At 36.0% G+C, this 144,179-nt stretch overlaps 8 protein-coding genes and 1 non-coding gene across 25 annotated transcripts; 3 read left to right on the plus strand and 6 right to left on the minus strand.

The window, feature by feature from the left end:
* Positions 1 to 1,291: 1,291 nt before the first annotated feature.
* LOC122299932 (gibberellin-regulated protein 2-like) lies at positions 1,292 to 1,905 on the minus strand. The gene has a single exon (XM_043110417.1). The coding sequence runs from the start codon at positions 1,807 to 1,809 to the stop codon at positions 1,597 to 1,599; it is 213 nt and encodes a 70-aa protein (XP_042966351.1). The 5' UTR covers positions 1,810 to 1,905; the 3' UTR covers positions 1,292 to 1,596.
* Positions 1,906 to 32,588: 30,683 nt separating this feature from the next.
* LOC122300027 lies at positions 32,589 to 32,694 on the minus strand. The gene has a single exon (XR_006239871.1). It is a non-coding gene; the product is annotated as a small nucleolar RNA R71 (small nucleolar RNA).
* A 7,057-nt stretch (positions 32,695 to 39,751) lies between these two features.
* On the plus strand, positions 39,752 to 47,000 carry LOC122298450 (potassium transporter 5-like). Of its 6 annotated transcripts, none has more exons than XM_043108184.1 (9): positions 39,756 to 40,641; positions 40,739 to 40,837; positions 42,742 to 42,869; positions 43,088 to 43,313; positions 44,232 to 44,480; positions 44,589 to 44,900; positions 45,262 to 45,429; positions 45,531 to 45,785; positions 45,943 to 47,000. In XM_043108184.1, the coding sequence occupies exons 3-9, from the start codon at positions 42,855 to 42,857 to the stop codon at positions 46,863 to 46,865; spliced, it is 2,148 nt and encodes a 715-aa protein (XP_042964118.1). In that variant the 5' UTR covers positions 39,756 to 40,641; positions 40,739 to 40,837; positions 42,742 to 42,854; the 3' UTR covers positions 46,866 to 47,000. The 6 variants fall into 6 exon arrangements, with proteins under 6 accessions (XP_042964121.1, XP_042964120.1, XP_042964118.1 ...); XM_043108185.1 differs by having other exon boundaries at positions 42,756 to 42,869; XM_043108181.1 differs by having other exon boundaries at positions 39,757 to 40,641; positions 42,742 to 42,961.
* Positions 47,001 to 59,773: 12,773 nt separating this feature from the next.
* Positions 59,774 to 66,353, plus strand: LOC122298695 (potassium transporter 5-like). Of its 4 annotated transcripts, none has more exons than XM_043108558.1 (9): positions 59,774 to 60,549; positions 60,643 to 60,741; positions 62,090 to 62,309; positions 62,441 to 62,666; positions 63,584 to 63,832; positions 63,941 to 64,252; positions 64,617 to 64,784; positions 64,885 to 65,139; positions 65,297 to 66,353. In XM_043108558.1, the coding sequence occupies exons 3-9, from the start codon at positions 62,121 to 62,123 to the stop codon at positions 66,217 to 66,219; spliced, it is 2,322 nt and encodes a 773-aa protein (XP_042964492.1). In that variant the 5' UTR covers positions 59,774 to 60,549; positions 60,643 to 60,741; positions 62,090 to 62,120; the 3' UTR covers positions 66,220 to 66,353. The 4 variants fall into 4 exon arrangements, with proteins under 4 accessions (XP_042964492.1, XP_042964495.1, XP_042964494.1 ...); XM_043108561.1 differs by having other exon boundaries at positions 62,441 to 62,534; XM_043108560.1 differs by having other exon boundaries at positions 62,104 to 62,309.
* Positions 66,354 to 67,456: 1,103 nt separating this feature from the next.
* Positions 67,457 to 69,781, minus strand: LOC122298431. Of its 3 annotated transcripts, none has more exons than XM_043108163.1 (4): positions 69,567 to 69,781; positions 69,367 to 69,437; positions 68,482 to 68,631; positions 67,457 to 68,084 (listed from the first exon to the last, which is right to left on the minus strand). In XM_043108163.1, the coding sequence occupies exon 4, from the start codon at positions 68,052 to 68,054 to the stop codon at positions 67,503 to 67,505; it is 552 nt and encodes a 183-aa protein (XP_042964097.1). In that variant the 5' UTR covers positions 68,055 to 68,084; positions 68,482 to 68,631; positions 69,367 to 69,437; positions 69,567 to 69,781; the 3' UTR covers positions 67,457 to 67,502. The 3 variants fall into 3 exon arrangements, with proteins under 3 accessions (XP_042964097.1, XP_042964096.1, XP_042964095.1); XM_043108162.1 differs by having other exon boundaries at positions 68,460 to 68,631; XM_043108161.1 differs by lacking the exon at positions 68,482 to 68,631 and having other exon boundaries at positions 69,567 to 69,777.
* Positions 69,782 to 79,059: 9,278 nt separating this feature from the next.
* On the minus strand, positions 79,060 to 87,962 carry LOC122299625 (histidinol-phosphate aminotransferase, chloroplastic-like). 5 transcript variants are annotated; one of them, XM_043110017.1, is made up of 10 exons: positions 87,828 to 87,962; positions 87,294 to 87,557; positions 85,986 to 86,069; positions 85,591 to 85,745; positions 85,322 to 85,419; positions 84,417 to 84,525; positions 82,016 to 82,173; positions 80,579 to 80,721; positions 80,304 to 80,444; positions 79,060 to 79,393 (listed from the first exon to the last, which is right to left on the minus strand). In XM_043110017.1, exons 2-10 carry the CDS (start codon positions 87,549 to 87,551, stop codon positions 79,262 to 79,264), a joined length of 1,278 nt encoding a protein of 425 aa, XP_042965951.1. In that variant the 5' UTR covers positions 87,552 to 87,557; positions 87,828 to 87,962; the 3' UTR covers positions 79,060 to 79,261. The 5 variants fall into 5 exon arrangements, with proteins under 5 accessions (XP_042965951.1, XP_042965948.1, XP_042965950.1 ...); XM_043110014.1 differs by having other exon boundaries at positions 87,725 to 87,873; XM_043110016.1 differs by having other exon boundaries at positions 87,786 to 87,848.
* A 4,102-nt stretch (positions 87,963 to 92,064) lies between these two features.
* LOC122298823 lies at positions 92,065 to 92,598 on the minus strand. The gene has a single exon (XM_043108674.1). The coding sequence runs from the start codon at positions 92,596 to 92,598 to the stop codon at positions 92,065 to 92,067; it is 534 nt and encodes a 177-aa protein (XP_042964608.1).
* Positions 92,599 to 96,582: 3,984 nt separating this feature from the next.
* LOC122299343 (dihydrolipoyllysine-residue acetyltransferase component 5 of pyruvate dehydrogenase complex, chloroplastic) lies at positions 96,583 to 103,287 on the minus strand. Its single transcript, XM_043109556.1, has 6 exons — positions 102,236 to 103,287; positions 101,317 to 101,508; positions 101,128 to 101,215; positions 97,383 to 97,453; positions 97,140 to 97,223; positions 96,583 to 97,055 (listed from the first exon to the last, which is right to left on the minus strand). Exons 1-6 carry the CDS (start codon positions 103,109 to 103,111, stop codon positions 96,951 to 96,953), a joined length of 1,416 nt encoding a protein of 471 aa, XP_042965490.1. The 5' UTR covers positions 103,112 to 103,287; the 3' UTR covers positions 96,583 to 96,950.
* Positions 103,288 to 120,718: 17,431 nt separating this feature from the next.
* LOC122299881 (5'-3' exonuclease) lies at positions 120,719 to 131,744 on the plus strand. Of its 3 annotated transcripts, none has more exons than XM_043110359.1 (7): positions 120,719 to 121,199; positions 122,366 to 122,536; positions 124,619 to 124,853; positions 129,432 to 129,654; positions 129,823 to 129,976; positions 131,216 to 131,368; positions 131,502 to 131,744. In XM_043110359.1, exons 1-5 carry the CDS (start codon positions 120,825 to 120,827, stop codon positions 129,965 to 129,967), a joined length of 1,149 nt encoding a protein of 382 aa, XP_042966293.1. In that variant the 5' UTR covers positions 120,719 to 120,824; the 3' UTR covers positions 129,968 to 129,976; positions 131,216 to 131,368; positions 131,502 to 131,744. The 3 variants fall into 3 exon arrangements, with proteins under 3 accessions (XP_042966293.1, XP_042966294.1, XP_042966292.1); XM_043110360.1 differs by having other exon boundaries at positions 131,291 to 131,368; XM_043110358.1 differs by having other exon boundaries at positions 120,721 to 121,199; positions 131,202 to 131,368.
* Positions 131,745 to 144,179: the final 12,435 nt, after the last annotated feature.

Consider the following 144,179-nt stretch of genomic DNA (forward strand, 5'->3'; position numbering starts at 1 on the left):
CAAATTTGACCTAGCCATAACCCTACCTAATTAAGCATATGGATGCACGTACAGTTTTTCTTATGGGACTTGAGCACGATTTTACTTGTTGCACTGATAAACTGTTTGTTTTGGAATAGATTTCCTCAAGTATTATTTTGAGGAGCCCAAGTATATTTATATTGATTATACATCAGAGTTTGTTACAATGATTCTATCGTAACTATATCCAAGTATACAAGAGATAGTTTGAGTTTAAATTGTTTTCTTATTTTGGCTATGCACTATCTTGGGTTTTTCGCTTCTTATCCTTACTTCATTAATTCCATTTTTCTTTGAGTTTATCTTCATCTTGATTTTGAGATGAGTACGTTGTAAAAACTAGAAATCATGCTAAGAAAGAGAATTTCAATTGACGAATACATGTTAGGAAATATAGAAAGTGTACCTGTGGAAGTCACGATTTAGAAGATGAAGCCAAATCTTTCCCACCTTACTCCTCACAAAATATTAGCTTTCAATGGAGCAAGCCAATGGACATATGGAGAGCAGAGCAAACCTGGCCTCATGTATAGAAAACTTATGGACTAGTCCTCTCATATATTTTAGACTCAAATCCCAATAAAGTTTAAGAAATTTCCAGAATAAAACCCTTAAGTTTCCAATCCTACATACGTAATTTATCACATTAAATAGGATATAATCATATATTACTAAGGTGCAAAAAACCTCAAACGATCATTCAACTTAATGGATTTAAGCAAAGTATCATTGTGAGCTATATATCTAACCCCTTTTATAAAACATAAAACATGCAATCAAATGAAGCCCATATTTTGAAATTATTCTAACATTCATATGATCCTTTCATTGGAAGGATTTATGGAGTTGTTATTGTTGCAGAAATTGAGTTAATCACTTGTGGAGATTGCAAGTCAAATTTAGAATCAGCAAATGTTTCGTCAGTATATAAATCTGATCGCGTGATTAATAAATTTTATGGTGAATTTAAAGGCCATAATGGTTTAGCGCACATGACCCCGACCAGATTAATTTTTTTTAAAAAAAATTCTTTAAAAGTTTTCCCTTCATGAGCAAAATTTTGTGTTTTCGTTTGATATATGCGATTGCCCATAAATAATATTTATCTTATCTGTCAATTAATTTCCTGTTGCATCTCTTTTTTCATATAAAGAAAAAATTAAGTAGATTTCTAAAGTTTTCATATAGTTAAGAATATTTTTAAATTTTGGTGGGTGAAACTGCGCTGGCTGGAGTATACATGGCTCTGCACTAATCACAAGTTCATAACTGATCATAATATCCCTCAATTTTCTTATTACAAACAGTTGATGACAGATAGAAAGCATTTCAGAAATTGACAAACATATACAGGCCGATATGACCAATTAAGAACATGACAAACTTCTGTTTGCCTTTGACCTCTCCACAAATATTTTAGAACATACATATATATATCAAACTCATGTTTAACATCGATCTTCCGTGTGTCTCCTCCAGGGTGGTACTATTCGGCCATCTGCTATGTATATAATATATATATATATACACATGCATCCTCACAAGCAAAGCAATAACGTTAATCTTGTATGTTTTCTAAGGACACTTGCGACGACCACCGTGAGTTGTCATATGCCAATAGCAAGGGCACACCTCGTAGTTGCCAGAGGTACCTGGAGGCACGCAGTTGCACCTGCTGCAACATGTATTGCATGCCCTTATGCACATCTTATGTCGAGATGCCTTGCTACACCTGTAATTACACTTCCCCTTGCAATCTGCATATATACCAATATCATCATCAATCATTATAATATGGTAAGTTTGTGTATCTTCTCTATAATGATGTTAGAAGCGGCTAGCTCCTTCACCAGCCACATTGGTGGTGACCAATATCTAGGGAATTTTTCTTCTTATTTATAAGTTTTTTTAAATATATAGAAGGTCATTTTAGTAAATTCACTTGCCACCACATAAAAGATTCATATATATGAGAAGTGTACGTTACACTCAAAAAGATATCTCACAAACTGATACGATATAACGTTAAATCTACTTTATAATAAAAATAGCTTTACAATCTAATTATATACCACATCAAGTCACATAAATTTGTAAATTTACTTTTGTGGAATCTGATCTTTGCAGCTAAAGCATATTTCACACACACACACATATATATCCATTTATCACAGGCTTTAAACTCAGCCTCAAAACTACAGGTCAATTTCTCAAGTATTAATATCAACCAATTAAGTCGAGATGATGATGCTATCTCTTACCTATCATTTTGGAATTGTTGTGCACTACATATCTCCAACTGCAAATTTTCCACAAATTAGCGAAAAGAATTAAACAAAACAACAATTGAAATTGTTGCAGTAATAATAGGAACTAAAGATCATGTCATTCTTTTTTCTAAATTATGTCATTTTCAGTCACACTGATTAATCTATACATATTAAATGACTATTTGTTTAAGTGGTTGATATGTAAAATCACTTAAAATCTGTTATCTCAACAAGTGTGATGCGCGTGATAAAATGTAAGATGAAAAATAGCATTGCACAGTATAAACACACATATTACGTGATGTTGCATTACCTCATGTGTTAATAGGATAAAGCAAATTATGGTCAACATAAGTGTTGTCTTGTAAGTGCAGGCCATTTTGAGCCTCTCTTACCACACACAAGAAATGCAAAATTCGTGAGAGAGAGAGAGAGAGAGAGAGAGAGAGAGAGAGAGAGAGAGAGAGAGAGATGTTGTGGGTTCAAAAGCTTCAATTTCAAGTGTCTTTATAGAGGAAAAGTTGTTATGTTAGATCACCATCTTATCGTGCACTAATTTTCTAAGACAAAGCAATTTCTGATCTGTACGTACACGAAAACAACGTTTGATATTGTTTGACTTGGTAAAGAACTAATCGGCCTCGTTGTACATGAAAATATATGGATTACTTAAAACAATAATGACTTGTTTTATTGTGGGATTATTATCAGACTATTTTTAGTAAAGATTGTTGAGTGCTGTGGAGTCTGGTCCACACCGCTCGAGCGGAGGCATTGGCCGCTCGAGCGAAATCAGGCAGAGTCGAACGCTCGATGTTGGCTCGACAGTGAGCTCGAGCAGGAGGAGTTCGCTCGAGCGGAGGCATTGGCCGCTCGAGCGAAATCAGGCAGAGTCGAACGCTCGACGTCAGCTCGACAGTGGGCTCGAGTGGGATGCGGAAGGGAAGTTCGCTCGACGCGCGCTCGACACGCCGCTCGAGTGAACATACGATTTAGGGATTCCGCCGTTTGAACTATAAATCTGATTTCTGCCTCTTAAGTCTGTAACAGAGCAGCTACGAAAACACTGTGGATGAACAATGTTGTGACCCATCTTGTAGTGTGATTCCTCAATAATAAAAATCCTCTGCAGCTCCCGTGGACGTAGGCAATTTGCCGAACCACGTACATCTTGTGTCGTGTGTGATTGCGTGTGTGATCGTTTTCTCATTCGGTGTTATTTTTCAATTCATTGTCATCGTTTTTTCACAACAATTGGTATCAGAGCCAGGTTCGGGTCTGAGGAGAAACGATGGCTGGAGATGAATTGAAGGTATCGGGGATCGAGAAGTTTGATGGCATGGATTTTGGATACTGGAGGATGCAGATAGAGGACTACCTCTATGGGAAGAAACTCCATCTTCCACTATTGGGGCAGCAACCGGAAAAGATGGATGATGCTAGTTGGAATCTGTTGGATCGACAGGTTCTGGGGGTTATTCGATTAACCCTGTCGAGATCCGTTGCACACAACGTCATCAAGGAGAAGACGACGGCGGATCTCATGGCGGCTTTGTCAGGTATGTATGAAAAGCCGTCAGCGAATAACAAGGTACATCTGATGAAAAAGTTATTCAATTTGAAAATGGCAGATAGTACGTCTGTTGCACAACATCTGAATGATTTTAATACTATCACAAATCAATTGTCGTCTGTTGAAATTGAATTTGATGATGAGATACGTGCACTGATACTATTGGCTTCATTGCCAAATAGTTGGGAAGCCATGAGAATGGCTGTTAGTAATTCTGCTGGTAAAAATAAACTGAAGTATGATGATATTCGTGATTTGATTTTGGCTGAGGAGGTGCGCAGGAAAGATTCAGGCGAGACCTCGGGTTTGAGTTCAGCCCTGAATGTTGAATCTCGAGGGAGATCACATGACAGGAATTCAAACAGAGGAAGATCAAAATCAAAGTATAGGGGCAAGAGCAAGTCGAGGCCTGGTCAGCAGGCAACTTGCTGGAATTGTGGCAAAGCTGGTCACATAAAGAAAAACTGCAAAAACCCCAAGAAGACGGAGAATGATAGTGCTAATGTGGTAACTGAAGAAGTACAGGATGCACTATTGCTTGCAGTTCATAGTCCAGTTGATGACTGGATACTGGATTCAGGGGCTTCCTTCCATACATCTTCCCACCGGGAACTAATGAGAAATTATGTTGCAGGTGATTTTGGGAAGGTATATTTGGCTGATGGTGAGGCTTTGAACGTAGTGGGGATGGGAGACATTGACATTGCACTCCCTGGCAAGAACAAATGGACCTTGCAAAAGGTCAGGCACATTCCTGAGTTGAAGAAGAACCTCATTTCTGTTGGGCAGCTTGATGAGTGTGGTCATTCAGTGGTGTTCTCAGATAGCACCTGGAAGGTCACAAAAGGGGCATTGGTACTAGCTCGGGGTAAGAAAACTGGTACACTTTATATGACTACTGGTTTAATTGACACTATTGCTACTACCGTTGCAGAGAGCACAGCAGATTTGTGGCATTGTAGGCTTGGCCATATGAGTCAGAAGGGCATGACGGAACTTCTGTCTAGAGGCAAGCTACCAGAACTGAAGACAGTTGATCTCGGTATGTGTGAGAGTTGTGTTATGGGGAAGCAAAAGAAGGTCAGCTTCTTGAAAAGTGGCAGGACGCCAAAGACAGGAAGACTTGATCTTGTGCACACAGATGTGTGGGGTCCTTCTCCAGTTGCATCTCTTGGAGGTTCTCGCTACTATGTTACGTTCATTGATGACCATAGTAGAAAGGTATGGATTTATTTTTTGAAACATAAATCTGAAGTATTTAATGTTTTCAAAACTTGGAAAGCCATGGTTGAGACAGAGACAGGCTTGAAACTGAAGTGTTTGAGGTCTGACAATGGTGGTGAGTATGTTGATGGCGGGTTCAAGGAGTACTGTGCAGCTCAGGGTATCAGAATGGAGAAGACCATTCCTGGGACACCACAGCAAAATGGAGTTGCTGAGCGTATGAACAAGACCATTAATGAGCGTGCTAGAAGCATGAGGTTGCACGCTGGACTACCACCCACTTTCTGGGCAGATGCAGCCAGCACTGCCGTTTATTTGATAAACAGAGGGCCATCAGTTCCACTGGATTGTGGATTGCCTGAGGAGGTTTGGAGCGGGAAAGAGGTTAAGTTTTCTCACCTTAAAACCTTTGGTTGTCTTTCTTATGTGCTTGTTGATTCTGATGCTCGCAGTAAGCTTGAGGCTAAGTCAAAGAAATGCTATTTCATTGGCTATGGAGACGAGGCATTTGGCTATCGTTTCTGGGATGATCAGGGTCGGAAAATCATAAGAAGCAGGAATGTGATTTTTAATGAGAAAATGATGTACAAGGATAAGTCGAGTACAGTTCCTGCAGTAGCTCCTCAGGAGTCCGAGTTTGTAGGATTGGATGACCTGCCAGAGGTCACAGTGCAGTGTAGAGATGAGAGTGACGGGGAGAGTGGGTCCAGTACACCCATTCCTATTATTCCGCAGGCAGTTTCAGAACCGTCTACTCCTACAGTTGCAGTTCGCAGGTCAGTTAGGACTATACGTCCCCCACAGCGTTTCTCACCTACTTTGAATTACATTCTGTTGACAGATGGTGGAGAACCGCAGAGTTATGAAGAAACCTTGCAAGATGAGAATTCTAGCAAGTGGGAGCTGGCCATGAAAGACGAGATGGATTCCTTGCTAGGGAATCAGACATGGGAGTTGACAGAACTTCCATCAGGGAAGAAGGCATTACACAACAAGTGGGTGTACCGGGTGAAAACTGAGCATGATGGCAGTAAGAGGTACAAGGCTAGACTTGTTGTAAAAGGCTTTCAGCAGAAGCAGGGTATTGACTACTCTGAGATCTTTTCTCCTGTGGTAAAGATCACAACTATCAGGATGGTACTGGCTATGGTTGCCACTGAAGATCTATTTCTTGAGCAGTTAGATGTGAAGACAGCTTTTCTTCATGGAGACCTTGAAGAAGACATCTACATGCACCAGCCTGAGGGGTTTGTGGTACAGGGAAAGGAAGGTTCAGTTTGCAGACTGAAGAAGAGCTTGTATGGCCTGAAACAAGCTCCTAGACAGTGGTACAAGAAATTTGACAACTTTATGCACAGTGCAGGGTATATTAGATGTCAGGCAGATCACTGTTGCTATGTCAGGCATTTTGACAATTCTTATATTATTTTGCTATTGTATGTGGATGACATGCTTATTGCAGGGGCTAGTATTGATGAGATCAATAATCTGAAGAAGCAGATGTCAGAGCACTTTGCAATGAAGGATTTGGGAGCTGCAAAGCAAATCCTTGGCATGAGAATTGTCAGAGACAGAGTCAGAGGTACGTTGAGACTCTCACAGGCTGAGTATGTGAAAAAGGTACTCAGCAGGTTCAACATGGACAAGGCCAAACCAGTTGGCACACCCTTGGGAAGTCACTTCAGACTCAGCAAGAATCAGTCACCAGAGTCAGAGGAGGAACGAGATTACATGAGTAAGGTTCCTTATGCCTCAGCCATTGGTTCACTTATGTATGCTATGGTTTGTACAAGACCGGATATTGCCCATGCAGTGGGAGTTGTGAGTAGATACATGAGTAACCCAGGAAAGCAACATTGGGAAGCAGTGAAGTGGATTTTGAGGTACCTAAAGGGTTCCTCAGAAACCTGTTTATGTTTCTCTGGAGAGAGCTTGGAGGTGCAGGGCTATGTTGATGCTGATTTAGCTGGAGATATTGACAGCAGAAAGAGTACCACGGGCTTTGTTTATACACTTGGTGGTACTGCAGTGTCATGGGGTTCAAATTTACAGAAAACAGTTTCTTTGTCTACAACAGAAGCTGAGTATATTGCAGTGTCAGAGGCTGCAAAGGAGATGATATGGCTACAAGGCTTCTTGGAAGAATTGGGTAAGAAGAATCAGAAAGGCACTCTCCACAGTGATAGTCAGAGTGCCATATTCCTTGCCAAGAATCCAGCATTCCATTCCAGGACCAAACACATTCAGATCAGGTATCACTTCATACGGTCATTGTTAGATGACGGACAGTTGTTACTTGAAAAGATATGTGGAAGCAAGAACCCTGCTGATATGTTGACAAAGGGTGTTACGCTTGAGAAACTGAAGTTGTGCGCAACTTCAGTTGGTCTTCTAGAATGAAGACAGGAGCAGTGAGTTGCAGAGGTGGAGGATATCATGTTTGAGGAAGACGGAGATACAGCGAGTGTACCAGTCTCCAAGTGGGAGAATTGTTGAGTGCTGTGGAGTCTGGTCCACACCGCTCGAGCGGAGGCATTGGCCGCTCGAGCGAAATCAGGCAGAGTCGAACGCTCGATGTTGGCTCGACAGTGAGCTCGAGCAGGAGGAGTTCGCTCGAGCGGAGGCATTGGCCGCTCGAGCGAAATCAGGCAGAGTCGAACGCTCGACGTCAGCTCGACAGTGGACTCGAGCGGGATGCGGAAGGGAAGTTCGCTCGACGCGCGCTCGACACGCCGCTCGAGCGAACATACGATTTAGGGATTCCGCCGTTTGAACTATAAATCTGATTTCTGCCTCTTAAGTCTGTAACAGAGCAGCTACGAAAACACTGTGGATGAACAGTGTTGTGACCCATCTTGTAGTGTGATTCCTCAATAATAAAAATCCTCTGCAGCTCCCGTGGACGTAGGCAATTTGCCGAACCACGTACATCTTGTGTCGTGTGTGATTGCGTGTGTGATCGTTTTCTCATTCGGTGTTATTTTTCAATTCATTGTCATCGTTTTTTCACAACAAAGATGAGGTCATTATATTAGTATATATAGCCAAAATTAAGGCACTAAATAAATGAGTAAGAAGCCTCCACAATCACACAAAACAAATTACAAACGTACACTAATTAATCTAATGCCAAGAAAGAATAGGGATTCCAACCAATAAATTAGTTGTATCTAGATCTACTTGGATCGATGCACTATTTTTAATTCTACAAAAAAACTATGATTTGTTGTCGTTTACATTATCAACGTTTCTATATGCGCTGGTAAATGTAAATTATTATTGGTGCTTGATTTTTACACCGGTAAATAAAATGTTTCTTGACGTTAACATTGTGATGCCGGTAATAATATATAATTGTGTTGGCATTTATGAAAATGCCAAAAATTATCTACTATATACCAGTAAATTATAAGCTTTCTCGGCGTTTAGATTGTTACACTGACAATAATATATAATTGTGCATGCATTTATAAAAAGGGAAAAAATTTAGTAATTCTATGTTTGTAAATAGGAAGTTTTCCTGACATTTACATTGTTAGGCTGGTAATAGTATATAATTGTTTTGACATTTATAAAAAGTTAGAAACTTATTATTTGTGTGATGATAAAAGATATTAACATAAATTTCTATTTGTATTTTAAAACTATTTTATTTATATTTTAAATATATATAATCAATTAATTTTCTCTTATACTATTCTCATGTCAATCCCACTTTCCTACTCTTCCAAATTTCCTCTTATAATTGTTCCACTCTTTTCTTTTAGACACAAAAGCTCTTTTATAGTGATTTTACTTTTAGACATAAAAAAATAAATATTTACAGCGATATATATAACTGCAAATAGTCTAAAATTTCATTATTGCCTCATCAATTACGGTAGTGGATGTGCTAGTAAAAAAAGAAAAATTACTTCAATAAATTTCTAAAATTTTCATATGGTTAAGCATATTAAATTTTGGTGGCTGCAACTACACTGGTTGGAGTATACATGGCTCTGCACTGATCACACGTAATTGATAATACCATTGAACTTTCTTATTAAAATCAAGTGATGACACATATATAGTAAGCATTTCAGAAATTGACAAACAAAAATATGGGATATATATGACCAAGAACATGACAAACTTGCGTTTGCCTTGGACCTCTCCACGCATATTTTAGAACAGACTTATATCCAACTCCTGTTTAACATCCTTCTTGTGTCTCTTCCAGGGTGGTATTATTCAGCCTTCTGCTATATATCCATGACATATATATACACACCCTTTTGAGTAAAGCAATAACGTTAATTTTGTATTTTTTTTAAAGGACACTTGCGACGACCACCATGAGTTGTCATATGCCAATAGCTAGCAAGGGCACACCTCGTAGTTGCCAGAGGTCCCTGGAGGCACACAGTTGCACCTGCTGCAACATGTATTGCATGCCCTTATGCACATCCTATGCCGAGATGCCTTGCTACACGTGTAATTACACTTGCCCTTGCAATCTGCATATATACCAATATCACCATTAATCATTATAATACGGTAAGTGTGTGTATCTTCTCTGTAATAATGTCAGAAGAGGCTCCCTCGCCAGCCACATCGGTGGTGACCATCCGATCGAGTGTTTTTTATTCTTATTCATGATGATTTTTATTAAGTATCTAGAAGGTCATTTTAGTAAATTCAACTTGAAAAAACTCATGCCACCAAATAAGAAATTCATATAAATGAGAAATATTACATTCACAAAGCGATCACATTAACTAACATGACTTTATATAATATATTAAATTTACTTTATAATAAAGTAGTTTTACGATATAACATAATACATCAATTACACATGCCAGCCAGTTTGTGAATTTACTTTTATAGAATCTCTTTCAAACTAAAGCATTTCTCATATATGTAAATATATATATATATATATATATATATATATATATGTATGTATATCCATTTAGCATAGGGTTTAAACTCAGCCTCGGGACTATAGCTCAATTTCTCAATTATTGATATCAACCAATTATGTCTAGAATGATACTCTTACCTATCAATTTGGCTTCAACCGTGGAATGACGGGCACTACATATATATCTCCAGCTGCAAGTTTAATTTCCACAAATTAGCAAAAGTAATTAAACAAAATAACAATGCAGAATTGACAATTAATGTTGTAGTAATAATATATTAATATATAGTGGCTAACGTGGGGAAATTGCGCGCATGCATGGCTCATGCATGCTACATGGATTATTGGTACTGCGCGCACTAGATCATCCATAGGACCATATTCATGTTATCGTGGAATAGGAACGAGAGATGTAATTCTCTATTCTAAATTGTGTCATTTTCAATCACACTGATTGATGTGATACATTTTAAATGACTACCTGTTTATATGTAGTTTACATCGCTTAAAATCTGTTATATCAACAAGTGTGATGCGGGTAATAAAATGTAAGATGAAAGATAGCATTACCCTACACAAACACACATAATACGTGATGATGCATTACCTCATGTGTTATTAGGATAAAGCAAACTATATGTAGTCAACATAAGTGTTGTCTTGTAAGTGCAGGCCATTTCGAGCCTCTCTTAGCACAAAATTCGTTGGGGAGAGAGAGAGAGAGAGAGAGAGAGAGAGAGAGAGAGAGAGAGAGAGAGAGAGAGAGAGAGAGATGTGGGTTCAAAAGCTTGAATTTTAAGTGCCTTTATAAATGAAAAGTTGTTCGATCTGTTAGATCACGATATCTTATCGTGCATTAACTTTAATTCTAAGACAAAGCAATTTCTTTGTACGTACACGAAAACGTCTGATGTTTGACTTGGTAGATAACTACTCCTCGTTGTACAGGAACAAATATAAATGGATTACTTACAAACATAATGACTTATCCTAATAGCAGTTTATCGTTTTTTTTTTTTTTTTTTTTTGGATTATTATCAGAATACTTTTAGAAAAGGCAATCGAGGTCATATTATAACTATAGCCAAAATTAAGCCACTAAATAAAGGAGTCAGAAGCCTCGACAATCACACAATACAAATTACAAACACTCCAATGCCAAAGACAAATAGGGAATCGAACCAATAAATTAGTTGCATCTAAGTACTTGGATGCAGTACTAATTTTAAGTACTCTTCTATTCATCATAAATTTTACCATTTTAATTATAGTTGTTGATGATCTGGCATATTTTATGCTATTAGATCCATTCAAGTGGTAATTGATATATGAAGTTACTTAAAATATTTCACTCTCACATTGAAGCCAATAAAAGAAAGTGGCATGCCTGCAGGGATCGGAGGGTGACTAAATAGCTGGAATTGCATGCTTTAGTGCAACTAACTTGAGGAAGAATTTCGATAGAGAACTCAATATATGGTGACTCCTATCCATATTTGTAAAAGGGATCGATATTTGACCAATTGTTCAAATCCCATTGCGTTCCAATTTTACCGCCATTGGATTATAATTCTGTGACTTAAACATCAAAGCCATGCCAATATCTCCGTCAAACACTTCCGACACGATCTTCCTAATTAGTTATACTTTTATCTCTCTTGTGAAAATTATGGATCGATAGTTTACATTGAAAAAATGTTTGAACAAAGTACTTTAACCATCAAATTGTGCTTCATTATACTTCACGGCCTACTACAATATGATCCATCACATTTATTTGAATGTCAACAATATTATATAAGTTGTGCTCTTTTCTTATATAAAGTCTTTATGTGCATGAAAATAGAAGTAATTTTTATAAAGGAATTCTTGTTTTCCACTCCTCAATTTCTCTAAATATTCTCAAATTGGACTCCAAAATATTAAAACTTACAATTTACACTGAACTACACTACCTACCTATTTCTTTCAACTTGTACCCTTTGTCCAATTTGATCTCTTAATATGTAGGAACCCTTGGCCTGTTCGCTGCACGTACGTATGTGTATGGGGTTTCGAATATTTTTTTGGAAACATTTTTTGTAATTTGATGTGCATAATATTTTACATAAATATGGTTTTTTTAATTATTTTTTTATGACGTAGACGATATTAATGCATCAAATTATACTTCTATATATAATGGACTTTTTATATATATTATAGACTTGATCTGTTATTGAAGTGTTAACTATATATGTTGGTCACTCATATGTCGACATAATATGTGTCAGAAAAATTAAAAACTTATAAAACAACATGTTAAAATTAAAAATAAGAACGTAAAAGAAAATAAACCAAAACCGATGTATGGAAATTCATTGAGCAACTATACGTAAAATAATATTCACTAGATTTCGAGCAAAGTCAGTTTTTTCTTCCAATACCCCAACTTCAAAACCAATACATAATTTGCTTAGGAAAACGTAAGAAAATGTTTTCAACCCAAAGAAAATTCATGTAATTCTTTTTGGCATAACCCAATTCATGAATATTCCACAGCTGATACTTTCAACATTCTCTCCAAAAATTTCTAAGATGTCAATTTCTTTTTTTTTTTTTTTAAATGTTCATTTTCAATCAAAATATTTACCTCTTCTACTATGTAATTTTCATCAAGATAGATATATGATGTGGAGCTGCAATCTATTGATGAGTCTCCTTCCAAATTGGTAAGTCGTTGCTCTCCTTAGAGTAGTCATCTAATGTCAATAAGGAATCCTAAATTTCCCCATTTTTCACCAGTACTCATGGAGTCCTCATCCTTCTACTCGACCAAATTGATGGCTTCTCTATTGATATTATCTTGGTCATCTTTATCGGTGAAACGCAAGTTTGTTTTATGCCAAAGTCGGTAGGAATACCAAGAATGAAAATTTGACACAATTATATCCCCGCAATGGACCAACTAAACAGGCTCCTAGTTGCTCCATTAATAGGGTTGCATCATCATGTTTGGTCATGTTGCCAACCTAAGCATGCCATCCTCTACCTTGCTCAATCCCTACCTAGCATGTTAGGGACTCAATCTCAATACTATCTTGGACTCCACATTTATTTCCGATCCTTCTATCCCAAGATTAGTTCTTGGTTCTTTGAAGAATTGTGTGATCTCAATGCTAATATATTTGGCTTCTCACCATACCAGACTGCATCAATCTTTCAAGATAGCTTTCCAAACCACTATGCTATCAACTATCCTAGGCTCCTATACATTTATTTTTTTGGATTAATCTTCTATGCTATGAATCATGAAGGTTTAAACCACTTTTTACACTAGCATTTTCTCCAATATTAGTCTTGTAGGTGTGTTTCGTAATACTAACAATGTCCTTCTATAACCTACGATCAGAAACTTAGAGGGGGCTGGATGTGTCTAGGGACACCTTCGATACCTAAGTCAGTATCTTTCAAAAGGGAATTCAAGACTATTCCTTTTCTTACTTGTCGTTCTGCCTTATACCTTGTGTCGTGGGTTTCCATCACTATACGTGGGCCATGCTACCACATTTAATTTGGCTGCTCTCACTCGTGAACTTGACTGTACCTGCCTAGGGCGTTTAGTGGAGCAGGGTCCCTTTGTCGATATCCTGTCAAGGTTAGGTGCTTTTGCTATGCTATCGTAACATTGATTTCCCGTATCGGGTCATTTTAATGTGGTGTTACTTCCTATAGGCTTCTCACACAGGGACATGTATATTGGTGTGTCGTTCCGAATTCTTATGATTATCTGAATTTCTTACACGAATGCCTCACTTGAGGTTAGAGATAAGCTACTCCTATTGGACTTTCCTTGCCCTCCCCATTCTAGGCCGAGCTCAAGGCTCCTATCGAGTGGGCTCCTTCATGAGAGTTTTATTCCCCTCTAGTTACTCTACAAATTTCTATGACATGAATGTGATAGGAATTTTGAATTTTTGGACTCCATTCATTACCTTCGTCTATTTCAAGTAGACTTTGTCAATGTGTCTTCCCACGCTTGGGATGGCATGTGACTATTCATTCCTTGCATCCCCAAATGCATTGCAAAATGTGGGATTTGCCTGCTCAGCATCAGCATTAGTGACACTTGTTGTGTCCTCTTTGGGGTTGTCTAACCATCGCGACCCCTCTCTCACACCATTCATTTGACATCCTAGATTTTTGTTAAGTTCTCGTTCGTAATTCTTTTGGATATTATTTATTTATATGGCTATTGGCTAGGTGTTGGAAGAGTTCTTTAGGCCACTTTCTATTTTTGTTAGATTTGGATTTTAGAGTGTAAAGTTAGAGAGCCCACAAAAGGGAAATAGAAGAAATAGGCCCATGGAATTCGGCCCTTAAGAATTTTGGCCTTGGAAGGCCCAAGTTGACCCAGTGGATAAGGAAAAGGAGCCACTTGGCATTGGGAATGAGTTTTTGGTCTTTTTGGAAAAAAAAGGACTAAAGCAACACTTGTTAACCATGCATTGGATCATTAGATGAAAAAGTGGAAGAAGTAAAAGAGGAACATAGGTATTTGGTTTTGGGGTGCTAGGTGCCACATGCATGGTACAACCTACTAAATTGGACACATGTCAAGATTAAGACAAAAGTGACTTTTAGAGTTGCAAGATGCGTCATACTTGGGAAGACAAAAAGCATGTTTCTAGAAGGCTTTTTGTAAGAGACATGGAGCATGTAGCCGACAACAATAAAAGAGGAGAGGAAGAGATTCAAAAAGTGACATTGGGAATGATCAAAAAGTCACCTCAGGTGACATGGCCATTTCGGCACCCAGGAACACACACACACCCTTATGCCACATGTCATTCATGTATTGGAAGAATATCTTGTAAGATTAGGATTTTTGAAGAAATTACCTTTTGACTATCTAGTACATTAATTGAACCAAGACAAGAGATGAAGGGCAAGATGGGGAAATGGAAGAAAGAGGGTTTCAGTTGAGAGGGAAGAAGGGAACACGCACAAGCTACCATTTGGTCTTCCCCATGCAATTCCATCATGGAGGAGATGGAAGAAAGCCATGCCAAGTGTCCTTCATGCATTGGTTGGTGAAAAGTAAAAGAGAGGCACTATATATAGGTGTAGCTGAAAATGGAAAGGCTCCTTTTGCTCAAAAAGTTCTTTTGTTTTCTTTGTAGTATTAAAAAGTTCTATTATTTTCTTTGTAGTACTCAGCCACCACTTTTCTCTCTAAAGTCTCCACTTTCTCACACTTTCTCACTAAGCAAACACCACCATTCTTACCACCATTTTCGAATAATACCAAGATTTCTTCTTCAATATTTTGAGTAGGAGCTTAGCACCCGAAGGTAAGAATCTCATCACCATTTAATGATGAACATGCATGGCCAAGTGTAGAACTCATCTGTTTATTTTTGGTTTTAGGGTTTTCTAACACCAACACCAACACACACCTTCACACTAGAAACTAGGGTTTTCTCTTCAAGGAAGATGAAAACCGAAATGTTCTTAATGTTTAAAATACATGAACATGTGATCTAGGGTGGAGCAAGGGCACGTTTTCTACTTAGAAGAAGAACTAGGGTTTGAACTTCCAAAGGTTTCGGTTATAGGGTTTTTAGCATGAGAAAATGGTTTCGAAAATCGTAGACACTTACACTTACTCATATTTCGAAGATTAAGGTTTGTTTGATGATTTCGAATATGCTATGTTACATTTTCTGATTTTCTTGCTAATATTATTGTGGATTTTTTTAAGTAAACCTTCAACCTACTTTTAATATTATTCATATATACTATGCGAACTTTGGTTGATTGGTTGTTTGAATATGGCTATTTTATTTCTTGTATGTAATCAGCCTATGTGATGTTATGAATATGTTGCATGAAATCGTTGCTTGAACAATGCTATTCTATGATGTTATTTTCGACCTATGGATAAGAGTGATGGAATGTCATGTTTTTTGATGCCTTGATTAAGAAGGATTTCGAATATGGTACTTAAAAGTTTCGGTTTTTAACTTGTATATTAGTTTTGTATGTTCGTTTGGATGTAACATTAAATGGTAGCATGTGTTATGAGTTGGGATGATAAAAATGCATATTTTGGAAGGCCTAGATGAATTGGCCAAGACACCTTTTGGGTTATCAAAATCTGTTTTGATGTTTTTAAGGGAGGAATAAATTCTGTTTGCATGAATTTATCACTATTTGCATGTTCTAATATTTTGAAGCTATGTTGCAAGATACATGCCATTGTTTAAGTTATGTAATCTGGCTTTGGCTTGTTGAATGCATAAGATTAAGTGCTTCATCATGAGTCCATGTCACACGCATTTGGGTCCATGATTTTTAAAGATTGAGTCAAATATGTTTGATCACAATCCCAAATGCTAGGAAGAGAAAATGCTCTAGTGGAACTGCATGTCCACTCTGGAGTGTTTAAAGTCGAGTAGAGACCCCTAGATTGACAAAGTATCGTCGACGGGCCTCGGATGGTTTCTATGAAATGATACCAGAGCAAAGTTGCACTTAAAGTTAGTGGGTGTAATACGGTGAAGGTGAAATAAGCGAACTACTATAAAACGATATGTTTATGTTATGACATAGTCACCTTAATCAAGTGGATTATTGGTTGATACGGTAACTAACGGGGACACACAGTACATAGGGGAACCGTGAGGTATCCAAATCATGTGAAATATATGATATGAACAAGGCATCTGAGCTCTATGATATGATATGCTATGATATGCCATTATACGATAACATGATATGTTATGCCATGATATGCTATGTTATGATATGATATAAAATGATGAGATGTGATCTTGATATGACATGTTATGAAATGATAAGGAAATGGCATGATATATTTTGATATGAACAAGAACCCGAGCTCAAATAATATAAATATGTGTTATGACTTAAAAAATGAAAAGTTGTTTTACGAGAAAGTCTATATTGCATATGTCAAGGTTTTACATCAAAAATGAAAATTTAGTGTCAAATAAGAGAGAGGGATAGAGAGAGAGAGTGAGAGCTAGCGAATATTAAACTTTTTATATATTAACTTTTTTTTTAAGAGTTTTTCTATATGCCAAGCCTGGTATGTCAACACACAATTTCTTTTGGGGCGATGTATAATTAAAAAAAAGTTATACCATTAATATTATGAGACCCACTAATTACATTTGAAAAATAAAAAAAGAGCTTACAAATAATTTTTACATGAAAAAAAATTATGACCTTCATGAGATCACTAAGCGATGGGATGTATGAGCCTTCCGCCTTAAGCTTTTCTATTCATCGCGATTCTTAGGGGATGTTTGGAAGTATTTATTATCCTATCATATCTCATCTCATTTAATTTTCTTCTCATATATCACCCAAATACAAACAATTTCAAATTAATCATTACAACTTTTTCAAACTAATCATTACAACTTTTCAAAACTTTCAATTAAAAAAATAATAATTCAATTTTTTCAAATCTCAAAACAGAAATAATATTAAAGAATTATATTCTAACAATATTTTAATTTTATAATATTTTTTATTTAACTTTTTCTCTCTTCTTTCTTAAAATCTAAAAAGTATTTAAGTCAAACTATATCTCTGCTATTCACAAACTATCTGCATCTCCTTATTCTTTCATTGAATCCCACAAGTCATTTGGGTACAAGAGCTGGAATGCACAATACTCCATCATCAAGTTGGGGTAATCTGCAACAATTGAAGCCTCAATCAAAGTATTATGATTTAACCAATCTGGGAACGATCCACGTGGAATATAACATCACCATTTGAACTGTGATATCCTGTTTTTACGTGTATTTTTATTGAAGGATTTGTTTTTAATTTAATTAATATAGTAGTCCTTTTATTTTAAATTATTGTATTTTAAATTGGTTTTATTTTAATTGATGTGGTGTTTAATTTATTTTAGTCGTTTTATGTTTTTAAAAATCGTTTTTGTCGGACCAGTTTTTGGATTTCTGGAGGTGAGGACTGTACCTCATTTTCTTTCTTCATCTTTTCTTTTCTCTTTTTTTTCTTTTTCCCTTTTTTTTTCCTTTCCCTTTTCTTTCTTTCTTCTTTCTTTCTTTTTTCTTCTTCTTTTTCCTCTTCTCTCCTGAGCGCGCAGCAGCTCTCCCTTCTCTCTCCTGTTGTCGATCTGTCCTCTACCTAGACCCACAGCCGCCGGCTGACATGGCCGACACAGCCACCACCGTTCAACTTCCATCTAGCCGGTGAACACCCCCACCAAAAATCAGCCCCATCCGAGCCGCCGTTAACCCCCTAGAGTCCCTCCTTTCCACACGGTTTTGAGCCATTTTGGACGCCGTCGCTCCACCTCCGGCCACCATCTTTTCACCACTTCATCCCCTACCTCTTACCGCCCTAACCCACCCATTTTTGGCCTCGATCCGTTGCCAGAACAGTTTCCACGAGTTCAACTTCGATCAGCCCCTTTTTGCACTTCCACCGCCACCCACGGCCAAAGCTCCCTTCCATTAACTTCATAAACATTTCTAAACCATTCCCTATCAATTTCGTGTCTTGGTTTATCCCCGTTCAAAAGTGGGTAATTTACTACCCACGGCCACAGTGTAAAATACACTGTTACGTTACTTTTTCTTCGTCGTGAGCTTTCAAAAAATACCTTATAGCGCTGTAAGTATTTTTCAAACTCTATTTTAGATTTAAATATATTATTGCTCTTACAATTATTTATTTGGACTGGTTGGTTGATTCTGGACTGAGTCCGAGGAGTTTGGGGGTCGGATGGATTGAGGACGGAGTTGATTGGTTTGGTTGTTTTGTGATTGGTTGGTTAATTGTGCCTTGAGGTGTGCATTACATGGTGCATTCATGTGCTTTTTATTTAAATTAAGAAAATCATGTTTTATTTGCGTAAATGGATTTTCGGGGTGTGTGTGTATCACGACCCCAAGCCGAGATGGGGTATTATTTCGGTGGAGCTCCTCTGGTCATCCGGGAGCATAATATACTAAGTGACGTCCCCTGGGTTGTCGCTGGGCGACAATGGGAGCGGGCGAGATGGTAACGCTCTCGCACTTACTTCGTGACCCTTCGCTGGTGAGGACTCGAGGATGTTTGGCTACGTAAACATGGGGCATGGAACTGGGCATCGCTCGTTTAGGTATCACACGCGTGGTCGTTACCTGCAGTGTGGCACAGGAGCCAGGGTGTATGGATGACCCCTAGGGGAGGTCGTGGTGCATTCGGATTATTTGGTTATTGATATGAGTTGGTTTTGGGCCAAATAAGATTTTTGGCGTGAGTTGGAAAGTAATACGTTTTTGGGGCCAAATGGGATTTTTGGTGTGCATGGAAAAATGTGGTTTACGGGTCATGTACATTTGCATTCTTTTATGCATATTTTTTGAGTTTTAATATGTTTTTATCTAGTGGCGTTTGGATCTTACTTAACTACTACACCATTTTGGTACCGTAGATTTTGATGCAGAAATCGAAGAGGAGGAGGAGGCTGATCCCGAGGAGGCAGCTCTGCTGGAGTTTTGAATTGGAGTTTATGTCTTATCGATGGTTTTGAAACAATATTTGTAGCTTGTAATATTTTATTATGTATGTTTTGAACGGCTTTGTATCAAACAAAGAAAAATTCTGGTACTTAGTTATATGACTTTATTTATCCGTTGCGTGTTTTCTTTTACACTTGTTGCATATACACACACTTGACACTTGGCAATAGTGTGGTGACCCGTGATGTCATCATCCAGACGTCTCGATTTCCCCGTGTCCGTACATGGGATTTGGGGGCGTCACAGGTGGTATCAGAGCGGTTTGGCTCTAGGTAAAACCACATGTCCCGTAGGTAGTACCAAAATATTTTTTTAAAGTTGTGTTTTAAAATTTATTTTAAATAAAGTTGCTATTTGATTTGTTTTTTTTTTATTTGAATTTATTTGAGCTATTTGCTTGTATTTATTTATTTAGTTATGTTATTGCATGCCGGTTTCTTTTTGTTTCTTGTTATGTGGTTTGGTTTTAGTTTTTGGTTTTATGTTGTTGGTTTTATTTGTTTTCTTAAAAGGGGTCAAAGGTTGTGTTTTGGTAGGAAAATGGTGAGGCCAAGAAAGTCTACTCAAGACCCTCGAGACGATACGCCGAGAGATGATGCTATAGCCCAAGCGATAAGGCAAATGACTGAGTTCATGCAGTAAAATTTTAGGCCACAACAAAAAGGTCCTTAGCCACAACAAGGAGGGCCTTGGCTACAACAAGGAGCGCCTAGTGGAGTGGTGCAAGCTGGATGCACCTATAAGCACTTTCTAGCGCATAGAACTCTACCCTTCACGAGAGAAGAGGATCTACTACGAGCTGGAAAGTGGGTCAGAGATTTAGAAAGAACTTTTAAAGTATGTGGTTGCACTGAGGCGCAACAAGTGCTTTATGCCAACTATCTATTGCAAGGCACTGCTTCTGAGCGGTGGGATACAAAAAGAGTAATGCTGGAATCAGAATTGGGGTCTTTCGCTGCTGTGTCCTGGCAGCGCTTTAAGAAAGAATTTAATGATCGATTCTTTCCCGCTTCTGTGAGGCGGCAAAAAGTAAGAGAGTTCACAAGCTTGGTCCAAGGGAGTATGACCGTGGAACAGTACGCCCAAAAATTTATAGAACTTGAGCGATTTCCTCCCCACCTCATAGCCATGGAGGAGATGCAGGCCGAGCGTTTCCAGGAGGGTCTGCATCCTGATATATGCCGAATGATGGTCTGCCATAGGATTTCCACTTTTCAGGATTTAGTGGACTTAGCCACTCTTGCGGAGCGAAAGAATAATTTGAGTATGGGCTCCCCTCTAGGACATAAGAGGCGGAGTTTTTCTGATGAAGGAAGTAGTTCGGGTTCGTCTCAGAAATTTGTTCAGCGGACCGGGACTCGACCACAAGCGGCCTCAGGTGTACGTATAGGAGGACAGGTGCCAATTTGTGGAAGATGTAATAGAGCTCATGAGGGTGAGTGTTGGCTAAGTGGTGGAACCCATTGTTACCGATGTGGTCAAGAGGGACATTTCATTCGTGAGTGCCCTATTAGAGTTCAAGGAAGCCGTGGAGATAGACGTGGTGGAAGAACAAATCAGGAGAAAACAGTGCAAGCCCGGGTTTATGCTGTCACACCGGGAGATGTTGATGATGAGGCACCAGCGACCCATGATGCTGGAGTAATTACAGGTATGGATCTAATTTAATTTTGGATTTGATTTTTGGTTTGTTTTGGTTTCTTCTTTGTATTTGGATTTCATGGGTTAATGTGTTTGGTTCAGGGAGAGTCCATTTATATGAATTTTATGCTTGCACTTTGTTTGATTCGGGTGCATCTCAGTCGTTTATATCTTCCACTTTTGCTCAGATATGCAATCTGATCACGGAACCTTTGTCAAAGTCATTGGTAGTGGCTCTACCAAATGGTGAAGTGGTGTGGTGTTCCAAAGTTGCTTTGGGTTACCCTTTGAATTTTGGTAGAAGGTTTCTGGATGCAGATTTGGTTGTGTTTAAGCTGCTGGGATTTGATATCATCCTTGGGATGGATTGACTATACCAAGATTCTGCTAGTATTAATTACAGAAGTCGGGTAATTAGCTTTCAGCTCCCAGATGGTGATTATTTGGAATTTGCGCGGAGTAAGCTAAAAGAAAAGCCAGTAGTTATATCGGCAATTCAAGCAAGAAGAAAGGTTGCATGTGGAGCGGATGTCTTCTTAGTCCAAATGGTGTCTACGTCATCTGAGAGGAAGTCATTGGTAGATATCCCAGTTGTAGAAGAATTCCCCAACGTGTTTGTGGATGACTTGCCTGGGCTACCCCCTGTTTGTGAAATGGAGTTTGTTATTGACTTGAAACTTGGAGCGGCCCCTGTACATAAAGCTCCTTTGCAAGAGCTGGTAGATAAGGGGTTCATTCAATCAAGTACTTCGCCATGGGGTGCACCAGTGCTGTTTGTTAAAAAAAAGATAGTACCCTCAGAATGTGCATTGATTATCGAAAATTAAATAAGGTGACCATCAAGAATAAATATCCTCTCCCACGGATCGACAATTTGTTTGATCAGCTTCAAGGAGTAGCTGTGTTCTCGAAAATTGATTTGAGGTCAGGATACTACCAGTTGAGGATAAAGGATAAGGATATACCCAAACCTGCTTTCAGATTGAGATATAGGCATTATGAATTTAAGGTGATGTTGTTTGGGTTACCCAATGCCTCTGCTGCTTTCATGGATTTAATGAATCGGGTATTTCGACCTTATTTGGATTCCTTTGTGGTAGTGTTCATTGATGATATTTTAATTTATTCCCGAGATTTTGAAGAACATGTTATCATCTTCGTCTAGTTCTTGAGAAATTAAGAGAACACCAGTTGTATGCCAAGCTCAGCAAATGTGAATTCTGGTTTGAGGAAGTCAGATTTCTTGGGCATGTAATTTCTCGAGACGGGGTGGCTGTTGATCCTAGTAAGGTGGAAGCCATTTTGTCATGGTAGCGTCCGACGACCGTGCGTGAGATCCGGAGTTTCTTGGGACTTGCTGGATATTATCGAAGATTTGTGGAGTGATTTTCTCGTTTATCTGGATCTCTCATAGCTTTGACTAGAAAGAATGCAGAATTTATTTGGTCAGATAAGTGTGAGAGAAGCTTCCAAGAATTAAAGAACAGGTTGACAACTGCACCAGTGTTGGCGCTTCCAGAACCGCATAAGCCATTCGTAGTTTTCAGTGATGCATCTAAATTTGGATTGGGTTGTGTCCTTATGCAGGAGGGACGGGTTGTTGCTTATGCATCCTGTCAGCTAAAGGATCATGAGAAGAATTATTCGATGCACGATTCGAAATTGGCTGCGATTGTTTTTGCTCTTAAGATCTGGCGGCACTTTTTGTATGGGGAAGCTTGCGAAGTATACACCGATCATAAGAGTTTGAAGCACTTGTTCTTCCAGAAGAATCTGAACATGAGGCAGAAGCGATGGCTAGAGTTCATCAGTGACTACCAGTGCGAGATCAAGTATCATCCGGGAAAGGCAAATATAGTTGCTGATACTTTGAGTTGAAAATCGCACTTGGAAGATGAAACCGAGTCGTCAGAACTGGATTCTTTATTTTGTGGGATGAGAAGACTCCTTATTGACAGTTCACAGCAAAATGAGATATTATCTTCAATTCTTGATATTCGAGTAGCTGATTTTGAAGAATTGAAGACTCTTCAAAGGAAGGATCCGAAGCTGTTGGATATCAGAAAAAGAGTCAGAAAATCTCGAGGGTCGTTGCATTATAGTATGGATAAAGATGGAATTCTTCGGTTCCGAGATCGTAGAGTGGTCCCCAAAGATTCAGAATTCAAGGAGCAGATCATGGCAGAAGCTCATGCGGCCCTTTATTCAGTCCATCCTGGTAGTATGAATATGTACCGGGACTTGAAGAAAAATTATTGGTGGGATGGAATGAAGAAGGATATTGCCTTGTATATTGAAAGATGCCACACATGCCGTCAAGTCAAGGTCGAGTATCAAAGACCCGCCGGTATGCTCCAACCCCTCCCTATTCCTAAGTGGAAGTGGGACGACATCACGATGGATTTTGTAGTGGGCTTGCCGAGGACTCCTAGTGGGAAGAACTTGGTTTGGATGATTGTTGACCGGTTAACGAAGAGTGCTCATTTATTGCCTGTTAATAACACTGATTCCTTGGATAAGTTGACTCGCTTGTACGTGAAAGAGATAGTGCGGTTGTACAATATACCGAAGAGTATTATGTCAAATCGGGACCCAAGGTTCACATCTCAGTTTTGAAAAAGTTTGCAAGCAGCATTGGGTACTAAGTTGTACTAAGTTGAAGTTCAGTACTACATATCACCAAAGCAGACGGACAGCCAATCAGAGCACACTATTCAGACCCTTGAAGATATGTTGCAAGCATGCGTTATGGAATTTCAAGGGAGTTGGAAAAATCACTTGCTGCTCATAGAATTTACGTATAATAATAGCTTTCATGCGTCCATCCAGATGGTTCCTTATGAAGCTCTTTATGGGAGGAAATGCAGATCGTCTTTGTGTTGGGATGAAGTCGGGGAGAATAAAATAATTGGGCCTGAAATAATTCAAGAGATGTAAAACCAAGTTCGGATTATCAGGGATAAAATGGCGACAGCTCAGAGTCGTCAGAAAAGCTACGCAGATACCAGGAGGAGAGAGTTATCTTTTGAAGAAGGTGATTGGGTTTTTCTCAAAATCTCTCCCATGAAAGGAGTTAAGCGTTTTGGTAAAAGGAGGAAACTGGATCCAAGATATGTCGGCCCTTTTCAGATTTTGAAGAAAGTAGGGTCCGTCGCTTATAGAGTTGCTTTGCCAGAATATTTTGGGGATATTCACGATGTCTTCCATGTATCATCCTTGAATAAGAGTTTTGAACAACAAGAGCTATGCTTTTCAACCTATAGAGTATTCAGTTGCAACCAGACCTTACTTATGAGGTTGTTCCATCACAGATTATGAATTGGAAAGAGCAATAATTGAGATCTAAAACGATACCTCTCGTAAATGTGGCATAGGGGGATTCGTTAGCTCAAGATTTCTTTTGGGAGAGAGTAGTTGACATGAGGGAGCAGTATCCCTACTTGTTTGAGTAAATGACGGTACGTTTCTTAAACTTGGTCTCAATGGAATCTTGTGGCTTGCTTCAAGTTAGTGTTTGATCTTGCAAATTTCGAGGACGAAATTTGTTTTTAATGGGGGAGGATGTGATACCCGTTTTTACATGTATTTTTACTGAATGAGTTGTTTTTAATTTAATTAATATAGTAGTCCTTTTATTTTAAATTATTGTATTTTAAATTGATTTTATTTTAGTTGATGTGATGTTTAATTTATTTTAGTCGTTTTATATTTTTAAAAATCGTTTTCGTCGGACCAGTTTTTGGATTTTCGGAGGTGAGGACTGGATCTCATTTTCTTTCTCCATCTTTTCTTCTCTTTTTTTTCTTTTTCCCTTTTTTTTTGTTCCTTTCCCTTTTCTTTCTTTCTTCTTTCTTTCTTTTTTCTTCTTTTTTCTTCTTTTTCCTCTTCTCTCCCGCGCGCGCAGCAGCTCTCCCTTCTCTCTCCCATCGCTGATCTGTCCTTCACCCAGACCTACCGCCGCCGGCCGAAGTGGCCGACACAGCCACCACAGTTCAACTCCCCTCCGGCCGATGAACACCCACACCAAAAATCAACCCCATCTGAGCCGCCGTGAACCCCCTAGAGCCCCTCCTTAACGCATTGTTTTGAGCCATTTCCGACGCTATCGCTCCACCTCCAGCCACCATCTTTTTACCACTTCATCCCCTAACTCTTGCCGTCCTAACCCACCCATTTTCGGCCCCGATCCGTTGCCAAAACAGCTCCCACGAGCTCAACTCCGATCAACCCTTTTTTGCACTTCCATTGCCGTTTCCACCGCCACCCACGGCTAAAGCTCACTTCCATTAGCTTCATAAATATCTCTAAACCATTCCCTATCAATTTCATGTCTTGGTTTGTCCCCGTTTGAAAATGGGTAATTTACTACCCACAGCTACAGTGTAAAATACATTGTTACGTTGCCTTTTCTCCGCCGTTTGCAACATCGTGAGCTTTCAAAAAATACCTTATAGTGCTGTAAGTATTTTCTAAAGTCTATTTTAGATTTAAATATATTATTGCTCTTACAATTATTTATTTGGACTGGTTGGTTGATTCCGGATTGAGTTCTAGGAGTTCGGGGGTCGGATGGATTGAGGACGGAGTTGATTGGTTTGGTTGTTTTGTGATTGGTTGGTTAATTGTGCCTTGAGGTGTGCATTACATGGTGCATTCATGTGCTTTTTATTTAAATTGAGAAAATCATATTTTATTTGCGTAAATGGATTTTTGGGTGCGTGTGTATCACGACCCCAAGCCGAGATGAGGTATTATTCGGTGGAGCTCCTCTGGTCAATCGGGAGCGTAATATACTGAGTGACATCCCCTGGGTTGTCGCTGGGTGATAAAGGGAGCGGGCGAGATGGTAACGCTCTCGCATTGACTCTGTAGCCCTTCACTGGCGAGGGCTAGAGGATGCTTGGCTACGTACACGCGGGGTGCAGAACTGGGCATTGTTCGTTTAGGTGTTACATGCGTGGTCATTACCTGCGGTGTGACACAGGAGCTAGGGTGTGCAGATGACCCCTAGGGGAGGTCGTGGTGCATTCGGATTATTTGGTTATTGATATGAGTTGGTTTTTGGCCAAATGAGACTTTTGGCGTGAGTTGGAAAGTAATACATTTTTGGGGCGTGCGTAGAAAAATGTGGTTTACGGTCATGTGCATTTGCATTCTTTTATGCATATTGTTTGGGTTTTAATATGCTTTTATCTAGTGGCATTTGGATCTTACTTACCTACGGCATCATTTTGGTATTGTAGATTTTGATGCAGAGATCGAGGATGAGGAGGAGGCTGAGCCTGAGGAGGCGACTCCGTCGAAGTTTTGAGTTGGAATTTATGTCTTATAGCTGGTTTTGAAACAATATTTGTAGCTTATAATATTTTATTATGTATGTTTTGAACGGCTTTGTATTAAACAAAGAAAAATTCTAGTACTTAGTTATATGACTTTGTTTATCTGCTGCATGCTTTCTTTTGCACTTGTTGCATGTACACACACTTTGCACTTAGTGATAGGGTGGCGACCCGTGATGTCATCATCCAGACATCTCGATTTTTCCTGTCTGTACGTGGGATTTGGAGGCGTCACATGAACCCACCTCTCTGTAACAACATGAGATCCTCCTTTGTGGGACAATAGATTTGAAACCCATCCAGACAACCAACATCTATTTTCAAAGAACAAATAAGGTGGCAGTTTGGAACATGAGATCTTGAATGCTCAATCACAGAAAAGTAAGGACATAGAACAAGTCCCATCCAATTACTATCATTGTACCAATTTTGGGGTATATCAAATGTCACTGAGGGATCTCTACTGTAATGGGAAGCTAACTGAATCACTCCTAGAGGGTAGCAGAAAGTATGTACAGAGCGTCCATCAAAGTCCTGAGAAAATAGTTTGAAATATCGTATGCATTATAATTGGGGAAAGATACAAAGAAAGACATGGATATATTCGAATCAAAATAAATATTCTGTAATTTCTTATCAGACTTTCAGGTCTCCTTGCAGATTCTTGTATATATATTGGATCCCAACGGAGGTTAGGGCGCCAAAAGTTTTTCTGGCTTAAAATTTGAATGAACTCTACCATATCTTGCTCATATAGTATACGCGCACCACATGCTTCAATGTCAACACTTGGGCTGTTTGTCGTAATGGAAGGGCAAATGCAGCTACGTCAATCTAGATTTTCTCCTATCCTTGCATGGGACATATATAAAAAAAATTCTATACAAATCCGCATGCATTTTATCTTTATAGACGTTAAGGACTATGGTAGCATCTGCAAGACCTCCTTTATAGCCAAGTGGCTTGCTTTATAATCGAGAATTACTGGGAATTGGTAAATATAGCTACTATCTCTAAAGTAGGATAGAAGGGCCAGGCTACTCAAATTCATTCAGAGTGAAAAAAGGCTTTTCTATATGCAATTGGTGGTAGTGTAGAGAAGAAGGGACAAAGGTCGTCTTCGACAAATATATTCTCGGGTCGAAAAAAACCAGGAAACGGTCTATACTGATGTTCCCCTTGCTCAAGAGAACAATGACCTATTTTTTGTAATGTCTAACCTCTCTCGTATTATCTGGTGCAACTTCCTAAGGGACCCACCTAACTTTCAAGGACAAAAAGGAAGGCCCTCCATTCTACCAAAATAGAAAGGGAAAAACCCTCGCTTGGAGAGTATTTCTTTCGAGGAGTATTTCTCTAGTGAGTTGAGCTCTAAGCATACTTCATTGCCCTCGAGGGTCACCACCCAGGAGCAAGCGTCCTCTGTTCCCAGGGGAAGTGGTTTGTTGCAATCGGTTGATCACAAACAAGGCAACCACGAGCCGATCCATTATGTGTCACCTCCCAATGACCATTTGGGGGAGATTATAAATCAAGCCAAAGTTGACTTGGCTTTAGTACTGAAGGAGACCTCTGGTTTGGATGGCCAAGAGTTGACCGGCCAGGCTTGATCTTACCTTGGTCACCATATTGTGGTTTCTAATCTATTAGAGGTGGAGCAGTTTTACCTTGGTCACCATATTGTGGTTTCTGATCAATTAGAGGTGGAGCAGTCAGAAGTGGAGGATATTTGTGTGAAGCTACATTCGGCATTCCTAGAACTTGCATGAGAGGGCCCTTCATGTTGCATTCCTGTTGAGATCGCGGTCTCGTAGTTGGGTAGAGGAGTTGGTTCGAGATACCGCTCTCCACCTTAGGTGGTATTTATCTCTAGTATGTCTTTCTGCCTTAATGACCATGTTATCTGCCTCTTGCTTTTGTAAGTTTGATCGTTTTATGCCTTAGAGGGTCAATGATCTCGTTGGCTGGATTGTCAACGGTCAACTTTACTTAGAAGACGAGATTTGTGCCCTTTGTGCTTATGTCGAAGAGGCTAACTGAGTCATTACCAAAATACAGTTAGAAAAGGATGTTCTAGTGGCCACGTGTTCGCATTGGGAGGCATACTCCCATGTGTTGCAAGAAGATGCTGCTTGTATTTGGGACGAGGTGGGCAGTCTATTCCATGACTTGGAGAAATCTGAGGAGAAGGTGGCAAGAAGCCATTTCAAGGTCAAAATGCTGGAAGAGGAACATATCAACGGACGGGATCAACTTGAGTGCCTGGGCAAGAGTTGAAAGGGGCAAACAAGTGAGCCTTAGAATATGCTAACAGGCTAGCCAACTCCTTGAGCACTCGTTGGGAACTTAACATAACTCTTTACATCACTTGTGTCCAAATGGCCAAGTTAGAGACTCGGTACACAACCACTAACAAGGACTTTAAGCAACCGCCAAATGGCTGAGTTAGAGATGGTTCGCATATCTCTTCAGCCCGGGAAGGCTAGGAAAGTTCGCATCCAACTATGGGGACTAGGCTACAAGTATGGCATGCAGAGGCTTAGGTGCCATTTGTTGAGGCACCTCCGCACGGACTTGAAATCTTTGTACCTGGACTCTATTGGTGCCAGTCGTGCCATATTCTACTTCATCGACTTTCTAGGTCAAGATGTGATGTCTAACGCCTTCCCTCCTTCAACTCGAAACCCTTGAAGACTTTTGCTTTCCTTTTATTTTGATTTTTCTATACTGTCATGTCACTACTCTTCATTATGTGAACTCAGCCATTTCATTTTGGATTGGGCTTTTGTTTTGCTTGCTCCTTTTCTTGCATCCATTTCAATACTGGTCATAGAGCTAATGTTTTTTTGTGAAGGTCGTGGCCCATACTTAAACTAAGAATGTTTTAGTTACTAGGAGTGAAGTTGGATACACTCGAGGGAGTGCCCTTCCCTTTAGTAACCAGATGTGAGTGCATGGGCACTTGGCAAGGGTCAAAGCAATCCAAGGACTGTCATTGCCATTCAATTGTAGTGCGAGTCTAGGGACTCGTCTACGTGGGCGAGGTTCGAAATAGCCATAGTACTATCGTCGCCCTTTTATCATTGTGCAAATCTAGGGACTCGGCTTCATGGGCTAGGGTCGAAGCAACTGGGGGACTATCATTGCTCTTTAATCGTTGTGTGAGTCTAAAGATTCAGCTTTATAGGTGAAGCAGCCAGGGGATTGTCATCGCTCTTTAATCTCCTTGTGAGTCCTGTCATGCGAGTCTAAGGACTCAACTTTGTGGGCAAGAGTTGAAGCAACCAAGGGATCATTATCGCCATTTAATAATCATGCGAGTCTAAGCATTTGACTTTGTGGGCGAACGTTGAAGCAACTAAGGGACTCTCATCGCCCTTTAATCACCATACAAGTCTAGAGACTTGGCTTCAAGGGCAAGGTTCAATGCAGCCAGGGAACTATCATCACCCTTTTATTGCCATGCGAGTCTAAAGACTTGACTTTGTTGGTGAGGGTCGAAGTAGTCAAAGAACTGCCATCGCCCTTCAATCACTGTACGAGTCGAGAGACTCGACTTTATGAACAAGGGTCAAAGCAACCATGGGACCATCATTGCCCTATAATTGTCATGCGAATCTAGGGATTTGGCTTTGCAAGTGAAGATTGAAGCAGTCAAGGGACTATCATCGCCCTTCAATTGTTGTGCGAGTCTAGAGACTTGGCTTTGTGGACGAGGGTCGAAGCAGCCAAGGGACCTTCATCGCCCTTTAAATGCCGTGTGAATCTAGGGACTCAGTTTTGTGGGTGAGGGTTGAAGCAGCTAAGGAACCATCATCACCCTTTAATCAAAATACAAAGCCAAGGGACTGTCATCACCCTTTAATCTCCATGCGCGTCTAGAGACTGGGCTTCGTGGGCGAGGGTAATACCATCCTATCTTCTACTCGAATACTTGTCCTTCCAATTTCTTGATTGCGGATTACCAGAGAAAGTGGTTGCCACAGTGATGACTTGCATGATTTCCTATATTTTATCACTTCATAATTTTAAACTTTAGTACAATTTTATTTATTTTTGTTAGTTTTATGCTTCATTGTTGTTTTTTAAATTTTATTTCAGATTTGAAGAAAATGAATATCCAAATTTTAAGAAGTCTATCATCTAAGGACTCTCTCTCGTTTAAATGAAGATTTATTCGAACATGAGATCTGCTTATTAGAGCTATTAATTCCTTCTGGTTTTAAGCAACACGCAGCAACTGTTATCCTTTGGTTTTGACTTAGACATAAGCTGGCAGTTTGAATTTATGCAAGACCCAAGCTGATGACAAGTGGTTTAACTTGGAGCGAGATGCACGTTGGGAGCTCTTGGACGTTAGATGCAACAGCTGTTATTCTATCGGTTTAACTTGGCATGCAACACAGGCCTTCTCTGGGATGCAAGACGCACGCATGAGTGAGAAGCAAGCTGCTGTTTGGATTGGCACAACATGTAATGAGGAGAACCTAGCAATTTGACTTGGCAAAAGAAAAGATTTCTATTGGCATAGGATTTTGCTGGATGTAAGGAATCGAGATGCACGCTGGGTTCTTTTGGTTTTTATGAAATGGGCGGGATTTTACTTTCTTTTTGGGAATGTTGGGTTCTATTGATACATAGAGGGAGTTTTTAGTTTATGTTTTGGCTCTTACATGTGACAAGTATATTTTCAATGTGGATTTTTTTTCTCTCAGAAAAAATATGGTGAATTCATTTATATTGAATTTAACTTTTAGCATGAACTAAATTTTTTTTTTATTCTAGGAAAATGATATAATCTAATTTCAAACTATGCTTGTTTTTCTATACTAATTTGAAGTAATTCTCTTCTATATTTGTCTGATATTCTTAGTTTATTTCTTCTAATTGACTGGCTATTAATTAAATGATTTTGATTTTGTGATTTACTATCAAAAGAGAGAATTATAGAATAGAACTTGGATATTTTAGCATAGGTAAATATAAAAATCGAAAGTCTTAAAATCGTTGGTCCTAATACTTTCTCACTTTATTAATTTGCATACTTTTGTGTGAAATAATAAACAAGAATATTTCCAATTGACTATAGAAAAAGGCTTTTGGATGAGTTTGGAGATTTTGCTAACAAACAGAGAGAATTAAATTCAATTAGTTAGATGAGAAAAACATAGTGAGGGATTAGGTGAAATCGATTTCCTAGAAGTTCTTTTTCTCATTAATTTAATTTTCAAACAACAGCTTTCTTTTTCTTTAAGTATTTTCTTTGAATTAATTTTTTTTTCAAATTGTAATTAAAAAAATCTTAGTGACTTTTTCAAATAAATTCAAGATTTGTTTAATTTCGGTATTTGTCAAAAGTAAGTTACCAATTCCTGAGGACGAGATACTCTTCTCATTACTTTACTATAAAATTATGATACTGTGCACTTGTAATTTTGCACCTATCAAGTTTTTGACACCGTTTCTAGGAAGTGATTTCTTCTTTTTTTGCCAATATCGATACAAAACAATCTTAGTTTTAATTTAGAATTTTATTTATTTTTTATTTTTTGGTTCTACAGGTGTGTTTTTGACATTGGATGCACCATGTTAGATATCTTGATGTTACTCCTTTTGATCGAGAGATTGAAAGAACTCCTAGATCACGAAAAAAAAAGTACTAGCTATAGCTGACAAACAATATGATGCTCATTCACATACCTTGAAGGATTATGTATAGCTAGTTGTGAATGACAACTACTCAAGTATAAGATTTCAAACCATTAATGCCAACAATTTTAAGTTCAAATTAGCATTAATCAGCATGGTGCAACAAGCCCAATTCAGTGAATCGCCACTTGATGATCTCAATATTCGCTTGGTGATGTTTTTAGAGATTTGTGATACTGTAAAGATTAATGGTATTACTGAAGACACCATTAGGTTGAGATTGTTTCTTTTTTTTTTTTAGGGAAAAGGCAAGAGGTTCACTACAATTTCTACAACTGGGAAGTATCACTAGTCGGCAAGACATGGCTGAAAAGCTTCTTGCTAAATTCTTTCCACCTACAAAAACAGCCCAACTCAGAAGTGAAATTTGTCAATTTTGGCAAAATGATTTCGAATCACTCTATGAAGTATGGGAAAGGTATAAAGATTTGATACAACGATGCCCTCAACACAAATTGCCAGACTGGTTGCAAGTTCAGATATTCTATAATGGATTAAATGGGTAAACTTTGATCATAGTTGATACTACTTTTGGTGGAATTTTAATGTTAAAGACAGCAGAAGGTGCTACCTTCTTTTAAAAGAAATGGCCTCAAATAACTATTAATGGCTAACTGAAAGAACTATGGCTAAGGAAATTGTTGGCATTCATGAATTGGAGTTGTTAGCAGCCCTTTCAACTTAAGTTGCTTTTCTGTCCCATCAAATTTCAGTTTTGACAACTCAAAGGATACTGCAAAGTGCAGAATATGTTGTAGCTACAATTATGATAGTTCTGAGTAATGAAGCGAGTCAAGAACAAGTTCAATACATCAACAATCAGAACTACAACTATCGTGGTAATTCTATGCCAAATTACTACCATCGAAGGTTTTGAAATCATGAGAATTTGTCTTATGGAAATACAAAGAATGTGATGCAACCTCCTCTAGAATTTGATAGTCAACAAAGTGAGAAGAATATGTCACTTGAGAATGCCATGGTTTCCTTTTGAGGAGACAAATGCAAGGTTTAAAAAGAATGATTTACAGTTGGACAACATTGAGACTCATTGTAGCAACGTGGGAGCCACTATAAAGAATCTTGAAGTACAAATTGGGCAACTAGCCATAACCATCAATGTCCAACAAAGATGAACTTTTTCTATCAATACAGAAGTGAATCCAAATGAACAATACAAGGCCATCACACTTTGGAGTAGAAGAGAAATTAAGAGGTCATCATCAAAGGAAACCAGGTCCACTCCTACAACTTCAACCAATGACCAAAACAAGAATAAAGTAGAAGAATAAGAGATTATGGATGATACTATAAGAGAGACTGATATGCCCCCAGAAATTTCATTTCTTGTCAATCCTCCTATTCTCCTTACTCCACTTCCTTATCCTCAATGTTTTCAAAAACAAAAATTAGATAAGCAATTTTCTAAGTTTTTGGATATTTTTAAGAAATTTCATATAAATATTCATTTTGTGGATATTTTGGAACAAATGTCAAATTATATCAAATTCTTAAAGGACATCATTTCCAATAAGAGAATGTTAGAGGAGTTCAAAATAGTAAAGCTTTTTGAAGATTGCAGTGTCATTCTTTAAAAGAAATTGCCTTAAAAATTAAAAGATTCAGGGAGTTTCACTTTGTCTTGCACTATTCAAAATTCATTTTTTGATAAATTTTATATGATCTTGGTTCTAGTATTAATCTTAGGTCACTTTCTGTTTGCAAGAAATTAGGACTTAGAGAGATGAAACAAACAACCATTTCTTTGCAACTAGTAGACCAATCCATCAAGTATCCACGTGGAATCATAGAAGACGTATTGGTAAAGGTAGATAAATTTATTTTTCCTACTAATTTTGTAGTGTTAGATATGGAGGAAGATGAAGACCCATTAATTCTTGGCTACTGGAAGGGCTTTAAATGATATTTAAAAGGGTGAATTAACAGTGAGAGTAAATAAGGAAGAGGTTATGTTCAACATCTACCAAGCCAGGAGATTTCCAGAAGAGTCAAGCACTTGCTTTCGGATAGATGTCATTAAGCAATGTGTATAAGAAGCAAATGCTTATGAAAATGAGATAAATGAGTTCGAGAATGATGCTTATGAAAATGCAAAGATTTATAAAGAATGGACGAAGAAGTAGCATAAAAAACAGATTCTTAAGTATGAGTCTAGGGACATAAATCCTGTGAACCCACAAGTCTAGGGACATAATTGCCGTTCTCATAAATTATTTTACATCATTTTACATGTGTCAGTCCAATCTATCATTATTTGTGTCTCCCCGCCGCGGTTGGCCAGTTTATTAACTTGAAATTAGAATTAATTTTTTATTTGTCCGGTTTTGCAACCATTATAATTAGAAATAACTTTAAATTGCCAAAATTCTCTTCCAATGCTACCAGCCCTCCACTGCACTTTGCCTCAGGTCTTGGGTTTTTTGTTTCATATTTACATGTTCTTTTGTTTTATATTTTACATATTGAGTTTGGCAAATAAATAAACTCACAAAACAAAATTAATAAAATCATCAGGATAACAACCAAATGAATTTATAATAAGTTACAATTATTTAAATTTCTCTTCCAATTTCCAGTGTCAGCAGTAGGATATCTGCAAAAAGAAAGAGAAAATCAACAGGATAACAACTAAATGAATTTATAATATGTTACAATTATTTAAATTTCTCCTCCAATTTCCAGTGTCGGCAGGAGGATATCCGCAAAAAGAAAGAGAAAATCAGCAGGATAACAACCAAATGCTGATAACAACCAAAGTGTCTTCATCTCTGGGAGCTCATCACAGATAGCGTGATGGTTGCCTATGAGACCCTCCACACGATAAAACAAGGATGAAAGTTAGGATGGGTAGCATGGCCTTGAAATTGAAAATGTCCAAAGCTTACGATAGAATTGAATGGGTGTCTTTGAAGGAGGTCATGAAGAGATTGGGGTTTGGATAGAAATGGATAAGCTGGATCATGAAGTGTGTAACCTTAGTTTCTTATTCTGTGTTGGTAAATGGGATTGCTGGTAAATGGTTCAAACCTAGTAGGGGCCTTAGGCAAGGGGGTCCCATTTCCCCTTATCTATTTATATTTGTGCTGAGGGACTTTCTTCACTTCTTAATGGGGCTGAGGCCAGTGGTTCTTTGAAAGGTGTGGTTGTGGCAAGAGGGGGAGTAAGAGTCAATCATTTGCTATTTGTAGATGATTGTTTGATTTTTGGGAGAGCCAAGTTAACGGAATGGAAGTGCATACATGGGCTGTTAAAAGAGTATGAAGAGGCTTCTGGATAGTGCCTAAATCTTCATAAAACTACAATGTTTTTTAGTTCCAATACAAGCTTGTCTACTAGATTGCTTATAAAGATTGTCTACTATGAAAGGTATATTGGATTACCAGCTATGGTTGGAAGATCCAAGTTTAATACATTCAGGATCTTAAAGGAGAGGGTGTGGGCAAAGATTCACAATTGGAAGAATACTTTCCTATCCTAGGCTGGTAAGGAAGTCCTTCTTAAGGTTGTAGCTCAGGCAATCCCTACTTTTGCTATTAGTGTTTTCCGACTTCCTAAAAGGCTGTGGTGCTGACATTAATTCTTTAATGGCCAAGTTCTGGTGGGGTCATCAATAAAGTGAGAGTAAGATTCATTGGAGAAGTTGGCTGAAAATTAGTGAGGGTAAGAATGGTGGTGGGTTGGGTTTTTGGGCCTTGAGTGCTTCAATACTGCAATGCTTGCAAAGCAGTGTTGGGATTTTTTGCTTAACCCTTCATCCTTAGTAGCTACTGTGATGAGGCAAAACTATTTCAAGAATGGGGAGCTGCTACAAGCAAAACTGGGTAGGGGGCCATCTTATGTTTGGAGAAGCCTTTGGTCCTCGCTGGACTTAGTTCGAGAAGGGATAGCTTAGGGAGTGGGGAATGGCAGAAGAGTAAACATATGGAGGGACAGATGGTTGCCTAGTAAGACCCATCCTAGCATTTTATCTCCTGCCATTCTTTTGAGCAGGGATGCCAAAGTGTGTTCTCTTATTAACGAGGAGGAGAAGGCTTGGAACCTGGGCTTACTGAGTGAACTGTTTACAGTTCAAGAGGTGGAGTTAATTAGAAGTATTTAGTTGAGTTGTACTTTGCAAAGTGATAAAAGAGTGTGGGGTTTCTCTTCTGATGGTCGATTCTCTATAAAGAATGCATACCATTTGGAGTATATGCATGGTAAAAGGAAGAGGGAGGAGACTTCTAAGGGGGAAGGAGATGACAATTTTTGGAAGGGTATATGGGGACTCAATGCACATCCATGTGTTAAGCAGTTCATTTGGAAAGCCTGTCTCAATATGCTTCCTACCAGAGAAAATTTGGGAAAGAAAAAGGTGGTTAGAGCTAATCTATGCCCTATCTGTCTCAGGGATGTTGAATCAATTGTTCATGTGTTATGGGCATGCCTTGCTGCTTCTGATGTTTGGTTTGAGGACGATAGTCTTGTGCAAAAGTGGAACAACAGTGAGATCAGTTTCATGGAGCTATGGAGGAAAATATCTATGAGCCTACAAAGTGAGAAATTTGAACTGGTTGCTTGCATTATGAGAAGGTTATGGTTAAGGAGGAATCACTAGATTTTTGAGAATCAGTTTCTTGAGCCTAAAGGAGTAATGAGGGCTGCAATGGATGGATATAAGGAGTATATAGCAGTTCAAGAACCAAGAGGGTATATGTTTCGGCAGGTTAGCAGCGGTAACAGGGAAGGGAAGTGGACTAAATCTGAGGCTTAGTGGGTAAAGGCTAACTGGGACACGTCTGTAAGGGATGATATGAAGAAAGTGGGTATAGGCGTGGTTATAAGGGATGAAGGTGGGGAGGTTTGGCTTCTCTCTGCAAGGTGGTGGACTGTCTGCAAGATCCCCCGGTAGGGGAAGCTCTAGCATTAAGAAGAGCAATACAGCTATGTGTTGAGCTTGGCTTCTTGAAGGTTGTTCTAGAGGGGGATACACAAGCAATGGTTAAAGCTGCTAACAGTAAGGAGGAGCTATACACAGCTTATGGAAATGTGATGGAAGAGGTAAGGGGATTACTAAATACTAGGGAGTTCTGGTAGGTGTAGTTTATTCATGGGGGGGCTAATAATGTTGCTCACTTTCTAAATTTGCTTTCAATTTTCCAATAGAAAGGGTCTAGATTGAAGAAGGCCCAATAGAGATACTACACACACTTTAGATAGAGAAATTTTGTAATAGCTAATTGATATGAATGAAAGATGAGGTATTTTCTTCAAAAAAAAAATATATATATATATATATATATATATATATTACAATGCAACACTCCAAAATAAAATTAATTTTGATTTTTAAATTCTAAATACTAAAATTAAGTAATCTCGAGTTGAAAATATTTTTTTTAAATTATTAATATAACATAATTTGATTTATAAAAAAAATTAAAAACTTAAAATTTGTAGATTAACTACTATTTACTAAAACTCCAATACCTATTTCTAGTTTCAGATGCAACATCTACTACATACTCTAGAATAATGTTTTATACTTAAAAAAAGAATAATTTTTTTATTTATTTTTTCAAAAAAAACCATGGTACATAATTTCAATAACACTAGTTATTTCACTCGATTAAATTTTATTAGATTAATCAAAAGAAATATGATTGAAAGGGTTAAAAACTATTAGAAAATGGCTTAAAATAAGATAAGATTGAAAGCTTATATCATTTGAAAATCAAACCAAAACCCAAAAGATAAAATAAGATAAGATTTTAAAAAATTGAAAAACTAAAAAGTCAAAAGAATAGTCTAATAAATTTTCAATTTAAATCCAAGGTAAAAAAATAATATAATAAAAATAAAGAAAAATTCTGAAAAATATTGAACTAACAAACTATTTAAAAAAAAATTAATTACGAATGAAATTGAGAACCCGACCATGTGGAACCCAACCTGCTGGAGAAGGAAACGACATCGTTTCTTAGAGGTCAGTTTCTCCCTATCAAAACTACTCTTTTTTCATTTATTTTCCGCACTGCTTTACATTAAGGTATGGTTTGGAGAGTGAGATGAGAATTTTGAGTTATAGATGAATGTTTAAAATATTATTATTATTTTAGAATTTAAAAAAGTTGAATTGAGATTTAAAAAAGTTGAAATATTGTTTATTATATTTTATATGAGAATTTGAAAAAGTAGTAATGATGAGATAAGAATTTTGTATTTGAGATGAGAATAAGAAGATAATTACCTTAATTAACAGTTTTGATACAGTTTGTTAGAACTACTTTTATTTTTACAATATATCTCATCTTATCTCATTTAATCATTATAATTTTTTCAAATTTACATATAAAATAAAATAAATAATTCAATTTTTTTAAATTTCAAAACAATAATAATATTAAAAAAATATTCTAATAATATTTTATTTAATTTTTAATTTTTATCTCATCTCATCTGTAAAAACAAACAAGACTTTAGGCAAATTGAAATACTACAATTGGATACTTCAACTTTTTTAAAATTGAAAAGTTCTACCCAGTAGCTCTATACCACACACTTGATAAGAAAAAAATTAAAAAAATTCTTCTACTTAATAAATATGTAGTGTAGGACTGCTCAGTAAAATAACTCTTTTAGAATACAATAGTTGAAAGACTCATCTTCCTTTTGATAAATATGAAGATTGGTCAATATTGGAGGCTGTTGATGTTAGATTAAGCCTTTTTCCTTCTAAAAAAAAAATGGAGGAAAATTAAGAAGGGTGTTTTAGATAGGTTTTGGATCGTTATAGGGACAAATATAAATAATTTAGAATACAGTTCGAAGATTCTAATAATTTGAGGTGTAAAATAAAATATATTTGATATCTTATGAGTAAAAAGTGCATTTATTTTTCAAAATTAGCACCAATAAAAAATAGATGATGGGATAGAGTTTGCTTAGAGCATTCTCATTAGATTTACCGAATGCATCTTCAAATTTTAGTTAAGAGAAATTATATTTACAGTATTTAAGTACGGAATGCATATGCATACTATTTATTAAATGAAGAAAAAAATCATTTTATGAGGAATATTTTTATAATTTTAAAAAATTTTAAAAATAAAATTACTTAGACCTACATTACAGTCCTCAAATGAAGAATTTGAAGACTATACGTAGCATTGCACGTTAGTTAATATAACGTGAATTTGTATTTATCTATTCTATTCAAACTCAATCCTCACATTAGATCATTTATTTATTCTTTATATAATAATAAAATATTATTAATTTAATAAAGTATTATTTTTATCACATTTTGGTGTGGGTATTATTTTAATGTTATGTAGTCTTCCATATATTGGTGAATGATTGTAACTAATACGCACATTCTTTTAGCAACTTGCAATTCTATTTTTGGTTCTGCAGAATCACAGATATCTCGGCAAGGATCTTGCCTATGTCATACCTTCTCATGAGTCTATATTTACGCCTACAGCTATATCCTTCCTCAGCTGATTTCTATCAGCTACTTTATATTTACGTCTACAGCTGTATCTTTCCTAAGTTGGTTTCTAACAGCTCACGCCTACACTCCCTTCCTACTTCCTGTCCTCCCCGTTTCTGCCTTCTCTCACGTCTCGCAAACTCCCTCCCAAATTCTCTCATTCTTCCCCACAACTGCTCTCCGTGCCCCCACTCAGATTTTCACTCAGTTTGCTCTCTCTCCACATCTCGGTTTCTTCCTTTCCCTCTATCAGTTTCTCTTCTTGTTTTTCCTCTACCTCTCTATTTCTTCTTTGCCCAACAGCCCTACAGCCGAACTCTCTCTCTTCTTCTCTGTAAATCTTGCATCCCAAGCCCCACCTCAGCTTATCCATCCAACCAGCCACCGTGATCTGCCCCACGGAGTTGCAATAACCACCGTAAAACAACCCCCGTCTTAGCCACACGTTCAACACAGCCACCGCTGCACAGTAGCCCACCCCTCCACCGTAAACGACCATCTCCAAAGCCCAAAGCCTCACCGTGCGCCACCACCTCCCTCACGACCTCAGCCGCAGCAACAAGCTGTTACTGAGAGAACGTTCCTATCATACGTGAAGTTCAGCAACCGCGCGCAACCATTGCACCACATCTGGCCACCATCGCCTGACCACAAACGTCCGCCCAGCTTCACCAAGATTGTCTGCTCAGCCACCGTGTGATAGTCCACTTCCCAACTCTATGCACACGTCCCTCCATTGACAGCCAAAACTGTCCGCTTGGCCACCATATGCACCTCTGTTTTTACTTCTGAAAAACAGAGCACTGCCACAGAAAGCAAGACCCCATGTCCCTCTATTGACAGCCACCGTTTCTCGCTGGAAACGGCCACAAGACACTGCCGCAGCTTGGTCGCGCTACTCCCGGGACCACCGTACGTAAATCCCTCCCTCTCACCACGTTCTCTCTCCTCTCCGTCTCTCACTCTTTCTCTCACCACGCTTTCTCTCTCTCTATCTCTCACCTCACAGCTCCACCGCCACGCAGCGGAGGCCACGGCCAATAGGAAGGCCCGTCATCCCAGATTCGCCGATCTCCTCCCTCTCCGTCGCGAGTTGCACTCTCTCTGGGTGAGCATAGTCTCTGTCGCACCGTTTTATAGTTGTAATTTTTGTAAAGTTCAACTCCCCAGAGAGCCCCATATATGCATTTTATTTTATGGTTATTTCCTGAAGGAAGACGATGCTTACTGCTATCTGCTTACCACACCTTTATTATTATTATTATTATTATAATAGTGTATTTGGAATTTTTATTTTTATTATTATTTTATTTAAAATATCTTTTCTAATATTTTTAATTATTAAGAAAATATTAAAGAATATACAACTTCATTGAGAATTCTCTTAATGGATTATCCAAAGTTAAAAGGGCAATTTTAGCTAATGTGAAGAGAAATTTAACTTTTAATTATTCTATTTACATAAATCCTCGTTTTAGAATAGCTATTATTTTTATTATATAATAATAAAATAATATAATTTGACTATTTACATCAAATTTTCACATTAGATTTTCTATTTATTTTATTATATAGTAATACATAATTAATAATTAAAAAAATATTTAATTTTTTGTAATTATTAATTTATTTTATTTTATCATATTTTATCATTCTACCCATTATATGTTAATTAATAATTATATTCTAATTAAATTATGAGTTAAAAAATGAATTAATAATCATATTTTAATTAAATTAAATTAATAATTAATAATTAAAAAGAATCTACTTATTCCTCATCCAATTATAGCAATTCCTTTTGACATTGTTTCTTTTTATTTTTGTAATATTTTGGTTTCTCCTACAGGGAGCATTGCTTTCCTACATTTCTTTCCTATCCTTGGATTTAATTCTTTAGTATGAACTGAGTTTTATGCAAATGGATATAAGTGGTAAAAAATAATAAAATATATATTTGCCTATCTACAGACTACTTCCAAGTTTGGAAAATCTTTTGAAATTCATTGTAGCTAAAGTAATATTTAAAGTCTAAATATTACTTTAGCTAATCCAATATAATGTTATTTTGGGATCTCTACCGTTACTAAATATGGATGGATTTATTATTTAGCTAATTTATTAAGGATGCTTTAATAGTCACTTCTTTAACTACTAAGCAAACAAAAAAATTTAAAAAAAAAAATGAAAGGAGTAGTAAAAAGGTAGTAGTAAGAGCAATAGTAGTGGCCTCAATAAACTTTAGCTAAAATTTAGTTAAAAAAATCACTTTTATAAATTTTAACTAGTTATTTTTTACAACACTAAATAATAGACTCAACAAATTTTTCATTATTATATTAAAATATTAACTTTTAACTTTTCATTATTTTAATTCTAAAAATTCATTTTCACATAACAATAGATTGCGACACAAAAACTTGAAAATCATTTAAAAAATGTTGCGTACTCCACCAACAAAAGTATAAGAATTATCAATAACCCTGCGAACATCAAAATCTAATAAAAACGAATTTATACATTGTATAAGAAACTAAGATGGAAGAAATGTTTTCAGCAGCAATAAGGTTTTGTGGCCAGAAAACGGAGCACCCCATGAAAGAACTTAGGAGGAACATCATTTTTTAGTCCAAAAATAATATTTCGTCAACCCCTTCAGCTCAACAAATTTGGCTAGCAATACGATCTGAAGTTAAAAATATTATTCATTTGTTGAGCCCATTACTGCACTTTATTTGACACTTAAGTTATTCTTTAGTTAAAATTTAACTTTAACAAGTCCACTATTAGTGCTCTAAAGTAGTAAGCATGTCATTATTCTTTCACAAAACATCCTATCTTTAGGTGGGTTCTATATTCTACATGAACAACATGTTTGCTACTGGTTTGGCTAGTCGTACAGCATGCAAAATTTCGAGCATGCATATTGCACACATGGAAGCTTGAATAAATATGGTTCTATCTCTTAAAATGGCATTGCTATTTTAAACACTTCACTGAGAAAATCAACAGTATTCCTAGAATAGTTGATTGTTTGAGAGAATTGGAGGTTGTTAATCCCATGGAAGAAGAAAGGTCAAGAGAGGAACATCATGTAGATCAAGAAATATTAGAAGAACAAAAAGATGACATACTCAAAGGTAAGATCATGCTATCTCGCAAAAAGTCGGCTATTCGTGATTCTTTCGATTTAGAGGCAAGTAAATTCACTACAAACCAAGGCTTATCTCAGGTAATTTACTTTTTCTATTTTAATTTCCTCTATTTTTTAATATTTTTGTTTTCGTATTTGCATGTTATAATCAATAGTTTTGAGTTTTCTACATGTATGGGATGTAAGACATTTAATTAATTGCAGGTCGAAGATTGGAAAACAATCACGAAGTTAGCATTTCAGAGCATCGGTGTTGTATATGGTGATTTGGGCACTTCACCTTTATATGTGTTACCGTGTATTTTCCCTACTGGGATTAAGCACAATGATGATATACTTGGAGTGTTGTCTCTTATCTTTTATTCTCTCATGTTAATCACTTTGATTAAGTACGTTTTCATTGTGCTAGCGGCCAACGATAATGGTGATGGTAAGCTTCTGATCTATTACATATGCTTATCATCATCAATGTTTTCATTTATTTTCCTTTTTGATGACAGCATCTTTTAGGTATGGGATGTATGCGTTTTATTCCCTGATATTGGAGATAAATTCCAATATTTTAAGTTTTTTTCATGCACGTACGATTTTATTGAGATCCTCACACTTTATATTTTCAAATAGAGTATTATTTTATTTAAAGAGACCTATTTCAATTTGCCTAGCTACCCCTAAAAGCTCATCCAATAAGATTGCAATCACATCTGCCTACCACTACCTTCCTAGCAAAATCTCTAATGATTGTGATTTTGTTATTTTTATATTAATGTATATAGTCAAAGCTATTATATTATATTCGATTGGCATCCAAGCAAAGGTAATATAAATGATTACATGCTCTACTCTGTGATTTATTTTTTGTCATAGTATTTCTACAACCACAAAGATATTTCATATAAATAAGTCCATAAGCTGATGTAACTTCATCTGATATATTATAACTATTTTATAATAAAAATAATTTTATAATCTAAAGTACCTTATGAAACCATGTCAATTTGTAACTATTTTGTGAAGTCAATTATTCTTAATAGTCTGAAGTTGATCCATGGTGAAACTTGATGACATAACTAATCACCCCTGCATAATATTCCAACTTACAAATTTTAATTATTTAATGTATGCATGCACCAGTTAGTCGAATAGTCACGGGATTTAATTGTTCAATAAGTTAATACAAGCTTCACACATGAGGCTTTTATATTATATATATATATATATATACACATATGTAAACAACGTCTGAAATCAATGTATTTTTTATTTATTAATTAACAGAAAATATGTAATCAATGTTCTCATCATTAAAGTATTTTCTATTAATTAATATTTTGATAATCATATATAGGAGGAACTTTTGCTTTGTATTCTCTCTTATGCCGCCATGCCAATGCAAGCTTGACACCTAATCAGCAAGCTGAAGATAAAGAAGTGTCCAACTACCGACTAGATGTGCCAAATCAACGGCTCAAGAGGGCATCCTTTGTGAAGTCCATGCTTGAAAATAGCCAAACAATAAAGTTCTTCATATTGTTCATGACCATGCTTGGCACTTCTATGGTTCTTGGAGATGGAATCCTTACACCATGCATCTCAGGTAATACGATATCTAGAGACTAACTAATTTTATGTCTAATAATTTCTTTTTAATCATTTTATTCATCAATATGTGATAACAATATATATCATGATGTCTTTCATGCAGTGTTGTCGGCGGTGGGAGGAGTTAAGGAAGCTGCTAGTGGACTTACTAATAATATGATCATGTGGATTTCAGTGGGAATCTTGATTGTTTTGTTCCAAATTCAAAGGTTTGGGACAGATAAAATCGGCTACAGTTTTGCTCCAATACTTACAATTTGGTTCTTTTTCATTGGAAGTATTGGCTTGTTCAACTTCTTTAAGTACGATCCAAGTGTTATCAAAGCAATTAATCCAATATATATCATTCAATACTTCAAGAGGAATAAGAAGGATGCATGGATTTCTCTTGGAGGCGTCATCCTATGCCTAACAGGTGCGTACCGTGCAGTATTAATTGACTTTTTCTGTCGTAGCCATAAGATAACATAGGTATTGTTTCAAGTTTTAAGTCTGAAAACATGTATTTTTAAGTAAGGTGACTAAAATTATTTCTGACAAACATCATAGTTTACATTTGACACAATCAAACTCAAATGTGTTTATAATTTCAAGTTCAATAAATTTCTAGTCAATTAATTGCTAGCTGAAGCTTTACTTGAAGTAATTTTTCTTTAAACCTTCTATATTAAAAAAATATATATGGTTGTACCAAAATATTTTACTACTTTTTCCGATCAACTTGTTTGCCCAACTTTGCCTTCACTCATATACTAAGTTTGGTCAAACAATATCAGGTTCTGAAGCCCTCTTTGCTGATCTTGGTCACTTCAATGTTCGCTCAATCCAGATAAGCTCATGCACTATAGTTTTTCCATCTATTGTTTTTGCTTACTTTGGCCAATCTTCCTATCTCCGCCAACATAGTCACGACATTAGCAATGCCTTCTATAGTTCAGTTCCAAGTACATCACTTGGCCTTACAACAAACTTTGTTTTTAAATTTGTCATTGATGTTGCATTTTTTTCTACTTGATTGGACTAGCTATCTCTTGTAAATATGCAGAATCGGTATATTGGCCAATGTTTGTAGTTGCTGTAATGGCATCCATCATTGCTAGTCAATCCTTGATCTCAGCTTCCTTCTCCATCATCCAACAGTCATTAGCGTCGGGTTGTTTCCCATGGGTTAAGGTAGTGCACACTTCCTCTAAATACAAAGGACAGGTCTATATACCCGAGATCAACACTATTCTCATGTTGGCTTGTGTGGGTGTGACTCTTGGCTTCAAAAACACATTGAAGATCGGTAACGCTTATGGTAAACACAATGGATGATGTTTCTTTTGAACACTTCAAGTTTGGCTATTTTCTTTTGTATGCCTACAATTTTTGGAAGTTTCTAATGGATTGTCAAAACTATATAAATTGCTAATTCTATATTGAAGCCATTTTCACTGTTTTTGTTATGTTCACAGGAATTGCCGTGGCATTCGTATTTACGATCACATCCACATTTCTTGTCCTTGTGATGGTAATGATATGGAAGACAAACATGTGCTTGATAGTCATCTATGCCCTATCTATATGGCTTTTGGAACTCCTATTCTTGAGCTCAGTTCTCTACAAATTTATGGATGGAGGGTATCTTCCTTTGTTATTTGCCATGGGTACGATGACAATAATGTATTTGTGGAATTATGGCTACCGCAAGAAGTACATTTATGAGCTTGATAACAAAGTTTCTCTGGTAAAATTAGTTGAGATAGCTTCAGATACTAGTATCCATCGGATCCCAGGTCTTGCATTGTTTTACACTGAGCTTGTCCCAGGAATTTCCCCAATCTTCACACATTACGTAGCCAATATCTCATCTCTACACTCAGTTCTTATCTTTATCTCGATCAAATCCCTACCCATATGCACAGTGCCTTTGGAAGATCGATTTTTGTTCAAAAGAGTGGAGCCTCATGAGCTAAGCATTTTTCGATGTATTGTGCGATATGGATATAAGGATGCAATAATAGAGTGGGAGCCTTTTAAGGAGATGTTGACAATTCAGTTGAAGGATTTCATAAGAAAAGATGTGTTCATGTCTAGGCTGCCACACACTACAAATATGGCTTCATACGAATCAGATGATAACGAATTTTCATGGCTGAGAACTCAAGAGATAGCTGAAAGGGAGGTAGAAAAAGTGGATGAAGCTCTGAATGTTGGAGATATTGTTCATCTAATGGGTGAAGATGAGGTGGTTGCTTCAAAGGGTTCAAGCTTCTTGAAGAAATTAGCGATAAATTATGCCTATAATTGGTTGCGAAGAAGTGTGAGGCAGGTTGATGAAGTTTTTATGATTCCTCGCAAGCGACTTCTCAAAGTGGGGATAACTTATGATGTCTAATAATAGAGTTTTGATCAATTCAGTGTGGTTTTTCTCTTTCTATTTTGTTAATTAGACTTCTCATGTCAAGTTTTCATCAATATTTTTACAGTTGGTAATTGTTGAACCTAAGGCTTTAACTTTCGTGTAATTATATATCTGCACATAGATTTTCGTGATAACAAATAAATTCAAGGAATAAAAGAGTTTCAGGCTCAAATTATCTATATATTGGAGTCAAACACATGAAGGAACCAAGCATGAATAAGAAATGAACAAGTTCACATTAAAACTCATAGAATAATGTTGAAAATCTCTTAAAATTTTGAAATTATGATTAAGGCTCAAAATTGATATTTTATCTTAAAGCACTAAAATACATTTTCCACATGTGTATGAATATTTTGAAAATTAAATTTAAAAATTTTGAAAGATGATTGATTGTCATCTTTTACATATGCATTATACGATTAAATGTTTGAATTTTGAAAATATTAAAAATGATTGTCATCTTTTACATTTGCATGCTTTATTTGAATATTTTTTAAAATTGATTTATACTTTTTTTGACTTATGCAAATGGTAGATAATTTTATTTGAAAATTTTGAAAATATTAAAGATGATTGATTGTCATCTTTCACATATACATGATTAATTTTTTTGAATATTTTCAAAAATAAGTGATGCTCTTTTTGACCTATGCAAAAGGTAGATGATTTTATTTGAAAATTTTGAAAAGTAAAATGTACTCTTTTTGTCATATACGAAAAGTAAAAAGATTAGTTTTGAAAATTTTGAAAAGTGAATGATATTGTCTTTGACAAATTAAAAGGAATAATTTTTATTTGAATTTTTTAAAAAGTAAATGAAATTGTCTTTGACATGTGAATCTTTTTAAATTTAAATATGAAGTCTCATATGCCTATAAATAGACCATTTGAGAGTTTCAAATTTATAATACCAAGAGCATACAACATTCATTTAAAACTTTCATTATTTTTTCTCTAAGCATTGAGCCTTAACCCTTATTCATTTTGAGAGAGATATAGTTTGCACTGTATTGTTCTTATTTCACTCATTGATGAGTGTTCTCTGATAACCTACCTACTATCAGCTCTTGTATCAATAAAAGGGTTTGTATAACCCTTGTACGTATAGAAAGTGTTCTACACAGGAAATAGTTGAATCACCACAGGTAAGGAGATTGCAAATGTAGAGAGTGTTCTACATGGATCCTTTGTATTGGTATTGTTCAAATGTGTAATAGGTTTCTATCTCCACTTGAAGAAGATTGAATAGTGAATTTGGGAATCCTTAAGGGGTTGCTTGAGATGAGGACGTAAGCAGTGAGGTCGAACCTCGTTAACATACTGAATTTGATTCTCTCTTACCCTTACTTTCTATATTTATTGTCGCTTCGTATTTTGTTTATATTTTATATTGTGTATTTGATTTATAGTTAATTTTTAAATACAACTCAATTCACCCTCTCCTATATTAGTCATCTGGGCAACAATTGGTATCAGAACTAATTGACATGTATTGTTCATACAAACAGATCACTCATGAGAACTCTCGTTTGTGACTGTGTCACCGAATCAAGACTCTCCGACTATGGTTTATGGTGCATCGGTACAAACGGTGGTCGGCTAGTCTAATAGGTAAAATTGTTAGGTGACATAGGTGCTACCTATGATCAGCAACAATTGTTATCAAAGTAAGGGCTATATTATAAGATTAACTATCTTTTGAGTTAAGATCTTATGACTAATATTGCAGCTTCATTTGGTAAAGATTAATCTAGCAATCGGTCTCCACTTTTTTGTGGAGACAATTACTCATTCTGGAAAGTTAGAATGAGAATATTCCTTTAGGCTCAAGGTTGACAAATATGGAAATGTATTGTAAATGGACCTTATATTCCAACAAAAGTAATTAATGGAGTAAAGGTCTAAATGAAAAAGTAGAGTTTGATCGTGAAGACGATAGATTTTATACTTTGAATTTAACTGCTATAAATTTATTATATAATACTTTCAATGGAAATGAATTTAATAGAACAATGACTTGCGCTACGGAAAAAGAAATTTGAGATAATTTGGAAGTTTCTTATGAAGGAATTTCACAAGTCAAGGAATCCAAAATTTATATACTAAATATGAAATGTTTAAGATGAATGATGATAAATTTATTTCTAGTATATACACTCGTTTTATTAACATCATAAACAGTTTGACAACTCTTAGTAAAGTTTATTCCAAGGTGGAAATAGTAAGAAAAATTCTCAACTCTCTACCAAAACGCTGGGAATCAAAAGTGACAGCGATTCTTGAAACTAGAGACCTCAAGAATCTCAAAATGAATAAACTCATCAGGTCACATATCACCCATGAGTACACATTGAAAAGAGGAAAAGAAGAAGGAAAGCCCAAGAAGAACTTGGCACTTAAAACTGTTCCTCATGAAAATGAAAGCGATGAAGATGAGGAAAGTGGCGATAAAGATGAGGAAGTTGCAATGATAATAAGAAGAATTAAAAGGTTCTTAAAGAAAAATAAAATTCCTCCGAATAAATCGTTCAAAAAGTTTTCTAAAAAAGATTCAGGTAAAAATGACACTTTAATTTGTTATAAATGCAATAAGCCTGATCATATCAAGCCAGATTGTTCTCTGCTAAAAAAAGATCGAAATAAGGGTAAGAAAGCAATGAAACCTACATAGGATGATGATTCAAGTAGCCTAGATAGTAAAACAAGTAATAAAGAATTAGTAAATTTTTGTCTTATGGCTAAAGATGACATTAAGGTAACAACTCTTGATAATATTAAAGATCTTTCATATGAAAAATTGTAAAATATTTTAGAAGAGATATATGAGGAACTTGAAAAATTGGGTATAAAGTATACTATTTTGAAAAAAAAAATTCTTCTTTAACAAACGAAATTGATGTTTTAAAAAAAGAAAGCATCTTTTTGAAAGATAAAAATCTTAAGTTAAAGAAGAAAAAAACTAATTTAGAAAATATTGTTGAAAACTTTACGAATGGAAAAAAATTTTTGAAAAACTTCTTGGTAGTCAAATATGTGTTTTTGACAAGGCAGACTTGGGATATATGCCAAAACAAAAATACAAACCTTATAAAAACTCATTTGATAATCTTTCTACATCAAAATCTAGTATTCAAAATTCCTTGCATAAAAATAATTTTGTCAAATAAAGATACTATTACAATCACTCAAGTTCTTCATATATGCCACATGTTATTTGTAATTTTTTTAATAGAAATGGTCATAATTATCATGATTGTCCCATTAGAAGAAAACATACAATGACTATTAAGGTTATAAGGGTACTTAAAAATCTCGTTTCTTCTAATACTAATAAATAAAAGACTCAAAAAACTTGAGTACCAAGAAAAAATCATTTTAATTCTTTTTATAGGTATGCATGAAGTCCTCCACAAGTTAAAACAAATGATTTTTAGATAGTGGATGTTCAAGACATATGACGAGAGATAAGACTAATTTCTTTGATCTTAGATCTAAAGAAGAATGACACGTGATATTTGGAGACAACTTAAAAGGGAAAATCGTAGGAATAGGTAAAATTGGTAATTAATCTTCTCTCGTAATTGAAGATATTCTACTTGTTAAATGTCTAAAGCATAATTTTTTGAGCATAAGTCAATTATATGATAAAGGATTTACAGTTACTTTCAAAATAGATAAGTGAATTATTTTGAATGATCATTATTACAATATTTATTTTATTACTTTTAGAATCAACAATATTTATACAATCGATTTTGAAGAAATTACCTCACAATATGCTATTTGTTTTTCAACTCAAAATGAAATTAGTTGGCTATGGCATAGAAGACTAGGTCATGACAACATTGAATTTATTTCCAAATTTTCAAAAAATGATCTTGTGAGAGGTTTACCAAAGAAAAATTTTCTTAAAGACAAAATTTGTTATGCATGTCAATTTGGTAAACAAACAAAAATTTCTTTTAAAACTAAGGAACATATTTTCACTACTAAACCACTGCAATTGATACATATGGATCTTTTTAGACCAAATAGAGTTGCAAGTGTAGGAGGAAAATATTATACATTTGTTATTATTGATGATTTCTCTAGATATACTTGGCTTATCTTTCTTGCTCATAAAGATGAGGCGCATAATATTTTTACCAAGTTATGTAAGAGAATTTAAAATAAAAATGACTATATTATTTCAAGTATCTGAAGTGATAGGGGAAAAAAGTTTGTTAATAAAAAATACTGAAATTTTTTGTGATAAAAATGGTTTTGTGTATAATTTTTCTGCTCCTCAACATAGTGGGATAGTAGAGAGAAAAAATAGATTTCTTCAAGAGATGGCGAGAATAATGCTCAATGAGAATAACTTGTCTAGTTACTTTTGGGCCGAAGCGGTAAGTACTGTATATTATGTTATGAATAGAGTTATGCTAAAGTTTAAATTAGATAAAACCCCTTACAAGCTTTGGAATGAGAAAAAGTCCAACATTGATTACTTTCATGTATTTGGATGCAAATGTTTTATTTTGAATGACAGGAATAATTTAGGCAAATTTAATGCAAAATCTAATGAATGTATCTTTCTCGGGTATTCTACTAATAGTAAAACTTATAGAGTATTCAATAAAAAAAAACTTGGAATGGACAAGAATCTATGCATGTAGTAGTATTTGATGAATCTAATTCTCTACTCTCTAAGAAATCCATTAATAAGAAACATGAGGTATAAATAACACGGAAAGTCTCAATCTCAACAAAAAGAACACAATAGAGGAAGTTCAACATGAAGACATTAGGAAAGATCATCAAAATTTAATACAAGATGCAACCAAATAGTAGAAATTTGTGAAATATCATCCAGTAGAACAAATTTTAGGAGAACTTTCACGAGGTGTAAGTACTCGATTGCCTTTTAGAAATATTTGCAATTACACTGCTTTTATATCTTAGATTGAACCCAAAAATATTTATGAAACACTTCTTGATGAATCTTGGATTCTAGCTATGCAATAAGAGTTGAATCAATTTGAAAGAAATGATGTTTGGACACTTGTTTCTAGACCCAAAAATCATACTATCATTGGAACAAAATGTGTTTTTAAAAACAAGAAAGATGAGTCCGGAGTCATTATTAAAAATAAGACTCGACTTATATCCCAAGGTTTTAATCATGAAGAATGAATCGATTATGATGAGACATATGCACCAGTCGCAAGATTAGAAGTTATTCGAATTCTACTTGGATGTGCTTGTTGTAAATATTTCAAACTTTTTTAAATGGATGTTAAAAGTGCATTCTTAAATGGTTTTATAAATGAATAGATAAATGTTGAGCAATCTCCAGATTTTAAAAATCATATTCTCTAAATCATGTTTTCAAACTCACAAAAACACTATATAGACTCAAACAAGTTCCTAGAGCTTGGTACGAGAGACTCGGGAGTTTTTTGATTAAAAAAAATTTTTCAAGAGGAAAAATCGACACAACTCTTTTCATTAAACATGAAAATGATGATATTCTTTTGATTCAGATTTATGTTAATGATATAATATTCAGTACTACTAATGAAAATATGTGCTAAGTTTTTACTAAGACTATGCATGAAGAATTTGAAATGAGCATGATAGGAGAACTTACATTCTTTCTCGGATTGCAAATTAAGCAAGCAAAAAGTGGAACATTCATCAATCAATCAAAATATATTAAGGAATTACTCAAGAAGTTTGAGATGGAAAGTGCTAAGGAAATTGGAACACCAATGAGCTCATCCACTAAACTTGATAAAGATAAAACCGATAAACCAGTTGACTCGAAAGTATAACGAGGTATGATTGGTAGTTTATTATATTTGACAACGAGTAGACTAGATATTATGTTTAGTGTGTGCTTATGTGCACGCTTTCAATCATCTCCAAAAGAATCTCATTTGATTGCAGTTAAGCGCATTCTTAAATATCTTAGTGATACAATTTAACTAGGGTTATGGTACTCTAAACACGCATTTTTCGATCTAATCAGTTACACAAATATAGATTATGCTGGTTGTAAAATTGATCAAAAAAACACTAGTGGAGCATGTCATTTCTTAGGTCATGCACTAGTTTTCTGGTTTAGTAAAAAGTAAAATTCTGTTGCATTATTTACTGCTGAGGTAGAATATGTTGCTGCAGGTAGTTGTTGTACTCAAGTTCTTTATATGAAACAACAATTTGAAGATTTTAAACTCATGTATAATCACATTCCAATCAAATTTGATAATACAATTGCTATAAATCTTTCAAAGAATATAATACAACATTCTAGAACTAAGCATATTGAAATAAGATATTATTTTCTTCGAAACCATATGCAGAAAGATGATATAGTTCTAGAGTTCACAAACACACACGATTAGTTAGCAAATATTTTCACAAAACCGTTACTAGAAGATAGATTATGTATGATTAGAAGAAAAATATGTATGACACATTCTATAAATATCTCTTAAAAGATAGACCAGAATCTATAAAAATATAGAGAGATTTTTTAAATACTTTTATATAAATTTGAGATTTTTAGCCTCATGTTTGAAACGTTCATTCTCTTCATATAATATCATATCATCCATATCTATGACAACTGGAAAGCAGAATGAAAAATCTAATAGAGATTTCAACTATTTTTTCTTTTTCCAAAGAATTCCTTCCCTTGTGTGAGACTTTTGAATAATTCGCTGAGTATAATAATTTGTTCTTTAAACTTTTCAACCTCATAGTTTCTGGCTTATAGCCACTGGGAAAAAGTAACTATAGAGGAGGAGTAACGAGTCTCAAGACTCACCAAATCATAGATAGCATCAGAGTCTGACCTATTAGCAAAATTATTATTCTCTTGCTGCAACATTGCACCAATGGTAGCTGCAGAAATGACAGGAGATTGAAGTGTAGAATACCTCATGGATGAATCTAGAGGAATGTTAGAAGAATGAGCCATTGAGAAAATAATTGAAAGCTTAAAGCGAGAATGTTGAAGGAATGCAAATGAGTTATAGAGATGAGAAAAATATTTGATATGGATTGGATGAATTTTAAGACTGATTTTATAGAGATAGCATAAAGTACAAGACAAGTTATCATCCAAGTCAAGGAGTAATGTGATTTCTTTTTGGTATCCAATGGATGAAAATGATCATTTTTTCAATAACATCATGAGATTTTTAAAATCTCCAGCCACACTTGTCAAGTCACGGACGGCTCTAATTTTTCAACTATCTATAGTTTCTACTAACACACCATTTTCTTCAGTCTATTTTCTTACTGTGAATCCTTTTAATAATGCCAAAAAGGGGAGAAGTTTTAAACTAGAATATTAACATTGTTTGAATTGCTAAACTTGTTATATATGCTTTGAATTATATTTATATTTTTGCTTGAAAAACTAACGCACATTCTCATGTGGAGCATAAGTATTAATACAGGTTTTAGGTTTTATCAAATATTTGTCATCATAAAAAAGGGAGAGATTGTTGAACCCAAGGTTTCAACCTTCATCTAATTATATATCTACATATGGATTTTGATGATAACAAATAAATTCAAAGAATAAAGGAGTCTCAAACTCAAGTTCTCTACATATTGGAATCAAGCACATCAAAGGAACCAAGCATGAGCAAGAAGGGAACAAGTTCATATTAAAACTCTAGAGTAATGTTGTAAATCTCTTAAAAATTTAAAATTAGGATTAAGTTTTAAAATTGATATTTTATCATAAAGCATTAAAATACATTTTCCACATGTGCATGAATATTTTGAAAATTAAATTTAAAAATTTTGAAAGATGATTGATTATTATCTTTCACATGTACATGATATGATTAAAAGTTTAAATTTTGAAAATATTAAAGATGATTAATTGTCATTTTTCATATGTGCATGCTTTATTTGATATTTTCAAAAGTGATTAATGCTCTTTTTGACTTATGCAAAAGGTAGATGATTTTGTTTGAAAATTTTGAAAATATTAAAGATGATTGATTGTCACATTTCACATGTGTATGCTTTATTTGAATATTTTCAAAAGTGATTTATACTCTTTTTTACTTATGTAAAAGGTAGATGATTTTGTTTGAAAATTTTGAAAGGTAAAGTGTACTCCTTTTATCATATGCGAAAATTAAAAAGATTAGGTTTGAAATTTTTGAAAAGTGAATGATGTTGTCTTTGACAAATGAAAAAAAAAAAAGAAATTTTTATTTGAATTTTTTGAAAAGTGAATGAAGTTGTCTTTGACATGTGAATCCTTTTAAATTTAAATATGAAGTCTCATATGCTTATAAATAAACCATTTCAAATTTACAATACCAAAAGTATACAATATTCATTCAAAACTTTCATTTTCTTTTCTCTAAACATTGAGTCTTAACCCTTGTTCATTTTGAGAGAGATATAGTTTGTATTATATTGTTCTTATTTCACTCATTGAGGAGTATTCTCTAATAACCTTCCCACTATCAGCTCTTGTATCTGTACAAGGGTGCATATAACCCTTGTGCGTATAGAAAGTGTTTTACAAAGCGAATAGTTGAATCACCACGTATAAGGTGATTGTAAGTGTAGAGGGTGTTCTACACGGATCTTTTGTAACGGTATTGTTCAAAAGTGTAATAGGTTTCTATTTCCACCTGGATTCTCTCTTACCCTTACTCTTTATATTTATTGTTGTTTCGTATTTTGTATATATTTTATATTTTGTATTTGATTTATAATTTTTAATTTTTAAATACAATTCAATTCACCTCATTCTTATGTTAGTCATCTGGGCAATAGTAATGGTCAAGGTTTAACTATTGCACAAACTAGTAATGTAACTTTTCATACGACTAATACTTAATTACAACTCAAGCGAGTGTTACACTGTCCCCATGCCTCTATTAATTTGTTATACATGGAAGGTAATTGATATACAGTATGAAGATATTATGTTGGGAAAGAGTCACGACAATAATGTTGCAAATCATATCTTATCATGCTCTCTCAAGCACAAGGTGGGACTGGACCGATGAAATGCTTGCTACGATTGGGAACATACTTGGGAGCACACAACAGTTCAGTAAACATGTCAGCCACTTGATCAGACCTAAGATATGTGCCAAGGAGATCATGCCATGGGTGACTTGCTCTCTAACAAAGTGGACATCGTTCTCTATATGTTCAGTACGGTGAAGAAACATTGGATTTTTAGCCATGTTGATGGCACTAAGGTTGTCACAGTACAACATGGGTGGAGAAAGAGGACAGTAGATGTTTTTTTATACCCCAAGTGCCTTTGTGTATTGCTTGAGAGACATGTTGGGTGTTGGACCCACTACATTGATCCATGGCTTCCATGATCTCCTTGAGACCCAGAATTATTTTTCCCATGGTTGTGGTAGAGAGGAACAGCAGGGGAGGCTTCACGTGCAGCAAGAATGCACATTTCAAAGTCATTAAGTTGTAGCAAAAGAATGCACATTCCAAAGTCACGAAGTTTTCTAATAACTCCTTCAAGTAGAGGAAAAGTGACATGAGCGTTAAGGGTAACCAAAATGGGGTCAAACTCAGAGCCTAAACCTCTAAGAATACATATGATGAATTCTTCATCATCCATCAGTTTTTTGGCACCCGAAAGGGAGAGAACCAAGGATTTGGCTTTGTGCAAATAATCCTCTTGTGAGGATGTGCCCTTTGTGAGTGACTGTAGCTCACCCTTTATCTATTGGACACAATCTCGTGTATGTCTACCATACGAAGTTTCCAGTACGGTCCAGGCATCATGAGAAGACACATTGTTGATGACCAAAGATAAAAGGGCATCAAACAATAAGCTATTGATCCAATTAAGGATTAGCTGATCAATGCATAGCCTATGAGCTATTGCTGGGTTGGAACACAACGCACCATTCTTGCTAATGATGGTTGCTGATGGACATGGGACTTCATTCTTCATATAGCCAAAAAGGCCACGACCACGCAGAGTAGAGACAGAGACTAGTTTAATAGTAATATCATTAGGTGGGTGATTGTAGAAGAGAAATCAAGAGAAACAAACTCAGGTACAAGAGGGACCGAAGAGGTAGACAAAAAATCCATTGTTGATAACTCGAGGCCCTTTGATTACCATCTAACAAAACCAGTCTGCCCTCTACAAGGGCATGTATTTACTTAAATAAAGTATACAAAGGTTAATAACTACCCTTTACAGCTAATCCAAAGCCATGCATTTGCTATACATGGGATCTGAATACGCTATACACGAAAGGTAACAGATCATATAGAATATGCAGAGATTATGTAGGGAGACACAACAGTAAAGCTGGCTATTGCTAGTAAAAAAAGGAAAAACTTCAATAAATTTCTAAAATTTTCGTATAGTTAAGCATATTTTTAAATTTTGGGGGCTCCAACTTATACATGATTGGAGTATATATGCATGGCTCTGCACTGATCACAAGTACATAATTGATAATAGCATTGAATTTTCTCATTAAAACCAAGTGATGACACATATATAGTAAGCATTTCGGAAATTGACAAACAAATATATAGGATATATATGACCAAGAACATGACAAACTTGCGTTTGCCTTGGACCTCTCCACACATATTTTAGAACATACTTATATCCAACTCCTGTTTAACATCCAGCTTCTTGTGTCTCCTCCAGGGTGGTATTATTCGGCCTTCTGGTATATATCCATGACATATATATACACATCCTTTTGAGTAGAGCAATAATGTTAATTTTGTATGTTTTGTTTTTCAAGGACACTTGCGACGACCACCGTGAGTTGTCATTTGCAAATAGCAAGGGCAAACCTCGTAGTTGCCAGAGGTCCTTGGAGGCACGCATTTGCATCTACTGCAACACGTATTGCATGCCCTTACGCACATCTTTTGCTGAGATGCCTTGCTACACCTACTGTAATTACACTTCCCCTTGCAAATATCATCATCAATCATTATAATATGGTAAGTTTGTGTATCTTCTCTTTAATAATTTCAAAAGAGGCTCCCTCACCAGCCATATCGGTGGTGGCCATCCGATCGAGGGTTCTTTCTTATTTTTAATTTTTATTAAATATATAGAAGGTCATTTTAGTAAATTCACTTGAAAAAAAATTCAAAATGACTTTTCAAATCAACGAATGTTGGATTCCCGAATACCCAATTGATTAATTAAGTGTTTATAATGTACTCTATTTTTATTTGACAAATAAGACATTTTCGGTCATTTTTTGTTCGAAAATACACAATATATTCAATATAATAATAATAATAATAATAAGATAAAAAAATAGGAATGATTTTCCAATTTTCAATTTTAAGCAATTCATTTATTTTATAATGAAGTTATCCAACATAGGTTTTTATTATTTAAAATTATTTATTGTTATTTTTAATATTAATATAATTTATAATATTAATAGAATATTAGTATAGTAATTATTAGTATATAGTAATCATGGCTAAGTGATCTACCGATGCTGTGGGATGTAAAAAGACATCAGTAGGGGAGCATTCTGCCTTAGGGGGAAGCACCTGTGCCAGTAATGGTGAACAAAGCGGATGAGAGAATGTCAGTTTGACTAAATGAGAAGTGTTACAGTCACAAAAGGATTTCATAAACTAACATGATTAATTTATATGATATATGAAATCTACTTTATAACAAAAGTAATTTTACGATCTGACGTACCACATTAAGACACGCCAGTTTATAGATTTATATTCGCAGAATCACCTTCGAACTAAAGCATTTCCCATTCATATATATATATATAAATCCACTATAGGTCAATTTCCAGCTGCATGTTTTCCACATATCAGCAAAAGTAATTAAACAAAATAATAACGACAATTGACAATGTTGTAGTAATAATTAATATGTAGTGGCTAATAACACGTGATATCATTTAAATGACTACATGTTTAAGTGGTTATAATAACACATGCTTCTTAAAAGTAATTCTCGGTGGCTATATTTAAATAATATTGTACAACGCTCCAAAATAAAACTAAATTCCAATTTCTAAATTCTAAATGCTAAAATTAAGTAATTTCGAATTTTTTTTAATTATTAGTATGGCATAATTTAATTTATAAAGAAAATTAAAAAATTAAAATTTGTATATTAATTGCTACTTACTAAAATTCCAATACCTATTTCTAGTTTCAGATGCAACATCTACTACGTAATCTAGAATAATTTTTTATGAGTTTTATTCCATACAAGTAAAGTCGCGTTCTAATCCGCATATCAATACTGATTTTTCATACTTAAATTTTAAATTAGCACTGTTTTTAATAAAATCTACTTTTTATCCAATCAGAATAGATTGGTGCACATATTAATACACAATTGTGCTTGTAACTAGATTTTTTTCATTTTTTATACTTAAAAAAATAATTTTTTATTTATTTTTTAACAAAACTATAGTACATAATTTCAATGACACTACTTGGTTCACACGGTTAAATTTTATTAGATTAATCAAAACAAAAATGATTGAAAGGGTTGAAAACTATTAGAAAAGGATTTATATCATTTGAAAATCAAACCAAAATTCAAAAGATAGAATAAGATAAGATTTTAAAAAATTGAAAAATTTAAAATTCAAAAAAATAGTCTAATCAATTTTCAATTTATAATATAATAAAGATAAAGAAAAAATCTGAAAAATATTGAACTGAGAATATATTTAAAAAAAATTAATTACGATGAAATTAACAGGAAATGTAACACCAGACTGTGGAGCCAACCTGCTGGAGAAGGAAACGACATCGTTATCTAGAGGTCAGTTTCTCCCTTCCGACTTCCTCTCCTCCCCGTCTCTCCTCTCTCTCACGTCTCGCAAAGTCCCTCTCAAATTCTCTCATTCCCCACAACTGCTCTCCGTGCCCCACTCAGTTAGATTTCTCTCAGTTTGCTCTCTCTCCACATCTAGGTTTCTTCCTCTCCCTCTTATCAGTTTCTCTTCTTTTCCTCTGCCTCTCTATTTCTTCTTTGCCCAACAGCCGTCCAGCCGAACTCTCTCTCTTCTTCTCTGTAAATCTTGCTTCCCAAACCCCATCCTTTCTCTCGCGTCTTGCTTATCCATCCATCCAGCCACCGTGATCTGCCCCACGGACTTGCACCAATCACCGTAAAACAACCCCCGTCTTAGCCACACGTTCAACACAACCACCGTTGCACCGTAGCCCATCCCTCCACCGTAAACGACCATCACCAAAGCCCAAAGCCTCACCGTGCGCCACCACCTCCTTCACGATCTCAGCCGCAGCAACAAGCTGTTACCGAGAGAACGTTCCTATCTTACGTGAAGTTCAGCAACCGCGCGCAACCATTGCACCACGTCTGGCCACCATCGCCTGACCACAAACGTCCGCCCAACTTCACCCAAATTGTCTGCTCAACCACCGTGTGATAGCCCACTTCCCAACTCCATGCACGGTCGTCCCTCCATTGACAGCCAAAACTGTCTGCTTGGCCACCATATGAACCTCTGTTTTTACTTCTAAAAAACAGAGCACTGCCACAGAAAGCAAGACCCCACGTCCCTCCATTGACATCCACCGTTTCTCGCTGGAAACGGCCACAAGACACTGCCGCAGCTTGGTCGCGCTACTCCCGGGACCACCGTACGTAAGTCCCTCCCTCTCACCACGTTTTCTCTCCTCTCCGTCTCTCACTCTTTCTCTCACCACGCTTTCTCTCTCTCTATCTCTCACCTCACAGCTCCACCGCCACGCAGCGGAGGCCACGGCCAATAGGAAGGCCCGTCATCCCAGATTCGCCGATCTCCTCCCTCTCCGTCGAGAGTTGCACTCTCTCTGGGTGAGCATAGTCTCTGTCGCACTGTTTTATTGTTGTAATTTTTGTCAAGTTCAACCCCCCAGAGAGCCCCATATATGCATTTTATTTTATGGTTATTTCCTGAAGGATGATGATACTTACAGCTATCTGCTTTTTTTTTTTCTTCGCAAATCTAAACTTCATTACTATAATAAAGATACAGCTATCTGCTTACCACCCCTTTAGTATTATTACAGTTTATTTGAAATTTTTATTTTTTATTATTATTTTATTTTAAATATTTTTTTAACATTCTTAATTATTAAAAAAAATAAAAAAAAATATACAACTTTACTAAGAGCACTCTTAATGAATTGTCTAAAGTTAAAAGGACAATTTTAGCTAATATGAAGAGAAATTTAACTTTTAGCTATTCCATTTACATAAGTCTTTACATTTGAATAGCTATTTTTTCATTATATAACAATAAAATAATATAACAGTAATTTAACTTTGACTATACATCAAATTTTCACATTAGATTATCTATTTGTTCATTATATAATAATGAGTAATTAATAATTAAAAAATATTTAATTTTTGTTGTTATTAAATTATTTTATTTTTTCATTCTACCTATTATATGTTAATTAATAATTATATTCTAATTAAATTAAATTACTAATTAATAATTAAAAAAATCTACTTATTCCTCATCCAACTATAGCAATTCCTTTTGACATTGTTTCTTTTTATTTATATAATATTTTGGTTTCTTCTACTGGTAGCATTGCTTTCCTGCATTTCTTTCCCATGCTTGGATTTAATTTTTTAATGTGAACTCAATTTTATGCAAATAGATATAAGCGGTACAAAATAATAAAGGGGGCAATTGGGAGAAGGAAGAAAGAGAAAAATAATAATAAAATACACATTTGTCAATCAACAATGACTTCCAAGTTTGGAAAATCTTTTGAAAGTTACTGCAGCTAAAGTCCAAATACTACTTTAGCTAATCCAATGTGATATTGTTTTGGGATCTATTGGCTAAATATGGGATGGATTTATCATTTAGCTAATTCATCGGGATGCTTTAATAGTTACTTCTTTAAGTAGTAAGTAAACAAAAAAATTAAAAATATTAAAAAAAAAAAAAAGAAGTGAAAATGTAGTAATAGAGTGGTAAGCCTATCATTATTCTTTCACAAAACATCCTAACTTTAGGTGGGTTCTATATTCTACATGAATAACATGTTTGCTACTGGTTTTAGTCATACGGCATGCAAAATTTCAAGCATGCATATTGCACACATGGAAGCCTGAATAAATATGTTTCTATCTCTTAAAAATGGCACTACTTTTTTAAACACTTTACTGAGAAAATCAACAGTTTTACTTGAATAGTTGATTGGTTGAGAGAGATGGAGATTGGTAATCACATGGAAGACGAAAGGTCAAGAGAGGAACATCATATAGATCAAGAAAAATTAGAAGAACAAAAAGATGACATATTCAAAGGTAAGAGCATGCAATCTTGCAAAATGTTGGCTATTCGTGATTCTTTCGATTTAGAGGCAAGTAGATTCACCACAAACCAAGGCTTATCTCAGGTAATTTACTTTTTATGTTTTAATTTCCTCCATTTTTTAACGTTTTTTTTTTTTTTTTGTATTTACATGTTATAATCAATAGTTTTCAATTTTCTACATATATGGGATGTAAGACATTTAATTGATTACAGATCGAAAATTGGAAAACAATCATGAAGTTAGCATTTCAAAGCATCGGTGTTGTATATGGTGATTTGGGCACTTCACCTTTATATGTGTTACCGGGTATTTTCCCTACTGGGATTAAGCACAATGATGATATACTTGGAGTGATATCTCTTATCTTTTACTCGCTTATGTTAATCACTTTGATCAAGTACGTTTTCATTGTGCTAGCGGCCAACGATAATGGTGATGGTAATCTTCTAATCTCCTACATATGCTTATCATCATCAATGTTTTCATTTATTTTTCTCTTTGATAATGGCATCATTTAGATATAAGATGTATGCGTTTCATTCTCTGGTACTAGAGATAAATTCCATTATTTTAAGTTTTTTTTTTATGCATGTACGATTTTCTTAAGACTCTCAACTTTATATTTTCGACACAAAATATTATTTTATTTAAAGAGACCTATTTCAATTTGCCTAGCTACTCCTAAAAACTCATCTAATAAGATTGCAATCACATCTGCCTACCACAACCTTCATAGCAAAATCTCTAATGATCGTGATTTTGTTGTTTATATCTTCATGCATATAATTAAAGTTATTATATTATATTCAATTGGCATCCAAGCAAAGGTAATATTAATGATCACATGATCTGCTTTGTGATTTATTTTTTGTTTTAGTATTTCTATAACTACAAAGATATTTCATACAAATAAGTCTATAAACTGATGTAACTTCATCTGATATATTATCTATTTTATAATAAAAATAACTTTATAATCTAAAGTACCATATCAAACCATATTAATTTGAGACTATTTTTGTGAAATCAATTATTCTTAATAGTCTAAAGTTGGTCCATGGTGAGATTTAATAACATAACTAATCACCCCATGCATGTATCACATTCCAACCTGCAAGTTTTAATTATTTAATGTATGCATGCACCAGTTAGTCGAATAGTCAAGGGATTTAATTGTTCAATAAATTAATACAAGCTTTCCACATGAGGCTTTTATATTTTATATATATATTTATATATGAAACAATGTATGAAATCAAAGTATTTTAAGTTCAATAATTAACAAAAAATATGTAATCAATGTTCTCATCGTCAAAGTATTTTTTGTTAATTAATATTTTGAAAATCATATATAGGAGGAACTTTTGCTCTGTATTCTCTTTTGTGCCGCCATGCCAACGCAAGCTTGACACCTAATCAGCAGGCTGAAGATAAAGAAGTGTCAAACTACCGACTAGATGTACCAAATCAACGGCTCAAGAGGGCATCCTTTGTGAAGTCCATGCTTGAAAATAGCCAAACAATAAAGTTCTTCATATTGTTTATAACCATGCTTGGCACTTCCATGGTTCTTGGAGATGGAATCCTTACACCATGCATCTCAGGTAATACGATATCTAGAGAGTAACCAATTCTATATCTAATAATTTCTTTTTAATCATTTTATTCATCAATATGTGATTACAATATATATCATGATGTCTTTCATGCAGTGTTGTCAGCGGTGGGAGGCGTTAAGGAAGCTGCTAGTGGTCTCACTGATAATATGATCATGTGGATTTCAGTGGGAATCTTGATTGGTTTGTTCCAAATTCAAAGGTTTGGGACAGATAAAATTGGCTACAGTTTTGCTCCAATACTCACAATTTGGTTCCTTTTCATTGGAAGTATTGGCTTGTACAACTTCTTTAAGTATGATCCAAGTGTTATCAAGGCAATTAATCCAATATATATCATTCAATACTTTAAAAGGAATAAGAAAGATGCATGGATTTCTCTTGGAGGTGTCATCCTATGCCTAACAGGTGCGTACCGTGCAATATTAATTGACTTTTTTTGTTGTAGTCATAAAATGACATAGTTATTGTTTTAAGTTTCAAGTCAAAAAACATGTGATTTTTAAATAGGGTGACTAAAATTATTTCTAAGAGACATTTATAGTTTATATTTAACACGATCAAACTCAATTGTGTCTATAATTTCAAGTTCAATAAATTTCTAGTCAATTAATTACTAGCTGAAGCTGTACTTGAAGTAATTTTTCTTTAAACCTTCTATATTAAAAAAAACAAATATGGTTGTACCAAAACATTATACTACTTTTTTCGATCAACTTGTTCGCCCAATTTTGCCTTCACTCATATACTGAGTTTGGTCAAATAATATCAGGTTCTGAAGCCCTCTTTGCTGATCTTGGTCACTTCAGTGTTCGTTCAATCCAGATAAGCTCATGCACTATAGTTTTTCCATCTGTTGTTTTTGCTTACTTTGGCCAAGCTTCCTATCTCCGCCAACATAGTCAGGACGCTAGTAATGCCTTCTATAGTTCAGTTCCAAGTACATCACTTAGCCTTACAACAAACTTTGTTTCTAAATTTGTCATTAACGTTGCATTTTTTCTACTTGATTTGACTAGCTATCTCTTGTAAATATGCAGAATCGGTATACTGGCCAATGTTTGTTGTTGCTGTAATGGCAGCCATCATTGCTAGTCAATCTTTGATCTCAGCTTCCTTCTCCATCATCCAACAGTCATTAGCATTGGGTTGTTTTCCACGGGTTAAAGTAGTGCACACTTCCTCTAAATACAAAGGACAGGTCTATGTACCGAAGATCAATACTATTCTCATGTTGGCTTGTGTGGGTGTCACTCTTGGCTTCAAAAACACATTGAAGATCGGTAACGCTTATGGTAAACACAATGAATGATCTTTCTTTTGAACACTTCAAGTTTGGCTATCATCTTTTGTATGCCTGCAATTTTTAGAAGTTTCTAATGGATTGTCAAAACTATATAAATTGCTAATTCTGTATTGAAGCCATTTTCACTATTTGTGTTATGTTCACAGGAATTGCCGTGGCATTCGTATATACGATCACATCTGCATTTCTTGTACTTGTGATGGTAATGATATGGAAGACAAACATGTGCTTGATAGTCATCTATGCCCTATCTATATGGCTTTTGGAACTCCTATTTTTGAGCTCGGTTCTCTATAAATTTATGGATGGAGGGTATCTTCCTTTGTTATTTGCCATGGTTACGATGACAATAATGTATTTGTGGAATTATGGCTACCGCAAGAAGTACATTTATGAGCTTGATAACAAAGTTTCTCCGGTAAAATTAGTTGAGATAGCTTCTGATACTAGCATCCACCGGATCCCAGGTCTTGCATTGTTTTACACTGAACTTGTCCAAGGCATTTCCCCAATCTTCACACATTATGTAGCCAATGTCCCAGCTCTGCACTCAATTCTTGTCTTTATCTCGATCAAATCCCTACCCATTTGCACAGTGCCTCTGGAGGATCGATTTTTGTTCAAAAGAGTGGAGCCTCGTGAGTTGAGTATTTTCCGATGTATTGTACGGTATGGATACAAGGATGCAAAAACAGAGTGGGGGTCTTTTAAGGAGATGTTGACAATTCAATTGAAGGATTTCATAAGAAAAGATGTATTCATATCTAGGCTACCACACACTACAAATATGGCTTCATACGAACCAGATGACAACGAAGTTTCAAGACTGAGAACTGAAGAGATAGCTCAAAGGGAGGTAGAGAAAGTGGATGAAGCTCTGAATGTTGGGGATATTGTTCATTTGATGGGTGAAAATGAGGTGGTTGCTTCAAAGGGTTCAAGCTTCTTGAAGAAATTAGTTATAAACTATGCCTATAATTGGCTGCGAAGAAGTGTGAGGCAGGTTGATGAAGTTTTTATGATTCCTCGCAAGCGACTTCTCAAAGTGGGGATGACTTATGATGTCTAATAATAGAGTTTTGATCAATTCAGTGTGGTTTTTCTCTTTCTATTTTGTTAATTAGACTTCTCATGTGAAGGATATTTTTACAATTTTAGGAGTAAAAAGTGGATTGAATAAAGGGCATTATGCATAGAGTACCATCAATTTTTGTAGAGGGTAGCATCTACTGCTGCTTCATCCTGTTTTTTCTGAAGTATATGGAATTTAATCAGAAAGATCTAATAAAAAAGAACCAAGAGATATATCAAAACCACAGCAATAGCATTAAAGCAAGTTCGTGTATTGTGGTGCGTTGGAACTTGGAAATAAAAATTTTATAACGTTAGGTTCAAGAACCAGTCTTGACATCTCACAATTGAAAAAAAAAAAAAAAAAACTCTCTTAAAGAGTATTTAAATAATCTTTATAAAAGAGATAATAAATTTCTCAAAAATAAAAAACAAAATAGATAATATATTTAACATCGCTTAAAATCCGTTATATCAATAAGTGCATTGCGCGTAATAAAATTTAAGATGAAAAATAGCATTACACAATAGAAACACACATAATACCTGATGTTGCATTACCTCATGTGTTATTAGGATAAAGCAAATTATGGTCAACATTAGTGTTGTCTTGTAAGTGCAGGCCATTTCGAGCCTCTCTTCGCACACAAGAAATGCAAAATGAGAGAGAGAGAGAGAGAGAGAGAGAGAGAGAGAGAGAGAGAGAGAGAGAGAGAGAGAGAGAGAGAGATGTTTGTGGGTTCAAAAGCTTCAATTCAAGTGTTAACCAAAATTAAGGCAATAAATAAAGGAATGAGAAGCCTCGACAATTACTCTGATACAAATTACAAACACTCCAATGCCAAAAAATTTAAAAAAAAAAAAAAAAAAAAAAAAGAAAAAAAAAAAAAGAGAGAGAATCAAACCAATAAATTAGTTGTCTACACCTAAATATACCAATAAACTCTTATGTTCATTATAAATTTTATCATTTTTAACCACAATAGTTGATCTACACGTGTTATGTCGATATTGATCCATTTGTTGATATATGGAACTACTTAAAACGTGTCACATCAGCATATATGACGTCTGAAGATAATAAAATCTAATGTTATGCTACTCAGCATCCCATACTACACACCATACATAATTTAAATTTTTTTTTACTTTTTATTTTATTTTTATTTTATTCTTATTAAACTAATCGAGTAATTCTACTCATCATCCATACACTACATATTCGTTATGAAAAAAAAAAAAAGGAAAAAAAGTTAAAAGAGAGTGTGATGTGTGAGACAGCTAAAACCGAACCCAGCATCGAGTGCACTGTGCCATACAATCTCCCTTACAATCCACATTATAACCCAGTACTTTCGGGTTTCGGAGAAGAAGGTTACGAAGTGACTTCCGTTTAATACCCCATTCCTTTTCCAAGACCTGCACATTGGTTTTTAACTCATGTTCAAGATTACATCCAAGAACTTCAGGAAATTTTTTCAGCAACTTGCCGAGATCGTCATCCGAAAGGCTTAAAGCCCTAAGATAGTCCAATATCTCATTTACAGTTTCGGATTTTGGTACTTCTTTTTTACGGTCTTCACCCCAGTATGGGGAATGAAGCTGGCCAAATGCTTTTCCAAGTATCTTGTCTTCCTCCTCAATACTGAAATTAAATGCAGATAGGGCCTGCCTACTAGCTTGCCACATCTTCCTATCTTCATCACTCAAGGCTAAACTTTCAATTTGTGTAGTTGAATGTATTACCCACTTCCTAGGAGAATAATTGGTGGACCAAGCTCCCCTGAGCACATCTGGTGGAAGACCATTGGAGAAGTTCATATTTAACTGCATGATATTTGGCTTAGCAGTTGCAAGATCAGGCTGCAATGAGAAATTGCAAATAAATTTTCATATCTGATAGGAAAGAAATATGGTAAAATAAAATGAGATGAGCTTAATTTCCTCAGATCCTAACCTAAATATTTGCAAGAATACAACCTAGGATGTAAAATATTGCACATGAGGCTTTAGAATGAGTATCCAATATATTAGAATTTGATGAACATATAATGTGTTTTTGGAGGAGTTTATTCGATCAAAAAACAAGCAGAATTCATATATTATAATATCATCTGAATCTTTTAGGCGTTAGTTTCCCCCTTCTAACCTTACTGAATGATAGGATATCATTGAGGCCCCCCAACTTTACAATTATAGCTTCATTACAATTAACTATTATACGCATGAAAAGCTTACTGAATGCAGTTGCGCTCCTTACTGCATAAAAAACCTAGTGAGTTTGCCTAAAATTTCCCAACAGGAGCGTGCTGGAGCACCCCATTAACCCTTCATGAGATGCTAAAATCAATATCAGTTCCCTTTTCTTTCTGGGAGGAGGAGGTGTTGCAAATGTAACGGCCACTACATCCTGCGAGCTAAATAAGAGGAGAAATCCCTTAAAACAACCATCTATGGTAAAAGGATTCAATCCCACATTACTTACATGACACCGTTAAACTCGAATAACACAACCCAATTAGTGTCTCCCACCATAGAAGCAACAAATATCCTAAACTACCCACCAGTACCATTCCTAGAAGCACGAACAATGCTAGGCTTTGTTCTTGTTCTTCCTCTTCATTCAATTATACACCGATTCTTCTGATTTTTTCAGATTTGTAAATCAGCCCACCACGAAACTGCAATCTTATAACTTGTACATGGGGACAAAAACTATTCAGAATCAACAGATACCAATCCAAGCACAACCAGCGAGTTATTATAGAAAAGCTACAAGTAATTCAACACCTATACCAAGTTATAAATGGTCGGAAGCAGGCAAGTGTGACGAAATCTTTATTTGTCATTCGTATCCTGAAAACCAAAATCTGCATTTACAAAATTCGAAATCCGACTCTCCACTAAATTGACCATAATTACCCTATTGAGGCATTGCAACTTCAAGCAGATAGATGATTTCAAAGAGCGGCATCAAGTTGTGGAGCAAGTGCGGCAATAATCCAAAATTTTGTAAAATTAATTGCACTTTGAATTTAGAGCAGGTTCTCCGATATTCGAATTCATTCTCCCCTCAGAAAAATTAGTTTCACCTATTCCTTCTCCCCTTAGAAAAATAAGTATAAATTGGCAGATTGGCACTCACGGAATAAAAGTAATAGGATGTTGCAGAACCGAAGGTCAAAAGAGCAGAAGCCATTGATTTCCCCAGCATCCCTGTCAGGTCATACATAGAAAGCAACACCGAGCGTTTAGCCATTCGTCTTAGAATTAAGCCAACATCAAAAGTATGAAGGCAAGGAAAACTGATTTTGCTTTCAAATCGAGCGTAAAGTTGATGAGTACCTGAATTCAATGTACTCCTTGCAGCCAACACCCGACTCTGCTATACCAACTACGCGCGCGCTTGCTTGCACATAGACGGAGAGCTCGGTGCGTGTCCTTCGACTGCAACTGCAAGGAGTGCCAACGGGAAGATTATTATGTGTACCACAGGAACCGGGATCAGATTAGGATTAATTGCGCTCAAATGGCCACTGGGGGCCAAAGGGTCTGTTTGGATGTACTGACTCCTATACCTCAAGCATCCATATATTACTATCCTGGACCGGTTTGATATCAAGACATTGGACCATTTGATGGATCTGTAGATACTTTTGAGCAATACAATATATAATCGTAGAGTGTTTAAATACTATTTAAAATAGAATTTATTATTAAAAAATTAATTTTTTTATGTGAATCTTGTATTTATTTATTTTTTTTAAATGATTGCAAGGTATTTGCACACTCACGACTGTAAGTATCATTTCTCTATAATTAATTTATATTCAAGTGAATAGTAAATGTTCATAACTCTATTTATTTAATTTTTTTTTCTAACACAAACTCGAGTTCAAGTTTATTATATAGTTACATTTTATTTTTACGAGTAGCTTATTTTAGTTTTCGAACGAGTTTGAGCTTGTTTATGAGTAATTTAATTTGGATAACATAAGTTAATTATATGATATCTTATAAATTTATCTACAAATTCAAATAAATATACTTTTACAAATTTAGATAAGAGACGTACAAAAAAATTAATTTTCTACGTGTTAGAGCATTCACATTGGTCTATGCATATGTATATGCAAAGTCATATTTGCATAATATGAGCCTAAATTCATCTACATTGGATTATACATTTTCAAATATTTGCATAACTATGAACAGTACCTTTACATGTTTAAAGATCTACTATTCACTCTCCAAAACATATTTTATTCATTCTTTTTCTCTCCTCCCACTCTCTTTCTACATATTTTACCTTTAAATATTTTACTACATATTTTACTCATTCACTCCCCAAAAAATATTTTACTTAAATATTTTACATATTTGAATATCAAATCCTATTAAAAAAAAAGCAAAAAAATAAAATAAAATGATAATATTTTATTATTATTTTGTCTCAAATTTGCATAAGCCAATGTGGAAATTTTGCTTGTGTGACAAATTGGATCTCCAAAAGATGTGATTTTGCATATGCATATGCCTAAACTAATGTGAATGCTCTTAGTATTGATACGTTAAAAATTATAAAATTTAAAATCCAAGATTTAAATTTCAAGAAAAATAATAAAATGTGTTGTATAAATACACATAGCACTAGTCATTTAGATAAACAAACTTTTTGTTTATGTAATTATCTTAAACTATATACATATATCAATGATTATATCCACAATGATTCAAACAATCTGTATGGTACTAAAGTCCTCTCCTTCTTCTGCTCTATGGGGCGAGGTTCATCTTTCCTATGGCAAATGACTGTCTCTTGGGCGTAAGCCTTAAGAGTCAAGTATGGAGGAAGAGTTAGAAAATTTATGGGAATATTTCAGTCTCACTAATCAAGAAAGGCAGGAGAAATTCTTAGAAAAATTGTGGGAAGGTTTCAGTCTCACTGATCGAGAGAGACAGGAAATTCTCCTTCCATCAGTGTTAGACGAGTCAATCACTAAAGGGAAGAATTGCCTGCTAGTGTTGATCATTGCTGATAAAGTTGTTAACAAATAAGCGTTCAGGACTACCCATGACAAAAATATGGAAAACATAGGGGTTGGTGCAATGTTGAGTACTGTGGACTCTGGTCCACATCGCTCGAGCGGAGGCATTGGCCGCTCGAGCGAAGTCAGGCAGAGTCGAACGCTCGACGTCAGCTCGACAATGAGCTCGAGCGGGAGGAGTTCGCTCGAGCGGAAGCATTGGCCGCTCGAGCGAAGTCAGGCAGAGTCAAACGCTCAACATCAGCTCGACAGTGAGCTCGAGCGGGACGAAGAAGGGAAGTTCGCTCGACACGCCGCTCGAGCGAACATACGATTTTAGGGAGTCCGCCATTTGAACTATATATGTGATTTTTGACTCTTATGTCTGGGTACTGTAGACACGAAAAACACTGTGGACGAACAGTGTTGAGATCCATCTTGTAGTGTGATATTCCTCAATAATAAAATCCTCTGCAGCACCCATGGACGTAGGCAATTTGCTGAACCACGTACATCTTGTGTCGTGTGTGATTGCGTGTGTGATTGTTTTTCTCGTTCGTTATTATCTCTCAATTCATTGTCATCGTTTTTCACAACAATTGGTATCAAGAGCCAGGGTTCGGGTCTGAGGAGAAACGATGGCTGGAGATGAATTGAAGGTATCGGGGATCGAGAAGTTTGATGGTACGGATTTTGGATACTGGAGGATGCAGATAGAGGACTACCTCTATGAGAAGAAAATTCATCTTCCACTATTGGGGCAACAACCGGAAAAGATGGATGATACTAGTTGGAACCTGTTGGATCGACAGGTTCTGGGGGTTATTCGATTAACCCTGTCGAGATCCGTTGCACACAACATCATCAAGGAAAAGACGACTGCGGATCTCATGGCGGCTTTGTCAGGTATGTATGAAAAGCCGTCAGTGAATAACAAGGTACATCTGATGAAAAAGTTATTCAATTTGAAAATGGCAGATGGTACGTCTGTTGCACAACATCTGAATGATTTTAATACTATCACAAATCAATTGTCGTCTGTTGAAATTGAATTTGATGATGAGATACGTGCACTGATACTATTGGCTTCATTGCCAAATAGTTGGGAAGCCATGAGAATGACTGTTAGTAATTCTGCTGGTAAAACTAAACTGAAATATGATGATATTCGTGATTTGATTTTGGCTGAGGAGGTGCGCAGGAAAGATTCAGGCGAGACCTCGGGTTTGAGTTCAGCCCTAAATGTTGATTCTCGAGATAGATCACATGACAGGAACTCAAACAGAGGAAGATCAAAATCAAAGTACAGGAGCAAGAGCAAGTCGAGGCCTGGTCAGCAGGCAACTTGCTGGAATTGTGGCAAAGCTGGCCACATAAAGAAAAACTGCAAAAACCCCAAGAAGACGGAGAATGATAGTGCTAATGTGGTAACTGAAGAAGTACAGGATGCACTATTGCTTGCAGTTCATAGTCCAGTTGATGACTGGATACTAGATTCAGGGGCTTCCTTCCATACATCTTCCCACCGAGAACTAATGCGGAATTATGTTGCAGGTGATTTTAGGAAGGTATATTTGGCTGATGGTGAGGCTTTGAACGTAGTGGGGATGGGAGACATTGACATTACACTCCCTGGCAAGAACAAATGGACCTTGCAAAAGGTCAGGCACATTCCTGAGTTGAAGAAGAACCTCATTTCTGTTGGGCAGCTTGATGAGTGTGGTCATTCAGTGGTGTTCTCAGATAGCACCTGGAAGGTCACAAAAGGGGCATTGGTACTAGCTCGGGGTAAGAAAACTGGTACACTATATATGACCACTGGTTTAATTGACACTATTGCTACTACGGTTGCAGAGAGCACAGCAGATTTGTGGCATTGTAGGCTTGGCCATATGAGTCAGAAGGGCATGACGGAACTTCTGTCTAGAGGCAAGCTACCAGAACTGAAGACAGTTGATCTCGGTATGTGTGAGAGTTGTGTTATGGGGAAACAAAAGAAGATCAGTTTCTTGAAAAGTGGCAGGACGCTAAAGACAGGAAGACTTGATCTTGTGCACACAGATGTGTGGGGTCCTTCCCCAGTTGCATCTCTTGGAGGTTCTCGCTACTATGTTACGTTCATTGATGACCATAGTAGGAAGGTATGGATTTCTTTTTTGAAACATAAATCTGAAGTATTTAATGTTTTCAAAATTTGGAAAGCCATGGTTGAGACAGAGACAGGCTTGAAACTGAAGTGTTTGAGGTCTGACAATGGTGGTAAGTATGTTGATGGCGGGTTCAAGGAGTATTGTGCGGCTCTGGGTATCAGAATGGAGAAGACCATTCCTGGGACACCACAGCAAAATGGAGTTGCTGAGCGTATGAACAGGACTATTAATGAGCGTGCTAGAAGCATGAGGTTGCACGCTGGACTACCACCCACTTTCTGGGCAGATGCAGTCAGCACTACCGTTTATTTGATAAACAGAGGGCCATCAGTTCCACTGGATTGTGGATTGCCTGAGGAGGTTTGGAGCGGGAAAGAGGTTAAGTTTTCTCACCTTAAAACCTTTAGTTGTCTTTCTTATGTGCTTGTTGATTCTGATGCTCATAGTAAGCTTGAGGCTAAGTCAAAGAAATGCTATTTCATTGGCTATGGAGACGAGGCATTTGGCTATCGTTTCTGGGATGATCAGGGTCGGAAAATCATAAGAAGCAGGAATGTGATTTTCAATTAGAAAATGATGTACAAGGATAAGTCGAGTACAGTTTCTGCAGTAGCTCCTCAAGAGTCCGAGTTTGTAGGATTGGATGACCTACCAGAGGTCACAGTGCAATGTAGAGATGTGAGTGGCAGGGAGAGTGGGTCCAGTGCACCCATTCCTATTATTCCGCAGGCAGTTTCAGAACCATCTACTCCTACAGTTGCAGTTCGCAGATCAGTTAGGACTATACGTCCTCCACAGCGTTTCTCACCTACTTTGAATTACATTTTGTTGACAGATGGTGGAGAACCGCAGAGTTATGAAGAAACCTTGCAAGATGAGAATTCTAGCAAGTGGGAGCTGGCCATGAAAGACGAGATGGATTCCCTGCTAGGGAATCAGACATGGGAGTTGACAGAACTTCCATCAGGGAAGAAGGCATTACACAACAAGTGGGTGTACCGGGTGAAAACTGAGCATGACGGCAGTAAGAGGTACAAGGCTAGACTTGTTGTAAAAGGCTTTCAACAAAAGCAGGGTATTGATTACTCTGAATCTTTTCTCCTGTGGTAAAGATCACAACTATCAGGATGGTACTGGCTATGGTTGCCACTGAAGATCTATTTCTTGAGTAGTTAGATGTGAAGACAGCTTTTCTTCATGGAGACCTTGAAGAAGACATCTACATGCACCAGCCTGAGGGGTTTGTGGTACAGGGAAAGGAAGGTTCAGTTTGCAGACTGAAGAAGAGCTTGTATGGCCTGAAGCAAGCTCCTAGACAGTGGTACAAGAAATTTGACAACTTCATGCACAGTGCAGGGTATATTAGATGTCAGGCAGATCACTGCTGCTATGTCAGGCATTTTGACAATTCTTACATTATTTTGTTGTTGTATGTGGATGACATGCTTATTGCAGGGGCTAGTATTGATGAGATCAATAATATGAAGAAGCAGATGTCAGAGCACTTTGCAATGAAGGATTTGGGAGTTGTAAAGCAAATCCTTGGCATGAGAATTGTCAGAGACAGAGTCAGAGGTACGTTGAGACTCTCACAGGCTAAGTATGTGAAAAAGGTACTCAGCAGATTCAATATGGACAAGGCCAAACCAGTTGGCACACCCTTGGGAAGTCACTTCAGACTCAGCAAGAATCAGTCACCAGAGTTAGAGGAGGAACAAGGTTACATGAGTAAGGTTCCTTACGCCTCAGCCATTGGTTCACTTATGTATGCTATGGTTTGCACAAGACCGGATATTGCCATGCAGTGGGAGTTGTGAGTAGATACATGAGTAACCCAGGAAAGCAACATTGGGAAGCAGTGAAGTGGATTTTGAGGTACCTAAAGGGTTCCTCAGAAACCTGTTTATGTTTCTCTGGAGAGAGATTGGAGGTGCAGGGCTATGTTGATGCTGATTGAGCTGGAGATATTGACAGCAGAAAGAGTACCACGGGCTTTGTTTATACACTTGGTGGTACTGCAGTGTCATGGGGTTCTAATCTACAGAAAACAGTTTCTTTGTCTACAACAGAAGCTGAGTATATTGCAGTGTCAGAGGCTGCAAAGGAGATGGTATGGCTACAAGGTTTCTTGGAAGAATTGGGTAAGAAGAATCAGAAAGGCACTCTCTACAGTGACAGTCAGAGTGCCATATTCCTTGCCAAGAATCCAGCATTCCATTCCAGGACCAAGCACATTCAGATCAGGTATCACTTCATACAATCATTGTTAGATGATGGACAGTTGTTACTTGAGAAGATTTGTGGAAGCAAGAACCCTGCTGATATGTTGACAAAGCGTGTTACGCTTGAGAAACTGAAGTTGGTCTTCTAGAATGAAGACAGGAGCAGTGAGTTGCAGAGGTGGAGGATATCATGTTTGAGGAAGACGGCGATACAGCGAGTGTACCAGTCTCCAAGTGGGAGAATTGTTGAGTACTGTGGAGTCTGGTCCACACCGCTCGAGCGGAGGCATTGGCCGCTCGAGCGAAGTCAGGCAGAGTCGAACGCTCGACGTCAGCTCGACAGTGAGCTCGAGAGGGAGGAGTTTGCTCGAGCGGAGGCATTGGCCGCTCGAGCGAAGTCAGGCAGAGTCGAACGCTCGACATCAGCTCGACAGTGAGCTCGAGCGGGACGCGGAAGGGAAGTTCGCTCGACACGCCGCTCAAGCGAACATACGATTTTAGGGATTCCGCCGTTTGAACTATATATGTGATTTTTGACTCTTATGTCTGGGTACTGTAGACACGAAAAACATTGTGGACGAACAGTGTTGAGATCCATCTTGTAGTGTGATATTCCTCAATAATAAAATCCTCTGCAATTCCCGTGGACGTAGGCAATTTGCCGAACCACGTACATCTTGTGTCGTGTGTGATTGCGTGTGTGATTGTTTTTCTCGTTCGTTATTATCTCTCAATTCATTGTCATCGTTTTTCACAACATTCATAGAAGTTGATGAAAATCGATGGATGTTAGAATTTCAGAATGAGCAAAACAAGGAGAGAGTGCTGATAGGAAGACCTTAGTCTTTTGATAGGATGCTTGTTTGCCTCACAGAACTTGACGGTAATATGCCCCCTAAAGATATTCCTTTCTCAAAGGAAAATTTCTGGTTTCAGACTCATAATATGCCGCTGGCAAGCATGCCAAAAGAGATAGGGGTTCAATTAGGATCTGGTGTTGGAAAAATAATGGAAGTCGAGGTGGACGACAAAGGCCTCGAGTGGGGGAAATATTTACGAATAAGAATAGATATCTGATAGTTGATAAGAAGAAATTGTGGGTGCCATTCAAGTATGAATACCTTTCAAATTTTTATTTTTTGTGGTGTTATCAAACACACTAAGAAGGTATGTTCTATGAGGAATCAAGCTATAAGTCTGCGAATGAGATGCAATCCAAGTATGCGCCATGACTTCGTGCAAATGCTGCAAAATCCAGTTGCGCTGCAGTCAGGAAGTATGGTGTAGAAATTGAACAGCAACCTCAGTTTAATCAGAATCTATGGCACTCCGGTGAGGAACCCAGCAAGGAAAGTGGTAGAGAAAATATTCTCTCAAACCCAATCAAAAAAGGAAATCTCTGAATTGCAGAAAAATCAGAAGCTATTAGGAAAGGCCAATAATATTAGACACCTTTCAAATTCAAAAAAAGAGGGCGGTGACTTGGTGGTACCTATGCAAATCAATGTTGATGCTGATAGTTATGGTATAAAATCTAATAAGAGCCTAGTTTCATATTTCTTATTGAAACCAAGTGTAATAGAGCCAAGGTGGAGAAGGTAAGGAATATGTTAGGTTTTGAGCACAGTTTTATGTTGGAGAGTAGAGGCTTCAGTGGAGGACTTGCATTCTTGTGGAAATATAATATGAATGTCAAATTAGAATCCTATACCCAATTCCACATCTCCTTAAAAGTGACTCATCATGATAAGGATGGGACTGGATTCTAACTGGGTTACATGGAAATCCCCTGCTTCAAAGAGAAATAGCAGTTGGGAACTTCGGAGAACTATTAAACCAGAAGATGATATGATATGGATCTGCATGGGGGACTTTAATCAAATACTGCATCTAAATGAAAAGGTTGGGGGTAGTTGTGAGGCCAAATGGTCAAATGGAAGGATTTAGTTAGCAATTGAGGATTATGGATTAAGTAACATGGGATTCTTAGGAGACAAGTATACATGAAACAATAATGGGGAAGGTAAATCTTTCATCAAAGAGAGAATAGATAGAGCTTTTGGCAATTCAGTGAGGTATGGCATGTTTGCTTCGATAACTATAAAAACCCTGGTAGCCCAAAATTCAGATCATTGTCCACTCCTTATCACAATTGAGCTTAGCATGCAAGTTGAAAACAGAAGTGGAAGACCATTCAAATATAAAGCTAAATGGGCCCAAAGAAAGCAATGTCATATGTTAGTCAAGGAAGAATGGGTGAAAAGCGAAGCTTGGTTTGGTTACTCTATTTTTAAGAGGATGAAGGTTGAGCCTATAGTGACAAGTTTTTTTTATTTCTTCCTCTCTCTCTTTAAGTAATGGGTGTTCTAGGTCTTCTACATCAGTGGCATTATTGGCCTTAAGTATTTTTTTTTTTTTTTTTTTTTTACACACCTTGTATTAATCTTCCTCAGCTGGGCTAGGGGAGTAGTAGAGAGAGTATACAAATATACAAGTATCAGTAGAATAAGAAAAATGCATTCTTCATTATTAATACGTTTGCTCACGGTAATTGTGGTCTCTTGGGAGAAACCGATGCCTGAATCAAAGATGTACTTGCTAGTAATAGTACATTTGAGAATTCTTATTTTAATGTATTTTTCATTATTTTTGCAACTCACTATCGTATGTAAGGTTGCATAATCTTTCTCATGCCTTATATCAGTTTTCGACACACAATGACTTGCTATAGATTTGTTTTATTCTTTTTGATGTTTACATTACTAATTTAGTGACTTGGAAGTAGTATAGTTTTCAGTTTAAAATCTTGATTCTAAAAAACTATCTTACTTTTTCTTATCAAGATAATTTCATAAATGAAGAAAAGAGAACACAATAGAAGGGATGAGGCCTCTACAAACACCATAAAAACAACACACACAGCATAGAAATAAAAACAACAAATAGGAAAATGGCATTAAATATTGATATGATCTCAGAGAAGACCGAATCCATTGGTTGGATTGTTTTTTGATACGTATCTTCCGGGAGGACCACTACAGAAAGATAATCAAGTATACTTTGTAATATATTCTTTTAAAAGTTTTATACGTTATATTCCTAAATTTTTGTATTTTTCTTGAATATGGCAGATGACATGATGATTTCTTGGCTCCCATAACTGCCCTTTAGTAACTGTAACGGTTTATGGAACAACCTTTATCCTTCAAACAGAAACCTTCGGGGCGTCAAAAGCAACTTCTTAAAAATCAATGAACATTTAGCCTAAAATGAATCTATATTAAAATTAGAAGTTAAATAAAATATTAATATAATATTTTTTTATTTTGAGATTTGAAAAAGTTGAATTATTTATTTTATTTTATGTAGAAATTTGAAAATTTTGTAATAATGAGATAAGATATGATGAGTTGAAGACACTTGTGAAAACAAACGAGAATTGTTAAAACATCAATGTATATCATCCACTTTTTACCAAAAAGAAATTTTCGATATAAATATCATTTACTTTCCAAAACAATGTAAATATCACGGTTTGGGGAAGCTTTATTTGTATATAGTACAATTTCAAACTTTACTTGATCGGATTTTGCTCCCTAAAATGAATGCAGGGAATGCCCCCTGCACAGTTTGTTACAGGACTAGGAGAGGAGTCTCAGGCACTTCATCAAGGCATCTGTGTGCTCAGGCTTCCCAACAGATACGCGAACATAACCCTTTAATTCTTTTTTGTTGTAGTGACGGATCATTACACCCATTTTTGCAAGGTCCTCCTGTGATAAGATTATCAGAATATTTCCTTTTTCCTTGTCACTACAATATCTTCCAAAGCAAACGAAACAGCAATAGACAGTATAAATTCTTCGAAAGAAAAAGAAAAAAGAAAAAGAGAAACTATGTTCATGAACCACCCAACAAGAGAACTGCAAGCCGGTCGTCCGAATCACAACTCAAAATGACATGATACGAGGCCTAGTGAGACCAAATCTGATTACAGTAGTTAAACACTGGTAAGAGTGATTGTTACATCTAGGCACACAAGGGCGTCAAAACTTATCTAATAATTGTGCACAGCTAAAAGAACAGAATATCATTGTCTCCATCTTAGTCCATCATCCTAGGTGGCTCATATGAATCATAATTTTGAGTAGAAAGTTCATCCTAAATTCTTTTGCAACCTTCTTTTTTTTTTCTTTTTTTTTTTTATGTCAAGAAATCTCTCCAAGGCAAGGCCCCCTTCGGACCCACCCCTACAGAGCAAACACAGGTCCCGTGCACTACACCCTCGGAAGTTTTCCCTATACGAAACTGGTTAAATCGCTAACTTTTCACTATGAGTGTGGCCCCAAATGATTGTTTGCACCCATGAAGTATTGAACCTTGGACCTTGAAGGGAGTGAGACCCCAAGACTAAGGCCTTCACCACTTGGGCCAACTTCTTGGGGTTTCTTTTGCAACCTAATTAGTAACATGAAGCAACCGATGCAAAATTGCCCTATGACAAATTTAAAAAGGAGAGCAGTTTTCTCGACAACCAAACCAGATAATTCAATCTAAAATTTAATAGAAGACCAAGAGCAACATACGAAGACAGATAAGTCACACACATGCATGCATATCTGATCATGCCAACCAAAACCTTTTAACATGGTCAAGTATGATATAGGTGAGAAAAGTACACACCTTTAGCTTCTTAGCATCCACTCCAGATGCAACCTCACAAAGAATGAAATTAGAATAGCTTGGATACGGATTGAGAAATGACACTTCCTTAAGAAAATTATAAAGCCTCTCCCTTTCTTGTACCAAAGCATCCTTCACTTTCTGGTAGAGATTGCTAATTCATATTAGATAAAGCATTGAATGATATATTGGTACTAATTTCTACTTCATAACGGATAATAACTCATAATATATATTATATGGACACACAATACCAACAAGACAAGAGAATTAACCTCAAGATATGTGGGATTCTGCAAAGCTGCGCAAGCAGAAACTTCAGCAGCAACTGAAACATTGTAAGGTTGCTTTGCCCTCCACAGATACTCAATAATACTCAAAGGAAATGCACCATATCCCACTCGAAGTCCAGCTAAACCTGCACCAGTTTTTCATTAGCAATTAAGGTTTAGAGCATTTCGCATAAAGGAAAAAAGGAAAAACATTCTGAAAGGGAACATAAAATTAATACCAGAAATTTTTTTTTTTTGATAAGTAAAAATTAATACCAGAAATTAATCATGGGATATAAAACATCTGTGGATAAAAAAAGTATACGCATGTAGAAAAGCATACATAAGTCTAGACAGTTAAAATCATTATCAACTAAAATTGCATGCGTAAAAAATGTTAGGGATAAAACCCACTCATAACTACACTACACTCGCCCATTAATGGACGAACAGATACGTGAGTTAAGAAAATCTAGCCATCTGGGGATATGTAGCAGGGTAATAAGATTCAAAATGTACATTCTAGCAGAATATTCTTTTTAATAAGAAACTCTACTGTTTATCTCAAAGCCATTAGCTCACCGTATAATGAATTTGGAGAACTCCCCCAAAACCCTTTGAATGATTCTTTCAAAACCCATCCCCGAAGGTCCCATTGACCTTGTTGGAGCACCAATCCCCTTATGAACTACTGTATTTCATTCCTATAACCCCCTTGTGTACTTCCTGTGTGCTTGGGCTATGCCTTTTACATTTTTTAATCAAATCTTTGATCACTTATCAGGAGAAAAAAAATTTATATCACCTTCCTGCAAAGCCTCTCTGTCATTGATATAGTTCCAAAACCATTTTCCTAATAAAGCAGGATCAAAAGGAATCCTTATAAACAAAATAAAAAAAGAATCATTCACCAAATCCCCAAACCAGTTCAGTAAATGAAATTTTTCTTGGACCAGTTCAGTAAATGAAATTTTTACTCCACCACATCATCCCATAGAAAATCCCTTTGTAATCATGATAAGCTTTCTTTCTATCTATGGAACCACGCATACTCACACGAATCTTGTGTGCAACAATAAAGCTTCCCTTCTTCAACATTTGCTCTGGGTTATAAAAAGCCCTAACATAGTTATTTGAAAAGATTGTTTTCAAAAACTCGCTGGCTACTGGAACACAAGGTTACCTTAATAACACTTGGAAACTGCAAAAATGAGATACATCTCATGTTGACCAATGTAATAAAATTTTAAGGACTTATGGCATCAATTTTGTGGCTAAATAATTTGAGTTGTTACCCTAATTCTCTCTCTCTCTAAAATAAGTTTCTCCTCTAATTTTATTCTAACTTCCTCTCTTATTAGCAATTAACAACCACATAGTATGAGATGCAAGTTCCCAAGTAATTAACTCCAATGAAAAGTCAGTACAATTTACACATACCAGCTCTTTTGCTAAATGTCCGAAGTACAATTAAATTCTCATGCTTCTTCACCCATTTCATCCTTGATTCCATTCCTGAAAACTCGATGTATGCTTCATCTAGCACCACCAATATGGGAAGCTCAAGGATTTTCATAAGAACTTCATCATCAATGATACTGCATACGGTAGGTAGTGTGGAATTCAACATGAATAGAAAATAATGCTTAAGTTCAAACATTTTACAAATAGTGTGCAGACTCATCATATCAATTTTTTTTATAAGTAAAATAAAATTTTATTGAAAACAAGAGAACAGGCATTGCCGAAGTACACGGAGAATGTGAAAGAGACATATTAAAAGCTAGGCACTAGCAAAAGATATAAGAAAGTTATGAATAGTAGATCCATTGAGTACAATGACAGAAGCCCAAAGGAATAAGGTATGAAAAAAGAAACTTCTAAGCTCATTAAAAGAACACTCCCTATCCTCAAAGCTTCAATCATTCCTTTCAAGCCAACTGCACCACATGTATAGGGGTATCATTTTCCATATAGCAGCAAAATGTAGGTTGCCTAGAAGTCCTTTCCAACAAGCAAAAAGATACACCACCCACGTAGGCATCACCTATGCAAGTCCAGTCCTGCTGAAAATCTCGTCCCATAGCCACCTTGCCACGTCACAGTGAAGTAATAAATGATTCACAGATCAACACTTTTCTTGATCGTATAGCACCACTCCTTAACAATTAATCCACGCTTTCTCAAGTTGTCCATGGTCAAGAACTTCCCAAGAGCAAGAGATGCTGTCCAACCAAAAAAAAAAACAACCTTTTAAGGCACTTTACTCCTACAAATGCACTTCCAAGGAAAAGAAGTCTGGCCCTGACAAGGCAGAGCTTTGCACAATGATCGAACAGTAAACTTCTTGTTCCTGATCTGTGTCCATAACATCCTGTCCACCTCAACACTACCAAAGGTCAAAGCATATAGCAAGCTGAAAAAGTTGGAAATAGCTCCAATTTCCCAATCCTACGCTGCTATAATAAAATGAACATTCCATTGCGAAAAGCCATTAAAGCTGTCCAAAAGATCCAACACCAAGGCCTCCTAATCAAGATCAATTCCGAATAGGGAAGGGAACACGGTGTTGAGGGCGGAATCAACAAACATCATTCCAAAATATAACCCCTGATCCCTCACCAACAGCAAATCTAACATGACCAGCAAAAACATCTCACTTATTCCTAATATTTTTCCACAAACCCACTCTGCCCCCCAGTTCATCAGAACACCGAGCCCTCCAAAGTGATCAAACTTGTTTTTTTATAGGTAATCAAGAAGTTTTATTCATAGAAATAAGCTAAGCCCAAGTACACGGGAGTATACATGAGAATCACCTAGTTAGAGTTTAGAATCGAAAGGAGAAAATTATGGACATTTAGCCCATTGCTCTCTCACGATTTTCGAAGCTTCTATCATTTCTCTCCTGCCAAATACACCAGCACATATGAGAACCATTCTCAAGATGGCTGCCACTTTTGAGTTACCTTGAAGACCTCTCCAGCTTGCAAGGAAGTCCACCAGTCTAAGAAGCATGACCCATGACAATCCAATTCTTGCGAAAGAATCATCCCACATGGTCCTAGCCACCTCGCAATGAAAAAGCAAATGATCTACTGATTCACCATTCTTCTTACACATACAACACCAGTCCAACATCATTCACCGGCATTCCTTAAATTATCTGTGGTGAAGATCTTGTCCAACAGAAAAAAGCTGGTTTTGAAGGAGTTTTTGTCTACCATATACTCTTCCATGGGAACATGGTCATTCTAGGGCTCGTTAAAACTTGGTAAAATCTAACAGTGAATGACCACACTAGTCTAATGATAGTGCCCAAATCCTTTAAACTCAAAAAGGAAACCTCTATTAACCTCTTTCCCCAGCCATCCATGCCCTTAGGTGTTCTACAATCAGGCCCTCTCTACAACTCATCCAAGAGGTAAATAATAGAAGACGCCTTAAATTCAATTCAAGCACCTACACAATGCCAGCATCTTTGGTTAATATCCCTAGAGAGAGCTGACGAATGATTTATCCTACCTTAAATAGACATGCTTACAAAATGTACTATATTAACCGATAAGTTTATAGCTAGCTCTTCTAACCATATGCACCTTCCCACGCTATAAACAGCTCTTAAATGGATCAAAGTCTAAGCTCAGGCCTAGATTAGAAGAAAGATACTAATAATTTAACATTAAAAAAAATATGTGCCTTCTAGAAGTGATCCTTCTCTCGAATGTGTTAGACTATTCACTATTGGACAGTACAGTAATGACATGTCAGAGACCTCAAGTCTATCATGTAAAGGAATTATGCCAACAAGACACACAGAAAAGAAACAACTGACATCTACCTCCCATCTGGATTATTTGGAGAAGTTAAAAATATGCATTTGGGCTTCTCCCTCTCAATAACATCCGTTATTTGTTCTACATTCAAGCTAAAGTCTGCCTTCCTTGGAACTGCAGAATAACAAAATTGTATAAGGTTATGTACATATAAAGTGACCTACAAATGAAAAGCAAAGTAGGTTCAGGAATGACACAAATTGGGCAGGTCTGGGTAACCAAGATTCTGAAAAGATTTGAGAATTCATGAAAAAAAATTGAGATGTGTTTTTTATTTTGTATTGTTAATTTGGATAGAAAAAATGAGTCGTTGCTAGGATAAATTTTTTGAGATACATTTTGTATCCTGAAAGTGGGTAGATAGATTTAAAAAGTTTTTTGGATAGAATTTGTGAAGTGCATTTTTTCTTTTTCTTTTTTTAGTTTTTGCAAAGTTTCTCTTGGCTTTTGTGTTATTTTGTTTTTCAGAAACCTAGGCAAAAGAACAGATGACTGTTTTATTGAGAAATAAAATAAAAAAAAAATCAGATTTAAAAGATGTTTGGATTGGAGTTGAAAATTTTTTGAAAAGATCTTTATAAACAAGTTAATCTAAGCATGCCCTTAGGAACCCAATATTGGTGATTTAGGTTCGGTTTGGCCACTGAGAATTTTGAGTTTTAAGATGAAATATTTTAATATTATTATTGTTTTGGGATTTGAAAAAGTTAAGAAAAAGTTGAATTATTTATTATATTTTGTATGGAGATTTGGGAAAATTGTAATGATGAGATGAGAATTTTGAGTTTGAGATGAGAATTTTTAATAGCCAAACCGAACCTAACCCAAGAAGATACATTAATGAAAGAGAGAATTAGAAACTGCAATCACTGTAGAAGAAAGTAAAAGAAACTAGAATGCTTATATGTACCTTTGATTACAAGTGCACCATTAACTGCAGCATCGAATTCATACATTGTAAAGGTCGGAGGGCAGTCCACAATCTTGTCACCCGGATCAAGCACACATCTGCAGCATATGTCAAACATAAACAAAATCCATATAATATTAGGAACTGTTTACTGCTGAAGTTAGGGAGATTGATGCTAAAAAGCACATGTAAATTTGCAAGCATACAATTTTTTTATCAGAATCAAAATATTAGCAAACATATATAAAAATTAAGATTCCATTCCTAACCGCATAATCAAATCAATGAGTTCATCCGCACCACATCCAGCAAGAATATAATCAGATTCAAGTCCTGAATCTTTGGCAAGGGCAGCACGCAGGTGACGGCTTTCAGGGTCTGGATAGACATATGGGAACTTCATCGAGCCTAAAGCTTCAAAAACCTATAAACAATCTGAATTTCTAGTTAGGATAGTAAGGGGTATTAATGGTAAGAATGGTGCCTACAATAAACACCGACTCTTCTTCGACCTCAAATCTTTTAAACACACTATAAATATTTCTGTAACCTAAAGTTCTTCGTCCGAGAGGAAAAGCAGGGAGGTTTAAAATCCTTAACAAAACCAAAAAATATTGGGTTTTAGTTATACTACAAAGAAAGTATAATGGCATCCATGACTTGCCTCTGGGGGAGGACCATAAGGGTTTTCATTTGCATCTAATTTGACGATATCCTCAGGCTTCCTTCCAAGACGGGATGACAATACCTGCACCAAAGAACTCCATTAATTTCGCCAAAAAAAATATAAAGAACTCCATTAATTTGCTGGATATCAAACAACTAATTAACATGGATTTCCACTCAGAGTTGTAACTGGGTTCCATTAACCACAAAACTAAAAGTGATGAACATCACGTTTAATTTGAAAAATCATTCACAGAACTCATCAACCCAATCCCAAAGTGAAATAAGCGAATTTTATTTCATTTTTTCCTTCAGTTATTGACAGTAAACAAATAGATAACTAAACTGAGTGACCATGTCAAAAGTGAAAAAGGAGCGCTGCCATAGTCAACTGTAGGCAGTTGCCGAAACACGTTACAAGATACTTTATGACGTTGGAGCATCCAGTCAACCCATATGATGGTCAATAATCACCAAAGGTTCTTTACTACACAGGGCCAATACATTTTGAAATTGAGAAATTTCTACCCAAGCGGATGCTATCCAAGGACATTTAGCCAATCTGGGTTTGCAAATTATCATAGATTATTCATTCATATAATGGAAAGAATTAGGGGACGAAGGGTCCAATGGGTGGCTTAGGAAAGCATCTTAGTTAGCATAGCATTCATTTCTGCCGTGTGGACACATTGTAGGTGGCCTTCATTGGTAGGGCTGCCGCTAACATCACTTTATTGGTTAGTTATTTGATCCAATAAGATGCACAATTAAGGCATGAAATGGTAGAAAACCGAAGTCCTCTAACATTCATCCTCCCTATCTCTACAGACACGGGGTATATATACACACAAAGAAGATCATCAAAGGAGGTAGCGATTTTATAACAAGATTTTGGGAAATAACACTATTTATCCATTTTGGAATTCAATAATTAACATGATTTTACACATAAGAAGCAAGTGATGGAGCTTTCAGCAAATAGATAATGAACTATCAGCCTAGCGCATTCAAACTAAACATCATATGATCATAGAGTAAAAGTAAATCCACAGAAAAACCAACGGTAATAAATTTACTTGATAGGAACACGAATCGAAGCGATACTTGAACTTGATCTAATCTGAAGATGCTGGAAAATTAAACCAGAAAAAATAGGTAGCAAGCTACTAAGACAGGATCCGAAATAGTCAGTCTTTAACACAAGCAGCAACAAAATGGGCAAAACAGCAGATAAAAAAAAAAAAACAAAAACAAACACAAATGTGTTATGCACCACAAAAGGGAAGAAAGGGTCCAATTAAACTACCTCAAAAGGCAAAATGGGCTGATAGGGCGATAATTTCCTCAAATGGGTTCGAATGAAGGAATCGCCTGTTAAGCGTTGTTGACCCTCATTGACATGTTCCACCGAAGGAACAGTGGAGGCCATAGCAAGGACCCGCCTCCGGTTTCCTTCGGTCGAATAACTCGGTCTGTGCGATTGAGGCGCCACAATCTGTTGAGAGCTGGTGCTTGACTTAATCAAGCAGGCAAAGGAGGCGTTGTAGATATCAATGACGCCCATGAATCTCTGCATATTTGAAACCCAATCAAATCAGAAAAGAGAAAAAAAAAATGAAAATTAAAAAGAATGGGCTTCAGGAATAGAGACTGAAATACAGAGAAATGGTTTGTTTTGACCAGAGAGAACGTAAAAGAGCAGAGTCGATGACTAGAGGAAGGGGTACGATGGCATACAGTTGGAGAAGAGCGATGAACGAATATGAAAAATTGGAGGGAGAGAAAGAAAAGGAAAAACCTCCTAAACCCTAACGACAGAAGTCACAAAATGTCAACGTACCGACAAAACCAGATACTGCTGTCTTATTTCTTTTCCAAATAAATTTTGGATAAAAAGTGAAATGCTTAGAGTGCTAATTGGGATTTGGGATGACAATTTCGGTTCGAACCAGAAAAATCGACCGGATCGGATCAAATTTTGGTGTCGGCGGTTTCAGTCCATAATGTGTGAAACTCATTATGGTCTATAAGTTCGTAAGTTTTGGATCGGACTAAATCGAAATGGATCGATTGAAATATATATTCTTTAAAAATATTTGTTAACAATATAAGATATTATTTTATATAATAATTTTATAAGTTAATTATGTAATTTTTATCTAATATATTATATTATCTAATCTATTATACTCTACTATTTAATCCTAATTAAAGTAATTAGGTAATTTTTTAAAAAATACTTAAGGTGCAAATAAGTTTGAATAATCTATTTACAATTAGATTATTTGATATTAATTAACCATATATAAAATGTAGGATATTATTAATAATTATGAATACTAAAGAGTAAAGTCTAAATTAATATATAGTAACTATCAATATCATAAATATAATTATAGTTATTTTTTCAATAAATTAGTTACATAATTCATATTAATAATTCACTTAATTTTGTTTTTAGTAATTTAAATAATTTTTTAATTAATTTATTTGCTAAAAAAAATAAACAAAATAATTAGACCGAACCGATAGCTAACAGTTTGGTCCAATTCATTAGGGGTAATTGGTTCGGTCCGATCTGAAAAAATGATTAACCGAAAGTTTCGATCCATCATACCCTTAGATCAGACCGGGCTGATTTACATTCCTAATAGTTGAGACGGCATAAAATTTAAAATAACAAACAATTTAAAAATGGTAATGAATAATGAGTCTCGTACACTAATTAAGGTTAACAATTATGACATACTCAAAACCCAACATAAACACTTTAAAAAATAAGCTACTTTGAGTTTGGTATAGTTGAGTTCAAGTCAAAATGAGCTCAAGTAATTGGTAACCATGAAAATGATTGTTGGGACAATCCATTATACGAACAAATGTTAGATACATGTTTAGGGTATTCAAATCTTACACAATCACTTTATAAAATTGGAACTCATTGTGAAAAAATAAAATTTTTTATATATTTTTTCAAATGACTTACACAGTATATGCACACTCTATATCCGTAAAAGTCATTTTCAAGTATATTTAGAATGACTCTTTTTGCATTGTATTAAAACATTCATTAGCGATCTCATAACAAGAATGTGCGCGTTGATTTTGACCACGTCAAGATGGTTATTAATGATATTCAATCTATTTCCTTTCCATTTATAAAATAAAAATGTATACTTATCATTCCTATACCACATATTATATATAATTTTTTATTTTTTTATTTTTTTCTTTTAGTAAATACGTAGAATAGGGATGATGAGCAGAATGACTCAATTAGTTTAGAAGAGATAAAATAAAATAAAAATAAAATAAAAAATAAAAAATAAAAATAAATATATTGTGTGGGATAATGAATAACAAAACTATTTTCTTAAATAAGATTAGTGGCTTAAAAGGCAAGAGAGGACACTAACGAGTTCTTAAAAAGTGATCGAGAAGTTAGAAATCAGGGATTGTTGTGCATCTAGTTCCCAAGCAGTTATAAAAATAAAATAAAATAAAATATAAAGAAAAAGAAATAAAACCCAAGGAAATAAAATAAAGAGCCTTGGATATGTTGTTAGAGAAATGCCCGAGTCCCCATTTTGGATCCCAAGCATTTCTACCCATAATTTTTTTTTTTTGTTTACTGATTAAGTAAATGTTTTTTTAATGATGTTGTGAGTTTTTTTTTTCTTTAAAAAACATTTAAAGAGATTAAAAAATACATAAAAAAATAAAATAATCTTCTTGATAGACAATGTTGGGAGCCACTCTCGATGGCTCTAGACTACTCGTGTTGTTAAATGGATGTGGGGGTGGCTAGAGTGGCTAGAGAGATGGTGGGAAGTGGAATTTAGGGATGTGAGTGACAGTCGCATGTTTAGTTAGGGGTGAAAATCGATAAATGCAGATTGACTAGTTTCATACATGTTTAAAACTGGCTAAACCGACCGGTTAAGGGAGAGAAAATCGACATGCTCGGTTTTGCGTGATTCTGATCGGCTTATTGGTGGCACGATAAGATAGTATTGAGAGAATATAGTTTGCAATGAGAGAGAAAGAGAGAGAATGGTTGTGCGTTGCGATGAGAGAGAGAGAGAGAGAGAGAGAGAGAGAGATTGGTGGCGTTGTGTGAGAGAAATGAGAATCGAGAGAAGAAGAGGGAGGAGATGGGACATTAAGCCCTAAATCCAAACGATGTCGTTTAATGTATTAAAGCAAACGGCATCATTTCATTTTAATTTTTTTTTTTAAACTGTACATGCAAAACGACGCCTATAACTTAAGTGAAATGACGTCTTTTTGCCTAAGATATATATATATTATATCGACCAGTTCAACAATTTGAATCTAGTTCAAATCGAGATCGAACAGGTCGACATTGGTTTCATCAATTTCCTATTGCTAGCAGACCAATTCTCTGCCTTTTAAGACTTTGCAGGCCAGTTCCATCAATTTTTGTACAACCCTACGTTTAGTGGCGCATGGCAAAGAGTGACAGCCACACATGTTGGCGGGTTGCAGCCCTACTAATAATTTATCCCATACATTGTAACTCTTTTCTTTTAATTCCTTTTTTGTAGTTATGTTGTAGTATTAAACTTTGGTCCATCCTCTAATTACAATACACTAAGTAATTCTACTTATTCTAAAAGGAGCTAAACCATATTGGATCATATTTTTTTAAAGAATATAAAACTCTGAATGTCTAAAACTTATATCTAATTCTTTTAAGAAAAATTATGCTCAGCAACTCTACACCATGTACCCACTGAGGAAAAAAAAAACTCAGTAAGTGTGTGGTGTAATGCTATTAAGTAGAATAACTCTTTTGAAATAAATGACGAGAGAAGTAAGGATAGTTGGCACGTTTAGTGAGTGACAACCGCACGTTTAGTGGCGCATGGCGAAGAATGGCAACCACATGTGTTGACGCTAGAGGTATGACTCATACACAGTACAAAAATTGTAGGGATGAGATAGTTTTGAAGTAAAAAAACAAGAGAAGTAGGGGGGGCGATTAGTGCATGGTGGGAGTGGAGTTTAGGGAAGCATATGTTTGAAGAACAAATTCATACCTTAATATGTAAACTGTGCGCAACATAAGTGAGAAGAAGATAGTAGAAGAATAAGAGGAAAAGAAGATGAAGAAAAAGAAGAGACGATAGGAAAGACTAGGAGAATAAGAATAAGAAAAAAAGAAGGAAGGTGAGATATGGTGGGCAGGTGGGGACCCAAACAGAAGTAGAGTTTAGTTACAAATTATGATTTTTTTTTTTTAAACTTATAGGTATAAAGGGTAAGCAGATGGATATCCTACCCCCCACCCTGCCCCACCCCACCCGACAAATCCAAGGGATTGTCTTCATGTGGGTCGAGTGGGATGCATGGGCAAGCTAGAGGACGACTCTCGTTGCCTAACCCTACACCCTAATTGCCTCCAAAAATGGCATTTCCTTTCTTGAAAAATTTAGCAAATCCAATGAAATTCTCCCAATATATTACCATCATTGCCAAGTTATTAGTACCAGCGAGTCTTTATTTTGTTTGTAAGCTCAAAATACCTAAACCAACTTACCAATAACTAGCTCCAATAATAAATAGCCAAAAGCTTATTGCTTAGCATAAAGCTAGTATGCCGCCACCTAGCAAATTTTTTATTTATTTTTTTATTTTTTAGTGATTAAGAAAGTGATTTTAAATATATTGATATATATTTTTTATTTTTTTAAAATATTTAAATATATTAAAAAAAATTTGAAAAAAAAATAGCCCGGATGGCTAGATGGCACAGTAGCCCTACTCTATTGCTTAAGTCACTCGCAAACCCAATTAAGAAGTAATGCCCAAATAGTCACCATTTCAACTGGGCCAAGATCCCAGGCCTAGATGGCATCCCAAAACTCACACCCTAAAGCTGCATGTCTTCTTGCTGCAAGTTTAACCAAAAGACGCCCAAAAAAACTAATGTTGCTTTTACCTTTTTATATTCATGAAAAAGAAAAATGATTACTTACAAATCACTAATCCAAATATAAACGAAATACCAAAAACAAAAGAAGAAATCTTCAAAAGTGTAGCTAATTTTTGAGTCATTGATGACTGTGTGGCCCTCTTCTTTTGAGCTTCCGATGAGAATTTTGGAGCAAGAAAAGCTTCTTCAAGACCTTCATCATCACCAACACACCTGGCTTCCTTGTCGAAAGCGCAGTGTTTGGATTTTTGGGCGTTGCTGCCATTGCCTTAACACATCCGAATTCCACCATATTATCTCTCGAAGAAGACGCATCAGATCTTGAACTACATGAAGTAATTCTACACATCCGCTCTTCATGATTGAAATCTTCCCACAACATGTCCATCTTTTCCTCTTCATCATCATCATCTTCCTTCTCATCATCCTTCAATTTTCCGCCTCCCTCTACACATGAAAAGCTTCTTCTTTGAGTATTCTGTCTTGGTTTTGGAGCAAAACAATCTTCCTCTTCCTCTTCCTCTTCTTCATTGTTTTCTTCATGGCAGGAATTTGCAGAGGCTGCAGGAGAGAGATGCCACAAAGGTGGAGAATCAATGCTACATGGGAAATTGTCTCCGATTATGGGGAAGCTGAAATCTTCTGTGGCCATGGCTTGATTAATCAGCTCTTTGTATCTATGTTAAAGGAGAGAGATGGGAATGATGAATAATAGGGTGTTGGGAGTTGGAGGCCTAGTTGTTGTTGTTTCACAAGTTTTAGTTCAACCGCTTCCACAAGTTAACCACATTCGAATTTTATTGTCAATTTATTTGAAGAAAAATACAGGTTGGAGGGGACCACTATATTCATATTTTCAAGCCAGATTTGGCCCCTCATCCAACTAGATCATAAATATAATAAAATGATAATTCTATTTTCAGAAAAAAAATACATAAATATAGTATAATTATTTAAAAAAAATGAATAAATACAAAATTCACATAAAATAAAATTATCTTTTTAATAATAGACTATATTCTTTTTTAAAGTGACTACACGGTATTTGTAGACTTCATGATTATACGTAATATTATTCATATATATATAAATAAATTATTTTATTATGAAGTCAATGTGTAAAACAAACAATCTATATCACTTATATAATAAAAATTAAATTTTGCAAGCAGTATATAATCAAAAATCTTAAAATTTCTTTGTTTGATTTTTTTTTTTATAAGTAGTTTTAAAATATCAATGCTCTAATATTGAAAAATGAAATTAATATAGAACACCGAACACGTACGTGTAAACACATCTTGGTTATTCTCTTTCTTAAATGTGTTGACCAGAACAAATTCCTAGAATAATGATGATAAATATCATTTACCACCTACTTACAGATTGTCATCTCAGAAAGAAGAGATGTCTTCAATACCAAGAAAGATAGAGCTCAATCCAACGTGGTAAAAGGGCTGCAATATTCCATGCGGATGATAATGGGTTGTCTGAAAATTGAGATGAAATTTGATGATTTTAAATAAAGAGAAACGTTAGATCCCCGTTGGGGAATTCTATTGAGGGCTATTGTTTTGTTTTTTCTTTCTTAATAATTAAGAAAAACTTGTTTAATATATTATTATGATTTTTTTTAAATGTTTAAAAGTATTAAAAAATAATGTGAAAAATAAATAAATAAATAAATAAATTCTAAGCCTAGTGGAAGCTTCCAGCAGTGGCTCTAAAATGCCTCTTAAATAAAAATAAAAAGTTAAATAAAATATTATTTTTTAATATTATTATTATTTTAGAATTGAAAAATATTAAATTGAAATTTAAAAAAATTGAATTGGTTATTATATTTTGTGTGAAAATTTAAAAAAATTATAATTATAAAATGAGATGAGATGAGATATTTTCTCAATCCAAACGACGATTAATAGCCATGAAATTCTCTCTAAATGTTACGCAAAGGGTTTTTTTTTTTTTTTTTTTAACCCTCAAAATTTGATTTGGAAAATGACTTATCAGTCTAGATGTAGCTACTTTATTTATTGGTTTTGGTTAAAAATGTGAAAGAAAGAAGCAACTGACTTGAATTGGTTGCTTATAAATGACAAGGCCAATTTTAATATTGGTGATATGGCAAGAAGTGGGTGGATGCTGAAGTTTTAGTGAAATGTGTAGAAACAGACAAAACCAATGAAAGGGGAAGATGAAAATGAAGAGGTAGACGTCTCATCTACCGCCGGATTGATAGGAGAAAAAGACCCTTTTTCCTTTAGCTAAGTGCTCACATTTTTCCACAGTATCATTGACAAATATTAGGGATGAAAGGGACTGTACTACCTCTTCAACACCCTAAAAATTTGGATAAACTTTCTATGAAATCAAGGGTAGGTCCAGCTGTACCCCAAAGTTGCCTTGGGTGGCAGGGCATAGAGCAAAAGACCCGCCACAGCCACGAAACCTATCCAAGGTGGTTACCGAATAGGTTTTTTTTTTTATTTTTTTTTAATATCTCTAAATATTATTTTTTAAAAAATTATAACATTATTTAAAGATATTTTCTTAATTATTAAGTAAACAAATAAAAAATTGGTGACACTCCAATGACTTTTGTCTTTATCCTAGAGGAAATGCTATTAAATATGGGCCTGGCCGACCCTACTCAAAAGGACAAAGTCAATTCCTTGCAAATGGTAACTTGACTAGGTTCAAGTGTGCCAACCAATTTTTCAGGCATGAAAAGGGTTTTGTTTGGGCTTAAAGGATTTATTTCAAGAGAAAAAATATTTGTAATTATAACTTATATAATTATTTTAAAATAAATAAATAATATGAGATTTATATAAAAATAAATAAATTTTTTAATAATAAATTTTATTTTTAAAATAATTACGTAATATTTATATATTTTATAATTATAAGTAAAATTAATCTTTTTTTAATGGGGCCATGTTACTTTATTACTTTGGTAGACTTCTCATTCTTTACTCTGTTGACCATTTCCAAATTTTTGACCCAAAAGGAAAGTATAACGATATATCACTTACCATGATATTAATGAGACGTTTTTATATCACTTACAGAAGTGAGAAAATTCTTTTAAAATTTTTTATAATTTTATTTTCATACATCACTCAAATAAAACTTTTTTTAATTTTAAAATTTTAATATTTTCATCTAATCATTATTTAATTATTATCTAAACATAAAAACCATTACAAATTTATAAACATAAAACAAAACACGGTAATCAATACAATCTTTTTCAAATAAAAAATAAAAAATATTAAAAAATTATATTTAAACAATTTTTTAATTTTATAAATTTTTATTCAACTTTCTCTTTCTCATTTCTCAAAACCCAATAAAATATATTAATTCAAACCATTTCATTACTATTAACTAAATTCTGAGATATTCTCAATAGGGGTAAAAGTTTAAATCAGTGAACCAGATCGGACCGAATATATTTGGTCCAAAGAAATTTCATATATATAAAATATATATATAAATTAATTTGTAATATTATATAAAATATTATATATATATATATATAATTTTTATATATAATTATATATGAAATAATTTTATATTATAATTTATAACATAAATTTTAATCTTATATATATATATATATAATTTCTATATATAATATATATAATTACATTGACAATTGATTAAGACCAAAAAATACGACCAACGGATTATAACTGATAAAACCGAAAGTATCGGTTTAGGAAGGTAACAGGTCAGGGATTGGTTTTTAAAAATGCAAAACCCAAAACTAGAACAAACCGGACTGGTTACACCCCTAATTCCAAGTGTTAAAGTGAACCTAATTATATATTTTTTTAAAAAGTTAAAAGTATCAATATTTCTTTGATGCAACAGACTTCCATATCAAGATTTATTTTGTGTCAATGAAAAGGCTTCCTAATAATTTATTGTTATATTATAAATACCCTTTATATGGTTCTGGTTCTAGCACTCGTTTTTCTTCTTTTTTCCCTCGCAATTTTGTGCATGAACCCACTTATAGTCTATCTTGTTAGTGCACTCATTTGACGGACCATATCTCTTTCTTACCTGTTTTTAATTATACTCAAAACATAATCTGAAAGAAAAACAAAAGCTGGCATATCCTTGTCTAATTTCTCTGTTGGCGGCCGGCCTCATAGAATTGGGTTTTAGAGGCTTTGCAAACATTGGAGAAAGAGGCTACATTCCTGCATTGCAAATCCCACAATGGGTGCTTCTCTTTCAAAATGCTGCAGTACACGTCCCCCTGCAGCAGCTTCAGACCACAACCCAATTCTTTTGGACAAGGTGGGCAACTCAATCTCACACCCTTTTGTGCCCAAATCATAGAACAACCTCTCATCCGTTGCCTCCCGTGCTTACACCCTCAGTTAAAAAAGTCAAAACTATGTACTAGAACTGACTTTATATTAGAACTTCATGTCCGTTTCTTAGAATGACATGCTTACTTTCCAACGATCAGGTTTGGCAAAGTGGAATTTCACAACAGAAATGAAATACTTTTCAGAAGAAAATAATCCGCCAGGCTTCCAGGAATAACAACACTATTGCTAGCCTGGGATAGCAAATATAGCAAAATTGAAGGAACAAAATGACATCCTCTCTCTTAAGCAGAATTTCTGCAATCTATCCATTCAACTCCAGGAGCATTACACTCAAAAGTGATAAATGCTTCAGCAAACTTGTTGGACAAGACAACAATGACCAGTAGAATATTTTGATATGAAAACGATGAACCACCAGCATTTATGATATCAAAGTTAAAATCCAAATTGTCTGAAAAATTCAGATTAGTTGAATTGAAGAACCTAGAACTCAAATAAATTTTGCTCCTCAAAATTCTGTTCCTGTTTTTGAACAGGGGAAATAGCTTCTAAATCCTCCCATTAGCCTATTCAACCTCAAGCCCTTTGGTGCATATTAGGAGGGAAATACCTCGGACACTAGGAAGGACATTTGACAGTGAACGTGAAACTAGAACGTAAGATCTTTGGGGTCCTCAATAATCTTTGCCAAGGTTTGTAAGAATGAAGCCAAATCAGCACCGTAGATTACACGATGATCAGCTGTAACATTTACCTGTATATTTTGCATGGTGCCAGCATAAGAATTTGCAGACATTCCAACACTGGTAATTGACAAATGTGAATTTCAGTTTCTTACCTGCATCTGGTTCTTCATGCCAATCCTGCGATCCTTGCTAGCAACAACCGTGGGCTGAGATGCTCCAACAGCCATGATTGCTCCCTGCAGCAATTAAATCCAGAGTGCAGTAATGATTATTTAAGGAATCTAGGAAAGAAAATAAATAAGCATTTGGGATTTATTCAGTTGACACAATTAATCCACATAAATCGTCACTCTCTCACAGAGAGTCTAGCATAATTAAAAATAAATAAAAAATACCGTTCCGGGAGGTAGAATGGCATCAAACCGATCAACTCCAAACATCCCAAGGTTAGAAAGAGTGAAAGTACCTGCATAAATAGAAAATGAACACAATAGGAAAGCGTCAGAAAATAGCAAGTATGGGTTAACCCGTTTGATCGGGGAGCGAGAAACCAACATTTCCTTAAAAATATCAGAGATAGACTGGAACAAATTACAGGATAACCTCACCGTATCATGAATCCTACATGGCATTTGATTAAGAAACAAATCTCAAGTTAGCAAGTTGCTAATCAGTATCAGTATTGCAAGTTGCTTTTTAGTGACCAAGGTTGCAGCATAGACTGTCAAAATAAAAGTAACACCTCAAAGTAATCACTGCAAGCTGGAAAAACTGCTTTATGGCCAACATATCAACATCTCAAGATCCCCAAACAGTCTGTGCCTGCCTTCCTCATAGTGGCAAAAAGAAAAGATGCTAGGAATCTGGTAATGGGGTGTGAAAAATCCAATCAATGGTATAAACAATAAACATTATGAGCCCTACGACCCATTGATCCAAGGATTTAGCAAATTTATCTATGTTAGAGAAGATGGGTGCCTAGACACTTGTCCTCATGCTAGAAGATCCTAGTCCATTATGAAGTTTCTAAGTTTGTCCTCATGTGTCTGTAATATATTAGGAAGAATGGAACAAGGGAACCAAGTAAGGATATTCAGACCCCTAATTAATCTTGCGCTTGCATAACCAACATGATACTGGAGCAAGATTCTAATTGAAATTCTTGTTTAGTCTCCTTGTCTTATAATTTTTGGGTCTCCTTGGTTAAGCTTTTAGATAATTTGTGGTAGGACTACTTACTGCCATCTTGTGTACTTGGGCTATGCCTATTATCATTAATACTAATGTTTACTTATCCAAAAAAAAAGGACTGCTTACTGCCAGCACTGCCTATGTGGACTTTTAGATCACACAGGCAGTGCCTTGATGAAGATTTAAACAAGCTACTCTTGGTACCCGGAAAAAGTCTAGAACATAAAAATATTGAGGTAGTGTAGTTTGGTGTTCTGTGGTGTTTTTTTTATTCCTTCTGTTGCTTTTCTCATTAATTTATGTGGTATCCAGCAATATCTGTGGTGTTTACTTGTCATTTTCTTGGTCTCCAATGGCCATATGGAGTTTAATGGTAGTTTCTATGGTCTCTGGAGGAGTCTTTGATGTTAGGCAATTGGCGATTCTGACAGGTTCTATGGTGGTCACTATTGCTGTTGCTGCCAGGAAACATGGTTGCCAGCACCTCCAAGATAAAAAAGACCCATGTTTGCTAATCCTGGATAAGGATATTCCAGTATTGTTTACTTGGATTTGGGCTCAGATAATTAGTTATTGGTAGGGCAATTTTGGCATTAATCTAGTTGGGTCCAGTTGGGCTGAAAGTTGTTTTGATTTTAGTTGGTTTGGGCTTACGTCACAAAGCCCAGATCCGAAATCAAGACTGATCAAAACAAAGTCAAACCAGACGATGGTGTTTTGCAGTGAGATCTGGCCAAGTCTTTGGTGTTTTTGTCACAATATTCAACCGGCAATAACATTATTAGGCAAGATTTGACCAGAATCAGCATTTTTAAATGAATTTGTAGTGGGTATTGGCTCTTTAGGATAATTTCAGCTAGTTTACATTCATTTTAGTGTTTTTACTTTTTAATGTTTTATTTTACAAAGCATGTCTTTTTGCTTGTGCTCCAAGCTGTTCAAGCTTGAATGGGGGAGTCTTGGAGTGAGTTTGTTTTCCTAGAAAGTGCTTGTCCATAATGTGATGTCATAGTGAGGAGTCTATTGTAGTTTGTCCTTACGTGTCCCCTATCTATCTGGAAAAATAGAATGAAGACACAAAAGTATATTCACCCTTGTTTCTCTTGCATTGCATATATTCTCACAGTGAAGATAGTGGTCAGAGAACCCAAATCATGCAAAAGCAGAGGAGATGGTAATCAGGAAGTCCATCAAAATCAGGCTATATCCAAGGGCAATGTGGAAAAGTGAGATGAAAATACAGCTAAAAGGCATCACTAGAATCACTACGACTAATCTCTTATCCCCCCCCCCCCCCCCCCACAACAACAAAAAGAAAAAACCAACTCATCCCACTGTGATAACCCCATATGATAAATTGAGAGTAGATGGTGTATGGGATCCCACATTGCTTGAGAATGAGAAATTCTTACTCTTTATAAGGTTCCAATAGGGCTCCAATTGTATCATTGACTAGTCCTTTTGGAGTATAGGCCATGTGGTTTGGGCCTTCCATTGGGGAGTTACAAATGGTATCAGAGCCTATCTCAACCATAAATGTGGGACTTGAGCGGCGCCACCTACAACGGACAAGTCCGACGAGGACGTCGGGAATTTAAGGGGGGTAGATTGTAATAACCCCATATGATAAAATTGAGGGTAGATGATGTATGGAATCCCAGATTGCTTGAGAATGAGAAGTTCTTGCTCTTTATAAGGTTCCAATGGGACTCCAATTATATCATTGACTAGTCCTTTTGGAGTATAGGCTATGTGGTTTAGGCCTTCCATTGGGGCGTTACACCCACCCACAATGAAAACAAAAGGAAAAAAATACCCGCAACTTTCACTTCATCATACAGCCTACCTTTAAAGACCTGATCGCAGTCTTGGTACTATGGCAGCAAGCAATACTTGTTATTTGCAACTGCCATTGCAGATAGCACCTTGCACTTAGTTAGTTGGTAGCCATTGGAACAAAGTAAAGCAAACCCAGCACAACTTAGAAAGTGCGAAGTAGCATAAAATAGCAAAATGAGGTAGAAACAACACCTTGTGGAAGGACACTTCAATGGACCACCAATTTATCATTCCTAATAAACAAAAATGGCAGGATTACCCGGGCTGTTTGATACTGTCCTAGTCCAGCCAGAACTCAGATGGACAGTTCACGTGGACCTATGCCTGAACCCAGAACCACATATGAAGAAAAAACCCATTTCCCTTCTCCTCTGTTTTCTTCCATGCCCAAATCGTGTGTTCAGGCACAAAATTGTTTTTCCTAATATGTCAAACTTAAATTTCCGGGAAAAAAGTAATCCTCAAGTTTTAATCAATGTATATAATGAAAACTAAATGCTCTATATTGCACTCATCTTGAACTACCAGACTTTCAAAGTCAGACTTTCATCAAGAATTATAATTATAAAATAGAACTTGAAGCCTCTTCTCAGCCAAACAATGTCAAGAATGTTAATTTATTCACTATTTTAGCATTGAATGAAGCATACAAATAAAAATTTCATAAGCCTTTCTCCTTCCTCCATAACATCATATACTTATCCTTCACTAACACATTTTGTTTGTCACTCTGACATGTCCACCTTGTTTTTTCTAGTTTCCATAAAAATATGATTTATTCCAAATGAACTTGTCCAAGTATGAAAGGAACTATTCCAATTCCATCAAAGGTAAAGAATCAAAGAAAAATCTTGTCTGGATTTCATCCAAATCCTCCTGAATATAATATTTTGAAATTTTCTTGTACCAGACCAAAACCTTGTACATGTGGAGGTCTTCTACTATGAGAAGATCGAATGATGCATATGACTCAGAAGAAGCATATCCATGCAATGGAATATAAATGATTATAAAGATTTAAAATTTAAAATTAGAGAGAAAAAATAAATACTTCTTCAAACAGAGACGTCTTGTATGGATAAGTAGGCGTGAACGCATGTAAAAGCATACCTGAATTGTATTCATGAGGCTGTAGCTGCTTGGCCCTGGCCTTATCAACTAATTCCTTCCACTTTCTTGACAATGAATATATGTCCACCTGAAATACATCAGCGTAAACCATTTACTATTAGAATTATTATATAACTATCTATATCCAGGAAAAAGCCACAGCACAGCCAAAAGTAGATTAAAAAGAACCTTATCAGCATCCGGAAGCACTGGCGTAATTAGCCCACCATCTATAGCTACAGCAACTGCAATGTTGATGCTGCTGTTATACGTAAAGCTTTTACCATCCCTACAACTAGAATTGACAACAGGATGTTTAACCAAAGCAAGCGCCGTTGCCTTTGCAAGCAATGCCGTCATGGTTACTCCCTTAGACTTGATCTAGTGAACATAATTTACACAACTAATTAATCGTTAAAGAGAAGGTAACCATAAAAAAGTAACTAATTACACTATAGCGCAATTCTCATGTATCATTGAAATTAATGATGGAGGTAACTGTCTCAGAGCAAATTGAAACCACTCAGGAGATTATCGAGCACGGTCTCAATGGGTGGCTAATGTAAATGAAAATACAATCATATTTTCATGTCAACCATCCTAATCTAAACTTCTTGCAAATGACATCATCTTCTCACAGATCAAGACGATATGTGTCAAGCAGTAACTAAATGACAAACTCTGAAAATACTAATTACAAAGATTAAAAAAAATACAAACTTAGCGGTCAAATTCAAATGAAACAAACAAGAGATCATCATACTAACTTCCCACCACATCTATTCACATTATCTTCGTGCAAATATCAGATTTAAGATTTCTTGGGCAGTAGCTGAATGAAATAAAAAAGAGTAAAGTTAACATTTGTTTTGATAGGTCGAACAAGTTTTTCTAGCATCCAAACCAAATCTAGGTAAAAATTAATACGTCTGTCACCAGTTTAAAGCTAAATATTGCATCCTTTTAGTAGTTTACTTACAAGCGTAAAGAGCATTAGACAACAAACCAAGATTCATCATTCCTAAAAAATACATCTTGGTCTTATAAACACCTAAGACCCATGCAGAAAACACTACGAGATCCATCATTTCATGACCGAAAGCATTACCTTCTTATAGAGAGAATCAAGCGCATCCGTTGTAATGGTGTACCCGACTCTGAAAGTTGGCACGGACAGACTCTCAACCATGTTCCTACTCACCGCAGCCTGCATTGTCGTGAAAGGCACCACAGAACCCAAATCAATCGCCGCTGCCGCACTCTTCCCCACTTCAGCCGACACGGGACCTACAGTCGCCACGTCTGCAGTGGCAGCAGCAGCTTCAACATCCTTGGCAACAATTCTCCCCATAGGCCCGCTCCCCACCACTCTCCCCAACTCCACCTTTAGCTCCTTTGCAAGCTTCTTTGCGTACGGTGACGCAACGATCCTCTTACCTCCCTCCGACGCCGGGTGCATGGACGCCACCGGCATCGACACAACCGGAGCCACCTTGACAGCCGCTGTCGGAACCAGATTATCCACAACCTTCTCCGGTTCCGCAACAGCGGTTGCTGCCGACGAAGAAGAGGAAGAAGAAGACGACGAATTGGACGCTGCTTTGGACTTGGCCTCGGCGATCTCGGCCTCGGACTCAGCAAGAAGGGCGATGGCGGAGCCCACAGGGGCGACGCCGCCTTCCTCCACCATAATGGCAGCCAAGTAACCATCGTAGAAGGTCTCGACGTCCATGTCGGCCTTGTCGGACTCCACCACGACAACGCTCTCCCCTTTGGAGAGCTTGTCGCCCTCGGACCTGACCCAAGAGACGATCTTCCCCTCAGTCATGGTTGAGCTCAGCGCCGGCATGAAGATCTCCCGAATCTTTGCATCAATCCTGGCCGGGACTCTGCTTCGCTGGTGACCCCGAACTTGGAGACTGGGACTCGCCCGGCGAAGGGTCGAGGAGGAGGGGATGAAGGAAGTGTTGAGAAGATGAGCCATTTGGGTACTCGCTTAATACTCTGTTCTTCGGCTTTGCAAAGGAGAAGAGAGGAAGGGAAATGCAGGGGAGAGGAAGAGTGTGCGAGTGTTCTTATGGTGGGTTGGGTTTCGATTTCTCGAATGCATCGAAAGAGGGCGGATGTCTCAACCACCTGTTACCGGTTTATGATTATTATGGCGACGAGTTTGGTTTTGTTCGGTTTGGTTGGCCCAAACCTTTTTCGGTCAGCACTTCATGATTAGGTTAGTGTATTTAGGCTGGTTTGGATCCAAATTTAAACTTTCAATCTCATCTCATTTTATATAATTATTATAATTTTTATAAATTTTTATATAAAATATAATAAAAAATTTAACTTTTTCAAATCTTAAAACAAAATTAATATTAAAAATTAATATTAAAATAATATTTTATTTAATTTTTAACAAAATATTTCATATCATCTTAAATATATAACGAAACAACGCCTAAGAGGCGTTTAGTTTGAAAAACATTCTCAATTCATCTTACCTCATTACAATAAATTTATCAAATGATCATATAAAATATAATAAATAATTTAATTTTTTTAATCTTAATTCAACTTTTTCAAATTCTAAAATAAATATAATAATATTAGAAAATAATATTTTATTCAATTTTCATATAAATCATCTCATCACATCTCATTATCTAAATAATCTCTAAATTATCTAATTATAACAAAGGATTAATGTCAAATATTGTAATGGTTTGTGCAAATATGGTGCATTTTTTTAAAAATAATGGAATTTATTATTAAAAATTATTTTTTATTTGAATATCATATTTATTTATTTTTTTAAAAAACATGTGAGCACTTGCTCATTGTATGACAATAAATATCATTTTTTATAATTGAAAAGATTATTTTGATAAAATTTGAAAATAATTGTCACTATTGTTTCTAGGGCTAAAAACTGACATATATGGTTCGATTTTTTGCCTAAACCGAAACCGAATGATTTGCCTTCATTGAGGGTGGAAATGACCAGAAACCGACCATGTAAGGGAGAGAAAACCAGCCGGTTCCTTTGCTGGCCAGTCACGGTCGGTTTCTGTTGCATGGTCAGTTTGGACCGTTCTTTTTAGCCCCTATTTTGAGCCTTTTATTCATTACATTTTTGAGCTTCTTTTTGGTCGGTTTGGACATTTGTTTTCCTCAATTCATCATCCAAGATCTTGTAAATTTATCATTCATCATATTAAAAATAAATAATAAATAACTAAAGCATTCATCATTCATCATATTAACAAACTAATAACTATATTAATTACTACATAATTAAAAATAAATAAAAATAACTTCACTAAATGTTTAGTATTACATATTACAAATTTACAAAATAAGCCAAGGTGTCTTAAGCATAGCAAAAATGCAAGTAAAAAAATAACATAAATAAATGAAAACAAATTGTTTTAAAGACTTAAACATAGCAACAATGTAAAAATTAAAAATATTGATCTTCATGTTTGATCATTGCTCCTTCAATCTTCAATCGTCAATAGTTGTCACGTTCAATTGTGCGGCCAACTCTATAAGAATAAATAAGAATAAAATATCAAATGTTAGTGAATTCAGATTATGAAAAATACTTAAATTAAATTACAATGAAAACAAAGAAAACATTGTCCAATTCTACTACAAAGCTCTCCACATTATCCATAGCCTCCTAGATATCAATGGGTGTTAACGGATGCCTTAACCAATTATAAGTGCAAATAAGTGCCTCAACAATTCTTGGAGCCAACGAACTCCGAAAAGGATCAAGTACACGATCTCCTGTATTAAATGCTAACTCAGACGCAAACATGGAAACATGCATAGCCAATAAGTCTTGTGCAATTCTCGTAAGTATAGAATAGTTAGCGTCATTTATTTTTCACCGAGTCAACAAGTCAAACTATACACTAGTGCCTCACAACCATCTGATAAATATCAATCCACTTCAGTTTTGGTAATACTAGATCCCATGGCAAAAGATGCCCTATACCACTCCTGGAGCGATTTGATCTCACATTTGTTATCACATTCATTCATGGATCTAGATGTTGGAAGGGATTGAGAAACTTAGGTACTCGTGGTAGAGCCGAATGTAGCATTATACTCCGCATACAAATCTGCTAATATCTGTCTGACATTCGAAACCAACTCTTCAGCATGAAACTCATCATGAATTTTCTTCAAGTGGAAAGTAAGAAGCTCTAACTTGCTTCGTGGATCAAGCACAACAGCAATTAACATGAACAAGTTCATCCTATCTAATGACCCCAATACTTATCATATTTGGTTCTCATGTTTATGACCATGCTCCTCAAATAATTATTAGTACTCTCGCTTAGCATAATCAATTCAGTTTGGAGATCACAAATCTCTAAAAAGTTGGTGTTGGCTGTCAAATATAAAGATTCAGAAAATCTAGTAGTAATTTCATAAAATATCTCTAAAAACTTGACAAACACCCGCACTGTCTCCCACTCCCTAGCTTTAGGAGGTCACATGTGCCCATCATCAAAGTAAGAGAGGAAATTATAATCCTTACTCTTTATTCACCTGAAAGCCTTCTCAAACTTATCAACCGCCTCCAACATCAAATAAGTTGAGTTCCATCATGTCTGTACATCAAGACACAATATTTTCTTCCAATCAATTTTTTCTTTTTCTGCACATCTCTTAAACTTGTCTAATCTTGCGGGGGATGAACGCATATATCTAACTGCATTTCTAATCATTGTAATGGAGTTATTGCACTCATTCAAACCCTCACTCACAATAAGATTCAATATATAAGCACAACATCTCATGTTCATATACTTACCCCCTGACACATTCCCTTTTGAAAACTGTTTCAAATAGGAAATTACAGTATCATTCGAACTTGCATTATCAATAGTTACAGTAAATATTCTATCAATGCCCCAATCAAGCAAGCAAGACTCAACATATCTTCCAATAGTATCCCCTTAATAATTAGGGATTAACAAAAATTAATTATTTTTTTCTGTAATTTCCAATCCTTATCAATGAAGTGTGCAGTTAGACACATATAATTCAAATTTTGTATCGATGTTCATGTATCTGTCGTCAACAAAATCCTTATGCCTCCATCTTTAAACACTTACAAATTTTCTAAATCCATGTCCTTCAACAACCCTCAATGATATTTCATCAATAATTACCATTTTTGCAATAGCCAACCTCGCAATCTCTTTACTATATTTGTGAGTTACAAGAGTCTTTAATGTACTACCATCACTCTCTCCAACCCCCTCCTCAGGTAATGCCTCACCTGTCAATGATTTTTGGTACCCATCCAAAGGTACACATTTATGAGGATTTTTATGACATGAAGGCAAATGATTTTGCATCATTGATGTTTCGTTCCTCTTTGAGTGGTAAGCGTACATCTTGTCACAATAATTACATTTAGCTCATGGATCATCTATAGGACAACCATTCACCTTCGTAAAATGATCTCATACAATCGGCTTGTCCATCTCTTTCCGTTTCTTAAGTAATGGACAAGTGCTACTAGTAGGGGCACTAGGGGGTTTTGATATTTGGATCTCTCTCACATCATCTTCCAAATTAATTATTGGTTGAGATTTATTTGTATCAACATCAATCGGAGATGAAGAAGAATTCATCTAAATTATAAAACAAAATATAAATGTTATATGTTTATAATTTTTAAGATCTCATATAGTGCATCCACAGCAGTTAGTTTGTAATATGACAAACATCACAAGTCTAAGACTCTAATCTAGGTTGTTCACTCATCTTCTCTCAATTTATATGAACTATTTTTAAACATACAGAGTCATAGACAATTCGACATAGTGTACTTTTATACATTCTAGAGTCATAAAAAAATTCAAAAAATATATTAGATGCTCACAGCCCACGAGCTTAGACATAAAAAAAAAATTGATACAAGTTAACAATAACAGATTATATATATAATATAAGTTAACAATAACAGATTATATACATTAATATATATATATAAGTTAACAATATATAATTTATATATTGTCAATTTATATAATATATATAATTTATATATGAGAGGGAAAGAGAAGAGAATGCTCACAAAAGCCGAAGAGAGTCAAGGAGGCGTGAGGGACTAAGGGTTCATCTGCAGCGCCGTTGAATGGAGGTCACGACTCAGTCACAGAGGCGCTGTTGAATGGGAGTGAGAGACAAGGTTACGAGAGAGTGAGAGAAAATTGGGGGGGGCATTGAAATGATCTGAGATTCTGAGAGAATGAGAGACGAAGAATGGTAGAAGAGAGAAAAGGGAATGGGGGGAGGGGGAAGTAACCCTAACCCGTAGAGCGAAACGACGCCGTTTGGTGGCGTCGTCGCCTTTAATTTTTTTTTTTTTTCTGAAACATTTAAAACAAAATATGAAACGGCATCATTTTATAGAAGGTATAAATAAAAAAAATATAATAATAGATGGTTAGTTGGTTCAGCGGTTTTTTGTGGGATCGAATCAAGTTCGAGCCGACCGAAGGTAGTTTTCATAACTTTCTACCACCGGCCGATCGGTTCTTTGCTGATTCCGGCGTCTGGCGGTCGGTTGCCTTCGGTGGAGGTTAGTTTAATGGTTCTTTATACACCCCTAACTGTTTTCATCCACGCATCAAAACAAAGTAATTTTGGACAATAATACTTCGCGTGTCATGCATGAATGATGAGTTTTTAATTGTGAATAAGTTTTATTTAGATTGGATAGTTTATTATGTATGCAATGTTATAAAACTAAAAGAGAAATGATATTGCAAGAAAAAAAAACTTCAAGACATTATTATCAACTCTAAAAACTTATGTACAAGTGAACAACCTCCCCCCATATATATAGGAGCACATAGTCGGTTTATGGGCTTAAGTCAGTTTTAAGGCAATTATACAAAATAAGTTAGTTATAATACTCCCCCTTAGATGACCACCCATAAAGAATATGTCTCATTAAAATATTGTTAAGGAAAAATCCAGTGAAAAAAAAAATCAATGGTGAAGGGAAAAGGGTACAGTATTTATGTATACCACCAAGTACTTTAAGATTACCTTATTAAAATCTTGCAAAGGAAAACCTAATGGGATAAAACATCAGCAAAAGAAAAAAAGTACAATTAGCATAAGTCTTCAAGATATTTACTCCTCCTGAAAAGTGCACTCACACTTCTTAAAGATCCACCAAAATCAGAAGGATCCCTGGTTACTTGCAGAACTTTCATTGTAATTTTTCGTCTTCTACTCGCTCTTAATTAGATCCTCTGCCAAGTTCTTCTTCTTCCTCTCCTTTGACACATATCAAATATGACATCTCCTGCTCATAAGTCCTTTTGCCTTGTCTAGCACTGCTGATGATGAAATTTATTGAACCTAACTTTCATCATCAAGTAGTTAAGCATCCTCATTGGAGAGATACTATGATTGCTGAGATTACAGCCTGGAAAATAATAATACATGGACTGTTACTTCTCTACCTCCTAACAAAAAATCTATAAGCTGTAAATAGGTCTACAAAATTAAGTACCGTGCTTATGGTTCAATAGAACGTTACAAGGTAAGACTAGTTGCTAAGGGTTATACCAAAAAAAAAAAAAAAAAAAGGTCTGAACTATTATGAGACTTTTTCTCTAGTAGCTAAAATGGCTACAGTTAGAACTTTACTAGCTATTGCGCTATCAAAGGTTGGCATCTTACCCAACTTGATGTTAATAATGTTTTCTTGCATGGGGATTTATCTGAAGAAGTGTATATGAAACTGCCTCATGGTTTCAATGTTAAAGGGGGGTCCAAGGTTTGTAAACTCAAAAAATCTCTTTATGGTTTGAAACAAGCTTCTAGACATTGGTTCTCTAAGTTCTCTTTTCACCAAGACCATAGGTTCCTCTTTTATTGCACTTCTTGCTTTTGTTGATGATATTCTTATAGCTAGTAATGATGTGAATTCTATAGAGCATTTGAAATCCTTGCTTAATGAAAAGTTCAAGCTCTAGGACCTTGGTCAGCTCAATTTTTTCCTTGGTTTGGAAGTGGATAGATCTCCTGCAGGCATCTCTTTATGCCAACATAAATATTCTTTAGAAATCCTTCAAGATGCTAGTTTCCATACTTCTAAACCAGTCTATTTTCCAATTGAGCAAAATATCAAACTAGGTAAAGGAGGAGTTTTACTCCTTGACCTTATAGTCTTTCATAGACTAGTTGGCAGGCTTCTCTACCTTACATTAACAAGACCAGATTTGTCCTATTTTATGCATCGCCTTAGTTAATATATGGCTTAGCTCAAGCAGCCTTATCACACAGCAACTTATAGAATTTTACAATATATTGAGAGCACCCCTGGCCATGGTCTCTTTTTTTCCAAATGCTAATTCCTTGTCCTTTAAAGCTTTTTATGATTCAGATTGAGTTTCATGTCCTAACAGATGTTGATCTATAAGTGGTTATTGTGTTTTTCTTATGGATTCTTTGGTTTCTTGGAAGACCAAGAGACAGTCTAGTGTTTCTCGTTCTTCAGCAGAAGTTGAATATCGTTTGATGGCATCTACTACTAGTGAAATTATATAGTTTCTTACATTACTTTTTGATTTTGGTATCTCAGATACTCACAGTGCTCAATATCTACGATAATCAGGCTGCTTTGCACATTGCTGCCAATCCAGTCTTCTGTGAAAGGACAAAGCACATTGAACTCGACCGCCACTTCATCCATAACAAAATTCAGGCTAGTGTGACCAAGACATTTCAGTTGCTTCCCATCATCAACTTCCTGATGTGCTGACAAAACCTCTTTGTCATAAACAGTTTCAAAATTTAATCACCAAGATGGGAGTGCATTCCATATATTCTCCATCTTGAAGTGTGGTATATGTATATATATATATATATTTTATATTTTACATTTTCATACACTTGTCTATGAACTAATGTTTATGTGTGCATAGTATAAATACTTTGTTTTACACTTTACTTGTAATTTTTTGACTATTATTGACTAAAGGGTGAATAATACACTTACATGACTTTTTCCCATTTAGACTTCTAGATCCTTCGTTTGCTAGGGTTTTGACCCTTTGTCTTTCTCTAGGGTTTTATCCTTACAGATACAGTTTGTGACGCCCCCAAATCCCCACGCCCGAACACGGGAAAATCGAGACGTCCGGATGGTGACAACCCGGGTCACCATCCCATCGACGGGTGCCAAGTGTGTGCAAAAGCAACAAATGTGCATAAAGAAACACGCAGTGGATAACGAAAGTCATAACTAAGTACCAGAATTTTTTTTAACGTAATACAAGCTGTTTAAAACATACATAAATAAAATATTACAAAACACAAATACAGTTTTAAACCAAATATAAAGCATAACATCAGCAACCCGGCGGAGCCACATCCTCGGGCTCAGCCTCCTCCTCTTCGTCCTCCAACTCTGCACCAAAAGCTACGGAACCAAAAATGATACCGCAGGTAAGTAAAACCCAAACACTACTAGATAAAAACACATAGAACTCAAACAATATGCATGAAACATGCCCAATGCACAAAGCCCATAAAACACGATTTTTCCACACACGCCAAAAACCCATTTGGCCCAAAAACACATCCTTTCCGAAAAACACGCCAAAAGTCACATTTGGCCTTTATCCGTCTCAAACCATTATCCATATTAACCGTATGCACCATGACCTCCCCTAGGGGTCATCCGCACACCCTGGCTCCAGTACCACACCGCAGAGTACCACCACGCATGTGACACCTAACGAGCGATGCCCAGTTCCGTGCCCTGCACGTTCGTAGCCAAGCATCCTCTAGCCCTCACCAGCGAAGGGCCACGGAGTCGGTGCGTAGAGCGATGTCCGGTTCCGCGCCCGGCGCGTTCGTAGCCAAGCAACCCCTAGCCCCCGCTCCCGTCGTCTAGCGACGACCCAGGAGACATCACTCAATTTATTCCGCTCCCGAGTGACCAGAGGAGCTCCACCGGGATAATACCCCATCCCGGCTTGGGGTCGTGATACACACGCACCCGTAAGACCACTTACGCCAATACACAGGCTTTTCACACTTAAACAAAAACACACGTGCATGCACCATGTAATGCCATAACAATGCACAAAAATAACCAACCAACATAAATCAATAAAACAAGCAACTCCGTCCTCCATCCATCCGACCCCCGAACTCCTCGGACTCAGTCCGGAATCAACCAACCAATAGATAAAATAAATTATTGAAAGAGCAATATATATTTAAATCTGAAAATAGGGTTTGGAAAATACTTACAGCTATATGGCAATTTTAGAAAACACGAGGCGTTGCAAACGACGGCGAAAAAGCAACGTCACAGTGAAAATTCACTGTGGCCGTGGGTTGTGAAAAACTCACTTTTGAACGGGGACAAACTAGGGCTTGAGATTGATAGGGAATGGTCTAGGGATGATTGTGAAGCTATTGGAAGTGGTGGTTGGCCGTGGGTGGAGGCGGAATCGCCGGAAAGAGGCTGGATTTCCCAAAAAGGAAAGCTAGCTCGTAGGAGCTGTTCCGGTGGTCGTTGGAGGCCGGAAATAGGTGGGTTAGGACGGCAAGGGACCGGTGATGAAGTGGTGAAGAAATGGTGGCCGGAGGTGGAGCGACGGCGGCGGATCGGAGCCAAAGCCGTGCGGGCTTTAAGGAGGATTTCCGGCCAAACGACCGGCCGGTTAGGGGTGAGTTTCGGTGGGGAGGTACGCCGGAGGGAGACGAAGCGAACGGGACCGGCGGTGAGCCGCACGGTGGCCGGACGGCGGTATACCAGGGGTGAGAAGCTTCCGACGTGAGGGAGAGAGAAGAGAGAGAGAGACCGGGGGGGCTCGAGCGGGAAAGAAAGAAAAAAAAGAAAAGAAAGAAAAAAAAAAGAAAAAGAAAGGAAAAAGAAAGAAGGAAAAATAGAAAAAGGAAAAAGAAAAGGATAAAGGGAAAGAGATGTAGGGAAAAGACGAGGTCTAATCCTCGGTCCGGGAAAAACAACACTAAACCGCCGAAAAGAGATTAAAAACCGTAAACAACCAAAAGAAATAAAACAAAACATCAATTAAATTAAAAACAATTTTAAAACGCAAATAAATTAAAATAAATGACTAAAATATTAATTAAAATAAAAACAACTATTTCAGCGAAAATACACTCAAAAGCGGGTCATCACATCCTCCCCTCCTTAAAAACAATTTCGTCCTCGAAATTTGCAGATCAACCACCAACATGAAGCAAGCCACAAGAAAGCACATAAACCAATTGTGATCAAGATTAAGACACATACCTTCTCTATTCGAACAAATACGGGTACTGCTCCCTCATGTTCGCTGCTCGCTCCCAAGAAAAGTCTTGAGCTAACGGATCTCCCCAAGCCACTTTAACCAACGGTATCGTCTTGGACCTCAACTGTTGCTCCTTCCAATCCAAACTCTGCGACGGAACAACTTCATAAGTGAGATCCGGTTGCAACTGGATACTCGCTGGGTCAACGAAGCGTGGTTCTTGCTGTCCAAAGCTCTTCTTCAGGGATGATACGTGGAAGACATCATGAACATCCCCAAAATAATCTGGCAAAGCAACTCTATAGGAGACGGACCCTACTCTCTCCAGAATCTGAAAAGGGCCGACGTACCTCGGATCTAGCTTCCTCTTCTTACCAAAACGCTTAACACCTCTCATGGGAGAGACTTTAAGGTAAACCCAATCACCAACTTCAAACGACAACTCTCTCCTCCTGTTATCAGCGTAACTCTTCTGGCGACTCTGAGCTGCCGCCATTTTATCTCTGATGATCCGGACTTGGTTTTGCATCTCTTGAATTATTTCGGGTCCAATTATCCTACTCTCCCCAACTTCATCCCAACACAAGGGCGACTTGCACTTTCTCCCATAAAGAGCTTCATAGGGAGCCATCTGAATGGTCGCATGGAAGCTGTTATTGTATGCAAACTCGATGAGCGGCAAATGGTTTTCCCAACTTCCTTGGAATTCCAGGACACATGCTCGCAGCATGTCTTCCAGGGTCTGAATGGTGCGCTCTGACTGACCGTCTGTCTGCGGGTGATAAGCAGTACTGAACTTCAACTTAGTACCCAAAGCTCCCTGCAAACTCTTCCAGAACTGCGACGTAAACTTTGGGTCTCGATCCGACACTATACTCTTTGGTACGCCGTGTAGCCGCACTATCTCTTTGACATACAAACGGGTCAACTTACCCAAAGAGTCGGTGTTATTAACAGGCAGAAAATGAGCACTCTTCGTTAACCGGTCCACAATCACCCAAACAGAATTCTTCCCACTAGGCGTTCTCGGCAAACCCACTACAAAGTCCATCGTGATGTCATCCCACTTCCACTCAGGAATAGGGAGGGGTTGGAGCATGCCTGCAGGTCTCTGATGCTTGGCCTTCACCTGACGGCATGTGTGGCATTTCTCCACATATAAGGCAACGTCCTTCTTCATTCCATCCCACCAGTAATTTTTCTTCAAGTCTCGATACATCTTTGTACTACCGGGATGAACTGAATACGGGGCCGCATGAGCTTCCGCCATGATCCGCTCTTTGAATTCAGAGTCCTTGGGGACCACTCTGCGATCTCGGAACCGAAGTATCCCATCATTATCCATGCTATAATGCAATGGCCCTCGAGATTTTCTGACTCTCTTCCTGATGTTCAACAGCTTCGGATCCTTTCTTTGAAGAGTTTTCAATTCTTCAAAATCAGTTACCCGAATATCAAGAACTGAAGACAAAATCTCCACTTGCTGCGAACTCTCTATAAGGAGCCTTCTCATCCCACAAAGCAACGAATCCAATTCTGATGGCTTGGCTTCATCTTCCAAGTGTGACTTCCGGCTCAAAGCATCAACAACTATATTAGCCTTCCCCGGATGGTACTTGATCTCACACTGATAGTCACTGATTAGCTCCAGCCATCGCCTCTGCCTCATATTCAGATTTTTCTGGGAAAACAATTGCTTCAAGCTCTTGTGATCAGTAAATACCTCGCAAGCTTCCCCATACAAGAAGTGCCGCCAGATTTTGAGGGCAAAAACAATCGCAGCCAATTCTAGATCGTGCGTTGGATAATTCTTCTCATGGTCCTTTAGCTGACGAGATGCATAGGCTACAACCCGTCCTTCCTGCATAAGGACACAACCCAAACCAAACTTAGACGCATCACTGAAGACTACGAATGGCTTATGCGGTTCTGGGAGCGCTAACACTGGTGCCGTCGTCAACCTGTTCTTTAATTCCTGAAAGCTTCTCTCACATTTCTCTGACCAAACAAATTTTGTATTCTTCCGAGTCAAAGCTATGAGAGGTCCGGATAGGCGAGCAAAACCCTCTACAAATCTTCGGTAGTATCCGGCGAGCCCCAAGAAACTCCTGACCTCGCGCACTGTAGTCGGGCGCTGCCATGACAAAATGGCTTCTACCTTACTAGGATCAACAGCCACTCCGCCCCGGGCAATTACGTGCCCAAGAAATTTAACTTCTTCCAACCAGAATTCACACTTGCTGAGCTTGGCGTATAGCTGGTGTTCTCTCAACCTCTCAAGTACCAGACTAAGATGATACACATGCTCTTCAACATCTCGGGAATAAATCAGTATATCATCAATAAATACTACCACAAAGGAATCCAGATAAGGTCGAAACACTCGATTCATCAAATCCATGAAAGCTGCAGGGGCATTAGCTAACCCAAACGGCATCACCTTAAATTCATAATGCCCATACCTCGACCTGAAAGCAGTTTTAGGCACATCCTGGTCTCTGATTCTCAGCTGGTAGTATCCCGACCTCAGATCAATTTTAGAGAACACGGCTGCTCCTTGAAGCTGATCAAACAAATCATCAATCTGCGGAAGAGGGTATTTATTTTTGATGGTCACCTTGTTCAATTCCCGATAATCAATGCACATACGGAGGGTTCCATCTTTCTTTTTAACAAATAAAACTGGTGCACCCCACGGCGACGTACTAGGTTGAATAAATCCATTCTCTGCCAGTTCTTGCAACTGAGTCTTCAACTCTTTCAATTCAACCGGTGCCATGCGATAAGGAGCTTTATGCACAGGAGCCGCTCCAGGTTCCAAGTTTATAACAAACTCCATCTCCCGAACAGGGGGTAGTCCGGGCAAGTCATCCACAAACACATCGGGGAATTCTTCCACAACTGGAATGTCTGCCAAAGACTTCTTCTCAGACGGCGTAGACACCATCTGCACCAAGAATGCATTCGCTCCCCATGCAATCTCTCTTCTTGCCTGAATCGCCGATATAATTATCGGTTTTTCTTTTAATCTACTCCCCACAAATTCCAGACAATCACCATCTGGAAGCTGAAAGCTAATTATCCGACTTCTGCAATTAATACTCGCGGAATATCGGTATAGCCAATCCATCCCGAGAATGATATCAAAACCCAACAGCCTGAACACCACCAAATCAGCATCCAAGAACCTTCCCTCAAAATTTAACGGGCATCCCAAAGCAACCTTGGAACACCACACCATCTCACCATCAGGTAGAGCCACTACCATAGACTTCGGCAACGGTTCCGTGACCAAATTACACACCCGAGCAAACGTGGAAGATACAAACGACCGTGAAGCACCGGAATCAAACAAAGTACAAGCATAAAACTCATACAAACGGACTCTTCCTGAACCAAACACATCAACCCATGAAATCCAAAAAGCAAAGAATAAACCACATACAGCAAGAATTAAAGCCAACTTAAAATTAAATTAAACCATACCTGTAATTACTCCAGCATCATGGGTCGCTGGTGCCTCATCATCCACCTCTTCGGGTGTGACAGCATAAACCCGGGCTTGCACTGCTTGTCTCGGGTTGGTTCTTCCACCGTGTCTACCTCCACGGCTTCCTTGAACTCTGACGGAGCAATCCCGAGCGATATGTCCCACTTGGCCGCACCGGTAACACTGGGGTCCGCTACTCATCCGACACTCGCCCTCATGAGCTCTATTACAAGCTCCACAAATAGGCACCCGTCCTCCCATACGAACACCTGAGGACGTTTGAGGTCGAGTTCCGGTCCGCTGAACAAACTTCTGGGGTGAACCCGAACTGCTTCCTTCACCAGAAAAACTCCGCCTCTTATGCCCTGGAGGGGAGCCCACACTCAGATTATTTTCCCGCTCTACAAGGGTGGCCACATCCACTAATTCCTGAAAAGTGGATATCCGATGGCTGACCACCATACGGCGTATGTCATGACGTAGCCCCTCCTGAAAACGATCTGCTCGCATCTCCTCAGTGGCGACAAGGTGAGGAGCAAATCGCTCAAGTTCTATGAACCTCCGGGCGTATTGTTCCACTGTCGCGACCCCTTGGACCAGATTTGAGAACTCTCTTGCCTTTTGCTTCCTTACCGATGCAGGAAAGAAGCGGTCATTGAACTCCTTCTTGAAACGCTGCCAGGTCACTGCAGCGAAAGATCCCAGTTCAGATTCCAACAACACTCTCTTGGTATCCCACCAATCAGAAGCGGTACCTTGCAAGAGATAGCTGGCGTAGAGTACTTGTTGTGCCTCAGTGCATCCACACACCTCAAAGGTTTTCTCCAGATCTTTGATCCATTTTCCAGCCTGAAGTGGATCCTCATTTCCAGTGAAGTGTGGAGTCTTATGCGCCAGGAAACGCTCATAGGTGCATCCGGCTTGCACCATGCTACTGGACCCTCCGGGATATATCCAAGGCCCTCCCTGATATGGCCAAGGACCTCCTGGTTGTGGCCAAAACCCTCCTTGTTGTGGACAAGGCCCTCCTGATGGTGGACAAGGCCCTCCTGATGGTGGCCAAGGACCCCCTTGTTGTGGCCAAGGCCCTGTCTGTTGAGACCTTGCACTCTGCTGCATAAATTCCGTCATCTGCCGTATTGCTTCGGCTAGGGAGTCATCCCTGGAGGTATTGTCCCGTGGTTCCTGGGTAGATTTCCTTGGTCTCCCCATTTTCCTGCCACAACACCACTCTTGACCCTCCTTTAAGAAAATAAATAAAACCATCATAAAACCAACAAAAACAAAACCAACACAAAACAGCAAGAAACAAAAGAAACCAGCTTGCAAAAACATAACCAAATAAATACATACAAGCAAACAAGCTCAAACAAATAAAACAAAAAAAACAACTGTACTTAACATAATTTTTAAAACACAACTTTAAAAAGCATTCTGGTACTGCCTACGGGACATGTAGTTTTACCCAGAGCCAAACCGCTCTGATACCACCTGTGACGCCCCCAAATCCCCACGCCCGAATATGGGGAAATCGAGACGTCCGGATGGTGACAACCCGGGTCACCATCCCATCGACGGGTGCCAAGTGTGTGCAAAAGTAACAAATGTGCACAAAGAAACACGTAGCGGATAACGAAAGTCATAACTAAGTACCAGAATTTTTTTTTTTTACGTAATACAAGCTGTTTAAAACATACATAAATAAAATATTACAAAACACAAATACAGTTTTAAACCAAATATAAAGCATAACATCAGCAACCCGGCGGAGCCACATCCTCGGGCTCAGCCTCCTCCTCTTCGTCCTCCAACTCTGCACCAAAAGCTACGGAACCAAAAATGGTACCGCAGGTAAGTAAAACCCAAACACTACTAGATAAAAACACATAGAACTCAAACAATATGCATGAAACATGCCCAATGCACAAAGCCCATAAAACACGATTTTTCCACACACGCCAAAAACCCATTTGGCCCAAAAACACATCCTTTCCGAAAAACACGCCAAAAGTCACATTTGGCCTTTATCCGTCTCAAACCATTATCCATATTAACCGTATGCACCATGACCTCCCCTAGGGGTCATCCGCACACCCTGGCTCCAGTACCACACCGCAGAGTACCACCACGCATGTAACACCTAACGAGCGATGCCCAGTTCCGTGCCCCGCACGTTCGTAGCCAAGCATCCTCTAGCCCTCACCAGCGAAGGGCCACAGAGTCGGTGCGTAGAGCGATGCCCGGTTCTGCGCCCGGCACGTTCGTAGCCAAGCAACCCCTAGCCCCCGCTCCCGTCGTCTAGCGACGACCAAGGGGACATCACTCAGTTTATTCCGCTCCCGAGTGACCAGAGGAGCTCCACCGGGATAATACCCCATCCCGGCTTGGGGTCGTGATACATACGCACCCGTAAGACCACTTACGCCAATACACAGGCTATTCACACTTAAACAAAAACACACGTGCATGCACCATGTAATGCCATAACAATGCACAAAAATAACCAACCAACATAAATCAATAAAACAAGCAACTCCGTCCTCCATCCATCCGACCCTCGAACTCCTCGGACTCAGTCCGGAATCAACCAACCAATAGATAAAATAAATTATTGAAAGAGCAATATATATTTAAATCTGAAAATAGGGTTTGGAAAATACTTACAGCGCTATATGGCAATTTTAGAAAACACGAGGCGTTGCAAACGGCGGCGAAAAAGCAACGTCATAGTAAAAATTCACTGTGGCCGTGGGTTGTGAAAAACTCACTTTTGAACGGGGACAAACTAGGGCTTGAGATTGATAGGGAATGGTCTAGGGATGATTGTGAAGCTATTGGAAGTGGTGGTTGGCCGTGGGTGGCGGCGGAATCGCCGGAAAGAGGCCGGATTTCCCAAAAAGGAAAGCTAGCTCGTACGAGCTGTTCCGGTGGTCGTTGGAGGCCGGAAATAGGTGGGTTAGGACGACAAGGGACCGGTGATGAAGTGGTGAAGAAATGGTGGCCGGAGGTGGAGCGACGGCGGCGGATCGGAGCCAAAGCCGTGCAGGCTTTAAGGAGGATTTCCGGCCAAACGGCCGGCCGGTTGGGGGTGAGTTTCGGTGGGGAGGTGCGCCGGAGGGAGACGAAGCGAACGGGACCGGCGGTGAGCCGCACGGTGGCCGGATGGCGGTATACCGGGGGTGAGAAGCTTCCGACGTGAGGGAGAGAGAAGAGAGAGAGAGACCGGGGGGGCTCGAGCGGGAAAGAAAGAAAAAAAAGAAAAGAAAGAAAAAAAAAAGAAAAAGAAAGGAAAAAGAAAGAAGGAAAAAGAGAAAAAGGAAAAAGAAAAGGATAAAGGGAAAGAGATGTAGGGAAAAGACGAGGTCTAATCCTCGGTCTGGGAAAAACAACACTAAACCGCCGAAAAGAGATTAAAAACCGTAAACAACCAAAAGAAATAAAACAAAACATCAATTGAATTAAAAACAATTTTAAAACGCAAATAAATTAAAATAAATAACTAAAATATTAATTAAAATAAAAACAACTATTTCAGCGAAAATACACTCAAAAGCGGGTCATCACATAGTTTTAGGGTATTTAAGTCTCGCGCACTCATTTTGAAAAAACTGGAGTCCATCATTAAAAAATAATTTTTCATGTGTATCCCAAGTTACTCACTATTTTCAAAAAGTGTGCACGATACTAATATCTACTATAACTACAAATACTATTGGTCATTGAACAATCGATCATTGTAGTGATATTAACCTAGTAGTGTTTTTTATATATTTCACCTACCCTATAAGCACTAGATGGGGTGATAGATCATAGTTGATTCTCTTAACAAGTGACAGTCGTGTTATCACAAAATATTATGTCCTTAAAAATTAATGTGTATACTACAAACTTTAATTATATACATTTTTGTGATGAGAAGAAAATATCGCGTTATTCATATTTTAAGAATATATATTATTTTTTCATTTTTCACATTGAACAAATCATACAAACTATTTTAGTGTTCAAAGTAAAATGAAGATATGAAGATTAGATCCCTTAACATTCTTAAAAGGGAGAGGAACTAAATGTTGAATTCATAACAGGTTGAAATTTCAAGTCAGCATCAATTATAAGTGCCATGTATTCATATAAGAAAATAAAAATTAGAAAGAAAAGATTCATTAAAAGGAAAAAAAGATAGAAAAAAACCTAATTCCTTAGGCCGAGCCAATAATACCTAGGTTGTCACCTAGATACAACCTGGGCATTTTTCAAGTAGCACAATCCAATCGCACCAACCACATGGGATACTTTCATTAGTGTTAGAGTAGATTTAGAGTAGATTTAACAGATCACATGAAATTACATCAGTTTATAAATCTATTTAATAAAATCTTTTTATAGCTGTAATACTTATCTTAAATTAATACAGTTCTTGAACTGATATTTCATGGCTCAAACTGGACATTCGGTAGTGAGAAGAGGCTCCTATGATCATATCTAGAAATGATTGCTACGCTGGTCGCCCCGCCTCCCTTTTTTACTTAAAAAAAAAATTCAGTTCTCGAACATTTAGAATAGTAACATTTTAACATAATATTAACGGTACACTAATGAATGGGCTTAATTTAATCAAAATCGAAAATATAGATTAGAAATTTCAAAATTAAGGTATACTAAACTCCGGAAAATTACAATGACTGTTTTTTCAGTATTTAACCCAATAGACATTCCACAATTTTGTTTAATTTCCTATTTGTTGGAATATAAAAGATGGGCCTGCAGGCTGCGGCAACTCGGGCTGGGCTCGGCCGAGTTGCTCCCAGCCTAGGCCTGTGTCCACCCCTACGAGGTTCCAGCTCCCAATTGAGGAGGTGCTGCATAAAGACATCAGCTGGGCGTGTCGTTCGAAGATGGTGCAGATTGCGATGTTTACCCATGTTCACATCCATCCTCCTCTCCCTCCCAGCCCATCACCACCAGTTTATTTCTCGTATAGGACTCTCAAATTCGAAACAGCGGCAGCAACAATTGCGAAAACGAGGAAAACAGAAGCAGCGACGCATGGTGCTATCACTCCTCCTGCTTCCGTTTGTGGGTCGTTTAATCAAGCAGCTGATGGGCAATTAGTACCCGAAAGCGATGCGAAGAAGACAGGCAAAAAGAGGGTGTTCTTCTTGGACGTTAATCCTCTCTGCTATGCGGGAAGCACGCCTAGCTTACGTTCTTTTGGTCGTTGGGTCTCTATTTTCTTCTCTCAAGTCAGTCTTAGCGACCCTGTCATTGCCGTAAGCTCTTTTCTTTAATATCTAAGCCTGTTATTATTTGCATCTCCGCGCGCGCGCACACACAACCACACACAGAGATACAGATGGCAATTTACGTATACTTTGTACTTGGACCGTGGTACATATGTTCGCAGCGTGCACACTTACATACGTACATAGACAGAATGCATTTCTGTTGGAACATTTAGTTGTGAGCTTCAATTTTTTGATGCCACAACGAAGGTATTAATCTTATTTTGCAAATGTTCATCTGCATGTAGGTGGCGCCAATTTTAACCGTATTTTAATCGCTGAAAAAGGAAGTAACGTCTTAGATCATGTCAAATTTTACTTCAGTAATCTTTCAATTATGATCACAGTTAACTGACCAATTGTGATTAAAATAGAGCGCAAGATTCGAGCTTGTTTCTTATTATTTCAGGATTTTTACTATTTCCGCTGCATCCTGTGCGTCACTTTTTGCAAACCTGTGATTCCTTTTGTTTTTGAAGTGAAAAGTTGGCAGCTCCTTCATCCATATCATGTAGGAGACCAACAACATAAGAATACAAGTAAAGAGAATAAGAATATTACTTTATTAGGATACGTTTATCAGTTTCATCAAATAAGGATGAGCTGTATATCCTATCAAGCACAATGGATTTGCTTTATGGTGGCCCCAGGCACATAAAATTCTTTCTTCCTGATCAGTCTGTTGCCTGTCACTTATTGGAATCAAATATGTGTTGGCATCTGTATATAGGGTTCTAGTTCATTCATTCACTAAGGGTTAGATAATAGTGATGCTGCTGAATTTTCAATGTCAAGTTTTGTTTCCCTGTTTTCTTTTGTAGGTCGTGACAGTTGAGTGTATCTCACAGTAGATATGTTGGTATTGAAGCTGGTATCCTGATTGTCAGCACTTAACTGTTGCCTGATGTATTTGTGGAATATTTTTATGTTTGTATTATTTACAAGATTTAGAATTCGAATTCTGTCTCTTCTATATTCTTGACCTTGTCATTAAGAAATGCCTATAAAAAATGTTCTTGATCTTGTCTGTTACTCTAAAGTTAGATGTTAGGATACTGTGGTTGTTCTCAGAAATGGTGATGAATTCTGGCCCAAAAGATAGAAAAAGAATGTAGGCTGATTTTTATTTGTACTCGATAAAATATGTGGTTCAGGTTCTTGATGGGGAAGGGGGCAGCGAGCATCGCAGACAGCTATTACCTTCCTATAAAGCACACAGGAGGAAATTTGTAAGACCATTTCCAGCTTCACAAAGATTTTCAAGGGGCCATGTTGGAAGGTCGCATGGAATCATCACTGATGTACTTGGAAAATGCAATGTTCCAGTGGGTGAATCTTCTTTATGACTATTTTTTCATGCTTTGTAAATTTTATGAATATGCTTGATAGTCTAATATATCTGAAGTAACTTTTTGCAAGGAATGTTCGCCAATTCTATTATGCTTCAATAACTTCAAAAGGAATGTGCTTCTAAAGAATTTCTAATTGATAACAACTGCTGTCTTTGTTGTCTGTTTAGGTTTTAGATAGACCACATTTGCAGATAGCTAAATAAACTTGAAAATTTGTAGTTTGTGAAACTCCTACTTGAAACAATCTTTTGAAATTAGTAATTGGAGTGACGATCATTTACAAGTGCGAGAAGGACCAAAAGATGGAACTCAAATCTTACAATGATTCTGACCGCATATAGTTCTTGAATCTTATTGACATGGGAAGCCTTGGTAAATGCTAAATGCTATAGATTATAAAAGGTGGTGGCAGTTAAGTGATTCAAACCTGGTTTCTTCTTTGCTGGAGGCCCCTCAGCAAATAAAAGGATTTTTTTTTAATTAATATCGGTAATCAAGAAATTTTATTCATAAGAAAATAAAGGAATTTAAAATGGTTCTTGGGAGATTAATATGGTGCTGGAAGGCTAGGATAGATATATATAGGGGGTTTGAGTTGAGTTGAGTTGTATATGTCAGTGACCGATAATTGATGGGATGTGTATTAGGAAAACATGATGGTATGGCCTTTGAATATAAGTAAGCCTTAAAGAGCATTGCTCCTGAGCTGGACCCTGACGGATGTACCTTAGGAACTTTTGGATGAGGATAAACAGGAACAGAAAGTGGCGGCACATAGCAAAAATGTAAAGGAGTTGATAGAGCGTATCAACTTTTTATATTTTCAACAATATGAGCTTCTATGAACCAAAAGATTAAGTTTTGGCATCAAGATAAAAGCAGAGAAAGTGAAAATCAGTTGCCTGTTTAAGGGCTGAATGAAGAGGGGTGTGAACAGTAACAGTGCCTAGTATTGTTGTTTTGGATGGGAGAATGGGTTGAGTTTGTCAGGTATTAAGCCCATGTTTGGATGCAGGTGAAAGTCATCTGCAGTAACGTAGAATTTCATCTACATTAAAAAAAATTCTTAACTTCTTCCCAAACATACAAAACACTTCATCTCAATTTATTTCATCTTTTCTTTAAGATATATTATTTTAATACAATTACCTATCAAAAAAAAGATATATTATTTTAATACAAATAAAAATTAATTTAAAATTTTTATTTCTTCTCTAATTTACCCACTTATTTCCTCTCTCTTTTCCCTATTCTAGTGGAGGTTGTATAAAGAATTGAGAGGATTTTTAGAAATTTGTTATGGGGTGGTATTTGGGAGGAACGAAAATATCACTTGGTGAGTTGGAATAAGGTTTGTACCCCAGTGTCTTGTGGAGGTTTGGGTGTGTGGAATTTAAAGCTTTTTAATAAAGCCCTCCTTGGGAGTGGCTTTGGAGGTACAAAAAAGAGAGTAATGCATTGTGGAGACAGATTGTAAATGCTAAATATGGAAGGATGTGGGGGAATTGGTGTACTAATGAAATAAAAGGGGTTTTTGGGGTGGGCTTATGGAAGTCCATTTGGTTGGGATGGGGGATTATGCATTGTCAAAATGCTGGTTGGTGTCAAAATGTGGGACCCACATTTACACAAAAACCTATAAAAATTTCATCTCTTCTTAATTTCTTCACTATTAATTAAAAACTTTCCATCATTTTACATCCAAACATACCCTAAAATCACTTATAAAGCCTAGTTTCACCTAGTAAGTGCTCAATTTGGGGTTTATCATCTATGACTACCCTTATAACTTACGGTCCTATGTGAGTTATTCCTTTTCCCAGTGTGGGATTTGCATGTTTAAGTGGACCAGAAAATTTTGAATATTATCTCATATATTGTTAGATTTCTTTCTTAGAAAAAAGACAGATATCAGATTTTTTATGGATATATGTTTTTTTTTTTTATAAGTATGAATAAATTTTATTAGAAATGAATGTATAGGTGAAGTCCATGTACACAATTTTATGGATATATGTTGTTTGTATTTTTACTGTTATGAACATAATCATTCAGGTCATAAAAATTAAAGGCCATGAAGCAGATGATGTTGTAGCTACACTCGCTGGACAAGTTCTACAAAAAGGCTATCGGGTGGTAATTGCCTCTCCTGATAAAGACTTTAAGCAATTGATTTCAGAAGATGTTCAAATTGTTATGCCTTTAGACGAGTTAGACCGATGGTCCTTTTACACCATAAAGCACTACATTGCTCAGTATGATTGTGAGCCACGCTGTGATTTGAGCCTTAGTAAGTATGAGGTGCAATTCATGTGAAGATTGCATTATCCATTATCTACTGAAGTTCTCTGTTTGGTGTTATTTTCATAGACATGGAAATGTTTTCTCCCAACAAATTTGTACAATTGATCATTCCATTTTAGGCAGATTGAATTATCTCATCCTCGAGAGTATTCTTTGCTTATATATTCTTGTTTAGTGTGGCTTTACCTCTTTTGAAAGATCTTATGTTGCTTATGGTGTTCTCTGGTTTTGTTTGAAAATTTGTTATTTCCGTTCACCAAGTATGGTCTAGAGACGGTAATGGAGATAGCAGTCAATTGTGAGAACATCTGCAAGATTATTATTTGGACAATGGTTATGCAGCAATATCTCACAGAGCATCTCTTTTATATGCTCCCAACAAGGAGGTCAATGGTAAAGAGAAAACCTACGAGTAGATTTACATTTTGCTGTTAAAGAATAAGTTGGATTCTCTTTTGGATGGTTCATTGTAGCTTCCTAGAAGTTTCATTGAAAAGGTGACTCATCAAGAGCTAAAGCTATGGTCTTAAGGACTTCTTGTTCCTAGGAAAGCCCTACAGCAGCCTTTATGGGCTATTTTACTTTGCTGCAGGGGCTGAGACACAAGTTTATGAAACTAACAAGTGAAATTGAACCTCCTACACATTGATGCTTAATAATTAAATAAATCATGCATGTATTATATAAATATTCTCTTTAAACATATTTTTCAAACCAAATCATGCAAGGAAATAGCTTTGCTGACTATGGACAGCTTTTATAGAAATTCAAACAAACGCTAAAAAGTATTTCTTCTAATTACAATCTGTCGTAGGATAATTAGTCATGAACCACAAACAAGCCTAATCAAGTTCATACCTAGGGCCTTTTAGCCATTTACTTGGGGAAAATCAAGTGACAGTGTCCACGTGTTTTTCCTTGATTATCAGCCTCTTGCACTATCTAGCCTTATGATCCTAAGTTTTGGCATGAAAAACAATGAGGACTAGGGTAGATGTGGAAAAATATATGAATTTTAGAGTTCTAGGTGATTGCTTCAAAAGACTTGCATTAAATTCAGCTTGTAGGTTGCACAATGGAGTGCAGACCCTAGGAATAGGGCTGAGCAAAAATCCGAAAATCCGACTCCGACTCCGACTCCGCTCCGGCTCCGACAAGTCGGAGTCGGAGTCAGAGGATTTTTCCGGTGGGAAGTTAGAGTCGGAGTCGGAGTCGGAGTCCAGGCGGATCCGACTCTGACTCCACTCCGATCCGACTCCGATACTCATACTCCGACTCCGCCTCCGATTCCGACTCCGATTTCCCACCGACTCTGACTCCGACTCCGTTAATGTATATATTTTATAAATAATATATGTGTTTTTCTATATATTAATCATATAAATATAAATATAATAACAAGTAATATTAATGTATAAATACTAAAATGCTTAATAACATGTAACATTATAATACTAATGTATAATATAACATATAACACTAATATATAAGTAATAAATTTATAATAGCATTTAATACTAATGTATAAAAATTAAAATTGATTATATAGATTTTATATAACTATATCTTATATATTAACATCATTAGTTAAATTCAATAATATACTAGTAATTCACACTAGTTATTAGTTATAAACTTATAGTAAATAAGTTAATAAATATTAATAATTTACTATATACTAATAGACTAATAGTATTAGACTATTAGTATATAGTAAATTACTAATATATATAATAGTATACTATTAGTTATATATATATATATTAAATTAATATCTTTAAGTTATTATCTATTAGTACTAGACTACTAGTGTAACTCGTGTTATCACATATTATTAGTTACTAGTTACTAGACTATAGTAAATAAGTTAATAATTATTTTACTAATTTACTATATATTAATAGACTAATAGTATTAGTATTAGTATTAGTGTATTACTAATATATATTATATATATATATATAATAGTATAGTATTAGTTAATATATATAAATTATAATAGTATACTATTAGTTAATATATATTAAATTAATATCATTAAGTTATTATCTATTAGTACTAGTGTAACTAGTGTTATTACATATTATTAGTTACTAGTTAGTAGTTATTACATCTAGGCTATCTATTTATTAGACTATAGTAAATAAGTTAATAAATATTACTAATTTACTAATTTAATAGTATTAGCATTAGTGTATTACTAATATATAATATATATAAAAATTATAATAGTATAGTATTAGTTAATATATATTAAATTAATATCTTTAAGTTATTATCTATTAGAACTAGTGTAACTAGTGTTATTACATGTTATTAGTTACTAGTTATTACATCTAGTTATTATTAGTTATAGACTATAGTAAATAAGTTAATAAATATATTAGTAACTAGTTATTACATCTAGTTATTTGTTATAGACTATAGTAAATAAGTTAATAAATATTACTATATATTAATAGACTAATAGTATTAGTATTAGTATATTACTAATATATAATATATATATATATAATAGTATACTATTAGTTAATATATATTAAATTAATATCACAATATAATTACATAATTATTAAATATATTCCCTTGGATATAAAAACAATAAAAAAAATTTGTCAAATTTCTAATATATAACTAACTCTCTAAGTTAGTAATAATTAATAAAGTAATAATTAACTAGTGATTTTTTTAGTGAGTTAATTAAATAATGCACATTAAATTGTTACTTAATTTTATTTTCTAATGTATTAATTTTGGTTAGATAAATTAGAAATCTCAAATTATATTTAAAAAAAAAAAAATTGATATGGAAGCCCAAATCCGATTAGAGTTGCAAATTGTAAAATTGAAATGTTAATTGGGTCAAAAAAAAATTCTAAAAAAAAGCCCAATAAAAAAAACCAACAAAAAGCCCAACTTCGACTCCGCTCCGACAAGTCGGAGTCGGAGTCGGAGCGGAGTGGGGTCTAAGCGGAGTCGGAGTCGGAGGTCGGATTCGGCCTCCAACAAAGTCGGAGTCGGAGTCGGAGGAGGCCAAATCCGACTCCGACTTTGTCGGTGCTCAGCCCTACCTAGGAACCCTTTTGGACTTGAAAGATGTGCCATTGAGATGTCTAGTTAGTGGGGAAAACATAGGGTTAGTGTACTTTTTTTGCTACTAGAATGAACTCAGGGATTATTTCATTCAAAAGTGAAGAAAACCTTGAATTTATTCAACATGCAGTGGCTATGTATTAATTTCTTTATGAGTTGTAGTATTAAAGATTGGATCCTGCACTGACTTTTATGACAAAACCATACAAGATAGATATAGAAATACATTAGAGGGGCATTAGGTATCTAAACTTGAATTTTGATGAAAAGAATTGAGAAAACTTGAGGAAAACTCACCTAAATTACCAAAGGGAGGCCAATAGATTGGATTTATATTATGAAATGCTTTTTAAGTTTTAGGAGCTGAACAAGGGCAGTATCAAGGGAGAACTATGGCTAAGTTGAAGTAACGCGATTTAGGGTCCTTTTCATAGAAACAGTTCGGGTTTTCTTGGGCTACATTAAGGCTGGCAAAAACTGGGTTTGTAGCACTTCTAGGAAGCTCCTTTTGTCTGTTTCCAATTGAGGCAACCCATGACTTCCTAAGTTAGTTGTAGATCATTTATCCTTGATTTAGAAATTTTATGGTCCTACATTTTTGGAATGAATCAGATTCCTATATTAGGCAGTTTTCCTACTTCTATACCAGTCCTACTGGAAGTAAATTCTGTGCAGAAAGACTCTACTTTCCATATATATGACAAATCAGTTACTTATAAAAAGTGTATATATATATATATATATGACAAATCATCATTTAATACACCGATTAACACCTTAAAACAGTCCAAGAGTAGCTGGAATTAAATAGTTTGATTATTTATTTATTTATTTTTTATGTTATGTAAAATTTTATTTTTATTTTTGATAGGTAAAATAAGATTTTATTGATCAAGTAAACAGGCAAAGCCCAAGCACACAAGAAGTATGCCTGGATATATTATGCAAGATTTTATTGAAAGCTCAAGGGAACTCAATCCAAGTACATGGGACCGGGGTTTACTTTGCAGGGGTAGGTCCGAAGGGCCTTGCCTTGGAGAGGTTCCCAGACATAAAAAAAAGAAGAAGAAAAGAAAAAGAAGAGCAAAAACCTTAAAAGTCTAATATGCTGGAAACTTGGGCACTTAGGTACGAGTATGACACAAACCAGAAAATAGGAAACCTAATTTCAAAAACTCCAAGTTGTAGGCACTCGGGTATGATACAAAAACCTAGAGTTTGGAATTCTTCTAGTGTGTATTGAAGTAAAGTATTATAGAAACAAGGAAAAACATTAGGAAGATTAGATTTGTAACTTTTTTTCCTCTTTCTAAACTGTCTTCGCTATTTGAATTGCATCCAGCAAGAATAGGGATCAAATATACAACTCACTTAATCTGATAAGACCGATCACACTTGCGGTTATTTGAAACTGCTGGTAAAATGTTTTCTATCTTCTCTTTATCATCTAACTAAAGCTGCTTCTGCGTAGGATGCATTGTGGGTGATGAGGTTGATGGAGTTCCTGGGATCCAACATATGGCTCCTGGATTTGGTCGAAAGACTGCCTTAAAGCTTTTAAAAAAGCATGGCTCATTGGAAAATTTATTAAATGCTGCTGCAGTGAGAACTGTGGGTAAACGGTATGCACAAGAAGCCCTTACAAAGTATGCTGATTACCTGCGAAGGAATTATGAGGTTCTTGCCCTTAAGAGGTAACACGGTTTGTTTTTTATATCTTTCCCTCACCTTTTTCTTATGAGAAATTTTGTTTCCTGTAGGCTTTGCCAGAGAAAATGCTTCAATTCCAGTCCCTTTATTCCCTTTACTTCCTCCTAAATCATCATTAGTATCTGATTACCTGAATCACTCTTTTATGCCAGGGATGTTGATATTCAACTTAAGGAGGAGTGGTTAGTTGAGAGAGAAACACACAATGATTTGACCATTCTATCTAATTTCTTCAAATTGTTGGAAGAAACTCAGAAGCTCACTCATCAAACTGGATCTAATTTTTCAGATGGTTAAGACCAACTGGTAATCACTTCCATCTTTTCAATGGATGAGCTAAGACTTCTTTTGGAGATTGAATTGAATGCTTTTGGATCATTTTGAGTCTTGTGGAGGTCCCATTTTTGCGTTAAATTTATGCTATAAAACTTTAAAGAATCAAAATGCCTGCTAAAGTTATAATATTTTTTTTTTTTGGGGGGGGGGGGGGGGGGGCTCATGTTCTTTTTTTTGGATGTTCGTTAAAACCTTGAGCATTGGCTTTTGAAAAAAAAAACTTTTCACGAAAAAGAGACCTGATCCATAAACTTAAAGAAGATATTACAGGAAATTTATGAAATATAGTAAAAGATCTTTAAAAAAGGAGCTAAGTTTGACTAAAAGATGTTTATTGTTTCTGCTCAAATATTATCTATGAAATATGGTAATCTTAGTCTAGTATAAATATTTTTGAGTGTAAACCAATGTAATTCATCTTACTTATATTTTGTTGTGAGTTTGGCTGGAATAATAGAGCACTGTTGCCTATATTATATATGAAATGGAAAGAAGTGATGGTATGTAGCAATTTCGAATTAACAATTTTTTTCGGCCTCGTGTTGATAATCATGTGTTGCTGTACATGTTTCACCATGAGTGTCCTACTTTATTTACTTAAACATCAATAAAAATACAAAAAAAAAGTTGAACACTTGGTTTTCTTTTGAGAATTATCCAAATTGGTTTTCTTTTGAGAATTTTCGAAATTTATTATTTATCTGATATTTAATGTTGATGCTATCTTGTTTTGTTTACAAGATACCTAACACTGTTCCATTTTACTAAAATTTACTCCCTATGACCTGTCCCACAAAGTGCATTGGGAAATACATGTAATCGCTTTGAACTTGGGTCTAGAAGTTGGGACTTGTCTTATTTGATGGTTTGTATTTAACTGGAATTTAACATTACTCCATTTGTTTGATGGCTATTAATAGGGTATGTCTACGTTGTGAAAGCAATTTTGTATCTGTTATTTGATCAATTGGCTTAGATAGTCACGTAAATTGAAAAACTTTACACATCAAGAAGGAAGTCATGGTTTGTTATGTTATGTTGAAAATTTCTTTTAGATATAGGAACGGAGACACCAAAAGGGAAGTTTTTGTGGTGTGTTGGTTTTGGGGGGGGGTGGGGGGGGGGGGACACTTGAACAGGGTGCGTGATTAGTATTATAAAATGCTTATGTAGATTTACTATTTTTTCAATTCAGTCTGATGTATCCAGATGAAGAATTATTGATAACCAAGAGCTTGAGGACCTGCAACTGGCAATTTAAAGTTCACTGCCATGTTCTAGCAGGGAGCTGTAGTAGTTCAAACTGCAGAGGGGAAACGTGGTATTGAAATTTGATGTCCCACATGCAGATTCCACTGTGAGGTGTGGCTACACTTGTTTACTAATGCTCTCTCTCTCTCTCTCTACTAATGCTCTCTCTCTCTCTCTCTCTCCAGGCCTTTCTTATGTGTTGATATGTTTTTTTTTTTCTTCACATGATTCTTAATATACAAAGGGGAGGAAGGAAGAAACTGCTGGGCATGGTGGTTTGCAAGTGTGGTCACTCTTGCTTGTGGAAGAAAGAAAATAACTTAGATTGGCTGAGGGACTCCGCCAATTTCTGACGATTCTAGACTGTTGGAAATCAAGAACTGTGAATTTGATCAATATGTTAATGTAATACCTGCAGATGCAGTATTCAATGTATATATTAAACTTGGAACTTTTTCCAAATATGTATGGGTGGACAATGGCTCCATATGACGTTGCTTCCTCTGATTTTCTTTTCCAGTTTCTTATGATCAGGATGCCAATAGCTTCACTTTGGCCAGTGTTTCCTTACCCTATTTCGCTTTGCATGGCGGTTAGTGGTTTTTGGCAGAATGCATGAGGACAACGGCCTACATGAATAACAGACTATCACAGCAAGGTTAAGATTTCTCTGACCTTACCAAAAACTATGGAGCTTTAGCCTAAAATGGGTCACTCCGAAGTCTCTGGCAGTATATGTTACGCATTCTTACCTGATCATTTTTGGAGTAAATCCGAAAAGAAGACGACTTGATCCATTTTTTTTCTGGGATACGATGAGAAAAGAAAAGGGTGGAGATGTTGTGACCCATACACTTATTATTGTTATGTTTCTAGAAATGTAGTGTTTGGTGAAGCATCATCTTGGTAGTTACCCAAGTCACATTGTCGGCTTCTAAAATTATCAGGGATAAATCAGGGGGGCCAAAAGACTCTGTACAATCCATGTTCTAAAGCTATGGAGGAACTGAAACATGTACCCTTGGTGAAAGTGAGCAAGAACCTGATTCTTCTAACATTTGAGAAAGGGTAGCAGGCCATGGAGAAAAAGAGTAAATAGAACACGGTGGAAAGTGGATCTTCACCACGCAGTAAGGTCAAGTAGACAACGAAAGCCGAACTGAGTATGCGAACGCAGCCATTATTGAAGAAAGCGACAATATAGAGAGAGAGAGAAGATCAAGAGTCACAAAAAGGAGAAATAAAGATGATCAAGACATGAACGAATTAGCAAGTCGATATAGCTACTCAATGAGAGGAGTCAGTGTCGAGGGGGAGTGTTATAAGCCGGAAACACTTTCTCTCTCTAAAGTTTTTAATCGTTTTACAACCATTTAGAAAAAGCTACTACATACAGTCATTTTTACGTATTCATTACGCACTTCACTAATGTGATTGACCAAAACAGTTATGTTATATTAAAAAAAAGTGATATAGCTAATCACAATAGTGGAGTGTGTAAAAATTACACAAAAGTGACTGTATATAGAATTTTTGCGCTGGAAATCTTTTGGCTCTCATATATATGCAAGAAACTTTCAGATTTTTTAAACTATTAGAAAAGCTCTATTGAATTCTCTATTTATCCGACTTAAATGTGCACCAAAGTATAAAAGAATTTCTAAATTCAAGTATGTTTTAAAAATTTAAAAAGAGTTTGCAGTGATATTCATTAAAATAAAATTATAAATTCATAAGTTTACTAATTAGATAAAATGGGTATAGGTTTTTGTCACATATACCTTAATAAGCCATGTCCATCCAGTAGTTTCATCCTTTACTTTATTTATAGGTGGTGCATATATAAAACTAAAATGAGTCAAATACTCAATAAATATTATTTCTTCCTATACGCATATTAACATAGGCTTTTAGCCGAAGATCCTTCATTCCCATACATATTGTAAGTAAAAACATTTCTAAGAGACATTAAATACTTTCCGTTTGTCATTTAAAAACATTTGCTTCACTTTTTACGTTGCCTTGTAAAGAGCTAAACAATTCTACAATATTTTATTATATGCATTTGACTGTTACCACTTTCAGTGGTCATTACGCCATCGTGTTGTTAAGGCTAGAGATGCTTAGGGGTGTAAAAAAAATCAATAAACTAATAAATCGGATCGGACCAGTTTATATATATTTTAATTTTTTATATTGTATATAATATTTATATATAATATATAATTATATATAAAATAGTTTTGTATTATTTTAAAATCTTATATCATTTTATTTATTGTATTAATAGTTATACTTGTACTATATCACTATATATTATAATATACTATAATATATTATTATATATTATAGTCTATAATACAATTATAATATATATTATAATATACTATAACATATTATCACTATAGTATTATATACAATAATATACTATATTATATAATATATAATATAATACATTAAAACTGGAGTACCAGTTTAGGAGGGTAACCTGTGCATAATCAGTTTTGAAAAATGCAAAACCAGTACATATTGGTTCGGTCCTAAATTTTGTTCAAAACCGGACCGAACCGGACCGGTTACACCCCTAGATATATTTGTGAGACCTTGATTCTGCTCGTGGCCATGGGCTAAGAATCTAGTCCATTGAATGGGTATCACTCGTACAACCAATGGGCTGGTCCTAGCATTACAATCGACTTGTTCATTTGTACCATGACATTTTATTAAGTCATTCAACCGTTACAAATTTTAGTGGTGGGCAGTAGGGCCCCGCAAACCACCTACCCTCCCTTAGTTGTCCGGCTACCGCTTGGGCCGAGCAAGGGCCTCATCCATCAGATGCAAACATAAGGGTATAGGGGGGAGTTGGTCCGGTCTGGTCTGGGAAGGTTTTGTGGACCGGACTAGACCTATTTAATCCAGGGTTTTCCCACTCTAGACCAGACCGAACTCTATAAGGGTCGGGACGGTTCGATCGGTCAACTCTTGACACTTTTTATTTTATTTTAATTCAAGGGCATTTTGTTTAATACTTATATAATTATATTGTAATATATTTAATATATATACATATAGCATACTATTATATATATTAATATATATTAGTGATACGCTAATACTATTTGTTTATTAGTATATAATAAATTAGTAATAGTTATTAACTTATTTACTATAGCTAATAATACACTAGTACTAATACTATAACTATTAACTATATTTAATAATAGTAATATTAAATGTAATATACTAGTATTACTATATCTCTTCAAACCCCACACATTTATTAATACTCTATGTCATACTATATTAAATACTATATTACTAATACTCTATGTAGTTATAGTGATTTAATATTAACATATTACATATTAAGTTAACTATACTAATACTATTATAAAGTTATACATATATGATATATTATAATTTATACAATAACTCTTATAATATGTTAATATATTAATATATACTAGTTCTATATATTATAGTTAATAGTTATGCATTAAAGAATATAATAATACATTGATACAAAATATATATAGTTATAGACTTATAATGATTTAGTTATTATGAATTTATGATTAATATAACTACATAATAGTATTAGTATTAGACTATTAGTAATTTAGTATAGTTATATTAGTTTAATAATATTAGTTATGTTGAATCAGTAAGTTAGTATAACTATTTTCTACATTATTAGTATTAATAATATTAGTATTAGTTATATCTATATAGCCTATATTAGAATTGAGAGTCTTAGACTATATAATAGACTAATAGTATTAGTACAACTGTATAATTATATTGTATAGCTATATATTAGTACTAATTATAGTGAAAAGTTAACTATATAATATTATTAATAGTAGACTAATAGTATATCTATATATTAGTATTAGTTATACTGTTATAGTGATTTAATATATTATAATTTCTATTATAACTCTTATAATATGTTAATATATTAATATATACTAGTACTATGTATTATATTTATACATTAAAGAATATAATAATACATTCATACTAAATATATATAGTTATACTTATAGTATTTAATATAACTATATAGCCTATATTAGTATAAGTATAACTATAGTATATTATAATATTAGACTATTAGTATGAGTATAAATATTAGTATTAGTATATAATTATAAATATTAGTATTATTTAAAAATTATATAATTAATTTATAAAATTATTTATATAAATAATATATATAAATTATATATTATTTTTATTTTTCATTCGGTCCAGTCTTGTCCAATCCAAAAATAGCCGGTCTAGCAAGGTATCTACCAGCAATTGTGCACCTAGCGAGAGCTGGAGGTGGACTGGGCCCATGCTTGCCCTTATTTTTCCATATCTGGCTCGCATGTATATAATTGTGTATATATATATATGTATGTATGTATGTATGTATATGTATATACTTATATTAAAACGACGTCATTTAAAAAACATCCCTAAACTCCTCCCGGTGTCGAGACCTACCCAACACTCCACCCTTTTTCACTCTCTAATATCTCAACCTTCCTCTTTCTCTTGCCCCTTCACGCCATCGCCCATTTTGTCTCAATTCTAAGCTGCCATCATCGTCTGCAGCTTACGTTGTCTCTAAGCACCTCTTGAATTTTTGTGCTTTCTATCGACCTTAGTCAGTATCCTGAAACCCCTTTAGAATTTTTTTTTTTTTTTTTTTTTAGTTTTTCAATGGATTGGACTATGGAGGATTGGATTGATCAATGGATTTGGAGGATGGGATTGTATTTTGTGTGCTGTGGAGATTGAACTGTGATTAGTGTGTATTGGATTGTAATTTGTGTATGTTAATATAAGGTTTCAATCAAAAACACTAAATTAGTTTAGGAGTTCAGACCGAACACCTAGATGATTTTAGGGTGTCAAATTAGTTTAGTATTTCAATTTAAGATCCTGATTTATTTTTGGGTTTATGATTGAAACCCTAAAGAGAAATGCTTGGGGTTTCTACCCATACCCTTTTTATTTTCTTTTTTACTTAGTGATTAAGTAAGTATTTTTTTTAATGATATTGTGATTTTTTTAAAAAATTTTAAGAATATAAAAAAACAATTCATGAAAAAGAAGATAAAAGTAAAAGAGGCATTTAGCATTCTTGGTGGGAAGTGTCGGGAGCCATTATCGGTGGCTCTAGCACTGTCCAACCCTAAATTAGGTTCGGGACTCGGATTGAAACCCCTAACATAATATGATTTGGGCAATTTTTGAACTCTAAATAATTTTGGATTTTAATCTGTTCTGAGTTTTCAATTTTGAAACCTAAATCTGTTTTGGAGTTTCAGTTTTAATTTCAAAACTGAAACCCCAAACTATTTTGGGGTTTCATTTGGTTTCAAAATGAAACCCCAGTCAATTGTAATGTTTATGACTGTATGACTTTAAATGTTATATGATTTTTGCATCATGTCAGGTATTTGTGAGTAAACGCCATGGACAGTGAGTCAATTGTAATACTAGCGTTATGCTAGCTACCCTACCATTACCCCTACACCTATGGGTCCACTAAAGAAGAAACAAGCTTCAGTTGTGTGGACTTCACCAAGTTAGAGGTGGTGACCCCAATGACCTACAAGGTAATTATAACTAATGTGGTAAGGTGTATGGATGTCAGTACGAAAGACATATTACATTCCAATTGAAACTTGAAAGTCTACGTAGAAGATAATGCAAAAAGAGTCAAATTAGATGTTTTTTACAAGAAAAAAGTCAATCTAGATTAGAGATTGATGTTAAAAATATGGCGGAAGGGAGTAGGTGGGGAGAACGTTAAATAGGTATACAAAATATGATTTGAATGAGTGTATGAGAGGCTTAGCTCGTATGGTTATAATAGACAAGTTACCCTTTCAGTTTGTGAAAAGGGTTTCAAGTATATTCTAAGTACTTAGAACCTAGGTTTAATCTTCATTCTCATCATACAATGGGGAAGGATATTATTAAATTATACACATTACATAGAGAATTGTTGAGAAACCAATTGAAGGATCAAAAAGTTTACCTCACCACCTATACATGGACATTAGTACAAAATTTGAACTATATGTCTTTGACGGCCCACTTTGTAGATTATGTTTTCAATTAAATAAAATTATAAACAAAAAGAGTATGGGAAGGCCTTGGAGTCCATAATAAAAGAGTGTGGGTTGTGACAATAATGTAGGTTGTGATAATAATGATTGTCAATGCATCTTCTAAAGATAACATGTTAGAGTATCTTAAGAATAAACTTAGAGAGGACAATAACTCAATCATGGGTGGTGAGTGATTACTTGTGAGGTGTGCTGCACATGTCTTAAATCTTATGTTTCTTTCATTAATTATTCATATTTATGTTGTGTATCAACAGATTATGGTTTCGAGGGTCATCCATTACAAAAACCCTTCATCTGAGTTGATATGTGGAAGTACGCTATGATGATCTAGAAAAAGGACTGGTTTCTAAACCCATTGGGATGACCCAAGAACAGTTTGAAAGATATGAATAGTTGCAAGAGTTAGAGTATGGTAAAGTTTGTGAGATCTTCACTGGCTTGGTTTAATAAATTCAAAGTTGTTGTGAGGGCTGCAGGTATTGAATGCAAGAAGGGGTTGAGGCTTGATGTTCCTACAAAATGGAACTCAACATTCTTGATGTTAGAGATGGCCCAGCAGTATAGAAAAAGGCCTTTGACTTATTGGGTGACGAGGACATGCAATGTATCAAATACTTTGATGATGATGGGAGATTGAGGCGGCCTAAGAATGATGATTTGGATATAGTGGGTATTTTTGAAAAATTTTTAGGTTTTTCTACAAGTCACAAACACCATTTCAGAGCCTTTGTATGTTACATCTAATGAATATTGTTAACAAGTAAGTCAAGTGAAAGATTAGGATGAAATGTGTGGGAAAGGGTGTACAATTTTCGGTTCGGACTAGATTGAAAACTGTACTGGTCAGTTTCGGTCACACAAATTGTGGACCGAAGAAATTTGGTCTGATCTCGAGATATATAAAATAATTTTGGCTCGACTTAAAGAGTTAGAAGGTACTGTTGTGTCTGTTTGTTGATGAGGTGTTGTGCTTTGTTTTAGGTCGAAACAAACAAAGGTGTTTCGGCTGTTCCAACGATCACAGTGGCATCTGGTGTCTCATGGTGGTGACTATGCACAATGATATTATGGCTAAATGTGGAGGCCAACAGCTTTTAGTGGTGATTTTGAGTTGTAGAAATGGAAGGAGATGCTTTACGTGGTCGAATAATGGTGGTTGGATAATGCTAAAAATCTTTATTTTAGCATCTCCTTCCAATATTGGCCTATAAAATCATCTGCTAAACCTTAACGGACAAAAATAAAAAAGTTTGGCCTATGGGCCTAACTAATTCCAACTCAACCTCAATAAATATTAATTCATTGGTTCACTCAATATTGTTTATGGAGCCTAATTTAAGCCCAATAAAATTTTCCTTAATTCATCTATAATAATTTTGCATTAGGGTGTTACAAATGAGATAAAAATATATTCAAGTAGAAAATGCATCAAAATAGGACTAATTGTACTTTTCATACTTTCATTTGCTCCTCACAATAGAGAACGCTGTGAAGGAGAAAGGCTTCCATTGTAGGATTGGGTGTAGAGCTGAGCAAAAATAAAAAAATCCAACTATGCACCATAGGAGTCATTTTGAAAAAATAGAGTCAAGGTCTTCCTTTTTTTTTTCCCAGTTAGAGTCGGAGTTGTTGTTGGACTGACTCTGACTTCGAATCAGACTCTAACTTTGTACATAAGTAATAAAAATATGTATTATTTATATATTGCTCAATTATACTCATATAAAAATAGTATTATTTATATAGTTTAACTCAATACTATACTACTATGGGTTAATTAATATAAAATAATATAAATAGATTAATAATTTATTATATATAAACATCTTATATTACTACCATACTTATACTATAATATAAATAAACTAATAATTTAGTATATGTAAGTATAATAATATTACTACTATATATAATCAAGTATAGAAATAAGTTAGACATTAGTATAATAACATATAATTAAACACATAGTACAAGTCTATTATAGAAGTAATTTAAACGCTAGTATAGAAAGAAGTCTCGTATAATAAACTAATAACATGTAATACTACAATATAATAAAATGTAATTAGACATTAGAAATAAGTCTAGTATAAAGATAAGTTAGAAATAAACTAAACACTAATATAATAATATGTAATACTATAGTAAAATATCATGTAATTAAATACTATAGTATAAATCTAGTATAGAAATAAGTTAGATACTAGTATAGAATAATATAATGAGTTAATAACATATACTACTATGAGGGCTGTGCAACAGGATCTTGATCTGAATATATGGATCTGGCTTTTTAAAACCGGGCGATATCTACCCAGATTATAACCTGTGGGTATCGATTTGGACTCGGATACCTGGATTGTAACCAGATATCCCCCCCCCCCCCTTTTTTAGTATTGTCATAATAATAAAAATCCTTACGTGCTACTAAATTAATTCAGTCAAATCCATCTGCTAAGAACATGAAATACAGCATTGAAATTGGAATCAAATCCCATCAAATGATTCATTCCTACATTTAGAAAAGAAAAATGAGCATTCAAATTTTCACAATCAGTGAAACACATCTTCCAAGACATAGAACAAGTTAAACAACTATAAATGGAGGACAACAAAAAATGAGAATATAAACCTATAGATCAAGATAAAAAACTACATAGGAATTGCCCAAGGTTGGATCTGCACTATTTAAGCATTTTCCTTTTGTCTACATTTCCCATGCCTGAGAAAAAAATGAGGAACAAGAAATGTCAAAGTTATATTTTGAACAGATTTGAAGTGTTCATCTCAGGCAAAAGCTAATGACAAAGATCTCATGTAGAATAGATTCTTACATATCCTATGAGGCTTGATGCTTTTCCATGATAGGACAAATAAACTGATAAGTTTATGATAGAGATGAAAGTGCTTATTAGGAAAAATGGAAATTGAGAATGAGAGGTTGTTTGGCCATAACCTTTCCCACTCATTGTCCTCACAAAAGTCAAGAGATTCCCATTTTTTAAACATGTAGGGAAGGTGTCATGGGGCTACAAGTCAATTGGTTGGTTGCATTTTCTCAGAGCCTTGGTGTTTGTCTAAACCCATCATTCTGTGTCTCACAAGTTTATGAAAAAAAAGAAAAATTATTTGCAAGTTCCTTATTCACTCACTAAACACGACATTGATCACTTAACATAAAAACATATTTGTATTTTCAAGTTCCTCATTCACCTACCTCCTATCACATCTTACCGAATATATGTTTGGTTGTTTTAAATTCCTTGCGTTTCAAAGTAGATCACAAACATAATTTTTTAAGGTAAAATTGAAATTAACTGGTTAACAAACCCAACTATCCAGGAAAAGGAGACTAGGGGATTTTTACCTTTACTGTCAAAGCTCTGCTTGAATCCAATAATAATTGTTCCTGCACTTAAAAGCAGCTTATGAATATTAGGTGCAAAGTTATAAATGGAACTTATAGAACTATTAATATATTAATGTTGCAAACTTGCATACATATATATATATATATATATATGTACATATAGATAGATTAATCATACCTTATTGCTTAAGTTATGATTAAGTTGAAGTTGAAGTTGCTGAAGTTGAATGAGGAGGGTTACTTTAAGAAGAAAAAAATGTATAAATTAAGTTAAAATTGATAAATTAGTAATAAAAAATGAAACTAAAAAAATAAAAATATTTACCTTCGATGTCAACGCATTCTACATGCTCCTTCACCTCTCAAGAATTAATTGGATTACAACCAAACCAATTTTGCGTGCAGATTAATGCTTAGACAGTCTCTGGTGCTAATGAGCTACGAAAGGTGATGGACATCAAAAGGGGTCTAGTACACATCCACCGGTGCTGAATGTGAACTCAGATGCAACGGTAGAAATAGGAATGACAAATACATCACATGCAATATTTGTATAACACATGCAACGGTGTTATACAACTTGAGAGAGTAACTAACAAAATTCCTACAGTTTTTCCTAAGGTTCTTCTACAGTGACCTTTGATGAGGTTTCAATATTCTCTATGTTAATACGCCCCCTTGAGTCCAAGGGAGTGTCAACAACATTGAGATTCATCCTTAACTTGAAAAATCTGTCAGCTCTAAGTGGCTTTGTAAAGATGACTCCAAGCTAATCCTTTGAGCTAATAAAAGAAATATTTAATGTCTTTGCTGCAACTCGATCTCTAACAAAGTGAGAGTCAATATCCATATGCTTTGTTCTAGAGTGATAAACTGGATTGGCAGCCAAGTAAGTGGCTCCAATATTGTCCCACCAAATTGTTGGGGCTTGATTTAGAGGCAAATCAAGTTCAGAGATAAGTGTTTGAAGCCAGATTAATTCTGATGTCGAGGAAGCTACAGATTTGTCTTCTGGTTCTGTGCTTGATCTTGCAACAGTTTGTTGCTTCTTGAAGCTCCAAGAAATTAGATATTTACCCAAATAAATGTAGAGGCCACCAGTTGATCTACGATCATCTAGGTAGCTAGCTCAATTCGCATCCGAGTAAGCTTGTAGTTTGAAGGAAGATTGAGATGAGAAAAATAAACCATAGTTTATAGTGCCTTTCAAGTAACGTGGTATTCTCTTTACTGCAATCCAATGTGGTAACTTAGGTGAATGCATGAATTGACATACCTTGTTTACTACAAAACATATGTCAAGCCTGGTAAGTGATAAATACTGCAAGCCTCTAACAAGGCTTCTAAATAGAGCGGGATCATCAAAACTAGGTGAGTCAAATTTAGAAAGTTTCAAAGAGGCTGCCATGGGAGATGTTTTAGGTTTAGCTTACAACATCATAATAAGTCCATGATATATTTGCGTTGAGAAAGCAACAGACTATCACTTAACTCTCTAATCTCAAAAAATATGACAAATTGCCCAAATCTTTAACAGGGAATGTCATACTTAAGTCATGAATGAAAGTATCAATGACAGAGGCTCGAGAGGCAGTAATTATAAAGTCATCAATGTAAACAAGGAGATACATGCATAGATCACCATGACTAAGAATGAATAATGATGCATCAGTTTGAGAGGCCATAAAGCCATAGGAGAGCAACCGAGAACTCAATTGGGCAAACCATGCCCTAGGGGCCTACTTGAGGCTGTAAATAACTTTATGCAATTTACATACATAGTTGGGATGCAGAGGATCTATAAATCTTTGGGGTTGTTTCATGAATACCTGATCATTGAGGGAAATGCTTTTTGGATATCGATCTGATGCAGAGGCCATCCACAAGCAACCACAATCGATAGAATTAGTTAAATGGTAGGAGCCTTGACCACGGTACTAAAAGTCTCATGGAAGTCGATACCAGGATAGTGGTGGTAGCCTTTGGCTACAAGTCGCGCTTTCCTTCTCTCAATGGATCCATCAACAAGGAGTTTGATACGGTACACCCACTTGCAACAAAGGATATTAGCAAGGGGGTTAGGCAAGGCCAGGGTCCAGGTATGATTTTGGAGTGGGGCACGAAATTCTTGTTGCATCTGAATGTTTTGAGGCTGTTGCATAGCTGGTAGAGGTTTTTGGAGTGTGTATAGTGGTAGTGAAACAGTGTAAAAAAGGGTATAGAACGATACCATCCATACGAACACAGGTTCAAGAGGACTGAGTGTGAGATCGAGTAATAATGGGGGAACAAAGTGGAGTGAGGATGAGAGGAGCAGATTGAAGTGAAGAATTAGGGTTTTGATGCTAAGAAGAAAGTGGAGTGGAATTGGGAATTGAGGTTCGGGGAAGAAGATTGCTAGTAGACAAATTAGGAATTTGAAAGCAATTAGGGAAGGGGAGTTGTGGACCTAGACCAAGAATGGACTTAGAGAAGAGTGGCAAATGGGCCTATGGATAGTGATTAGTAGACGAGTGGGAAGTAAGAGGTAGAGTTTGTAATGGGCCATGGATTGGAGTAAGGGAAGCCATATTCATGGAATATAACCTCCCGGAATATGTAAAGACATTGAGTGGTAAGGTCCAAGTATTGATAGCCCTTGTGTCTAGAATTGTAACCAAGAAAAAGGCAAGGTGTAGATCTGAAATTGATTTTATGCTTATTGTAAGGTCGTAAATTAGGAAAGCATTTACAAATGAAAACTTTTAAAAATTGATAGTCAGGGTGACGATGATAAACTTGAAAAAATGGAGATTTATGTTGGAGAGTTGGAGATGGTAAAAGATTAATGAGATAAACAACTGTATCAAAAGTCTTGGCCCAAAAATGAGGTGTAAGAAAGGCATGGGCCATAAGGGCAAGCATAGTTTCTACAATGTGTCTATATTTCCTTTCCACAAGCCCATTTTGTTGACGGGTATGTGGATAGGAAAATAGATGATGAATACCAAGTTTTTGACATACAAGTGTGAGGGATTTAAATTCTCCACCCCCATCAATTTGCAATGTGATAAGTTTGGTATTGAAAAGATGTTCCACATAAGGCAAAAAATTGGAGAAGGCATGAAGAACATCATATTTTAATTTTAATGGATAGAACCAAGTGAACCTGGTGAATTGATTAACAAATTTTACATAATACTTATAACCTAATCTAGAAACAAAAGGAGCTAGGCCCTAAACATCTGCACACACAAGTTCTAACGACGTAGTGGAAGAGCCCCAATCAAATGAAAATGGGAGTTGATGGCTTTTGGCAAGTGGGCAGTCGGTGCAGTTGTATTTTGAAGTGTGCGGGGAAATCTTCGAACAGTTTGTGCACAGGATGTTGGAGACGATAGAATGGTGAGGATAGCCCAGTTGATAATGCCACCAA

This window comes from Carya illinoinensis, chromosome 16, assembly GCF_018687715.1.
Source record: "Carya illinoinensis cultivar Pawnee chromosome 16, C.illinoinensisPawnee_v1, whole genome shotgun sequence".
Lineage (NCBI taxonomy): Eukaryota > Viridiplantae > Streptophyta > Magnoliopsida > Fagales > Juglandaceae > Carya > Carya illinoinensis.

Bases quoted from the DNA above. Each gene is read 5' to 3' on its own strand.
- LOC122299625 (XM_043110017.1), bottom strand. From the start codon at position 87,551: ATGGGCGTCATTGATATCTACAACGCCTCCTTTGCCTGCTTGATTAAG. The intron at 85,420-85,590 runs GTTAGGAATGGA...CATATGCTGCAG, and splicing joins CTCATTGATTTGATTATGCG to ATGTGTGCTTGATCCGGGTG. The intron at 82,174-84,416 runs GTAGATGTCAGT...TACCGTATGCAG, and splicing joins CCAAATAATCCAGATGGGAG to TATCATTGATGATGAAGTTC.
- LOC122298695 (XM_043108558.1), top strand. From the start codon at position 62,121: ATGGAGATTGGTAATCACATGGAAGACGAAAGGTCAAGAGAGGAACAT. The intron at 62,310-62,440 runs GTAATTTACTTT...AATTGATTACAG, and splicing joins CAAACCAAGGCTTATCTCAG to ATCGAAAATTGGAAAACAAT. The intron at 65,140-65,296 runs GTAAACACAATG...TTATGTTCACAG, and splicing joins GAAGATCGGTAACGCTTATG to GAATTGCCGTGGCATTCGTA.
- LOC122299343 (XM_043109556.1), bottom strand. From the start codon at position 103,111: ATGGCTCATCTTCTCAACACTTCCTTCATCCCCTCCTCCTCGACCCTT. The intron at 101,509-102,235 runs GTAATGCTTTCG...TATGTTCACTAG, and splicing joins TTGATTCTCTCTATAAGAAG to ATCAAGTCTAAGGGAGTAAC. The intron at 97,454-101,127 runs GTATGCTTTTAC...CTATTTATGCAG, and splicing joins GCCTCATGAATACAATTCAG to GTACTTTCACTCTTTCTAAC.
- LOC122298450 (XM_043108181.1), top strand. From the start codon at position 42,791: ATGGAAGAAGAAAGGTCAAGAGAGGAACATCATGTAGATCAAGAAATA. The intron at 42,962-43,087 runs GTAATTTACTTT...AATTAATTGCAG, and splicing joins CAAACCAAGGCTTATCTCAG to GTCGAAGATTGGAAAACAAT. The intron at 45,430-45,530 runs GTACATCACTTG...GTAAATATGCAG, and splicing joins CTTCTATAGTTCAGTTCCAA to AATCGGTATATTGGCCAATG.
- LOC122298823 (XM_043108674.1), bottom strand. From the start codon at position 92,598: ATGGCCACAGAAGATTTCAGCTTCCCCATAATCGGAGACAATTTCCCA.
- LOC122298431 (XM_043108161.1), bottom strand. From the start codon at position 69,435: ATGCTGGGGAAATCAATGGCTTCTGCTCTTTTGACCTTCGGTTCTGCA. The intron at 68,085-69,366 runs GTGAGTGCCAAT...TTCTCATTGCAG, and splicing joins CATCCTATTACTTTTATTCC to CCTGATCTTGCAACTGCTAA.
- LOC122299932 (XM_043110417.1), bottom strand. From the start codon at position 1,809: ATGATTGATGATGATATTGGTATATATGCAGATTGCAAGGGGAAGTGT.
- LOC122299881 (XM_043110359.1), top strand. From the start codon at position 120,825: ATGGTGCAGATTGCGATGTTTACCCATGTTCACATCCATCCTCCTCTC. The intron at 121,200-122,365 runs GTAAGCTCTTTT...TATGTGGTTCAG, and splicing joins TTAGCGACCCTGTCATTGCC to GTTCTTGATGGGGAAGGGGG. The intron at 129,655-129,822 runs GTAACACGGTTT...CTTTTATGCCAG, and splicing joins GAGGTTCTTGCCCTTAAGAG to GGATGTTGATATTCAACTTA.